The sequence below is a fragment of the Nannobrachium achirus genome, assembly GCF_963921795.1.
Source record: "Nannobrachium achirus genome assembly, chromosome: 10".
Classification (NCBI taxonomy): Eukaryota; Metazoa; Chordata; class Actinopteri; order Myctophiformes; family Myctophidae; genus Nannobrachium; species Nannobrachium achirus.
The window spans coordinates 12,693,203-12,837,381 of NC_137819.1; the positions used below are offsets into that span (position 1 = coordinate 12,693,203).

Here is a 144,179-nt window from a genome sequence, read left to right on the forward strand (position 1 = left end):
TTACATCATTAGATGGTATTTAGCGACGGTCCAACAACAATATTGTCATCGGTCGGTCGGCAGCGTTGTAAATCACGCGCATTTTCATTTTTCCAAAAGTCCAAACGTCTCCGCGTATTCAAACGTCTCCACGTATGAGATGTGAAAATACTTTTCGCTGTACTGTACTGTACTTGTACTGTACACTGACAATAAATTGAATCTCATCTCTCTCAAACATCCTTCTACGCGTGACAGCACTAGTGCGACGCGACAACAACAGTAACAGGACATGGCCAGGAAGTACAGCAGAGTACAGCCGGCCAATCGCGACGGTCGGGGGCGTGGTCTGGGAGCAAAGAACGGGGAGGCGGGGGTAGCGGGGGGCGATCGGCCTCACTTCCTACGGGAGACACATACACGCCAGACGGATAGAACACAGCTATAATAGCCTGATACATTTCCGCCATTTGAAAATAGCCAATCTACAAGGTCACAATGCATTTGTGAGCTTGTAGATGGGATCTGCTATTTTCAAATGATTTTTCTACATTGTATTCATTGGAAAACATGTGAAACGGGACATTGTGCACAATGAGTAGCCTACTTTCTACTACTACTTTAAGTAGCATACATTTTGATACCAATATGTTTGTACTTTTACTCAAGTACATTTTAATTCCGAACTTTCTACTTGTGGCAGAGTATTTCCACATTGCAGATACTTTTACATAAGTAAAGAATGTTTGTACTTTTTCCACAACTGTTCATTTAGAAAGGAACGGCTCCCTCCTGCGAACCGGATCCCATCGTTCAATTCAAAGAGCCGTTCAAAAGACTCGACTCGTTGGCGAACGTCCCACCCACACACAGACATGGCGGCGGTACCATCGGTGGTGTGCACTCCTTCATCCGCTGATCATTCAGATCCCATCGCAGAAGGTCTGCTAGATCTGTTAAAACCTGCCGTACAGCAACTAGATCTGCACGTGCACTCCGTCAGGTAACGTCATGTGTAATAGTTATGGACAAATAGCACTAAAATGGTCTTTTCTGCAGCGTTGTTATGGTGACTGTCCCATGATGGTCATGTGATAACTGTCTGTCGGGCCTTCTCTGTTTACGTCCGTTAAGAGCTGATGGGTTGTTGTTATCATCTTCTGTATCGATTATCTTCTTATTGATTAGTTTTTTCGACTAGCAACAAGTGATATTGTTTTGTTAAAATGAATGTGGAACAGCTTTGTTGTGGTACGTCATGGGAATGCCCCCCACCTCTATCCAGCTACTTGCAAACAGAAAATACATGTAGCCTATGTATTTATCCAATCAGGATGGAGTATACTGCAGTGATGCTCAAACTCAGGCCCGCGGGCCATTTCCGGCCCGCGGGACAATTTTACTGGCCCACCAATCAATCAATCAATCAATCAATCATAAAACATTGGTAGGCCTATCAAAAGACCTTAAATTTTTACTTTAGAAATGTGCAGATATGTGCGATATGCTGAAGCTTTGTTGGTTTGTTTACTGTTCACGTTAAGTTAATCATCTGAGCCCCCCCCCCCCCCCCTCAGGGTCCCGACCCACAGGTTGAGAACCACTGGTCTAGCAGATCAGCTCTGACAGCAGTGTGATTAAAACCCTGTTCCGGAAACTGTTCCAAATGTTATGGAACAGATTACAGTTCCTCAATGTTGGATCCCATTCCTCCAGGTTCCAGACCCCAGCCCTAGCTTGTGTACAACATCAGAGTTGTCTTATTGATGGTTTTACCATTCTTATAATTCTCTGTTTTCTGTGTGTGTTTCTGTGTTTGTTTGTTTCCCCAGAGAGAGTCAGGTGGAATTGAGAGAACACATTGACAACTTGGCCACAGGTGCATATACTGTATACTTTAGTCTATGACAGTGATTCTCAAAGTGGATTCCAGGGACTCTGTGGGTTCCTTTAGGGCGGGGGGGGGGGGGTCTAAATTGACCCATACAAGTCTGACAGTGTACACATTTTGTACACTGTTAAGGGAAGTTGAGGGAAGACCTTGAAATTTGAAAGTTTGAGAAACACTGCTCTATGTTGTATTAATATAGTCTCATTCGCTGCCTAAACTATTAAGGGAGACTAGAGGCTACAATATCAATACGGCAGGATATGCTGTGCACTATACCCAGCCCAAATAATCTATCATCATTCAATCATCTATTCTGCGCTGTGCATTCACGTCTGCCACTTTTAATTGCTCACGAGTTAACATTTTATCTCTTGGCGAAACACATCACTTTAACCCCCCATTAAATACTCTGTCTCGTTGTGATCCGGGAGCCTCTAATGTTCATCAGTGAACACTATTTTTAATAGTTTTGTCAACAATATTATATATCAACAAAATATTTTGATCCATAAAGCCTGTTTTATTTGGTGTTCTTGTTTTTGTTTAGTTTTTTTATAACTGTTTTCTCACGTCCATTGTTTCCAGAGCTGTGTCGAATCAATGAACACCAGAAGGTGGCGCTAGACCTGGATCCTTATGTGAAGAAGCTGCTGAACGCGCGGAGGAGAGTAGTGCTGGTCAACAACATCCTGCAGAACGCTCAGGTCAGTGGCGGGAAGTAACTAAAGTACATTTACTCAAGTACTGTACTCAGGACATTTTTTAGGTACATTTACTTTACCTGAGCATGTCCTTTTTCCAATACATCTCGGAGGCAAATCGTTTTTTCCCAGGAAATTATTCATTTTTTAAAGTAAAAAATGGGTTCGTCTCCTCAGAGTTACTACAGGGGGGGCGCCAAATCTTTGTGTGATAGGATCATTCTTTTAGATTAACAACTTGAACCCTCGCATCCCTATTCTGAGGAGAACTTTGGCCTAAAATAGCAGATCTACAAGCTCTAAACGCGCGAGGCATTGAGAGCTTGTAGATCGGCTATTTCCGGCAAGTAGGTTGGGTATGGGCGTCCGCTGGCCTGGTGGTCAAGGCGCATACCACATACTAGGCTATGATGCCTGCTGGCGTCGCCGGTTCGATTCCCGATCCGGACAATCTTTGCCACGTCAGTCTACTGTCCTATCAATAAAGGCATAAAAAGCCCAAAAACAAATCTTAAAAAAAAAAAAAATAGGTTGGGTGTGAAGTTAAAAAAAAGTTTACAAAGTATTGACAATTTAAATGATTAAATGTCTGAAAAAACACATTAACACAAATCCAACATGGACTGATGACAGTGCTGTCCAACAAGTCTATGAATCTATCTATGAAATCGATGAAAAACTGCAACACAGTTTTATACAACATGTAGAGGTGTCCCTGATTCATCTGTCTCTCAGCTAAGGGGTCCTTGGCCTGAAAACGTTGAAGACCCCTGATATAAAGCATGATGTCTTTCCTATTTAGGAGAAAGTTCTGGCAGGCTGCTGTGCATTGCGCAGGCTGACGCAGCTATATGTTGGTCCAGTTGTCCACCAGCACTCACAGCCAAAAAGAACTGACAGTTTTAAAGAAGTACAGTGTTGCATTGGTCCGTGTCACGCATGTATCTGCATCTTAGACCAGTGGTTGGTCACTTTTAGACGCCCACATCTCCCAAAGCGAATGACAATCATTCATTTCCCAGATTGACAGTTCAATGACGAACAAGAACACATTTATTCAGGGGCGTCAATTGGGTATGGCAGGGGTATGCAGCTGCCATACCCTGGGTCCAGGGGGAGAATAAAAGTTACCATGTTGTCTCTTTGTCTATAAGTGCTGGTTATTATGTTGTTAAATTACAGTAAATTAACGACAAATGTAATGGTCACTTTAACAAGGTATTATAATTAGATTCTCCACACTTATATTCTCCCCATCTTGACAGAATGGTATATTCCCAGGTTCTGCAGGTCAGCTGCACAGGTGCAATGCATTATTGTTAATTGTGGCACGTTTACTAACATGCCAAGTTTAGCTGCACTTGAACAACCGTTCCAGGCTGCCATATCCAGCCCAATAAACTGTAGAAACCCGGGTAAAAAACTGACAAAACCAGCACATGAGGACTCCCATCTTTGCCATACCCTAGCTTTTGCTGAACTGACGCCACTGCATTTATTCACATCTCGGCTTGCAGATGATCCGGATCCACGAGATTCTCCCGGATATGGACGGTGTTTGCGTGAGTGGTCGGGATTTCTGGGAGCTTTAGTGCCACTCGCCAGGTGTCCGGGAGGAGATGCTGATTTCCGGGAGACTTGGGATGTCTGTGTTTCATTGCAAAACCTTGAACTCTTTGTTTCCTGCAGGAGCGACTGAGGCGTCTCAACCACAACGTGGCCAAGGAGACGGCCAGACGGAAAACCATGCTGGAAGCCTCCGGAGCCTTCACCACACGCTCCCCTAGCAAACCATGACCCCTCCCCCCTGGAGCCCCGGCCCCTCCCACCTCTTAGAAACACCGTGGCGGTCACCACGGTGGGACATATCGGTACAGGACCTGGTAGCAGTGGGTGACAAAAGGCCTCACTTTGCTTTAGCACTGTTTGCTAGCTAAACTTCTGTGCTTCGCCTGCTGTTCTGCCCTACGTTCTCGGACCTTATGATGTGATGCACGGATGAATGCGTGAACGAACGTACGAGTGAATGGACAAACACTTAGGGATGGGACGATAATCACTATTATCGTTTATGAAATTTACATTTATCGTGAAATGATTCTCCGTCATGTACTGGGATCAATTCACCTTTTATTTGCAGAGCTGCATGTCCAGTACCACTTAAACCCTCTATAATTGGTAAAACGGAACTGGAAATAACGTACTTGACACAGTCTTACCTTTTCACTCTCTACCAAATGTCTTTGCCAAAGAATAGCTGATCTACAAGCTCACAACGTGTTGCTTCACAAGCTTGTAGATCATTGTAGTGAGCTTGTAGATTATTTTGGCAAATGTTGATAAAATGTGATTATCGTGATAATATTGTAAATTGCATTTATTTTTTTGTCACAATAATCGTGACATGACATTTTCATATCGTCCCATCCCGACAAACAATAAACAAAATGCTACAGAAGGCTATTCCACGCTCCCACTGCAGGGCGACAGCTCAAACGGACTCTCCTGGCTTTACTTTGTTTTTTTCCGCTGCAGTTAGGACCATGTTAGGGGAAGGTGAGCTGGGCTGGGGGGGTGGAGCCTGTCATCGTTATATGTTGGAAGTCCTCCCAGTGGGGGCTCCTCACTGGCAGGTGAGCTAGAGTAAAACAGATGTGTGGCAAGCGTTAACTTGTAATACAACTACATCATTCAGGAGGGTAACAAAATAATGAAATAATTGACAATTACTCTAAATTAAAACAAACGATTAACAGATTAGAGTTTCTCTAAGAGGCCTCTACTATGCAGTGCAATAACGCCATTTTTATTTGCCAATTTGTCTGTTGTTGATTTTGTTTTTTGTTTTTTATAACCCATGATTAGCCACACGTGAGCGATGTTTGTTTTGCTAATTACTGTATATATATTTAACTGGAGAATCTGGAGGCAGGCAGTTGTTGTTCCTTATGTAAGAAGAATGAACATGTGTTAATTGTATTGTTGGAGATGGAATAAACATCTTTGTGAACATGAGCAACTGATTTAGAGTGTTAAAGGTGTTATCAACAGACTATGTAGGAGTGTGTTTGGAAATCTGTAATCAAACCTGGGACCTGTCTCTGGCTTCCCAGGGCTCTGAACATTCAGCTATGGCCACCCTGTTAAAATTCACTCAAATGAACATGAAGTCACCCAGAGAGTGTATAAAACGCACCATAGATCTTCTCCATTGCGGTGGATTGGAAAAAGGGTATTGTTAGTACTTGTCAGTAGTACAATACTTATAAAACCCACAGATAACACTTTGTGTGACTGGCTTGAGCCCGAAGCAGGGCTTTAATAGTGATCAGGGGTTGACACTAAGGTCTCAGAGGCACTTGCCCATCGGGCAAGTACAGGTCATGTTCTACTTGCCCGAAGGTAATGCCCACTTGCCCGAAAAGTAAATCGTCCTTTATAAAATGATAGGTACGATTTTAATTACCGCTCAATTTAACACTTATTTCTTTACTTTCTGGGCCTGTGCGATAAAATGTCATACCTCAATACCTCCAAATCCAAATACCAAATACTTTAGCTATGATTGAATATGTCTATGGGTTCACACTTGTTATTTTTTATTTTTAAATGTAGCAACAGTAAAAACAGCACATTATAGGTAAATAGTGCTCTTATTTTACATTCCACAGACCAGAAGACACAGCGCACTGGCCACGTTCAGGTGTTTAGACAGATATCTCATTTTTATAGACATTTGTGTCCCCTCTCAAATGAGCACTTGCCCTGTCGGGCAACCTGAAAGCCAACTTCACCTGCCCTGACGTTTTATTTACCTGCCGGGGGCAGGTGGGCAAGCCTTAGTGTCAATGCCTGAGTGATGATAAATTATAATAATAAAATAAAAAACATTACGTTGAAATATGGAGATACAGATACAAGCAATCTGCCAATGATTTCTGTCTAATTTGAGAAGTTAAATTAGTGAGGTAAATGCAATTGCCAGGAGTAAATGCACGTCTTGTCTTTTAATCGTGTGATTTATGCTAGTACTGAAACCATAAGAGGAAACGGGAGAGTGTTTTCTGCTGGTGATTCAGTCAGAGTGTATCAAAGGGTGCGTTCGTAAATGCGCACCAGGTGTGGTTAGGGTTAGGGCTTATGGTTAGGTTTAGGCATAGTTTTACTGAGGTTAAGGTGAGGGTTATGGTTAGGGTTAGGCATAGTTTTACTGAGGTTAGGGTTAGGTTAGGACTGAAACACCAGCAGAAAACACCATCCCAAGAGGAAACACACATTTATACAAAACATGGCATGTGTTCTACTAGTGTTGTGTTCTACTAGTGTTGTCTTCAGCTTGCTGAAGTCCAAGCCAGTCACAGTCATTGATATGCAGTTGGTCTCTGTACTGGGAGAACATTTGACACATTCTCCACTGTTCTGGTCAGTGGTGGGATAAGTACTCACAGCACCGTTCTATACAAAGTAAAAGGCCTGCATTAAAAGCATGTCTTTCTTGAGTAAAACACATACAAATATACTTACTGGGGGTGTGTTGGGGGTGTTCTGAAACAAGAAAAGGTCTTCTGCAAACTGTTCTCACAGAATTGAAAACACACCATTGTCGCTGTTGTTGATCTTTGCATTATATTGAAAATAACAAAGACACCATAAAAGACATTCTGCTAAACGGATGTTATGCTGTTTTGCCAAGACCCCGGAAAAGATATGCCGTGATTGTCCAGTACAGTCACTTTGATTGGCTGAATGCTCACCCCAAAACACGATTTATGAGACTTGTGTGACAAACAAGGCATGGATGTGTTTGAGAAATAGTAACAAAACATTACCGCAACAAATAGTTTTAAAGTGATAGGCTTATGGGCTCCACTCTATGCTATGAGGGCTGCTGGGTTCTGCTGGGGAAACTGGACAACAGGGGCATTTCTGACTTATAGACCACATGGACAGTCATTTTGGATCAATATAAGTAGGAAAATGAGCCTAGATGTTATTTAGTGCAGAGTTGTCCTTTATTGTCATACAGTTATTACTTGTAGGTTCATTTGTCTACAGGTAAAAAGTCATCAAAAGATACTACACACATCACTGTCCATTTTCTCCAGGGCAGACCAGTGCTTTGCATGGCAGAATCTTGATAGTCCAACATCCCATGTGTCCGACAGTGGTTAGGGTTATAGGGTTAAGGTTATAGTTATACAGAGAAATAGTTTTACTGAGGTTAGAGTTAGGATTTATAATGAGCTGGTGGTGTTTAAAAAGGCAAATTAATGCTCTGGTGCTCTGGCCTGTATTAGTGGTTCCTTCAATAACTGTAATGCCTCTAATTGGCCACCAGATGACGGCCTAATAAAACAAAGGGTAGAATTATAAGTATAGATGAATATTAAAACTGAATGTGATGTATGGTATAAGTGGACTATGCATGGCAGGTGCGTCCAACCAACCGTGTGTGTGTGTGTGTGTGTGTGTGTGTGTGTGTGTGTGTATATATATATATATATATATATATATATATATATATATATATGTATATACATATATATATATATATATATATATATATATATATATATATATATATATATATATATATATACACATATATATATATATATATATATATATATATATGATGTAACATGTTGTAAACAACTAGTCTACATTTCATGTTTGACTCCACTGGCTTCCACAGATACTTGATGAATAGCTGATCTACATGCTCACAAGAGCATTACTCAAAATAATAAGTACAGTACTTGAGTGCACGTAGGCTACTTTACACCACTGCCTGTCACTGAAGATGAATAGAACAATGTTCTGAGTCGAAAATACATTGCTATCTGTGTCCTTTTAACCTTCCTTAATTCCCTGTGTCTTAACCCATTTAGGCCTGAATGCAAATCTGTGTCACTTTGGATTTGAACCACTTTAACCATTATGTTATGCTTTAACTATTAAAACTAGACCAGGTCAACCTGGTTGTGCCAGACCCCGGTTCTGCCAACCCTCTGGGCCTATAAATTTAATGGTACATTTATAGGCTGTCTGTCCCTTTATAGGCTGTCTGTCCCTCCCTCATGTCATCATCATTTGTGACATCATTGTGACCAAATATGGAGAAAAGAGGGAGGGACAGACCGACAGACAAAGCCTTTTATTTTGTCTGTCGGTCTGTCCCTCCCTCATGTCATTGTGATGACATGAAGGCTTTGTCTGTCGGTCTATCCCTCCCTCATGTCATCATCATGTCATCATCATGACCATCTATGGAGAAAAACCGGACAGACCGACATTTGCTTATGTAGGCCTACCCATTTCATGGGTCTGGCAAATAGCAGATCTACAAGCTCACAGCGCGGCACTGCAAGCTTGTAGATCTGCTATTTTTGCAAGTCTTTGAATATTTCTGACCCGATTCTATAAATGTCTTCTAAATCCTTCATGTCAAGGAACCCCAAAATGACATGCATTTATTTTGGTCACAGACCACCGATCCCAAAATATGTTGTTCAACCAGGGACCCCCCAGAAGCAAATATTTGAGTAGATGTTCGCTTTTAAAAAGATATATTCAAAACTTTTTTTTTTTAAAAGAAGAAAAAATCACAATTTCTCAAAAATAGCAGATCTACAAGCTCGCAGCGTGGCACTCGGTGCCGCGCTGCGAGCTTGTAGATCTGCTATTTTTGAATAGTTAAAGCATTAGATAATTCTAGGCCTTAATAAACACCATGAATCACTGCTCCTCCTCCTCTCCTTGTGCTGCTGACCCCCGTGTTCTCCTCTATGAAATCCCTGCCTTGCATTCCAGCCCGAGAGAAGGGTCACCTTCACCCCCCTCCCCCTCCCCCCTCTGTCCGTATCTCATTGCAAAACATTCATTATTGACACAGGAGAGACACACATACCATAATGTCCCTGTCGGGCAGAAACCTTGTATCTCCCAGTTTCAAATGTGTATTATGTTTTCTTGTTAAATTAAAGCCTTCATCATGCAAAAGTGTCATACAAAAGTAGTGAAAATTGCAGATCTACAACGCAGATCGCATAGAGCTTGTAGAGCACGTTGTGTACCCTCAAGTTACCATGAGGGTACCTGGACCACAAGTGGTGTAGCACTAGCAGAGTGTTTCCAGTGAGCCAACATCAGCACCCTGACTCTGTTATGACCAGAATGGAACAGAGCCTTCATTAGTTTCATTCATTGGTAACACCTGTGAAGGAAGTAAAGAAGAGGCCCCAATTCTTTTAAGCGGTGAAAGCCGCTTCCAAGGAGTGGCTTTGTGTGTCCCGTTCATGTCCATATATGGTCATTCCAGTCCAGAATGAACAGGTTTTATCTGTCCCGTACATGTGTGTCCCGTTCATGTCCATATTATACATGTATGGTCATTTCAGTCCAGAATGAACAGGTTTTATCTGTCCCGTACGTCCAGAATATGTGTGTAACGTCCGTCCCAGTCTGATGATTGGATGATTAAAAATGTCCAATGAGACCATACTTTGAGGATTGGTCAAGCTTCACATGACAATTCAGCCCTCCAGATAAAATCATTCATTTATTCAGAATTGGAAGAATGACATAGATCACAGAGTTCATAGTTCTAGAACACATAGAATAAAAGTTCACCGCTTCACTTCGAACCGAGGTTTGATTTTTTTCTATTCACAATTTATCCATGAACAAAATAGACCGTTGAGCCATGCGACAATATATTCGTTGTCCACCAAGAGTCAAAGGTGCTGTAAATTATATTTTGTTTGTTAAAATAAGTGTTAAATAGTTACCATCATTGCTATATAGAGTGTCAGTAACAGGGGTCTTCCCATGCATCTCTCCAGTTATTTAATACACATTGTGGGAATCCAGGTGAATGGTGCACTCACTACACTTGACCCATTCACATGACCAGGACGTATAAAAGTCTAGTTCCTTCCAGTAGTCATTTAGGAAAAGGTAGCATCAAGAGGCTAGGCTGTGGTCCCAGATGCTCCTACGTCTGGCTTTGTGTGTTTGTTGTGGGTCCCTATGTCTGCATGACTGTCCGTATGCAGTACGAGACTAACGTCACACAAGATACCAATCAATGAGAACCATAGTATATTGTGGGTTGTATATTGTGATGGCACATACCTAACTGCCCTTCTCATGGAACACAAACTACTGTCAGCGAACACTATGTTCCGGAAAAGAACAGCCAAGCGATGGACCCTCCAAGACTGGGCAACACATTTTCCCCCTTGTGATAATAAAGGTATCTATCTATCTATCTATTCTAAGACCGAGCCTCAGGTATGCTGTGTCAGTTGGACTACATACTAGTGCGGTAACTCCATCCTGAATGCTGAGCCATACAGCAAGTTCAGCAATGTGGTGTAGCTCCTAGTTATTTATGTGCTATGATAGAACCCTATGTGCCAACACGTATTCTCAGGTCATCTGGTCGGGGTTTACAAGAGCCATAGGGATTCATTGGTGACCAGAGGAGATGGAGCTTGTGCTGTAAAGGCCCCCAAATTGTGGAACAGTTTACCAGAAGAACTCATCACTGACTAGTTTTAAATCCCTTTTAAAAACCCACTTCTACAGAATGGCCTTTTTTTTAATCTCCCTGAGACATGTTGTTCTGCTGCCTGTAATTGTAACTGTTGCTTTATTTTTTACAGTAACTTATGTTTTATTCTGTTGTTTTGCTATTATTGCATTTCTGTGTTTGATTACTGTTTGGTTTTGATTGTTCAAGCACTTTGTAATATTGTTTAAAAAAGCACTATACAAATAAAGTTGTATTATTTATTATTATCACCGTGTGGTCTCCATGAGGGTTCGACTGAGCCTCAGGGTACCCAAACCAAGCCCCAGGATCCAGTATGACTGGAAGGCACTCTCGACAGACCCTGGCCTGCAAACCAGCTATACGGAGGAGGTTAGGAGTCGCTTTCAGCTGCTGGATGATAGATAATTTATTTTTAATTATTATTATTACAAAATATTTTCAACAAACATTATACCCCCAAAAGAATTGAATTAAAACATGAATTAAAAACAAACAAAAAAAAATCAATTTTGCTTCTTTTTCAGTAATTTCATGAGGAAATCAAAGAAAAATCAAAGAATTTACATCAATTAGAACACAAATGTCTAAGAAGTAGTGAAAATATACAGACAGACAAATATACGTGAACTGGATCTTCTATTTTCACTAGTTTGTGTCTCTGGCAAATGTCTAAAGTCTCTAAAAAAGTTTGGGAACCGTATAGAGTTCCACTACACTGGGGACAGTAATGTATTACTTAGTAATAGTAACTAGTACTGTACTGCCCATCACTGCTAGACAGTCATAGTAGCAGCAGCAGCAGTAGCAGTTGGCAGCGTTGCCAGATTCTGCGAGTGAAACAAGCTGATAGATTTGCTATTTTCAAAGAAATGTTCTGTCACACTAGTTGTCTGTCAAGCTAACAGCACCCTCTAGTGGCCAACAGTGTAATATATCAATCAAATCAAAGTGTAACAGGGCAATAAGTGTAATAGGGCAGTATAGGCCTAATAGTGTAATAGGGCAATAAGTGTAATAGTGTAATAGGGCAATACGTGTAATAGTGTAATACGAGTAATAGTGCAATAAGTGTAATAGTGTAATAGGGCAATAAGTGTAATAGTGTAATAAGTGTAATAGTGTAATATAGGGCAATAAGTGTAATAAGTGTAATAAGTGTAATAGTGTAATAAGTGTAATAGTGTAATAGGGCAATAAGTGTAATAGTGTAATAAGTGTAATAGTGTAATATGTGTGATGGTGTAATAGGGCAATAAGTGTAATAGTGTAATAAGGAATTAAATGAAATAGTGTAATAAGTGGAATAGGGCAATACGTCTAATAGCGTCTAATAGGTCTAATAGCCTATTACACTATTGCACTTATTATGCTATTACACTATTACACGTATTGCCCTATTATAGGGCAATAAGTCTAATAGTGTAATAAGACAATAAGTCTAATAGTGTAATAAGACAATAAGTTTAATAGTGTAATAAGTGTAATAGTATAATAAGTGTAATAGAGTAAACGCATAATAAGTGTAATAGTGTAATATTGTAATAGATAGGGCAATAAGTGTAATAGTGTAATAAGTCAATAAGTGTAATAGTGTAATAAGTGTAATAGTGTAATAAGTGTAATAGTGTAATAGGGCAATAAGTTACTCTGTTGTTTCCGCGCACCCTGGCGGTCGCTTCTCGCCCTTAGAGCGTCTTACTGCTAGTCAGTCGTAGTAGCAGCAGCAGCAGCAGCAGTTGGCTGCAGTGTTGCCAGATTTTTGAAGAAGAAAAAAAAGATTGCTTATAATAAGCCGACATGGCAACAACACACGGCCAGCCAGTCTCTAGTATTTGTTTTGGGTAGATGGATGGGGGAGGAGGTGTGTGTCTCGTGCAGGGGGGCGGGGCCATGGCCGCCAGGCGCCAGTAGTACTGACTGCATCACACACAGGCAGGGGCGTCACAAGGTGGGGGGGGAGTGGGACTGAGTTGCTAGGGCCCTTAATTATTGTATACTTTAGCTATGGAAAAATAGCAGATCTACAAGCCCACAGCGCGGCACCGAGTGCCGCGCTATCGGTATCTGCTATTTTTTAAAAGTCGTGAAAACGTGTGCAAATCTTTGAATATATGTATTTTTTAAGCGAACATGTGTAACTAAAATGTTGCTTCAGTTCTGGGGGGTCCCTGGAACTAAATAGTTTGGGGGTCCTTCACGTGAAAAGGTTTGAGCACCACTGACATACAAACATAGGTTTTTCAAAAAACCTTAGAAGGATTTGAAATATTCAAAGACTTGCACACATTTTAATTTTTTTTTTCAAAAATAGCAGATCTGCAAGCTGTGAGCTTGTATATCTGCTATTTTTCAGTAGGCAGAGCACAAAAGAATGTGTTTCCCAGTCTAAATGGGTTAAACCCCCTCCCCCTATGAAGAACATTCATGGCATGGGGGGCCCCGCAGTGAATCCTTGTACCCGGGGCCCAGGATTTGGTGCGACGCCCCTGCACAACAGGCAGACAGACAGAGAAAACCCAGACGAACCCTCCTAGCCTAGACTATGGTGGAGGGGGGGGAAATAGATGTCACCTCCTTCCCCATTGGCCCAGAGCCGCGGGCTACCGTTTGAGACGTGCGCTCCCATTGGCTGGGAGTGAAAAAAAAGAAGGAAAAAAAAGACCCTCCCTCCTTTCGGCGAGACGCCGCACGCACGCGCGCGCACCCATGACCCCCCCCCCCCCCTCTCCCCTCCCTCTCTTTTGTTATTGTAGTCAGCGAGGGGAGAGAGAGAGACATAGAGAGAGAGAGAGAGAGAGAGAGAGAGAGAGAGAGGCAGCAAGCAACAAGAGCATACAGGATGCGCGGCCATAGGCAGCTCTTCTCTCTGACAGCCTAGAGAAGCATACAGTCTGATCATATAGAACCCCCTCCTCCCCTAACACACACACACACACACACACACACACACACACACACACACACACACACACACACACACACACACACACACACGCACGCACCGAGGAGCCATCACACCACCAGGACACCCGGACTAAACACTCTTCTACCTCAGCAACAACCTCTGATGTGTGAGTATATCATATATATTGAGAGAGAGACAGAGAGAGAGAGCGAGAGAGAGAGAGAGAGAGGAATGCATACACATACTAAACTATTATAGAAATGTAGACCTATGTGTTTAGACTGCATATGGGTTTATATAAAAGAGACGCCGGGGCGATCAAGCCAGCCCAGACTAAACACACACACACACACACACACACACACACACACACACACACACACACACACACACACACACACACACACACACACACACACACACACACACCGAGAGAGAGAGAGAGAGAGAGAGAGAGAGAGAGAGGAAGTCACTAGACAGACAGACAGTCTACTAGGGCTGGGATCAGGGCAGACAGACAGACAGACAGATCATCGTATCATCCATGCTGCATGTCATGATGTCTGCTTGCTGTCTGCTTGCTGTCTGGCTGCTGCTTCGTCATGTTTTCAAAACGTTCCATTTTCCCACAACAGCAGCAGCAGCAGCAGCCATGGCATTCACTCCACTTCACTCCACACTCAACAGCCATCATCGTGCGATTCGTGCGTGCGGCAGCGTGCCCCGAAAAACAGACCACAACAAGTGTGGTGGTGGTGGTGGGCTTGTAGATCTAGATCTACTAGTATACACCCCCCCTCCCCCTGCATGAGACACCGGTGGCATGCAATGCAACATGATAGTATAGCCTGCGTCAGGATTTGTTTTTATTTAAAAAAAAAATCTAAAGATTCCATCATAAAAACCCATCCGAAATGTGGATCATAATATACTGTAGTTGGAATGTTGACGTGATCAACAGGATCTCAACACGCTGTTTGTTGTTGTTGTTTGTTTGTACATTCCCTGTCTGTCTTGTTGAGAATGTTTCAGAAACGAGGAGTTTAGTAGGCAGACTTGGTGACGCGTGATGACCTTATATGGAGGAGTGGTGGTAGGCAGAGCTGAATGGATGGATGGAAGCTTTGACTTTCACACACTGTTGTCGTCTATATCAGTGGTGGAAAAAGTAGGCCTACTCACGTGTTTTACTTAAGTAAAAGTAGCAATACTGCAATGTAGAAGTGCTCTGTTAAGTAAATTCAAAATGTACTTGAGTAAAAGTACCAAAGTATTGCTATCAAAAAAGTACAAAAAGTAAAAGTACTCATTGTGCAGAATGTGTCATTTCATGTTTTCAAATGTGTGCAAATATAGCAGATCTACAAGCTCACAACGCGTGCTCGATCTATGAGACGCATTGTGAGCTTGTAGATCTGCTATTTTCAAATGGCCGAAATATATACAGGTATGGGCTGAAGTTAGTTACACATTTACAAAGTTACTAGCAACTAAGGTTTTCAAATAAATAAAAGTACAATAGGCCTGTTTGTATCCAAGATGTAGTGGAGTAGGATTGGAAATTGGAAATACTCAAGTAAAGTTCAAATACCTCAAAATTGTACAGTAGCCTACTAGTAAGTAGTAAGTAAGTACATATACTTAGTTACTTTCCAGCACTGCATTTAAGGCTTCATCAAAGGTTATAGGAACTAGGAACACTTAATCAGTGGTGGGGAATAGTAGATAACTCACAAAAAAAAAGACTTAATTATAAGTATCAATACTGCAATGTAGACATGCTCTGCTACAAGTAAATGGCATGGGTTCAAAATGTTACTTGAGTAAAAGTAGGCCTACAAAAGTAGTGGCATCAAAATATACGTAAGAGAGAAAATGGCAGATCTACATCCCACTATTATGATGAAGTTTAAAACTTCTTGTTGCTTGGTTATCGTAAGTGGCTAATCGGACTAATCTATTTAGTTGATTATTATTATTAATTATTATTATTATTACCCTTATTATCCATTTGTATATTCTTAGTTAAATTCAAATTGAGTATTTTTACTGTGTTATAACAGAATAGCGCATGGCATCGAACCCTGGTCGGGTCATACCAAAGACTCTGACTGTGAGTCTCATTGAGCTTGCTGGCTCTCTGCATCAGGGATTGGACTAGAGTTTAGGCACTGCGAGTATGCGACATACTCTAGTCTAGCGTCATGTCCAGGGTGCAGGAAAGGTGTGCATTGGCACTACCCTCACGATTCAATTTGATTATGATTCACAAGGTAACAATTTGATTTGATTCGATATTGCGATGCATCACACTTTTCTATATCACTGCACAACATGGCAAATGTCAGTCAATACAAGCAGTCAGATATACGGAACATAATATCTTATTTCGAATTATATTTAAATGTTGTTGTCGGGTGGAAAGCTTGTATGTCTAAAACCGTTAATTTTGTATTTATCATTTTAAAAATGATTTAAAACTAGTGAAAATAGCAGATCTACTCGCATGTGCTTGTAGATCGGCTATTTTCACTAGTTTTTTGTGCGATGATGAAGGATGGCTTTACTATTTATATAATTATATTTAGGCATTGATTATTGATTATCGATTAGTTGCTGCATTGAATTGAATTGAATTGAACTGAATTGCGATGCGATGCGATGCGTTGCTGAATCGATTACTTTTGACACCACTAGTGTACAGTCATCATCATCAAGCTGCCTCATGCTACAGAATCAGGCGATATGCTCCTATGGGCCTCATGGCTTGGCAAGGCTTACTTAGGATGGAATATCTAGTGTGTGTATGTGTGTGTGTGTGTGTGTGTGTGTGTGTGTGTGTGTGTGTGTAATGCACTTTAAGTTGGCCTTAGCCAAGCCTGCTTGTCACGACTACAATTAGTGCAGTGGCTCAGGGGTAGAGAAACCGTCATTAGAACACAGAGGGTTCCCGAAGGGTTCCCAGTTCGATCCCGGGCTCCCCCAGAGTTAGTGTCGAAGAGTCCTTGAGCAAGACTCTGAACCCCTATTTGCTCCCGGTGAGCAGGTTGTTGCCTTGCATGGTTTCCTCTGCCATCGGTGTATGAATGTGTGTGTGAATGGGTGAATGTAATGCACAATCTCTGTAATGCACCATTTACCATTTACAAAACACGTCCGCTCGCCTCTTAACAGGGGCACGGAAGTATGATCACATCTCCCCGATTCTTGCCTCCCTTCACTGGCTCCCTGTTTGTTACCTGATTCAGTTTAACATTTTAATGCTTGTTTTTTTAGGTCTTTAAATGGGTTGGCACCATTGTAGATATTGGAGCATCTACCTCCCATTAGCTCTGCAAGGGTCTTGGGGTCTACCGACCAGTCACTTCTTAAGGTCGCACCAACAAAGCTGAAGACCTGGGAAGATAGATCGTTTTCCGCTGTAGTGTCCAAACTGTGGAACGATCCCACGTTAGAGTATCTCAAATCCCTCTATGAATATAGTGAATTGGTAAATGGTGCATTTGTATATAGCATAGATTTACATAGATTGTGCATTACATTCACCCATTCACACACACATTCATTCATACACCTAGTGGAGGAAACCATGCAACATGGATTGGATTGGATTGTGTGTGTGTGCGTGCGTGCATACATGTATGTGTCACCCTAATGACAAGCTATAGCACCCCTTTTATAATAGAATATTAAGTAGTGCTGGACTATAGGGATATTATATTCATACATACTGTGAACTGATTGTGCTGTTCAGTCCACACCACACCACTGGGGATACACCGCCCATCCATCCATCTATCTACCTTTCTCATGATATGAGACTAGATATGGCCTGGGGTTTTGGATCTAATACTATTGTGATACGGCAAAAGTGTTGAGAACTTTTGAAACATTTATATCCTTGTCACAATAGGATATTATCGGCACGGTATTGATATCAGATTTTGTCCCTAGTATCAAGTGTTTGTAACCCAGGCTGGGCGATATGATTTCAAATCTATATTCACTATAACTCTTCCCACGATTATCATCAATGGACAACTATAAAAAAACATATTGAAACATCAGATCTAAGCTCACAATGTGTCGAATCGCGTCATGTTGATCTGCTGTTTTCATTATGTTATTTTTCCAAGCCTATCTCTCTGACATGTAGTAGTAATAAATAACATGTGGGTGTAACAGCGTTGGAGTGCACATTTTGACAGCAGATGGTAGATTGGTAGTACTTTTTTTAGTCATATTCTTTTGAATAAAATTCCATTTAGTTTGGGGTGCCCCCTGGTCTAGCGGTCCAGGAGCATAGCATGCCACATAGGCTATGATGCTCTGAGGGCTCTGTCGCGTCTTCGAATCCCGAGGCCTTGATGGCGTCTTAATGCCAGATTTTACACTTGGTTGCATGCTAAAAATAGCCGATCTACAGGCTCACAATGCGCCGCAGCGCAACGTGTTGTGAGCTTGTAGATCTTGTGAGCTTGTAGATTTTCCCAGTGCAACACCCGAGCCCAACCGAACAAAATGACTTGTCAACTTCTACTCCATCTCTTCTCCACCAGTCACTCCCTAACATTTTATTTGTTGCCTTATTTGTTGATGAAATTGCCTATAACCTCTAGTCACAGTTTTAGTCATTTAGTCATTTTGTTTTTCAAAATGAACACTGCAGTGTCTGTAGGCCTGTCACTCACAAATCATCTAATCGCAATGTATTATTTGACATAATCGTCATAATTGTTTACATGTCATATTTTCAAACATTTAGCAAGCTCACAACATTGTGAGCTTGTAGATCTGCCATTTCCACTATCAATGTCCTTTTTTTAAGTATAACGTTGTCGAATATGTCAGTCATTTCTTTGTCTATTTAGGTTATGTGTCGTATCTGCCATGAGCAACTACAAAGCCTAAAAGCCAAGCGGAAATGTAATTGTCAACGAAAAAAAAAGAAAGAAAAACAATTAAATTATTAATCGCGATTATTTGAGTGACAATGAATGATGGTGAGTTGGTGACATCAAGGGTTGGATGTATTCTCCGTGCAGGGTCGGACTCAGAGCTTGGTGTATATATACTGTATATATGTATATAATAATCATGTTAAATGTTGGATGTGTCTCCATGCAGGGTCGGACTCAGAGCTTGGTCACCATGAAGCTAACGACGTGTCTGGACACCTGTTGACTGACCAGCTCAACACCAGGTAGGAAACAACACTAGGTAGGCCACAAGGAGCCTGCACTCTCTGGCTCACACTACAGTACTGTATGTGTGGAAAAGGTATACTGTATTGTCCAAGATATCCAGCCTTACAACTCGGATAACATCAGTCAAAGGTTTTACAAAAAGCAGGTTCACTTTGCTGGCAAAAGATTGTCGGAGCTAGAACATTAGTGTGTTGCCTATAGCAACCATTTATATTAGATATTGTGATGTCAAGTGAAGCATGACCAATCCTGTCTTATTGGACATACAACAGGTAGTCGGGCTCTCAACGGAAAACAGGCGCTCCAACCGTGCATATAACGAGCACAGATGCACTGTCTCTCATCAAGTAAAGAAAGCGCGCCTCTCTCCCCACACTATGCTAGGCTGCTAGGCTAGCGGTTTTCATGTGACATAGTAGCTAAATGTGGCATTAAAAATTACAAATTCCTATCGAATATCTTAATTACAATGAAATAAAGTTGACCTGTTTTTTTTTAAGGGCAACAGTTGTATAATCGCAATATTACACTCGAGGGTCTGCATGCACTCGAGGGTCTGCATGCCTCCAGCCCTACCTACGGAACTCGCCTGTCGGCTCGTTCCTGCGGTAAGGCTGTCGTGCAGGATAACCGTGTTATATGTACACCCTCTCGTGTAATATTGCTTAATAGTGGGAGAAATATGTAACAAAAATAGGCTAATGTGTTCACTTCCGGCAGAAAGCGTGAAAATTTGCACCTAGGGGTATTTTTGTGCGCTGAATTCAAAACTTTACGGATCCAAGCACTTTTCCCATGGGATCTGGTTGTAAAATGAGATTTAACCCATTCAGGCCGGGAACACATTTTGCTGTTTGGGAGGGGCTTACAGTACATGTACAGTATGTAGCAACATATTTGTTTTGTAGGCTAATTTCTGATTTAGCCCTATTCTATAGGTTAGGCCTAAATGGGTTAAAGATGGCTCTAATTAACTTACTATAGCGGGAAAAAAGACCCACCCAAAAAAATCTTCTTTAAGTAGCATGTGAGGGGTCTATCTAGGGGTTTTTCATGATTCTGAATCCATTGCAAGCATTTGTTTTGCATGAAAAACATTGCTTGGGCTAAAAATGGACCCTACAAAGCTGTGAAAAATGATGTCTCATCACTTAACCATACTAAACCATAGATTTATGGGGTCCATTTTTATCCCAAGGAATATTATTCGTGCAAAACAGATTTTTTTTTGGGGGGGGGGGGGTCTTTTTTCCCTCTATAGTAAGTGAATTAGAGCCATCTTTAAATCTCATTTTACGACCAGATCCCATGGGAAAAGTGCTTGGATCCGTAGATGTTTTAATTCAGCGCACAAAAATACCTCTAGGTGCAAGTTTTCACGCTTTCTGCCGGAAGTGAACACCTTTTTCACATATTTCTCCCACTATTATATTGTCCAAGATATCCGGCCTTACAACCCAGATAACATCAGTCAAAAAGTTTACAGAACCTATAGCCTATAGCAACAACACTAAAATAGTTTGGTCTCCCCTGCTTGGGGAGTTCTTTGGCCCTGTATATTTGCCCTCTAGATTTATCCACCTTATAATTTCTAGGAAATGTGAACGGCATTAGTATGTCACTCTGGGAGCAGTTAGGGCTTACGTGTTCGCTCTGAGACACTTTGGCACATTGCCGGGACTGGGAATTGAACCGGGGACCTTCTGCCTTCAGCCATGACAGCCACTGCTGCTGCAGCTCATCTGCCTCGAGGTCTGACCTGTTACGCGTTCAGAGATGCTCTCCTGCATACCGTGGTTGTAACCAGTGTTAGTTTTGTTGACTAAAACTATGACAAAAAACTTTTGTCGACTACCCTTTATGACTGACGAAAACAAAATAAAAAAGAGACAGTCATCACGTCACGCATGCACAGTTTAACTCGGACACGTGTTGCCACGCAAAGCTGCGGAAATCCCCCAATCCAGGAGAAATTCAGGAGAAATGACAATTCAGGAGCACCGCAGGAGATGGGGTTGAAATTCAGGAGACTCCTGTAGGATTCAGGAGTGTTGGCATCTACAAGCTCACACTGTGACGCGTTGTTCACTATTCCTGCTCAACACAAACCCATTTTGCATATAGAAATAGCTTTATTAGTTTATTTAAATGACTAACTACTCCACAATGTCAATGGCCTCAGAAGTCAAGGTCACCTACTGCAGTGGTTCTCAACCTTTTCAGGCCGCTACCCCCAAAATAATCATATTTTAACAGGGGACCTCCCCACCCTGACGAGCACTAAGAGTTGAGGCATTATATCTTCTATAACACGGTTCTATTGTGAAAATAGCAGATCTACATGCTCACAACGCCTCGCGTTGTGAGGCGTTGTGAGCATGTAGATCGACTATTTTCGAATTTCTGCCTCTAATATTTGACAGTTTGGCCAATGTTTAATTTGTCATTTTAGAGGTATTAAAAAGTCCTTAAATTGTCACGTTATGTTGGTTTGTTTACTGTTGAGTGAGAAAACAATGTTTCACATTGTTGGGTGACCCCCCCAAAAGTATTTGGGGATCCCCATGGGGGTCCCGACCCACAGGCTGAGAATCTCTAGCTGAGGGGTGGGCGCTGGTGTGGATTGATTGATTGATTGTATATTTTATCAGCAGTTCGCATAGGAAAATACATGGCAGTACAATTCAGATACAAGGTCTACTAATAGGATTTAAACCCAGGAAAGCACTATGTATGTCTTGTTTACATTGGGGTCCGTTGCACTCAATTCATTGAGAACTGGAGGTCAGTGAAGCGTGATAAGCCCTGTAATCAAAACCGCACCGCCCGACCACCTCGATTGGCTGGCTTGGTTTCCTGTTGCTGTCAAACACAGCTAGTGCGTTATGTAGGCTGTAATACTTGGCTTTATCCAAAGAGTTTATGAATACATGGGACATATTTTGAGCATGTACCTCTGCTATTCTTTTTAATACTTTTGTCTGACAATGTAGTATGATCCAGTATGATCAAGCGTATTACTATATGAATGAATACAAAGTTGAGTTGAACTAATAGAGATCAGTGGTTATTAAAGGGGAAGACCACCCATTTTCAATATTGAACTATGGCATTAATATACCTTAGAGGAGTTGTGTGGAAATAGAAAAAAGTTCCTCCCCTTCTGTGTTGCCTACAACTGGAGGATTGATTTTGGGGTTTGTATTGTAAAGTACAATGTGTGATGTCATCAAGTTGTACTTTACAATACAAAACCCAAAATCAATCCTCCAGTTCTAGGCAACACAGAAGAGAGGGAACTTTTGAGAGGGAAATATTGAACATAGTTCAATATTTAAAATGGGTGGTCTTCCCCTTTAATTGCCATTTAAAGGACAACTTTGTTTTTTTGCAACAAGGGTTCATATTTTAGATCATTAGACAAAAGAAAAGATGAGTGTTAAAATGTTTTCATTTACTTCTATCGTTTTAGTGATTTTTGATTTGCGATTTGCATGCATGCCTCCAGGTTGGGGGCATGCATGAAAGTGGCTAAATATGTATTTTTAGACACAATAAGCCCATTCCCAAGATGCACCGCAATCTTTCATGGGCACACGTGACTTATGGGGGCTGGTGTAAATAGTAACAAAGAAATTGCCGGCTTATTGTGTCAAAAAATACATATTTAGCCATTTGTACGAATGCCCCCACCCACTGAAATCAAAATACTAAAACCGCTAAAACGATAGAAAGCAATAAATGAAAACATTTTAACACTCATCTTTTCTTTTCTCTAATTACAATCTAAAACATGAACCCTTGTTGTAAAAAAAACAAAGTTGTCCTTTAACCCTATTTAATACTTTGGCAATCTACAAGCTCACACTAGTCACATGAGGCATTGTTAGTCTGTCTGTCTGTCTGTCTGTCTGTCTGTCTGTCTGTCTGTGTGTGTGTGTGTGTGTGTGTGTGTGTGTGCGTGCGTGCGTGCGTGCGTGCGTGCGTGCGTGTGTCTGTGCGTCCTCTCTCTGTCCTTTGGTTTCCTGTCTCTCTACACTGACCTTCCTGAAGTAAACCATTTAAGGTTTAAAACAAGATGTTTTAAGTGTCCTTGAGCAGGACGCTGAACACCTAACTGCTCCTGACAAGAAGGTTGTGTGTGCGTTGGTGCGGGCGGGCGAGTGAGAGTGAATGGGTGATTCTGTAAAGCAGTGGTTCTCATTTTCATGTCAAGGACCCCCAAATGCTGTGCACAGGAATGCTACACACACCAAGTCCTTATGGTGGTGCCGGCTCCAAAAGCATGCAAAAAATTCAGGGAACATCTCCGAACGCAGAGCCCTTTAACGCAGAGAGAGAGGTTGATAATAACGTTGATTTTCTCACAATTAACAATAAATATCCTAACCTCACATGCCCCTCTTATAGCGCCACCATCAGATTGCTTTTTGGAGACAACATTATTGTGTACATGGGACTTGACGGTCGCTTATCTCCCGATTAGGGAGTCTTACTGGTCTGTGTAATTTTATACAGTATGTATTGGGGGTGCCTGCATCCTCTCTCTCTCAGCTAGGAGGGGGTCCTTGGCAAGAAAAGGTTGAAGACCCCTGCTTAAGAGCGTGTGGTAAATGCCTACATTGTAAACTGTAAACTGTCCCCCCTCCCTCCCTCCGCAGCATAATGTCTGTGAACCCGCCCAGCAGCAGCGACGCGTGCCTCAGCATCGTGCACAGCCTGATGTGCCACCGGCAGGGCGGCGAGAACGAGGGCTTCGCCAAGCGCGCCATCGAGAGCCTGGTGAAGAAGCTGAAGGAGAAGAAGGACGAGCTGGACTCGCTCATCACCGCCATCACCACCAACGGCGTCCACCCCAGCAAGTGTGTCACCATCCAGAGGACCCTGGATGGAAGGCTACAGGTCAGTAGTAGAGTGTAGCGTCCACCCCAGTAGGTTAGTAGATTGTAGCGTCCACCCCAGCAAGTGTGTCACCATCCAGAGGACCCTGGATGGAAGGCTACAGGTCAGTAGTAGAGTGTAGCGTCCACCCCAGTAGGTTAGTAGATTGTAGCGTCCACCCCAGTAGGTTAGTAGATTGTAGCGTCCACCCCAGCAAGTGTGTCACCATCCAGAGGACGGATGGAAGGCTGCAGGTCAGTGGGTTGGGTTGGTGGTTCACTAGTCTCGCGAGGCCAGACTGTTGCCTCCGCGATTTGGGCAAATGCTCCCGGCATACAGTCTGGCAAACGGAAATAGAAACGATGAGTGCGAGATAAAGCAGATGTGATGCAACCGCTCCCTTGGTGCAGTAACAATAACATGTCCTACTGGAAGCGTCATGTCTCCTTTCAATATTTCTGGTGGCGTTATTTCGTCTTTCTCTGGTGTTATTGGTGTTACTTCCATGATGTTGTCAAACGTTTTCTTAAACTATACACCCATAAAAGAAATAGGCCGCTCGAATGACTTTGTCTGAGCTATTGTGTTTCTGTTATGTTTCCAATGGGACTACAGTTCAGTGCAGCAGCGGCTACTTCCGATACTCGCCGTTCGGGAGCTGCCGTTCCAGACTCTATATAGCATTCGGAGATTGTGGAATAGTTGTCTGGCTATGCGAGACTAGTGGTTCACCAAATGAAACATGAAACCCAATAGTCTACATCAGAGGTCAGCAACCTTTTTGACATGAAGTGCCATGTTTTTAGTTTCTAGATCGGGGTGGGCAACTTTGATGATGGAGAGGGCCACTATATTTTCACATTCACGACCAGAGGGCCACAATGCATATACATTCAACAATAGCAAAAATAGCCGATCTACAGGGCGATTTACAACGCGTCTCGTGGCTATTTTGGCAATTTATTTTTTATTGGAATCCGGAACTATTTTTAGCTATTTTCTTCATTGGAATCCTGAGTAATCCTGAAGGTAATTAAAGCGGGTCATGTTTGCCAGTTGCCCATGTATGTTCTAGTTAGTCATGTCAACATACATTTTAATGACATCCCATCAATTCGGATATACTTTGGTTGTCAGGACAACGATCATTAGACTCAAATCATTAACGCACCTATCTCCCCGACTCCCTACCTAGTCAAAGTTCAGAATTCTTATGAACGTAGAATTTATGTGCAGGGTGTAATTTTTGCAAATTAGGTGACTTAATTTAATTGACCACGTTTAAAACAATATTTGATTTTAAAATATAAATCCTCTCTCTCCCACACTTATGCCAGTGTGCCTGTGCCATTGTTGGCACCGTGCCTAAGGTTGCATATACCCCTAGCCTGCCGTTGCTGACTAACTCACACACTGCGTGGGGGTGTGGATGAGTAGGGCTGGCACCCAGACTAGCCTACCCCTGGTCTTCATACATGGTGATTCCTGTAAACTAGTATTTTGATGGAAGTGTTATGTTCAGGGTTCTGATGGTTTGGGGGAGGAAACTGTTGGACAGCATGCTGGTGCTTGCACTGATGCTCTTAAAGGACATCTTTGTTTTTTTACAACAAGGGTTATTTTAGATTGTAATTAGAGAAAAGAAAAAGTGAGTGTTAAAATGTTTTCATTTGCTTCGTCCTATTGTTTTATCACATTTACCGTGCTAAAATGTGGGGCATGCGTACGCATGGGGGCATGCGTACAAGTGGCTAAATATGTCTTTTTAGACACAATATGCCAGCAGTTTCTTTATTGCTATTTACAGTAACACTTCTATCCCCCATAAGTCAAATCCAACCATGAAAGATTGCGTTGTATCTTGGGAATGGGCTTATTCTGTGTAAAATGACATATTTAGCCACTTGTACGCATGCCCCCAACCACTGAAATAAGAATCTCTAAAACAATAGAAAGAAGTAAATTAAATAATTTTAACACTCATCTTTTATATTCTTTAATTACAACCTAAAATATGAACCCTTGTTGTAAAAAACTAAAGTTGTCCTTTAAACCTCCTCCTAGTTGTCAGGAGTTTAAAGGTGATACACCATGAAATTTCACTTTTCCTATTTTAAAACCTTTTTTTGGGGTCCCACTAGCACCTTCTATCCTCACAAAGTCCCATTTCTGACCGTTGTGTCTTTCTCTGGTTTTGAGAAGGCGGAGGTTAAAAGTATCCCACGGGTTCTCAAAACAGGCTATCCAGATTTGCTGCCGATTGTGACGTTATCTGCCGATTGTGCCGTCATCATAAAAAAAAAAAAAAAAATCTTTTAAAAAAAATAAATAAATAAATAAATTCAAAAATATATATATATTTTTTTTGGGGGGGGGCGCAGTTCAGGCCAAAGGTGGTACTGCAGCTGAAATGCTCTGAGAGACATTCAAAAATGAGAGAGGCTCTCTATTCAGGAGTGGTAATTTAGCCTCAAACCTTTTGAAAAACGTTTTTGGGACATAAACAATATGACATAAATACTTTTTAAATGCATGGTGTATCACCTTTAAGGAGATGCTGGGAGATCAGATATAATATGGTACATTTCTGTCAGAAACCTGCTTACCAGTGAGTGACACATCACCCTGTCAGAAACCTGCTTACCAGTGAGTGACACATCACCGATGGGGAATCCGAGCTAATAGAAAACGTCATCCTTTCTCTTCCTGGAAAGTTCCCTGCAAGCCAAATGACGTCATGATGACGTTATGATGACGTTCAGAACTCGGCCAGATCACAGCCCATATGGGGATGATCTTGATGTCATTACCAAAGCCCAGTAATACTCAGTACACCAGTTACTAATAGGTGTGGCTCTGTGGGCAGGTGCCAATTGCTTCTGGCTAAAAGGAAATCATCATCTCTATACCAGGGGTTCCCAAAATGTTTTGTCTCAGGGCACCCCATGAATATTTGTTTTAATCAGAGGCACCCCTACATTATGATTTTCTACTCCCAGCACCTTATATTTATAGCATATCGTCGTTGTCGGGTGGAAACCTTGTATGTCCAAAACCGTTCGTTTTGTATTTATCATCTATAAAATGTACTGAACTAGTGAAAACAGCCGATCTACAAGCATCGCGAGGCGTTGTGTGCTTGTAGATCGGCTGTTTTCACTAGTTTTGTGCGACAGTCTTGTATGATGAAGCAGGGCTTTGCTTTACCAAAAGACGTACACATTTGAAACCTGGAGATACGAGGTTTCTGCCCGACACTGACGATATTTTAGTGATTATGTTGCGAGGAAAACGTTGAGATAACAGCCATTTTGGTTAGAACTGACTGAAAATAACTTTGTACTTCAAGTTTAAAATGATACTAAATATTTTTTCAAGTGTAAATTCCAAATATTATCAAATGATACACCCCTGGACTGCCGTCACGGCATCCCAGGGTGCCCCGTCACCCACTTTGAAAACCCCTGCTCTATAATGCTTGTCAACCTATGGAAGCACAAAGTGCTCTAGTATCCCTGGGTAGATGGCTGTGTTGACTCTGAACCTGATAAAACACAGTGTGCAGCAAAACCATCATTGCATTGTATTGCTGGTGTCCTCGCAATGGTGATGGTAATAGTGCCGTATTGTAATGAGCAGTATTTAGGACCGATTATATGAGCGGTTGACAATGGGTGAAGTGGATCTAATCAATTATAATTGAATGAAAAGATATTTGATAATAGATACTTTGATAATTTCTTAAGATAATGAATCCCTATTTTGTGCGTGTCATTATAGCTGAAATGTCAAATAAATAAATAGCTCACTGCTGATCTACAGGCTCACAGCAGGTTGCAAATGCAACATGTTGTGAGCTTGTAGATCAGCAATTCTCACTAGTTATGCACGACACTCATGAGCGACAAAGGATAAAACAGCGCTTCGTTGATGTTTTACATAAAACCCCTTCTCTCTGATTAGTCAAAAAAGTTATCAATTGTATTAACACTAAGATTGCATTGCATATTATTTTATTTCTCCGCCTGTGGTCGGTCCGTCTGTCCGCCCACCCCTCCGTCCACCCATCAGCTCACAGCGTGCCTTGATGCAACACATTGTGAGCTTGTAGATCTGCTATTTCTTCTACTTTTGTGTGACACTGCAGTCTAGCGAAGTAGGACATTCATATTTACCAAACAACAACCCACAAAGTTGAGGTTTCTATCTCACACCAACGACATATATAGTCTAATCTACTCTGTAAGAAACTGAATAACTTCAATTGATAACTGTAATACCGTTTAGGTAGTTATAATAGGTTTCACCTCTAGTTACTGAGGAAATTATTCATTTTGATTTGTTAATAATTGCTTGCAACCATAGAAGGTCTTAAAGACAACACTAGACTTATGTCCGTTGTGGTCCCCCTTACACAGTTTACAGTTACAGTTTAGGCATAGAAGCTTTTAATCCAAAGCGACGTACAATTAGCAGGTAATACATCAATATAACAAGCAAGATAACATGTCAGTACATCAACAACAATACAACAAATGCATAGGAATATCAATCTAGAAAGAAATTATAACATAGGTAGAACACGCACATAATCAGTAAAACATACTTTTCTAAAACCTACACAAATCGACAGGCACCGACATGCATGAATAGCAGTTATTTGACAGTAATATATAACTTAGTGCAGTGGTTCTCAACCTGTGGGTCGGGACCCTCAGAGGGGTCACCAAATAATTCTGGGGGGTCCCCAGATGATTAACCTAATGTGCAACATTGTTTTCTCACTCAACAGTAAACAAAGCAACATAAGGTTTGAGTGTATAGAGGGTATCTGCACATTTCTAAAGTGACAATTTATGGACTTTTTATTACCTCTAAAATGACAAATTAAACATTGGCCAAATTGTCAAATATTAGAGGCAGAAATTGTGAAAATATCTACATGCTCACAACGTATGTAGAGCATGTAGATCTGCTATTTTCACAATAGAACCGTGTTATACAAAATGTATCGCCTCAACTCTTAGTGCTCGTAGGGTGGGGGGTCCCCAGTTAAAATATGATTCTTTTGGGGGTCGTGGCCTGAAAAGGTTGAGAACCACTGACTTAGTGAGTACCAAAGTGACCAAACTGAGTGTTGTGCAGTGCAGCCGTTGTGGAGGCAGGTTTTGCAGCAGCAGCAGCCAGGCGTGCCCTGAAAGCAGGTAAGAATGAATGGGGTGTGACTGTGTGAGGGCTGATGAAATCCATGGAAATATCCCTGCCAGAATCCTCATATCTCCATGTTACAACTTTTTTTTTAATATACATATATATTTATAAATCGATGCCCTACTTCATCAAACAGGCGTCGCTCAAATGTGGTGAAAATAGCAGATCTACAAGGTCACGACGCGTCGCATGTAGATCACCTATGTTCACCATTGTATATGATTTTTTTTTAATAAATGAAAAAAGGAACGGTTTTGGGGATACGAGGTTTCAACCCGACAGCGACGGCATGCAGATTTGCCTGCAGTGCACACACGTGTCGCGCACACACACAGACACACACACACACACACACACGCACACGTGAGCGTGCCCGCCTGTCTGCCTGTGCTTCTTAGCTTTGTCTACCAAATGAAATTCGCCCCAAAATGCACCAGGTGATGCCACCGTTTGGGGGAGGGCGGGTCGACTGTCTAGACCAGTGGTCCTTTCTTACGCTTCTTTTCGCAGTGTTTTTCACCCGGGTGGACGGGGTTTTGGGCAGTGTTGATTTTGACAGCAAATGTTGATTTAGTCGTAGTCTTTTGAATAAAATGTAATTTAGTTTTAGTGATATTTTAGTAATTTAGTCTGAAATGTTTTAGTTTTTAGTCTCGTTTTAGTCGACTAAATGTCATAAGAGTTTAGTCGACTAAAGCTGGTTGCACACTGCACTGCGTGTTTTCGTTGCGTTTTGGAAATCCGAAATCCAAAAGCCAGGGAGAGAGAGAGGAAAGAGAGAGAGAGCAAGGGACTGCGAAAATCAAAAGAAATCAAACGGACGGCAGTGTGCAAACGTGATTGACATAACGTGAGGTTGGTTTTTGTATTCACTCGCTCCGAAATTCACTCCGATATACGGCCCGAAAAACGCAGCAGTGTGCAAAGACCTTAAATCTACAGTGGATTTCATCGACAAAAAATGATTTTGGCGTAATGCCTGGTTTTACACTTGATTGCATGCTGAAAATAGCCGATATGCAAGCTCACGACGAGTCGCAGCGCAACACCTGAGCGCAACCAAACATACTTGATCTCTTCTCCACTAGATCCTTCCTAAGGTTTTAGTCTAGTTTTTATTTGTTGACTAAATAGTCAATATATTTAGTCTTAATTGTAGTCATCATAGCTTAGTTTCCATTAGTTGATTAGTTGACGAAATCAACACTGGTTTTGAGTAGGGATGGAGCTCAAAACCCTAGCCTGTTAGAAACTCGATAACACTTTTAATGACGCCCGGTATCAATAAGCGGTGTGCTTATCAAGCCTGTTATCGACCATATAGCGTCCCATGATGTCATGTTTAAACAATCAAGACAAGAGGTGATCAAGAAATTATGACTTTACTCTTCATAATATAAAGTCATGTAACACTTATGGCACATTAATGAATTTTCATTTTTGTCAATTGTCATCTTAGATTGTGGTCAGCCACAAAGTCACAGAAACAACAACTCTGGCCAATAATAATAATAATAAAAAAAACAATTCTGTTCAGAATTTGCCGTCTCATTGAGATGTTGCGAGCTTGTAGAGCAGCTATTTTAGCTATAGTTTTGAAAACAAAACATATATATTTTTTACAATATAATGACAAGCTGAAAATAGGGATAAAGCCGCAGGTTGAAAGTGGGTGAAAAGCAAGCAATTCTATGAAGTTTTCTCAGAAATCCATGTTTAATCTGCAACACAGTTTAATGCAATATATGTAGTGGTGGGTCCCTTATTCATCGCTCTCACAATTTGAATGAAAACATCAACACATCTGTATTAGAGCCTTTAGTCACGATTTTGGATCGTTGACGACCATTTGTGCCAATTTCGAATGATAATTGTGTACAGCAAAAAATATGTTACCAAACCGTGGCAGTCGTTATATGCTGCATACACATATTTATATTTGCACATATTATTATTTTTCACTTGTGTGGAGTGTGTGTGTGTGTGTGTGTGTGTGTGTGTGTGTGTGTGTGTGTGTGTGTGTGTGTGTGTGTGTGTGTGTGTGTGTGTGTGTGTGTGTGTGTGTGCCTGCGCACATGTGTGTATGCAATGCACATTGTCGTGAAGCAATATGCTTATGGGCTCCACTCTATGCTATGAGAGCTGCTGGGTTCTGCTGGGGAAACTGGACAACAGGGGCATTTCTGCCTAATAGACTCCATCGACAGTCATTTGGGATCAATATAAGTAGGAAAACGAGCCTAGATGTTATTTAGTGCGGCGTTGTCCTTTAAGACATTGTTAAGCGGTGTACTTTCCCCATTCAGTTTTTTGTATCATGCTTTGACACTTGCTTTGGCAATGTAAATGTATGTTTTCTCATGCCAATAACACTCATTTACAATGAAATGAATTTGAGAGAGAGAGAGAGAGAGAGAGAGAGAGAGAGAGAGAGAGAGAGAGAGAGAGAGAGAGAGAGAGAGAGAGAGAGAACATCGTCACTGTCGGGCAAAAATCTCCAAGCTTCAAATGTGAAGGCCTATGTTATTTTGTGACGTAAAGCCCTGCTCCTTCACACAAGACTGCCTCCACAGTACTAGTGAAAATAGCAGATCGACAAGCACACAACGCCTCGCTTTTAGATCTGCTGTTTTCACTATTAAAAATTGTCTTTAAAATGATAAACGGTTTTGGACATACAAGGTTTCCACCCGACAACTACGTGCAGGGCTTGACATTAAAGCTTGTCCTGTTGTCCGGGACAAGTAATAAATCCTTCTGGACAAGCTCCTTAAAAATGTACTTGTCCATTGGACAAGTGGCGCTTGGTTTCACTTTTTCTGTGACACTCCTAGAAGCTTTGTGCTGTATGCAGACTATGGACTGACCATACTATGGAGTGGAGGGTAGAGGGAGCAATGTGAAATGTCTCATTTTTATCCGGAAAGAGACTTTTGTTCCCGCACAAGTGAATGGGAAATGTACTTGAATGTACCTCAAAAAGTTAAAGTCAAGCCCTGGTACATGCGTGTGCTCATTGTTGTGTCTGTGCCACAGGAAGAGGGCGGGTGTGTTGTCATTGGCTAAGGACTGTTTGGAGGGTGTGTTGTCATTGGCTGAGGACTGTTTGGAGACATGTGTTCTGATTGACAGAGGACATCTGCGAGTTTATGTCCCCTTGCGGACACACAGGGCCAGGGGTCACTCTGCTAACCCTTATATCTACTGTAGGGCTGTCACCTTCATGACATTATACATGACCTGACCATTAATTGTCACTGAAATGATTGCGATTAACGATTTAATTGCGTGTTTGCCGTTGAGAATTATGTTTCTGTTTGGCTTGTAGGCTTTGAAGTGGCTCATTATAATAGTGTGATGAATAGCTGAAACACTTTTAAAACTGTGTGACTTTTTAGTTATTTATTTTTCTCACATTTGTGTCCCTGGCACAAAAGTGTGAACGTGTGGCCCGGAATACTTGCCTAGCGGTCCGGGCACCTGTATGCTCTAATGCAAACTGACAGCGCGTCCTATGTTCGATTCCCGATCCCGATGCCTTTTGCTGCGTATTACTCCCCATCTCTCGCTCTGCTTTCCCATCTGTCTCCACTAAAATTTCTCTCTATATATAATAACTATACATTTACGGAATGTCTGTCTAAACAGTAGTATCAGTATGGTAACAGCCGCATGCTGAAACAATGCCTGACATCACTGACTGACATCACGGAACACCATATATGGGCTAGCCGCTAAACAGGTGAACAGACTGCATACTGACATCACTACAGTGATGTCTGGTGGTGACTTGCCACCAGACATCACAACAGTGCCCAAATTTGTAGATGACATCACAGACTGGCCTGGACGCGGAACACCATTGGCATGAAAGGGACACAGACAGACAGACAGACAGACAGACAGACAGACAGACAGACAGACAGACAGACAGACAGACAGACAGACAGACAGACAGACAGACAGACAGACAGACAGGTATTGCACAACTGGACGTCAATGGTGACTGTCGGTCTGGGTTCCCCAACATCCTCTGAGACATTCAATCCCTCATATACTGTGCACACCCCCGGGCACAGGACTAGTATACTGTATATATAATAACAACAACACCTTGGTATGGGTACTGGCACAGAGTTTCCCAGCTGATATCATCACTAAATGTTGTGTGTTTTCTTTTTTTCTCTTCTGGTGGCAGGTGGCGGGGAGGAAAGGCTTCCCTCACGTCATTTACGCGCGGTTGTGGCGCTGGCCCGACCTGCACAAGAATGAGCTCAAGCACGTCAAGTTCTGCCAGTACGCCTTCGACCTCAAGTACGACAACGTGTGTGTGAACCCCTACCACTACGAGAGGGTGGTGTCGCCCGGCATCGGTGAGTGTGTGTGTGTGTGTGTGTGTGTGTGTGTGTGTGTGTGTGTGTGTGTGTGTGTGTGTGTGTTAGGGCATTCATGAATAGTGATTTTTAGTATTCGAATTATTCAACCTCAAAGTATTCGAATAGTCGAATATTCGACAGGACAGGCCAAACTGTCAAATATTAAGTAAGCAAGAGGCGAACATTGTGAAAATAGCTGATCTACATACTTTAAATGTAATACCTACAATTCCAAGTGCTTGTCAGGATGGGGGTCCCCAGTTCAAATATGTTTATTTTGGGGGTCACGGCCTAAAAAGGTTTGAGAACATTAACAAATTCATCCAACAGGGGCATTGACAACTCATTCTTATGACTTCCTATCTAGCCAAGCTTTATAAGCGACATATTTTTTAAAGAGAAAACAATAAAAACATTAAATAGAAAAAAACGAATATTCGACTTCGGTGAACAACGTCGAATAGTGACTTCGATATTCGAATATTCGAATATTTGGTGAATGCCCTAGTGTGTGTGTGTGTGTGTGTGTGTGTGTGTGTGTGTGTGTGAATCCCTACGAGAGGGTGGTGTCGCCCGCCATCGGTGAGCATGTTCTCCTTGTCGGAGGTGGAAAAAGTACTCGTCATTTAACGTCTAATCGGGCTTTTGAGAACACTCCGGACAGTTTAAAGGAGTAGTTCACACCCAAAATGACTTTTTTTTCTGTTGATTACTCATGCCATGGAGACTCGAGTTCAATAATATTTTTTGGTTTGTGTTGCATTCCTAAAACAAAAATGTGATTATTGTAAATTTACCTATATTGATTCCGGAAGGGGACCTAAATACATTTGGGTCCCCATCCGCAATCAATGGGGCTACATTTATTGTAATCAAATTATTGTCTTCGGAATGTGAGAAATAAATAATAATAATGAAAAAATATATATTGAAATCAAGTCTCCATGGCATGAGTAATCAATAGATAAAAAGTCATTTTGGGGGTGAACTACTCCTTTAAGTTGCTTGATTCAATATTTAGATATTTGATATTTATGTTATCAGACACCCCCCTTCCTATACACACCCATTGTAACTTCAAACTCCATTTTCAAAATAAAAAGAATATAAGAAAAACGGCCAGCTCACGTATTAGGAGGACAGTATGAGTCACCAGAACCAATAATGGTTGTTTTCAATGAATCTGTCATGGTTAAAATGGAGTTTGAAGTTACAATGGGTGTGCATAGGTAGGGGGAGTGTCTGATACAATGAATATCAAATATCTAAATACTGAATCAAGCAAGTTAAAAACTGTCCTGGGTGTTCCCAAAAGCCTGATTAGACCAAACGTTTTTCTTTTTTTTTTTTCTTTTTTAAGTGAAATCTCCCTTCAAGTAAAACTATCAATAGTGCTGTGTAGAAATAGTCTGTTCCAAGTAAAAGTCCGGAATTCAAAATGTACTTGAGTAAAAGTGCAGTAGTATTGGTATCAAAAGATGTGCACGGTTGTCCTCTCCTTGGAAAATATCCCTGTAGGCTTGAGTCAATCTGTTCCAAAGACCTGGCTCTCCCATTGAATGAAGGCTTAATGAAACCATTTGGTGGTCCAACAGCTCCACCCAGTGGCTCGCTCCAGTAGCACTTCCACTGGGCTCTCTTGGTTCATTCAATTCCACTATGAGGAAAATGTTGAATTTGGTCTGGTGATGACATCAAATTGTGTTGGTGACCCCATAATCTAGCTAACAGCGCCATCCAGAGTCAAACATAAGCATCTCAGGAATCTCAAGCTGGTTGGGACAGTAAATGAGTTAAAAAATGGGGATGCTGGTGGGAAGTGTTTGGATTATGGCGATAATATCGTTCATCACTGTGATTATTTCCACAATAATCGTGAGGTGTTATTCTCATATCGTCCGCATCACTGATCTGTTCTCATGCAACAGTCCTCATCCTCATCTGACGTTAAACATGCTTTTGTCTGTTTCTAACTCTGTGTCTGCATTCTTCTTCTGTCCTGTCTTACAGTGGGTCTCAGTCTGCAAAACACAGGTGAGTTCATTCATATACAATATATTACACTAATAATAACACTAATATGATTTTATTTATTTCTCTTTTAAGATTGTTGGGGGGATTTTATGCCTTTATTGACAGTAGACTGACAGGAAATGGGGAGAGACATGGGGAGTGACACGCAGCAAAGGTCGTCGGGCACAGGAATCAAACCCGCGACGTGCAGTCAGGCTGGCGACCGCATTTTACCCGGTGAACCTGAGCGCAACGGTGGGGGCTGATGGGCAAGGAGGGTCGCGAGCTTATGAGAAACATGAGCATTAGCGCAAGATTAGATGAGGATAAAGGAAATCATTAAATGGAAAACCTTAAATTAACTTCTGAAAAGGCTTCTAAGCCTACACTAGCCTACTAGTAAAACTAGTGGAACCGCGATCTTGCCACACGTGAATAATGGTGGTAAACAATAACACAAACAATATAAATCCTTAGTCTAGTAGTGGGAAAAAGGTTATCATCATGGCCCCAAACAACTTTTAAACATCCTGCAATTGGCGACGAGTCTCTTACGAAATCGGCAAGAGTGCCTCTCATTCTCAATACATAAAGGCTAAGCTATATAACCTCTCCATCATCGGCAATAGTCAGTGGTGCGTGTTCCCCACACTCCCGCGCCCCCACTGTTGTGCTCAGGTTCACCGGGAAAACTGCGGTCGCGTCAAGCTGACCGTTCCCACCGTCCATATGTTTTTACGTTTTCAGGCCAAGGACCCCTTAGCTTTAGAGAGAGATGAAGCAGGGACCCCCACAACCTTTTCATAGATTCCATATAGTTTCATTGTTTGACAGCACGATTGATCATCAGTGTATTTTGGACTCTTGTCAATTTGTGTTTTCTGATATTTAACCACTTGAACCGTCAATATAATAAACTTGACCTTTCACTCTGTACTTAGTCTGTTCTTTTCCCCCTCTACACCAAACCTCTTTGCCAAAAATTGCCGATCTACACAACGCGAGGTGTTGTGAGCTTGTAGATCTGCTATTTTTGGCTATAAAAAATGACTACGTGGATGTATGACCTGATAAATGTATGTGAGTGATCAAATAAACTAAAAAAAAAAGTTCTCAGAATAAAGACACTAGGGTTCAAGTGGTTAATATAAAAAGTAAAGTTTCTATCACTCAAAGATTTGGAGGACCCGCTGTAGTAACTCTGAGGACCCCCTAGGGGTCCCAGACCCCCTGTTGAAGACCCCTGGTCTATGCTATGTATGGTCTAACCCCCCCCCCCCCCCCCCCCTCTCTCCTCAGCCCCCCCAGGCAGACTCATCAAGGAGGAGTACATACACGACTGCATCCAGATGGACCTCCCGCCTGGCATGCACCCCTCCGACCACCAGGGGGCCCTGAAGTTAGCCCCCACGGACCACTACGGGCAGCCCCTCCCCTCCCTACAGATGCCCCCTGAGCCGGGCCGCGGACCCCCGCCATCTGTGACCCTCTACCCTAGTATGCCCGTCTCCCCCACTGGTAAGATCTGTGACCCTTTACCCCAGTGTTTCTCAACCACTGTGCCTGGGGACCTTTGGTGTGCCCCTGAGAAGGGTCAAGTGTGCCCCTTGAAACTGCTTGAAAGCCAGTATGGTATTTATCATTTTAAAAATGATTTAAACTAGTGAAAACAGCCGATCTACAAGCACACAACGCCTCGCGGTGCGAGGCGTTGTGTGCTTGTAGATCTGCTGTTTTCACTACTTGTTGTGCGACAGCCTTGTATGATGAAGCAGGACTTTACTTTGCGAAGAAACGTACACATTTGAAACTTGGATACAAGGTTTCTTCCCGACAGTGACGATATTTACACCCCCATATTACGTTGGTGTGCCCATGGATTCTTGGGACATGAAAAGTGTGCCCATGCAGGAAAAAGGTTGAGAAACACTGCTCTACCCTAGTATGCCCGTCTCTCCCACCGGTAAGAAACTGGACGGGCAGCAGTGGCTCAGTCGGGAGGTAGAGTGGACGCTTGTTCGATCTGGGGCAAATTTGGGCACGTCTAGTACTAGTAAGACGCCTCAGGGCGACAAGCGACCTTGCCCTAAAGGCCGCGTCATGTCTTGGCCATCTGGCCAGTGATGTATATCGGACCAATTACCCATACATGGAGACCCCTGTGGTACCCATATATGGAGATCCATGTACTGTATATGGAGATATGCTGTGAGAGCCCAAACATGCTTACTCAGTTATTAGTTATGTGAATATTAGAGGCAGAAATTGTGAAAATAGCAGATCTACATGCTCACAACGCCTCGCAACGCGAGAACACATAACACATAGAACTGTGTTATACAAATGTAATGCCTCAACTCTTAGTGCGTCAGGGTGGGGGGTCCCCAGTTAAAATATGATTGTTTTGGGAGTCGCGGCCTGAAAAGATAGAGAACCACTGGGTTACCTTACTCTCTCTCTCTCTCTCTCTCTCTCCCCTCCAGGGTCGGGGGGTCCGGGGGGCTCCATGCTGCCCATGCAGGGCGAGGGGGGGCTCCTGCAGATCGCCTCCCCCCAGTCCCAGGTCATGACCCCCATGACCCCCATGACCCCCACGCCCCCGCCCCCCTCCACCCCCACCCACGGCCCCCCCCAGCAGCAGCAGCAGGCCCCCCAGCAGACCCCGGGCTCCCAGTCGCAGCAGCAGCAGCAGTCCCAAGCCCCCCAGCCCCCTCCCCAATCCGCGCCCCCGCAGACGCCCGGCCACAACGGCTACACCCCCTCCAAACTCACACCCAGCCAACAGGCCGCCTTCCACAGTGAGTCACGCCACGCTGCTGCACACACACACGCACATATGCACGCACGTACACACATAGTCTACAGATGTGTTCATGCCAGTGGTGTGTTCTTAATTTGTTTTGGATGGCATCTGTAATTATTACCTCCCTCCCACATGCACACACATGCAAGCGTATACACGTGTACGCACGTGGTCACCAAATGAAGTGTGAATACTATGAAGTGTGCCAGGTCTATTGCTTAACAGACTCATTGTAAGTGTATGATGTGTTTGTGTTGACGCAGCCACGTGGACAGGCAGTAGCACGGCCTCCTACACTCCGGTAGGACCCGTGCAGAACGGACGCAGTCACCAACAACCTCCACTCCACCATCCTAACCACTTCTGTAAGATGATAGTTATTTGATGATACTTATTATTGAATGATTTATATATTTGCTCGTATAGTGCTCGTTCACTATTTACAATAGATTATAATAGTGGTTATAACACAATATAATCTGTTATCATCTATTACAACTACATCCTGGTGGTCTAAATGAAAAGTCAGTGAGTGATCAGTCATTATGAAGTGTTTGGGCCCGTTTGGTCCCAGCTCAGACCTACTCTGGATTGGTTACGTTTTAGTGCCACTTTCACACCACTCTACCCAGGTCCTTGTAGTGGAAAACCTGGCACAAGTGGGCGGTGTGGAGTGGTGTGGTGTTGGGCCAAGTCAATGGAAAAGGGGCTATATGCCCCCAGCAAATTCAACCCTTTGTTTGTACTTATGCTGTGTAAGAATGATGATGTTATTGCATTTTCGGTCCCACCCTAATTCACAGTACAGAATAAGACAGAACAAAGCCATAATAAGAAATAACGTGTTTGTAATTAGAAATAATATATTTTCATTAGACAGAAACAAACACAGTTATACCTTAATTATCCAAATAAGGGCTCAAACACACTGCCCGACTTTTTGTTTGTGCTGTCACCGACCATTTTTGGCGCTCGCCGACAAAAACTGCAATCGGGCTGCTCGCCGAGGTTTTGCTCGTTGTGTGTGAAAAGCACTGCGAGAAGATCTGGCCGCGATTATGGCGCTCTGCGATTTCTTCCTGAGCGTTTCTAGATATCTAGCAATTGATATTTGTCTCCGTCGCAAACTGGACATACAGTATGAAAGAGGTTGCGCACCCTGAGAAGAACCGTGTTAAATGATTAGAACATAATGTAGGGGTAATTAAGGTATAACTGTGTTTGTTTCTGTCTAATGAAAACACATTATTTCTAATTACAAACACATTATTTCTTATTATGGCTTTATTCTGTCTTATTCTGTACTGTAAATTAGGGTGGGACTGCATTTTTCATGCAGCCATCAGTGTTACTTTTGACAGCACATTCTTTTGAATAACAACCATCTGAAATGGGTTAGTCTCTTAGTCTAGTCTAAGTCGACTAAATATCTAAATATTTTGAGTCTTAGTCCTTCAGACTTAGTCAACCGATAACACATGGCAGCCATTTTCGGTGCCACGTCATTATTCCGGCATCCCTTTATTCCGACGTCCCGTTGGTCAGACTGGCTCCGTTATAACTAACCCCATCCCTAACCCTCCACCCAATTTACAGTCATGACTAACGAGAGCCTCACGTGGAGTTCAGCAGTAAAAGTCATGATTAAAGTTTATGAAAAAAAAGAATATATATATATATATATATCCTTTGAAGTGAAATGTGTTGTTGCTAAATTAATTTGTGTTCTTTTCTGGTTGCTTTTCAGGGTCACAACACCACGGGTCAAACTCGTTTCCTCCACCTGTATCCAACCACCCTGGTTAGAAACTATCTATAATTACATATCTATACTATAATTTTGCGAATGTCTGAGTGTCTGAGTGTCACAGCGTTTCTCCTCGGTGGCTGGAGCAATTGATCTGAAATCGCATCACCATCAGCATATGAACACACCTGACAAAACTGTGAAGCCCGTTTGTCACTTTCACAAATCGTATGCTGAAGATTAGCATTTTTATGGTGTATCTATATCTATATTTAGCCTACAGTACCTTTTGTGACCACACATGTTAAGGGAGGGGCGCTGTTGTTCAGGCCATTAGCACAATCACACACAAACCCCCCCACACACACACACACACACACACACACGGGGGGGGGGGGGGGGGGGGGTGTGTGCAGGCAGGCGGGCGGGCGGGCGGGCTGGGGGGGGGGGATGGGGGGGGGGGGCAGTATCTCTGTAGCCATTAAACGAAACGGCTTTCTTACATTGATGCTCCTACAGTACATCATGCAAGCACCAGTTAAAGTTACTTTCCATCCCTCATATACTGTGTGCACAGTGCACATCCCATAACCCACACACTGCACATCATTTTGGAGCTCATATCTTTGAACGGGTAAGGGCTAGTTGTTATAACTGTATCCAACGATCCTGGTTAGAAACAATCTATCTATAAATACATTCTGTGAACTGACAGGACAAATCCGACAGGACAAATGATACCAGGTAAACAATGAAGCTAGCATCTGTCAAAGCAACACGTTATCTAACTAACATTCTGTACATCAAATATAAAATGCCAGGTAAACAATGAAGCTAGGCTCTGTGTAAACAACATAGATTAGAACTTGTGGTTTGCTTTACAATGGGAACCACTGATTTAATGCATGTCAAACTGGGGGCACCGAGTGCCGCGCTGCGAGCTTGTAGATCTGCTATTTTTGAAAAATCGTGAAAATTCAAATTTTGTCTATAAGTGTCTTTTGAATCCTTCTAAGGTTTTTTGAAAACCCTATGTTTCCATGTCAGCAATCTGGCCAGCCATCGTCAAAGAAAAGGTGCTTTTCACTTAACTGGAGCTCAGTTAGTCTTCTCGAGAGACTACTATGTCAGTGGTTCTCAAATCTTTTCATGTGAAGGACCCCCCAAACTGATATTTATTTGGCCACGGACCCCCATCTCAAAATATCTAGTTCCAGGGACCACCCAGAAGCAAAATGTGTTTGCTTTATATTCAAAGATTTGCACACATTTTCACGACTTTTTCCAAAATAGCAGATCCACAAGCTTGCAGCGCGGCACTCGGTGCCGCGCTGTGATCTTGTAGATCTGCTATTTTTCAATAGCTAAAGCATTCAATAATTCTAGGCCTAAATGGGTTAAGATGAGGAGCTGAATGAGGTTGTGTTGTTGTGCTTGTCTCTCCCAGGTCCAGAGTTCTGGTGCTCCATCTCCTACTTTGAGATGGACGTGCAGGTTGGGGAGATGTTCAAGGTGCCGGCCAGCTGTCCTGTGGTGACGGTGGACGGATACGTGGACCCCTCGGGAGGGGACCGCTTCTGCCTGGGCCAGCTGAGCAACGTGCACCGCACCGACGCCAGCGAGAGAGCCAGGTCCGCCTCCTCTCCTCCCCTCTTTTTTTTTTCTTATATAATTTTTATCCCACGATTTTGTAACCCTTTTTCACCCAGTGCCAATTGCCTATGTAATCCTGGGCTCTGCTCTCCCTCTGCCGCGCCTGGGGAGACAACGGACACTGACCTCATGCTTCCTTCAATGCATGAGTAGTCAACGTTGCTTCTTTTCACCTGACAGTGGGGATTTCCCTGGGATGGACGTAACGCGTGGAAGGAACACGTTATTCCAACCAGTTCCTTTCCCCTCCATCAGGCGCCCCAGCTGGCCAGGGGGAGGCACTATAGAGACCAGGATTACTGCATGTTTTTGTGAGGGTATCAACCCTAAGAGACACGGGGAGAACATGCAAACTCCACACAGAAAGGCCCTATCGCCAACCCCACCTAGGGTGTGGGCGCTGATGATGCGGAGGGAGGAACATGCCCTCAGCGCCCACAGCATCCCCCGGCGGGAATCGAACCCAGGTCCTTCCAGCTGTGAGGCGAAGCCTCCTCTCCTCTTAGGGCCAATTCATATACTCCACTTTTAGAGCCGGTTCTGTTCGGGGAGTCACAAAACCTTGGCAGCACCAAACAGCCAAATTAATGACGGTCAGGCACGTACAACATCAAAGGGAGCTTGAGCCCCTGCCCTGGGTTAAGTGCCCTCTCTCTCCAGACCATGAATGCAGTTTTTGAGCGGTGGTCACACCGTCTCCATAGCGTGGCCGTGTGTGTATCCGTGTGTGTGTGTATGTATGTATGTATGTGGGTGGGTGCGTCCGTAGCCTGAGGTATTTAGCCTGCAATACCTTTTCTGACCACACATGTTAAGGGAGGGGCGCTGTTGTTCAGGCCAGGCACACTCACATTCACACACACATGCACGCATGCACGCATGCACGCACGCACGCGCGCACACACACACACACGCAGCCTCCACCGCTCAGTTCACACGAGTGTGATTTTTACTATGGTGAAAGAAAGGCAAATGCCCTCTTTCCATGCCATACCTGACGGCTGCATTCCAGAGCATTGCCTTGTCCAACTTTTCCTGAACTTGAATGCAGCATCTTATGTTGAAAGAATTGCCCTCTCTGTGTAGAAATCCATGCCGTTACGTCACATCTCCAGTATTGACTTAATCAGGCTTAGTTCAGTGACTGGTATAAAGGCACCGAAAATAGCCGACCACCAAGCTCACAACGCGTCACGCTGAGCATGGTGGTATTGGTGGAGCATTCCACCAAAAGGCCCTTTTAGAAAATGTAGCCCCTGCCTCTCTAAAAGTCTCTGCACGTCCCTGATGACGGTACCCACCCCGCCGAACCTCTGAATGAAGCCATATTGTAGTTTGGACAGAGACGAACCGAAATAAATTCGAGTATTCCCTTATTCACTTGTTGACCCATTTAGATCTGGGAAGCAAGTGTCGTGGGGCGGAACATTTGCCAAAGAATAGCCTCTACAAGCCTCTACAAGCTACAAGCTCACAACGGGTCGCGTTGCGACGCTTTGTGAGCTTGTAGATCGGCTATTCTTTGGCAAATAGATTTTCTAGAGAGTGAAAAAAAGACTGTATATCAAGTACGTATATTATTAAGTAAGTTTTACCAATAGAGGGTTTAAATGGTACCAGATATGCAGCTCAGCAAATAAAAGGTGAATTTATCCCAGTGCATGACCGAGGACGATTTCACGATAAATCAAATCTCCACAATACGATTATCGTGAGTGTTTTTTATCAGGATAAACGATAATATGGCTTATCGCCCCATCCCTACAGGTTACACATAGGTAAAGGTGTGCAGCTGGAGTGCAGAGGGGAGGGAGACGTGTGGATGCGTTGTATGAGCGACCACGCCGTCTTCGTACAGAGCTACTACCTGGACCGGGAGGCTGGCCGAGCGCCTGGCGACGCCGTGCACAAGATCTACCCCGGAGCTTATATCAAGGTGAGTCCCACAAGATCTACCCTGGAGCTTATATCAAGGTGAGTCCCACAAGATCTACCCTGGAGCTTATATCAAGGTGAGTCCCACAAGTTCTACCCCGGAGCTTATATCAAGGTGAGTCCCACAAGATCTACCCTGGACTGGAGCTTATATCAAGGTGAGTCCCACAAGATCTACCCTGGACTGGAGCTTATATCAAGGTGAGTCCCACAAGATCTACCCTGGACTGGAGCTTATATCAAGGTGAGTCCCACAAGATCTACCCTGGACTGGAGCTTATATCAAGGTGAGTCCCACAAGATCTACCCTGGACTGGAGCTTATATCAAGGTGAGTCCCACAAGATCTACCCTGGACTGGAGCTTATATCAAGGTGAGTCCCACAAGATCTACCCTGGACTGGAGCTTATATCAAGGTGAGTCCCACTTAAGGGCTTTTCACACAGGCCTGTTGCGTTTTTTCGTTTGCTGCATGATTAAAACGCTTTGAATTTGGTGTGTAATGCTGTGCGGAATCCTCACTGCGGATCCGAAAAGGAGTCAATGAGTTTTTACCGCTTGCGAAAAGACGCACAAATCACGCCTGTCTGCAAAGCCCTTAGCCCTATAACCCTCAGGCACATGCACACATAGACATCAAAGGGGGCTTATCGCTGTGCTTCCGCGAGAAAAGAAAAAGTGAGTCATCGCGACTGTCGGTTCTCTAGTTTTGAGCTGTTGAACACAGTGTCTCGCCCATAATTGCAATGGAAACACAATGCAGTATTGATACTTTTAAAGTAAAGAATGTGAGTACTTTTTTCCCACACTGTGTGTGTGGTTCATCCTCCAGGTGTTTGACTTGAGGCAGTGTCACAGACAGATGTGTGTGTGTGTGTGTGTGTGTGTGTGTGTGTGTGTGTGTGTGTGTGGTTCATCCTCCAGGTGTTTGACTTGAGGCAGTGTCACAAACAGATGTGTGTGTGTGTGTGTGTGTGTGTGTGTGTGTGTGTGGTTCATCCTCCAGGTATTTGACTTGAGGCAGTGTCACAGACAGATGTGTGTGTGTGTGTGGTTCATCCTCCAGGTATTTGACTTGAGGCAGTGTCACAGACAGATGTGTGTGTGTGTGTGTGGTTCATCCTCCAGGTGTTTGACTTGAGGCAGTGTCACAGACAGATGTGTGTGTGTGTGTGTGTGTGTGTGTGTGTGTGTGTGTGTGTGTGTGTGTGTGTGTGTGTGTGTGTGTGTGTGTGTGTGTGTGTGTGTGTGTGGTTCATCCTCCAGGTGTTTGACTTGAGGCAGTGTCACAGACAGATGTGTGTGTGTGTGGTTCATCCTCCAGGTGTTTGACTTGAGGCAGTGTCACAAACAGATGTGTGTGTGTGTGTGTGTGTGTGTGTGTGTGTGTGTGTGTGTGTGTGTGTGTGTGTGTGTGTGGTTCATCCTCCAGGTATTTGACTTGAGGCAGTGTCACAGACAGATGTGTGTGTGTGTGGTTCATCCTCCAGGTATTTGACTTGAGGCAGTGTCACAGACAGATGTGTGTGTGTGTGTGTGTGTGGTTCATCCTCCAGGTGTTTGACTTGAGGCAGTGTCACAGACAGATGTGTGTGTGTGTGTGTGGTTCATCCTCCAGGTGTTTGACTTGAGGCAGTGTCACAGACAGATGTGTGTGTGTGTGTGTGTGGTTCATCCTCCAGGTGTTTGACTTGAGGCAGTGTCACAGACAGATGTGTGTGTGTGTGGTTCATCCTCCAGGTGTTTGACTTGAGGCAGTGTCACAGACAGATGTGTGTGTGTGTGTGTGTGGTTCATCCTCCAGGTGTTTGACTTGAGGCAGTGTCACAGACAGATGTGTGTGTGTGTGGTTCATCCTCCAGGTATTTGACTTGAGGCAGTGTCACAGACAGATGTGTGTGTGTGTGGTTCATCCTCCAGGTATTTGACTTGAGGCAGTGTCACAGACAGATGCAGCAGCAGGCGGCCACAGCGCAGGCAGCGGCGGCGGCCCAGGCGGCCGCGGTGGCGGGCAACATTCCCGGGCCGGGCAGCGTGGGCGGAATCGCACCTGCAGTCAGTAAGTGTTTTCCATAGTATCATCTTTCTATAGCACTGTTTTCCAAACAGTGGTTCAGACACATTGTTATGGGTCACTACTAGCGTAAAGATAAAAAATATATATATATTTAAAAAAAAAATCTTTTTTTTAATATTTATTTTTATACATTTCTCATCTCTTGACAGAGGATAATTTTCCACAATACGATTATTGTGAGTCTTTTTTTATCACAATAAATGATAATAACGATCATCGTCCCATCCCTAATCGCCAATACCGTCACTAGTGTGTGTGTGTGTGTGTGTGTGTGTGTGTGTGCGTGCGTGCATGCGAGAGAGCGAGATCGAAAGAACCTCAAAACTTGTTCCGTTTTGTTGTTCCGGTGGGACTCCTATAATGCTAATGCTAACTCTAATGCTTACCGCTAACCGCTAATGCTAATGCTAAAAATGCTCATGCTAACCACTAATGCTAATGCTAAAAATGCTAATGCTAACAACGTGATGTGTGTGTGTGTGTGTGTTCTCAGGTCTGTCGGCGGCGGCAGGGATCGGCGTGGACGACCTGCGGAGGCTGTGCATCCTGCGGCTGAGCTTCGTGAAGGGCTGGGGGCCCGACTACCCCCGGCAGAGCATCAAGAGCACCCCCTGCTGGGTGGAGGTGCACCTGCACCGCGCGCTACAGCTCCTGGACGAGGTGCTGCACACCATGCCTCTGGCGGACCCCGGGCCCGCTAACTGACCCCGCGCCGCGCCTAGCCTCGCGTAGCCAGGCTTATACTTTATCTGCCAAGAGAAAAGCCTGGTCGACATATGAAGCAGAGAGAGTTCTATGGAGGTGGGGCTGAATTTTCCCGGAAGTTGTCTTTTTTTCACAGTGCAAACGTATTCCCCGCTGAAAGAAAATCTGTTCTACTTCTCCCACTCCGTCGTTTGCATTCGCAATAAACAATATACAAACACAAACATCGATTTCGGACACCTACTAAGAGCGAGGTAAGAGCTACAATCTTTGTGTTTGTTTCGCTGGGGAATGTAAACAGACCCCGCACCACACGGCGTAACTTCCGTTAAACGCAGCACTTCCGCACACTTCAGCTAGAACCAACCGGAAGTCATCTCCGCTAACTGAGGAGCAGTGGTTGTCAAAACAGTTCCTTTTCAGCTGTGTTTTTATTTCAATGAACCCCATTACTCTGAGAGTATACAGATGGAACCAAATGGACCCTATCTGTACGCTCTCAGAGTTACAGGCCTGTGAGGATCTGTTTGGAACTCCCTCGAGGACCCCTGCGGGTCCCCGCACCCCACTTTGAGAACCACTGCTGAGTGCGATTTCGTCACGTTCCAATTCCAATCCGGATTAAAAGGCCCACACATACCGTTGTTTCCTGTTGAGTTTGGCATATTTCACCCAGGTTTTTCATCTCACTCACGTCACTTTGTCTGCTGACCTCACTCAGCAACGAAATAAACAGAAAATAAACAAAAACAAAAATAAAACAATTCACAGGAGGCAAGCTGTGATCACCCCATGATGTGCACTGCAAGGTAGTTTCAAATGCACTACACTGCAGGCGTTATTTGAGAGTGAAAAAATAAGACACATGTGACGTGTGATCTGGGCAGCTTGCCCCAGGAAATGTGCCAATCTCAACAGGAAACAACGGTACTATAAACCCTAACAAATATGCACACAGCTACAACTTTAGGGTATTGTTTGTTTTTGCTACAAGCCAAACACTCTGCTCCCGGGAAATGTACGAAGAATATTTACACCGAAAGTCCTGAACTCAATACACACATGTAGTGCCCACCCCCACCCACCCACACACACACACACACACACACACACACACACACACACACACACACACACAGACACACACCAAGAAAATGCATTTTACAATCAGTGTGGACAGGCCTAATCACCCGTGTGCTGTCACACACACGCAACACACACACACACGCACTTGCAACCACTCTAACCAAAACACGTGTGTGCGTACCTACACGGACAACTACTGATGTCTTTGACATGACGCGTCATGCTTTGCAACGGAGAGAGAGACGCCAGCTTTCTCCTCAATCGGAACACGTTGACGGAGGGGCGGAGCTGGCTTTGAGTCAACGTGTCCTGAAACAAAATGTTATCTTTGTCCTCTTCTCGTTCTACCTTTCAACTAACATGTTTGTATGCACTGTAGAAACCCCAGTTCCCCCCATATTATATGCACTTTGGTACCTCTTCACAGCGACACACACACACACACACACACACACACACACACACACACACACACACACACACACACACACACACACACACACACACACACACACACCTGTTTAAAACAACATGAAAATGGTCGTAGCAGCAGAGACAACGGAAATCAAATAACCGAGGGTAGATTCAGATGAACAACAAAACCATGATGACATTTAGGGATGGAGCTCAAAACAAGGGCCCGCTACTCGAAAAACAAATGTATTGAGTAACCGGTATCAGTACGCGTTGGGCTTATCAAGCCCATGATGTCGATGTTTAAACAATCAAGACAAGAGGCGATCAAGAAATTATTACGGTACTATTCATAATATAAGGCCATTTAACACTAACGAATGATTATTTTAATGATATTTAATGATAATATTTGTTAATTTTGTCAATTGTCATCTTCATAGATGGTGGTCAGCCACAATCTCACAGTCGCAACAACTGGCCAATAAAAAAAAGATACCAGTTCTGCTCAGAATTTGTCTCACGTCTTTTCACAAAATATTAGAAACCGCTCAACAGTGGGTTCGATAAAATCCCGGCTCGATAAGCAGGATCGATAAGGTGCTCATTATTAATAAAGATTAACGAGCTCCATCCCTAATGACAATACGAGCTGGGGAAGACAACATGTCTCTCCAGACTCCTGAGCCAAATCCCAACACTCACATGTCTGCCTCTTCGCTGCCTCCGTCCTCCGGCGTGACCAGAAATCGCTCGCTTCCGTAATATACGTTTTTTTATTTTAATATACGTTTATTTTAATATACGTTTATTTTCTGTTGTAGCCGAGGGCCGATGAGAGAGGAGGCACGGCAAGCAAGGTTCAGCCAGGATACATCAAGTGTACCCTTAAAGGAGTAGTTCACCCCCATATTTACTTTTTTCAATGGATTACTCACCCCATGGAGACTTGAATTCATGGATACGTTTTTGTCACATTCCTAAGACAATTAAGCCCCCCATTGATACCGCTATCAATGGGGACACGTTTTTTATAATCAAACTATTGGCTTAGGAATGCGACAAAAACAAAAAAATATCCATGAATTCATGTCTTCATGGGTCGAGTAGTTGATTTTGTGTGTGAACTACTCCTTTAATGACTCCTGTAGCGGGAAGTGTTTTCATGCTTAACGCGCGCCGTATAAATTCTCCTCCTCCGGGCCACAGTGATCCGGCTTTGTTCCGCGTCACACGCGATCGCCGTCGCTTCGGGATGTCTGCCCCAAGCAGTGGGAGCGTTCCCACTCGTTGAAGCGAAACCCGAGCGATTCCGCCTTCCTCGCCTCCCCTCCTTGGCTCCCGGCTCGGAGGCGGGGTTAAGGCGAGTAGAGGAGGCGGGGTTAAGGCGAGTATAGAGGAGGAAAGGACGGACGTTTGTGTTTTGGGATTTTAGGCCATGGTCAGTTGATTTCAGTGACTGAATAAGCTGTGTCTCAGGTCCTACACGTCTTTCCTATTTCCTTGTATGTTAGTCCTGCCCACTGACAATAGAACGCCCCTGCAAGGGAGTTGTCATCAGAAATTGGACGTCTCCTCTTCTCTATTTCCTCAATGGGAGGGACTAACCCAAGAGGGCTTCTGCGTGACGTAGGTGGATACCTTTTTAGGAGGCGGAAGCATGTTTGGAGTCTATTCACTTACAATGAGAGAGCTATAACGAGAACACAGCTTCTCCATGGTCACTGAACCAAATATTGGAACCGATCATCACAAGACACATTAAGAGAGTTGTCATACTAAAGTGGCTTTTTTCAGCTACACAACAAAGGAGAAAATCAACTTTAATATTGCTCTTTAGCTGTCCCCAGCAACACGCTCTCGTGGGATCTATAGCACCAGTAAACAGGACGTGCGCGAGACTTGCCGTCAGAGCCAGCGCCCACTTAGGAGGTTTTGTGTACAATGTCGCACTCTAGTGGATCCAATGAGGTTGCGCTATCTTCATAAATTAAATATGTTTGGACTAACATACAAGCAAGGAAATAGGAAATAGGATTGATTTAAGGACCTGGGACGCAGCTATAGAGTAGTGAAGTGTGACGTAATTTACACATCCTACCTGGTTCGCGGTTTTCTTCCCCCATTCTGAATTCCCATAGACCTTTTTCATATTGTGTCATATAAGAACTGTGTTCCAATTATATACAAATGATCTCGGCGGTTTGACTCATATGGATATGAAGAATCAACTGATGGTGAAAAAACGCTAATGTTACTGTCGCCAAATTAGTTACATTTTCACCAGACACAGACTGTATCAAATATTAGTGACTGACTGATCATAAACCATACAGAGCCACCTCGCCGACAATATCGCAAAGACCATTTGTTTATTTTTGGACCACAATGCTTATATGAGACGATTTTAAGATGACCCAATGTTATTCTCCATAGAGAATTACTTCCGTGGAACCGGGGGATGAGCGAGTCACGTCATGACTTCACTGTTCCATAGTGAACATGTGTGTTCACCGCAGGTGAAGAAGGCACAACCCACACAGACCCGTACTGAATTATTCCACCTCTGTGCTTGTATTGTACTCTGCTGTGTGTGGAAAAAAAAGAAAAAACTCAAACTAGCCGTCATTGTTAGCCGCGTTTAGCCTAGCTGTTAGCCCTCTTATAAAACGCTAGAACCACTTTCAACCTAATTTATTTTCTTACCTAAAGATATTAAAAAAGAAAAATGTCAAAAAAAATAAAACACACACACACATTCAGCTTTAAAGTAGTGTTGTGGGTATTTGTGATGAAACAGTGCTGCCGTGTATGTAAACCAAACCTCTTTGCCATAACGGTGAGATGTCGCCAAAGCCAGAATACCTCATGATAATAACAGTGCAGAACTCACGTTTTGTTTATCTTCTGATGCTAAGCTTTAACGCAGGGTTTCTCAACCTTTTTTCTGCATGGGCACACTTTTCATGTCCCAAGAATCCATGGGCACACCAACATAATACTGGGGTGTAAATATCGCCACTGTCGGGAAGAAACCTTGTATCTCCAAGTTTCAAATTTGTACGTGCTTCGCAAAGTAAAGCCCTGCTTCATCATGCAAGGCTGTCGCACAACAGTTGTGAAAACAGCAGATCTACAAGCACACAACGCCTCGCACCGCGAGGCGTTGTGTGCTTGTAGATCGGCTGTTTTCACTATAGTTTAAATCATTTTTAAAATGATAAATACAATACTGGCTTTCAAGCAGTCTCAAGGGGCACGCTTGACCCTTCTCAGGGGCACACCAAAGGTCCCCAGGCACGGTGGTTGAGAAACACTGCTATAACGGGTTAGGCAATCTATACATGACTGACGTTAGCAGTGGTGGACTTAGTATAGAGGCTATTACTCAAGTATTCAAAAGTACAAATTAATACAAAAAAGAAGATTTAAAATCCCCCCCCCCCCCCCCCCCCCACACACACACACACTCAATTTGTATTTCTAGGAAGTCCAAAGAAAATCACGTTTCTATTTTTAATGTAAAAACAAGTACTCCAAAAAATGTACTTAAAGGAGTCGTTAACCCCCAAAATGGCTTGTTTCCCCTATTGATTACTCAAGGAAACTTGAGTTCAATAATATTCTTTTGTATTTGTCGCATTCCCAAGACAAAAAAAAAAAAATCTTAAAATTTACCATTTTATGAGGACCCAAATCCATGGGCCTGGATGAGGCCCCAAATACAAGGCCCTGGATGGGGACCCAAATACATCTGGGTCAAAATCAATGGGGGTGAATTTACTTGACCCTTGAGCCTAAATTTCAAGTCTCCATGGTGTGAGTAATACATAGAAAAGAAGTCATTTTGGGGGTGAACTACTCCTTTAAGTACCCAAGTGAATGCACTTAAGTTCCTGTCCACCACTGGGCGTTAGAATGGTCATGATTGCAGCGCTCTATACTGTAGTTCTTTAGCTTTAAATGTTCAGAAGCTTTCTGCTCAAAGGTTTTGTCAGTGGGAATCAGGCGGGTACCAAGACACTGGCAAAGTGCTCTGTAACACCTGTCGTGATGACCCTGAATAATATGTCATTTCACCAAATCACTTCCACATTTCACACCATAGAACAGTGGTTCTCAACCTTTTCAGGCCACGACCCCCCCCAAATAATCATATTTTAACTGGGGGACCCGCCTACCCTGTAGACTAGAGAACTAAGAGTTGAGGAATTACATGTTGTATAGTCTCGCGTAGCCACTAGCCAGACAACTATTCCACAATCTCCGAATGCTATATAGAGTCTGGAACGGCAGCTCCCGAACGGCGAGTATCGGAAGTAGCCAGTGCTGCACTGAACTGTAGTCCCATTGGAAACATAACAGAAACACAATAGCTCAGACAATGTCATTCGAGCGGCCTATTCTTGTTATGGGTGTATAGTTTAAGAAAACGTTTGAAAACATCATGGAGGTAACACCAATAACACCAGAGAAAGACGAAATAACGCCCCCAGAAATATTGAAAGGAGACTTAACGCTTCCAGTAGGACATGTTATTGCTACTGCACCAAGGGAGCGGTTGCGTCACATCCGCTTTATCTCGCACTCATCGTTTCTATTTGCGTATTCTGTTGACGGGAGCATTTCCCAAATCGCGGAGTCAACAGTCTGGCCACGCAAGACTACATTTTGTATAACACGGTTCTATTGTGAAAATAGCCCATCTGTGAGCATGGACTCCCTCCAAAATAATCATAGTTAACCATTTAGGCCTGAACACATTATGACGCAATATTTTATGCTTTAAATATAAAAAAATAGCAGATATACAAGCTCACAGCACGGCACCGAGTGCCGCGCTGCGAGCTTGTAGATCTGCTATTTTTGAAAAATCGTGAACATTTGAATTTTGACCCGATTCTATAAGTGTCTTTTGAATCCTTCTAAGATTTTTGGAAAAAACCCATGTTTCTATGTCAGCAATCTGGCCAGCCATTGTCAAAGAAAAGGTCCTTTTCACTTAACTGGAGCTCAGTTAGTCTGTTCTTGAGAGACTACTATGTCAGTGGTGCTCAAACCTTTTCATGTGAAGGACCCCCAAAAGGATATGTATTTGGCCACGGACCCCCATTTCAAAATATCTAGTTCCAGGGACCACCCAGAAGCAAAATCTGAGTTACAAACGTTCGCTTTGAAAATATATATATTCAAAGATTTGCACACATTTTCACAACTTTTTCAAAAATAGCAGATCTACAAGCTCGCAGCGCGGCACTCGGTGCCGCGCTGTGAGCTTGTATATCTGCTATTTTTCACTGGTTAAAGCATTCAATAATTCTAGGCCTAAATGGGTTAAACTGGGACCCCCTCACCCACCCCACCCCACCCCACCCTGATAACCACTTGGAATATAGGAGTTGAGGCATTACATATCGTTTGACTCGGCTCCACACATAAACATTGTGGAAATAGCTTGCGAGGCGTTGTGCGCTTGTAGATCTGCTGTTTGCACAATTACTGCCTCTTTCTTACATCATTTGACAATGTGGCCAATACTTTGTTGATTACTTTTGAAGCAGTAATGGTACTTTTCCCCACCATTTCATTTCTTTTCTTACATTAAAAAGGTCTTGGAAGTCCTTAAATTGCCCTCATGTGGGGACCCGACCCACAGGTTGAGAATCACTGGTACAGTACAGGCTAATAGGTCTCGGCTAATGCTCACTATGGGACAGTATTATTCTTATATCTGTCTGCATGCTGTGTGTCTCAGAGGTGGACTGTGGATCCTTCAAACATCTGCCCGCCGTTGATATCACCTGTGGTGATGTCAAGATTCTGTTTGCGGGGCAGAAACATCTCCATGTTTAGCATTTTTACGTTTTCTTATTGTTTTTATTTGTTTTCTGCATGGGCACACCTTTGCTCAAAAGTAGGGGAAACAACACATGCACAGCGGCGCGTTGTGAGCGACCGTGCACATCTGCCATTTCCACAATGTCTTTGTTTTGTTTGAACTAGATCCATTAATAATCTTTTGGCAAAATGTGCCAAATAACAACACTTGCAGTTTCTTCTTAAATCGACAGTATTTGAACAGTTTTAAAACAATGCAACAGTACTAGTGCTACTATATGTTGGATTCTATAGCCTTCTTATTTGAGAACTGTACTTATTTAAAAAAAAAAATCAAACCTCGGTTCGAAGTGAAGCGGTGAATTTGAGCATAATATTGTCTGGAGAGCCAAATTGTCATGTGAAGCTTGACCAATCCTCAATTCTTCATTCTGGACTGGACAGGCACGGGACAGACAAACCCAAACCTTGGAAGCGGCTTTCACTGCCTTGTCCAAACTCTCCTGAACTTGAATGCAGCATCTTATGTTGAAATAATTGCCCTCTCCTGTTTAGAAATCCCTGCCGTTACGCCACATCTTCAGTATTGACTTGATTATGCTTTGTTCAGTAAATAGCCGACCTCCGTCGCAGCGCGACGTGTTGATAACTTGGAGGTCTGCTATTTTCGATATTTTCACCAAAAGGCCCTTTTAGGAATTTCAGCCCCTGCCTCTCTAACATTCTCTGCACGTTCCCGACCGCCATGCCAAACACATGCAATAACACGCAACACTACCAACACGGTTGGCAACCCTACGGACAGGAGCGACCTTCAGCAGTCCAGCCAGTACAACCCTAGGCGCCGGCGCAAGCGCCGCGCCACTTCCATTCTGTGCCAGTACTCCAGCAGCTCACCGGGACGCCAGTTGTGGCCAGCCGTGACCATGTGGCTGTACGCGCAGCTGGAGTAGCGAAGCCCCAGGTTGTTGAACAGGGAGCGGCGGGGCGGCGGGGTGGGCTTGATCCCCAGCCACTCCAGGCAGAGCCCCACGTACACGTCCTCGAAGCGCACGCGGGGAACGCTCAGCGAGGCTCTGTAGATCTTCACCGCCATGTCTCCGAAGAACACGTACCCCGACCCCGAGCAGTAGTCGGGGTAGGTTCTGTGTGGGTACTCGTTGCGGGGCATGTAATACTTGTTCCATCTCTGACGGTACGGGCGGTGGTTGCTGATGATGTAGCCTGTAAAGTAGTCGGTCTTGGGCTTCAGCTCGGGTCTCAGCAACTTGTGGATGAGGTAATCGGTGTTGACGAGCACGTCGTTGTCTGTCTTCATGACGTAGCTGGCCCGCGGGCAATGCGTGGCCACCCAGTTCATGCCCATCATGGTCTTCATGGCCAGGTTGTGGTAGGTATCCGCAAAGTCCTGCTGCAGGATGTCCCGGTGCCTCCGGCTCTCGTACTCCAGGTACTTCTGCTGGCGAAGGCCCAGCTCTCCTTCCTTCACGCCCAGCAGGAACAGCCGGACCACTCCCACACCCGGGGCCAGGCTCTCGTCGCCCCACGTCTTCCGTATGGCGTCCCGCGCCTCCACCTGGTGAGCCTCGGTGAGGATCAGCAGCACCAGGAATGGCGGCGGCTTGCCCTCCGGGCATTTGTTTGGCTCGTTAATGATGTAGGGGTGCGGCCCGGGAGTCAGCACACCCCCGGGGTACCCCTCAGGGACCCCTGGGTCGCCACCTGGGGGCTTACCTGGGTTCTTACCTGGGTGACCGCTCTCTTCACTTGGGTGGGCATTGCCACCTGGGTTCTTCTTACCTGGGTGAAGGCCCTCTTCACTTGGTCGGGCATTGCCACCTGGGTTCTTACCTGGTTGACCGCTCTCTTCACTTGGGTGGGCATTATTCGCTCGTGCAGAGTTCCCTCTCCACCAGCCCTTGTGGACCCCCATGCCCAGAAGGACCCCCATGCCCAGGAGGACCCCCAGAAACAAGAAGCATCTCTGCCACCGCATGGCGTGCGGTGGCTGCCGCTTACACAGCAGTAACATCGGTGGGTGTTTTTCTGGATAGTGATCACAATCCTTGTTTTAATCGGTATAAAAGGACGGCCGGTCTTTATATATACGGACTGACGAGGGTGTCATGTTACCCCCGATGAAGTCATGATGAGCCGATCCATAACAAGAGGACAAGTGGTCTACTCTGCTACCGCAGGTTTGGGCCCAAAACATGAATGAACAAGACTGCACTCTGTCGAGGTGCCAACTTGCGCTTGTGCACAGATAGTGTGCCAACGGAGCGCGCCATGAGGTGTGGTGCCCACCGTGCCCTGCTGGCCTCACTGACTGTTAATGAGGACGTTACCAGGAATGCTCTTATACAGGGGTTTTCAAAGTGGGTGACGGGGCACCCTGGGGTGCCGCGACAGCAGTCCAGGGGTGCCGCGAGATCATTTGATAATGTTTGGAATTTATTTGGACACTAAAAATAATTTGCTGTCTGTGTCTGTGTGTATGTGGGTGGGCAAGGTGGCACTCTGCTGAGGTGCCCCAGATGATTAGCTTAATGTGAAACCTTGTTTTCTGACTCAACAGTAAACAAACCAGCACACAGTTTAAGTAGAGGGTATCTGGCACATATCTAAAGGGACATTTTAAGGACTTTTTAAAGAAAAACTCTAACATGCCAAATTAAACATTGGTCAAATTGTCAAATACTAGAGGCAGAATTTGTGAAAATAGAACCGTGTTGGAACAATATGTAATGCCTCAACTCTTCGTGCTCGTCAGGGTGGGCCGGGGGTCCCCAGTTAAAATATGATTATACTAACGTCATAGAAAGTAAACAGAGACCCACATCACCACAGCTGATGTCACGGACAGAACAGCCCATACGAGGAGATGTACTGTATGCACGTGTCGTGTTTCATTCTATTTTGTGTTTTCATTCTATTTCAGCATGCTAACTTTCCAGGAAGAGAAGGTGTGTAGATTCTATAACCTTTAATCCCCCATGGATGATGTCATTGGTAGGCAGGTTTCTGAACTGTCCACAGCCCACCAATGAGACACAGTGCTTATACTGGATTAGTGAAGACTGATTATGAAGATCAGGTTGAGGTATTTGATGAGTAACAATCTGTCTTTAAAGTGTGGAATAAAATGCAATCATCACCGCCGACATTCACACCTTTACAGGCATGATAACTTGTTTCGTCATGTTTTGGGGAATTCTTATGTTTCGAGGATTCAAATTATGGGATATCAGAGTGACTCCAGTTGCCCATCATTTTGGAAATGTCGTAGAAAAAGAGACACGCTAACTCTTGACCACATGACGTGAAAAAAAGTGAAAATAGCAGATCCACGCGTCCACAACTAGTCGCACACAAACAACGCAGCGCGAGCTCGTATGTCGGCTACTTTCACACAACACTGTCATATGACTAAGCATAAAATAGTTCTTAAGCGGTTAAAAATGTTCACATGTCTACTGTAGGGTTTGGATCCTTTGGATTTTAACGATTCCGGTTGCTTAATGATTCCATCTTAACAGTCCCCATTCGTCAACGGTTCCCTTTATCCATTCCAAGTGGACCCTTACAAGGCTGTAACACTGGGTACAAACGGGTCCATTTGGTTCCTATCGTACACTCTGTACAGTTATGAAAATAACAATAATTGTATAACACACTGGTTTCCAAACACTGGGTCGGGACCCATTTGTGGGCACCTTTATCTTTTGTTTCAAAAGAGGTTTTTGAATGAATTAAAATGTTTTTTTTTCCTTCTTTTTTTTTTTATTCCATGAAGAAATCAAAGAAAAATCGAAGAAATTCCCTAAATTAGAAAACAAATGTTTAAGAAGTGGTGAAAGTAGCCGATTTACAAGCTCAGCTATTTATATATCAGCTATTTTCACTAGTTTGGGTCCCAGGCAAACGTCTAATCTCTCTTTTGGGTCTCGGCCTGAAAGGTTTGGGAACTGCTGGTATAACAGATATATGGTATAACTGCTGGTATAACAGATATATGGTATAACTGCTGGTATAACAGATATATGGTATAACTGCTTGTATAACAGTCATATGCCAGCTCTGGCAGTGTGATTAAACCCACAGGAAACGGTTCCAAATGTGGTGGGACCGCTTCCTCTGGTTCCTGGTTCCAACCCTGCACACATCCTGTATCAAAAGGTTCTTGAGTTCTTGAGTGTTCAGTGGGCCAGACAGGGACACTCAATAGCCTTGTTTAAACTTGAAAATCACAGTGCTGAATTTTACAACAAGGGTTCATATTTTAGATAGTCATTAAAGAAAAGAAAAGATGAGTATTGAAATGTTTGAATTGACTGCTTTCTATCATTTTTGTGATTTTAACGATTTCGATTTGCATGCATGCCCCCGGCTAAATATGTATTTTTAGACACAATAAGCCCATTCCCAAGATGCACCGCAATCTTTCATGGGCAGATGTGACTTATGGGGGCTGGTGTAAATAATAGCAACAAAGACATTGGCGGCTTATTGTGTCTAAAAATATATATTTTTGGCCACTTGTATGCATGCCCCCAACCACTGAAATCAAAATACTAAAATCGCAAAAAAAACAACAATATAAAGCAGTAAATGAAAACATTTTAACACTCATCTTTTCTTTTCTCTAATTACGATCTAAAATATGAACCCTTGTTGTTAAAAAAAAATCAATTTACCACCATGCCTGGGCCTGTGCTTCACAACACAATCCATTTATTTTTGAATTTTGTTTTGTTTTTTCAGCTGTTATGCGTCACTCTGGTGTACTCTGAGGTTATGAAAATACTACTTACATAAAACAATCCACTTCAACTTTATTACTACAAATGCGTATTAGTCCCGAGTTTCGGGCAAAAATTGTGCACTTTACGATAGAAGCATGTCATTTGGCACACAGTTATGGATCATTTTTGGCTATAGGGCCATCGCAGATTTGTCTTGGGGAACTTGTGATCCCTCACATCATCATGCTACTTAAAGCATATTTATTTTCTGTATTATTTTACTGTATAGTAAAGTCTATGAGAGCCCAACTTTGATTGGCTCCCACACGTTTCCCAAGACATATCTGCGATGGCCCTATAGCCAAAAATGATCCATGTTCCAATCCAATCCAATGATTAGCATGTTCTAACTGTGTGCCAGATGTAATGCTTCTATCATAAAGTGCACAATTCCATTAAAATACTGCCCGAAATAACCTGGACTATATGTTGCCAGTTGTCCAACATCTCTGCTCCATACAGTAGGTCACTGACATTGCATTATTATGTTATACATATGAACTGTTATAAACCACTGTTATAACTGTTATCATTGTAAAGGTACCATTTGCATCAGTGGAATACATTTTAAGGGACATTAATTCAATCATTTTTGCCTTGAAACCCACAAACATAATGTTGCCTTTTATGAAATAGATTATGTTGTGGGGTAGTTTTGTTAAATTCCCTTTGAGGACATTAAGGGCCGGATTGCCATGATCACATTTTGTGCTTTAACTATTGACAAATAGCAGATATACAAGCTCGCAGCGTGGCATCGAGTGCCGCGTTGCAAGCTTGTAGAGCTGCTATTTTTTTAAAATCGTGAGAATTTGTGCAAGTCTTTGAATATTTCAAATCCTTCCAAGGGTTTTTTTTTTTTTTTTTTAAACCTGTGTTTCTATGTCAGTGGTGCTCAATCTTTTTCATGTGAAGGACCCCCAACTTGATATGTATTTGGCCACGGACCCCCATGTCAAAATACTTGGTTCCAGGGACTCCCCAGAATCAACATTTTAGTTACGAATGTTCGCTTAAAAAAATATGCATATTCAAAGATTTGCACACATTTTCACGGCTTGTCAAAAATAGCAGATCTACAAGCTCGCAGCGCTGTGAGCTTGTATCTGCTATTTTTCAATAGCTAAAGTATAAAACAATTAAGGCCCCTCCACCTTGGGCCCTAGTAACTCAGTCCCACTTCCCCCCTCCTTGTGACGCCCCTGACCATCACATGTAGGTCTGTGGCCTGATGTGTATCCATGTGTGGGTCCTTGAAATAATATAAAAAAAAATATATATATATATATATATATATATATTGAAAATCACTGCTCTATACTCTGACCCTAAACCTAAACCAAACCGATTCACTTACCACTGGAAACTGCTTTAGTGCTCTTCTGTTTTAGCAACGCTCTTTGGACAGCTCATCCTGTACTGATGAATCTACAGGATTTATTTTCTTTCTTTTTTCTGTTTGTTTCAAACATAAACTATATAGATACTATGTTACTGAGTGTGAAACCTAATCAATTTGGCTATTTTATGGGTATTGTTCTTTCTATTCATGTCGTTATCCTGGTTATTTGATTGTAAAGACGTGCTGCTCTCGTAATGTTGGCTGTACATCAACGTGAAATAAAAATACAGCATTGTCATTTTGATACAAACTTTGTGGAATGTGTCGCTGCTTTATTACAACGTCAAACATTTCTTATTTTCATTGTGCTTTTCAACAATGTCAGGGGAGATACATGTTAATGCAGTTTGATGGCAGACAAGACAGAGTAGATCTCATTTCAATAAATATAAACATACAATTTCAACTGCATGTGGAATTTGTAAATGTGTGGACATTTCAAAATACATAATGATGTTTGTCATAGGAAGGAAGGCAAAGTCAAATGAAATAGTCCAAATGGTGCATGATTTCAAATGTGTTAAGAACAGACGTTAGTACAGTATCTCTCTCGCTGATGCAAAACATGTCCAGCATACACTGTATAAAGATGGTAGCCGGTATAGAAAAGGTATCCAAAAGCTCAAAACTGTTTCTGTTTCAAATGTTCTTTCTACTTTGTTTAGGATAAACCACTCAGATCATATTTCCTCCCTCTTTCCTCCACTAGTAGGCAACAGTCATCAATGACAGAACAATATGAACTGAATCATTATTCAATGTCTGCTTGATGCTCAGGAGGAAATATCACATCTCATCATCGTGGTTAATAAACTAAAACATTATGCAGGCATAGCAGTGCCGGTTTGGGGGAATTCCATTTCTGACATGCAAGGCAGCATGATATGCATGATATGCATTCCACATTATATATGATAATCTGAGTCTGAGTTGGTCGTGCATGTTAATAAGTAGAGGTGTTGCACACAATGGCTTGTTAACACCATCTTGTTTTGTTATTATAAGTATGGCCGTTTAAAGGACAACTTTAGTTTTTTACCAAAAGGGTTCATATTTTAGATTGTAATTAAAGAATATAAAAGATGAGTGTTAAATTGATTTCATATACTTCTTTCTATTGTTTTGGAGATTCTTATTTCAGTGGTTGGAGCATGCCTACAAGTGGCTAAATATGTCATTTTACTTGTATTGTATTCAGTCATGCTGATATTGTTAGATTATGCATGTGATTTATCTGTTTCAGTATATATCACTTCTCATTGTTATCCTGGATTAGAATGCATGATCATACCTGATGGATTATTTGAAATACAAAAGAAAGCAAGATAAAGGAAATGTAAAATGGCACAATTCTAATCAAATGAGTAAATTCAATTCAAAGGAGCTTTTATTGGCATGAGAAAACATAAGTTTCAAAACATAATAAAAACAGTTGATGGGGACATATACAGTTGAAGGGGGTACAGCATTGTGTAAACAGAACTATGTCACGTTTTGTCATGTATATACAGGATATGTAGCTTTTTTGTCAATGCATAATAATAGCTCGCTGCTATCAAAAACATATAAGACTTTAACATGTATGTTTTGGGAATGGAAATACACAATCAAACAGATGACAACTTGCGGTTTTCGAGAGGTGTAGTTCCAGATTGTATTTATCATTCGAAGATTGTGGAACAGTTGTATAGCTAGAGACCACTGTTCAACTGACAGCCTCTCTTCTCTGTCTGAATTCTAATGCATCTTCAAGTGTTTCTTGAGATTTGCATTCTGACTGAAGCTTTTGCCACAAACTTTACATCCGAAAGCCCTTTCTCCTGTGTGTACCAACATGTGTTTTGACTGAAGCTTTTGTCACAAACTGTACACCTAAAGGGTTGTTCGCTGGTGTGAGTTCTCATGTGTCTTTTCAGATTACCCCTTTCGCGAAAGCCTTGGCCACAAACTGTACAATTAAACGGTATTTCCCCTGTAGGAATCCTCATGTGTGTCTTCAGATCACTATTCTGACTGCAGCTTTTGCCACAAACCGTACAGCTAAAAGGCTTTTCCCCTGTATGGGATCTCATGTGCATTGCTAGATTACTCCTTTGAGTAAAGCCTTTCCAACAAGCAGAACACCGGAAGGGTTTCTCGTGTGCATGAGTCTGAATGTGTAATTTCAAATTACTCATTTCACCAAAGCCTTTGTCACAGTCCGGGCAACTATTAATGGTCTTCTTCCCTGTGTAACTCGTGATGGATGCTTGTTTCAGGCCCTGTGAAGGCTTGCTGTTCAAAAGCCATAATGCTCCTTCTATCCTGTATGATTTAATTAGGTCTAAAGCTAAGCGATCTGAAGGAATGTGTGAGTGTGAAGGGAGGAGCTGGTCATCTCCAGTTGGTTGTGATGTTCCACAGTCCTCTACATCAGCTTGGGTTTGTTCAGTTGTGCTGCAGGCTTGCTCTGCGTTTTCACCGTCACCCTCATCGATCTTCGCTGCTAGTAATGTCAGCCTCTCCTCTGGTCTGGGAAGCTCCTCTTGAATCTGTGCAGGTTCTGGCTCCCCCGGGAAAATCTTCCTTATCCCTGGAGGCACCTTCTGCCAATCCATAAAGGGCCTCCTAGAATGAAAACATGAAGGAAACAATGTCATTAAAGTGTAAGAAAAATGTACATTTATTTGTAGCAGACTGTGGAGTGAACCTCTGCCGTTAATTCTAATCTGAGAACTTTGTTCTTCAACTTTGATCCCACAAACCAAATCTGTATTTAAACAATTACATATAAACCACATAATGTATTTAAACATTATATCTTTCAACATGTCTCTTTTTAATCAGTATTTCAATGAAATGTAATATTATTATTATACAATTTAAACCTACAGTGTTTTCAAAACAACTATGCGTATAGTCCTACCAACTGTGTTCAACCCAACACTAATGTGTTGTGTTATATGTTAAAGGTGTTAATCTATATTATTCTAATAGATAGTTTGTTCAGAGACAGGGTCTCCTGCTCCTCCTTATCTCCGGGTTCAGCTTGGGGATACCATTTTCATCCAATCAGGAGAGATAAGTAAGCATTAACTGAAACAAAAGAAAACAATTTTCTATTGGCTGTTTAATAAAGAGTTGGAGAGTCAGGGAGACCCCTGTTACTGAAAATAAAACACGCACATCAGTAATTTCCCCCACACAAAAATAAAGTAAAATATATATCTTAGTGATTTGACCAACCTGCTCTGTGCAATATGGGTACTGGTTTTAAAACCAAATACAGTAGTATGTGTCTGTTTTCTTCACTCTCCACTGCTAGTAAAGTCAACCTCTCTGCTGGTGTTAAAGGAAGCTCCTCTTGAATCTGTGGAGGTTTGGGCTCCTCCGGGACAAGACTGGGGTTCATCTTCTGCCGTTCGGGGAAAACCTCTTTACATACAGGGTCTGCTAGAATGAAGACATGAAGGAAACAAGAGTCATTAAATATGAAGTGTACATTTTGTGTAGCCTACCTAGTGAAGTGAATGTCTGCTGTTGTTTCCATGTGCCTTAATTCTAATCTGAGAACATTGTTCTTCAATTTACCACAAACCTGTATTTAAACAAGTAGGCCTATATATAAACTAACTATGCAGTTAAACATTATTCACTAAATCTTTAAACAATTCTCTATTATTTCAATGAACTGTATTAAAACCTATGATGTTATCAAAACCACTATGAGTATAGGCCTACCAACTGCGTTCAACCCAACACTAATTTGTTGTTTATATATGTTATTAATAAACGTGTTGAATGGCTCTTAATAGAGTGTTTGTGCAGAGTATAACCCCAGAGTAGTTAGGATACCATGTGCATCCATTCAGGATGGATAAGGCATACAGCAAAACAAATGGCATTGGAAGTATGAAATAAACATAAGTAAACATTAACTGAAACCATTTTTCTAGTGTCTGTTTAATAAAGACCCAGACCCCTGTTACTGAAAATAAAACACTCACAGCAACCCATAAACCACATATAGTGCAGTGATATTACCAACCTGCTCTGTGTAATTTGATGCTTGGTTTCAAAATCAAATCCAGTCGTCTGCGTTTGAGGTCAATTTCTTGCTTCAGACGGATGGCCTCGTCCTCGTACTCTGTCAGAATTCTGCCAACGGCCCCACAGATGTCTTCAGCAGCTGCAGAGAGTCGCTCCTTGATGAAGGACTCCAGTGTTTGTAGCACAGACATTTCTCTCAAAGAGACAATAAAAAGACTGGTCCAAAGTCCAAAATAATTCTCAGATCAAAGATACTTGAGTCCAGGAGATAGAAGTGCAGCTCTTAACAACTTGCAGAGAATGAAGTGTCACCACCAACACAACAGAACCCTGCTAAATACTCACAGATGGCCTTTGATGGACCAATCAGAGAAAGAGAGGGAGGGGACAGGCCCCTCTGGTGGACCAATCAGGCCTCTCTGGTGGACCAATCAGGGAAAGAGCCAGGGGCCAGGCCGACAATAGAGAACCACACCCCACTAAACCATTCAACTCCATACAAATCATCTTTCTAGTCAAATCAAAGTATAACACAATTATTAAACAACAATAAGCTACTACTAGGGTCCTTCTACCACTACTACTAGTCCTACTATTATTAATAATAAGAGTAATAATAATTGTGAGACTTCTTTCATACGAATTGGGGCAATTCTGGCCTCTGCTTCAATTAGTAGATAGGATAATAATAATTGACTACTTCAGCCTAGTTCAGAAGTGATGAATGTAACTTTTAAAGACAATACATTCATTTTCTGTGGTCCATAACAAGCCCTCAAACCCAATTTCCTACTTTATTCTATTGGGATGGATCCAAAGTAAACATTGTGTTACAGTGAGTAAAATGAATAAAAGTAAATATCATTACTCACAAGGTGTCACTGCAGCAGGAGATTGGTTAGACCTAGTTATGATGTAGAAGTATAAAAGTATAAAACAGGGCTTCATTGGTGGTGTTTTGTAATAATAATGTGAAATGAGCAGACACAATTGAACAAACAAACACTCAACAGCAATGATGATTAATATCATATTATGACTTTAACACACACTTACACACACACACACACACACACACACACACACACACACACACACACACACACACACACACACACACACACACACACACACACACACAATGCTACAGCACCTTTAAACCACAATGTGTATGTTGAGATAGGCCTATTTTACAGTGTCCCTTGTTTCTCATCTGTATTAATCAGTGATACTTGGTTGTGTGTTAAACTTAACAATGAATTAATTTCCCCTTTCACCTGAATGATGAAATGTTAAATCTGACCTGCAGACTCTGCAGATCACAATTCACTTGTTTACCACAAGTTAGCATGTTGTCCATTCATGTCACATAAGCAAACAAAGCAGAATCTCTGCCCATACAATGATAAACAAAAAAAAAGGTTATTCAGGCATAGCAGCGCCGGTTTGGGGGAATTCCATTTCTGATGCAAGGCAGCATGATATGCATTCCACACCATTTATATGATAATGTGAGTCTGAGTTGGTCGTGCATGTTAATAGGTAGAGGTGTTGCACACAATGGCTTGTTGTGTTATTAAGTATGACCTTTAAACACCCTTTGTTTTGCTAAGTAGTGAGAGATAGATGGCAACAGTCTCTGATCTGGAAATATTCTGTCCTATTCCTGTAGCATTCTGTTGTGATTGATAAACACATTACAGAATGACACACCAATGACACATCCACAATATAACATCTCCATCTCAACTATAGTGTAAGTGAATCAACAGTATCCCCATGTCAACTATAGTAAGTATATCAACATTAAGGCCCACATTCCATCAATGGTAATGCAGATTACAGCTGAACACACCACTTCACACATACACAGAGCAGGTTGGTACTAATTACTACACACTTTCATTCAGATTTTAAGAAAATGTGTTCATGAGACAATTATGTGGTTTAACTGTAAGCTGGGTCTTGGCTCAACAATCTTTGAATAGTTTTCTCTGTTTAGCCCACGTCACGAGACAAACAGCTTCTTAGAATGTACAGATGTATCTCATCAGGAGCTTCTCACAGTGCTGTGTTTTTCAAAATATGCCTATATCTTTACGACTATTTTGTGAATTTGGTTGAATTGGTACACTGAGACAAACAAAACAACTGTAGCTGATTAACTGTGCTAAATGTATAGGTGTGATGATGTACAATGCAATGATGTATATTACTGACATGTGAGCTCACACCAGAAACAAAATCTTGATCAAATCAGTCAGATGTTGTTCCAACAGCAGAAGATCTTAATAATACCACAGCTATACTCGGTAACATACATCACATGGACATGTGTACATTTCAAGCATTTAATGGGCCTTTCTCGTCTTATCTTTTGTCTAGACATCCTGAACCTCCCTTTGTGTAAAGAGGAGGAGGTTTACCCTGAACAGCAGAATATGAACTCCAGTCTGGTCCAGGAGGAACCACAGATTACAGAGGAACAAGATGAGCTACTTCTAAGACCAGACGAGGGGTTGACATTACTAACTGTGAAGAGGGAAGATGATGGAGAAAACAGAGAGACAGAGCCTGTTGCCACTACCTCAGCTGAACACATGAAAACACAAGCTGATGTAGAGGAATGTGCGCCACAACCAACTAGTGATTCACACCGTTCTGAATATGACACTGAGGACAGTGATGAGTGGGAGGAGAGCAAACAATACCAGCCAGCCAATATGGAAGGACAACGATTGTCTTTGAGTAAGAACCTGATCCAGGACCTGAAATCACCAAAACATATGAATCGTCACACAGAAAAGAAAGCCTTTAATTGTAGAGACTGTGGGAAGATGTTTAGTTCTAAGAATCACCTGAAGTCTCACACAATGATTCATACAGGGGAATACCACTTTAATTGTACTATGTGTGGCAAAGGCTGTAGTAAAATTTGTCATCTAAAAAGACACATGTTGACTCATACAGGGGAAAAACCCTTTACTTGTACAGTTTGTGGTAAAAGCTGTAGTCAAATGGTTGGTCTAAAAACACACATGAGGATTCATACAGGGGAAAAACCCTTTACTTGTACAGTTTGTGGTAAAAGCTGTAGTCAAAAGGTTAGTCTAAAAACACACATGAGGATTCATACAGGTGAAAAACCCTTTACTTGTACAGTTTGTGGCAAAGGATGTCGTCAAAATGGTGATCTAAAAACACACATGAGGATTCATACAGGGGAAAGACCCTTTACTTGTACAGTTTGTGGCAAAGTCCATATTAATACAAGTAATCTGAGAGTACACATGAGGAGTCATCAGTTTCTATTAACAATATGAGCATCAGTCAAACATGTCTCAGAACGAAGTTATTTACACGATTATATCCATTATATTGCATTATGCAATTGTGTGCTGACAAGCTCTTTATTTACTCAATGTATGTTACTAGATTGTCAAATGTTTATGATAATCATCTCTTTTTTATATACTTTATTGAGTCAGTCAACATGACAATTTCATTGTCCTTGTCCTTGTTTTTTGCCACGGCACCACAACGGGTGAGATGAACATCTGGGTAAGATGAACCACCCCCTATAACTTTAACAATATACACACGAGTTGTCATTTCGCCTTAAAATAAGAACACAACCATCATTTCCACCTGGCTGTGGAGTTGACAGACACATGGGCAAAGTGGCAAACATATTTCTACACAAAAATATGTTTATTATGTTAAAGTAAAACATTATAGAGCTTTAACTTTCACACACACACACACACACACACACACACACACACACACACACACACACACACACACACACACACACACACACACACACACAAAATAAAATACTTACAGCACCTTTAAACCACAGAAGTGTCCCTCATATATCATACGTAGTTGTGTGTAGGCTGTGTGCTGAATTTAACAATGAATTAATTTCCCCTCTCACCTAAATTATGCAATGTTAAATCTGACCTGCAGACTCTGCAGAACACAATTCACCTGTATACCACCAGTAAGACTCCCTAATCGGGAGATAAGCGACCGTCAGGTCGCAGCGTGATTTTAGGGCAAAATGTGTAGGAGCAGTGTCCAAAAAATGTGGTTAAAAAAATCGGCCTGATGGTGGCGCTATATGGGACAGATCCATGTTGATGACATGAGTGTAGACATAGTGTGTACCGATTTGTGTGATTTTAGGGCAAAATCTGTAGGAGCAGTGTCCAAAAATGTGTTTTGCAAGAATCGGCCTCATGGTGGCGCTACTGGCCCCGGCTCTCCCGGACGCTCCTAGACAGAGTTACGGCATTTTATGTGAGCTGCAGTGGAGGGGGTCCTCCACTGGGGGCGCCACCACTTTTGCATCCGTTCTGGAGCACCAGGAGTCGGTGGTCCCCGGGAATTCCCCGTGAGCAGCCCCGTTGGGGTGGTCATTTGGTCATTTTTGCACATTTGGTCATTTTTCACATCTGGGGGTCCCCCAGGGACCTGGGGGTCCCTGGAGCTCCGGGGGTCCTTTTTGGCATGGATCGGGCCAACGGTTGTGGAGATATGAGCAGGGCAATAGTGTGACGTGTGAGGTGTGACAGACAGACGGACTGACTGACTGACTGACTGACTGACTCACAGTTTGTGGAGGTTTTGATAGTAAGTGCGACCTGACGGTCGCAACAAGTTATCAAGTTGTCAGTGAAATATAAATAAATTAATAAAGTTAAATAAGTATATGGATTATGGATAAATCCATAACCAAAATAAGAGAGACGAGCCAAAGGACTGTATCTTAGATTGCTGTATTTGAAGAGAGTCAGACAAGGAAGACAGACAGTGAGCATAGTGGTAGCTTTCTAAATCTCTCTCTCTTCCAAGATGGAAGTTAACATGTATATAAAGAGTACAGTTATAACAGTATAGGTCGTGGGACTCATTGATTCCAATATTCTTCCTCATCATCATCATCATCACAACACACTCTAGTCTATCACAGGCTGCTGTGAATGTCCTGTTAGTGGGTCACTGTGACAAAAAACGTGTTCTATTTCATTACAACAATGTCACCTCCTTCAAAGACGGTGGCGCTAAGAACAGCAGCTGGTCGCGGTCGCGGTGGTGCGCGGAACCAGTCGCGAACGCAAGTCCATTCAGCTCTCAGAAGTCGCAGTCTAAAACAGCCGATCTACAAGCACACAACGCCAGCCGATCTACAAGCACACAACGCCTCGCATGGGGAGGCGTTGTGTAGTCCCCTGACTGACTCGGTGAGGAGTGGCAACCACAGCAAGATCGAGAAGGCACACATCACATTCCCAGAGACCCAGACCACAACTTTCCAGTGAGTTTGTATTTTATATATATAGCGCCTATAGCTGGAGGGATAGAGATAAATGTGTTTATTGTGTGTGTGTGTGTGTGTGTGTGTGTGTGTGTGTGTGTGTGTGTGTGTGTGTGTGTGTGTGTGTGTGTGTGTGAGTGAGAGAAAGAGAGAAAGAGAGAAAGAAAGGGAGGGAGGAGATAGAAAGAGAGGGAGGGAGGAGATGGAGGGATAGCAAGGAAATGTAGTGTGTGTGAGAGAGAGAGAGAGAGGGATAGAGAGTGTGTGTGTGTGTGTGTGTGTGCGTGCGTGCGTGCGTGCGTGCGTGTGTGTGTGTGTGTGTGTGTGCAGGGGCGGAGCGTCCGGGTAAGCTGGGTAAGCGGCCGCATATAGGCCCGCAAACCATGAGGCCCGGCCGTCAGATGATCAGATCATATGGATATTTCATTTATTATAGGATTTGGACCATAGAGTATATAAAAGACGCACTTTGCGTCCTCCGCCTCTAGGTGGGGCAGGCGGGCCCATTAAAAACGTACATTGCACACTTAGATCATCAATCACTTGTCAACACAAGACAGTTAGCCTTCAGCAATGCATTGTTTACACATGGCTTAATCATGAGCGGAAATGCATATAAACCGCCGAGCGGTGATTCTCAAAATTGAAAAGGGTTGAAAACTACTTGAGAAGCACATTGGGACAAAGGAGCTCTACTGGACTGAGTGGCCATGCTGTCAATAGAAAGTGAACGAGGCAGGAGAAACTGCAGGGCATACACAAATACAAGTGGCTGATTTTGCAGAGCAGAGCGTGGAGTGGAGTCCCCTTCAAATAGTGGTGAGTAGGCCTATATAAGCATACTTTGAAGGCTATAAAGCCCCGGGCTGCTGTCCCTGTGCCAATGTTTCCTAAGCAGTTCACCAATCTAACTATTGATATTTTATTTTAATACAACTGTGAGTGTATCAGCGGTGTCCGCACCGCGGTGAGATACAAACACACTTGCTCAATGAGTAAACGATGCACAATATTTCACAAATATGAACACAATCCATCTCTCACCGCCCGCGTACGCATTGCACAAACGCGCACGCTCGCGGCGGATTTCACGGGACCGCGCCCGCTCGCCTCGTGGCTCAATTTCCTAAGTAGGCCTATCCACAACTTTCCAACATCCCATCGTGCATTGCACAGAAGGTGTGCGGCAGCAGTGTGTGATCCACAAGCTCACAACGGTTGCATCTGCGACGCGACATGAGCTTGTATATGTCTGCTGTTAATCGGAAGTGTCCCACAGATAATGCTACAGTAAATTCTCGCGGAAACAGGTGGAGAGCTTAAGTCAGGCTCTCTCTCTCTCTCACACACACACACACGCGCGCGAGTAGCCTAAACACACAAAAAAGCCTAAAGCCCACAAAATGGACATTTGTCGATGGAGGTGTGGTTATAATATGGATAAAAAAGATCTTCATATATGGGCATAACTGAGATAAGGACTGATAGATACAGAAATATCCATATATGGAAGTATCAGCAAGCCCATGGGCATATGCTAAAGGCAAATATCGATATTTCTACGTGTCATTAGTTCAACTAAGGGTTAAGGTTATGTTTAGACATAGTTTTACTGAGGTTCGGGTTTGGGTTAGGTTTAGGCTTAGTAGTTTCACCAGGTTAGCATTCATCACCAGCGTCAAACTAATGGGACGTCGAACAAATGCTACGCCGTAACGCCGCAATATCGACACACTCTCTATGCCAAAGACATCAGGGATCTCCATACTCCATATATGGCCATAACAGGGACAAGGACAGAGATAAGCAAGACTGTGAACTCCCAATTTCTCCTGAATGCAGGTTGGTGCCTTGCATGGTTTCCTCTGTGTATGAATGAATGTGTGGGTGAATGTAATGCACAATCTATGTAAAGTGCCTTGGATAAAGAGGCTATACTGTATAAATGCATCGTTTTACCATTACATTCCATTTATGGGCATGAAAGGGTCCAGGACTGACAGATGCACATTATATCTCCATATATAGGCATAAAGAGGACAGTCACTGATGGATGCAGATACCTCCATATATGGGCATGAAAGGGACCAGGACATTACCGCAGGAAGTAGACTGATGGATGCAGATAGCTCCATATATGGGCATGAAAGGGACCAGGACATTACCGCGGGAAGTAGACTGATGGATGCAGATACCTTCATATATGGGCATGAAAGGGACCAGGACATTACCGCAGGAAGTAGACTGATGGATGCAGATACCTCCATATATGGGCATGAAAGGGACCAGGACATTACCACGGGAAGTAGACTGATGGATGCAGATACCTCCATATATGGGCATGAAAGGGACCAGGACATTACCGCGGGATGGTGCTGAAGTACAGGCCTCAACGGGGGAAAATCAAAATCAAAATAATTATAAAGAAATGGGACAGGGTTGGGGAATAAAAGAAAATAGGCCTATTTTAGAAATAAATATTCTTAATCTACACTTGTGACTTTTATTATCATCATTACGAATCACTTTCAGCGTTTGCTGGCAGCCGACCAGTCCGCCGTTTCCTGTTTACCTTTTACGCGCAGGACGCATGACGCTGTCAGCAGGTTGTTTTGTTTCTAGGGGTGTAACGGATATAGTAATTGCATCGAAATATTGTTTTGAATTAAAAAAATCGTAGTTTATCAAAATGAAAACCGCTAAAATCGAATCGTATTGTTTGATTTTGTATCGTATCGAATCGGTAGAGCAAATAATCGATTGTATCCATACTACCTACTTGTGCATTATATTTAGTATTTTTAAGAAGAAAAAGTAAACAGAGGGGTTTAATTACTTTTCCTTTCCATATAGCTACATGTCCATGTATTTGCCAGATAATCACTGTGTTTACTTATTAATATCCATAATAATACATGTTTCCCTTAAAAACCTGCACTATCCACACTTTTCACATAGATTCTATTTATTAGCAAAATAGTTAATTTATCGATTTTAAATCATTGTATCGAATTGTTTCGTATCGCCATGAATGAACCAATATCGTCCATCATATATCGCCATGAATGAACCAATATCGTCCATCATATCGTCAACCATGTATCTTGATATGTATCGAATCGCTATTAATGTATAGTTACATTCCTATTGGTTTCCATCGGCATCATGGCTCAGAAACGTATATCAGATTTCTTTGGTGGGCGTAAATCAAAAAGAGTTGTGCTAGTGTTGATGATGATGAGTCGGTCAATTTGTTATCATCGGAGGATGAGGAGGAAATTGAGCCTGCGTGTGGAGGACGCGGGGGTTCCACGGCCTCTGGGAGATTCTCACCCCAGCAGAAGCACTGTCCAGCCGGGGCCAAGTCCACTGCAGCGAGGGCGAGTACTATGGCCAGTTTAGCTGCAATTGAAAAACCCTTCCAGCCCAAGGACTTGAATTATTTCCCGGGGAGAAGGTTTGAAAAGGAAATGTATAACCGATCATGCATGCCTACTTGGTTTGAAAAATGGCCATGGTTACGTTACGTGAAGGACAGTGACTGTGTTATCTGCTTTTCTTGCATTTCTGCAGTGGAGAGAAAACTGATCAGTCACGATACTGTGAGGCTAGACAACACATTTGTTATAGGTAGTTTCACTAATTGTGTGTGTGTGTGTGTGTGTGTGTGTGTGTGTGTGTGTGTGTGTGTGTACACAGATATATATGAATACAGGGAAAAAAAGACTACTACTCAGCTCATAATAACTACATAGAAGTGTTATGTGTACATTTACAGTATATCTTCTTTTCTTTTGTCTGATCTGAAATATTTGAAGCTTCATGAGTCAAAATGCCATTGTTTTGCTCTTATTTTATTTTATCTTTTTTTTTCTCTATGCTTTGTTGATCATGTATTTTTAAATGAAATAAGGTGGGCATTACAAGCTTTGGCTTTAACCCGTAACCTTTCGGACTATTAGGCATCTTGGTGACAAAATGCACCGTATTGTTTTTAAAATTACTAACTAACTAACTAATTGGCGCAAAGCTACAGAATGCCATCCGACGTAGCTGCTCAACAGCAAACAACAGCAAGGAATGTATTGGAGCTGTTGTTCAGATCTATTCGCTTTCTCCGGTGCGAGGCTATTCCATTCAGAGGAGATAGTACTGATCTCTATTCTCCATGCTCGAGCACACAATAAGCCAAGTGCACTTATTTCAGGCAGTAGCATATGGGAAAACAGCGACGGACATACGGACATACACACGCACAAGTGCACGCACACACACACACACACACACACACACACACACACACACACACACACACACACACACACACACACACACACACACACACACACACACACACACACGAAGAAGAAGAAGAAGAAGAAGAAGAAGAAGAAGAGAATTTACCTACATCATCCCACAAGGGAAATTCAGTTTTCAGCTTAACCCAGTGCTGCCCACAAGGAGCGCGAGGGGGGAGGGGAGCAGTGATAGCTGGAGCGGGGAATCGTACCTGCAACCTCTGGGACCTCCGGAGTCCTAGGTATGGACACTAACCACTCAGCTATCACTGCTATCAAGAGGTGTGCGCGTTAATCTCTCTCTGGCTTTGAGAGAGAGACTCTCTAGCCTCAATTCATTAAGGTGCTAAACCTGGTTACATAGCTGTTTGTGGTGCTGTGGGGTTGTGGTGACACATTATGGAGCTAACTGACATATCTAAGTCTGACATCATCACAGACGCCATATTTGGGCATGGCTGACTGACTCATAGTGACATCACCGTGATGACACAAGCATGTGGGCAACCATATAAATAGCAGGGACAATACGAGTCAGTCAAAGCTGATCTCTCCACATAGTTCGGTCTACAAAGAGTCCAGAAGATCTTAGCTGTATAGCCAGGAAGACTCAGGGTATTCTATTTTGATCCAAGCTGGTGCTACAGTGTGAAGGAGGATGCTGCGCTTCGTGGACTGTTTGGAAGGAGCACCGAGGAGGTCCAGCCACGCAGCCGTGGTGGTCGGGGACAATGTGTTCTCCTTTGGAGGACTTATGCAAGAGGGTCCCATCGACATGCATGTCTTCAACACGGTGTCTTTGCAATGGAAAGAAATCAAAACGACTGGCCTTAATCCCTTCATGCGCCTCTATCACACAGCTGTGCTTATGGACAAATACATATACATATGGGGAGGATATACAGGTGGCCTTGACTTATATGATGACACACTTTATGCATTTCATGTTGATCGACACGAATGGACCATGCCTGTCTGTTCTGGGGACGCTCCGAAGGCAATGCGGGGCCATTCAGCTTGTGCCTTGAAGAATGTCATGTACATCTATGGAGTGCATCTAAAATTTATAGATGGCAACCTTACCTCTGCAATCTACAGGTTGGACACCCTGGGAATGACCTGGTCTGTAATTATTAACACCAGCGGCACTATGCCACCTTTGTCAGAAGACCACTCTGCCACCATCATCGGGAAAAAGATGTTTGTATTTGGTGGATGTCCGAGCGAAGGAATAAGCGACGAGTTGTACAATGACATCAGAGTGTTTGACACAGAAACAAACTGCTGGCTGAAAAAGAACCCTGCCCGACGACGGAAGAAAAAGACCCCTGCACAACCTCTTCCACAAGGTCGCTTTGATCATTCAGCCTTTGCCTACAATGGAGAACTGTACATATTTGGTGGCAGGGCCTGGATAGAGGGAGTTGCCTTCAGTGATTGGTGGAAATTCAATCCAGAGACGTCCTCGTGGAAGAAGCTGGAGCCCACGGGGAAAAGCATGACTGGGAGATCTGCGATGTGCTGTTGCATGCTGGGAGATAACCGTATTCTACTGTTTGGAGGAGAGGAAGATTTCAATGAAGGTGGACACACAGATGAGACAGTTAGGCCTATACTAGATGAGATGTGCATCTTAGTTCTAGGTCCTGAAGGCGTTATGTGAGCAAGCAGTTATACAGCATTGTTTGAAGCCGGTTTTGCAAAAGATTCATCCACGTTATGTATTGTATATGTCTGTGACCTAACTCCAAACAAACTCGCTCTGAGATAATTTGCATCCCTTGTGCCAGAGACAAGATATCTGGACAATTTGCCCTACACCAACACCACCAAAGACCAAAGACGAGATTCAATCCCAGATCCCAGAATACAACCGGAGATGACGTCATCTAAAATAATCCATCCCAGCCACTGCAACGTTATCAGATTTAGAAAAATCAGACTTTGGAGCGCTGCTAACGCTAATACCATCTGGCTTTCTCTGTATGTATGTGTAGCCCCTGCCAATAAACCGACCCGCAATCGAGCTCAGCTGTATTGGCACAGTGGTTTGCGTGGCGAGTGAGAGAGTGGTGTTCGATTCCCGCCCCTGCCCATACTACAACCTGGCATAGTCGGCAGGACGAGGAGCGTGATTTCCTTGTGTGAAGGACATGAGGGACGTTGTGTGCGGTGGTCCGTGGCGTGAAGCGTGAGGACGCGCTTCAAAAGACAGAGGGGGTGATTGTAGCCCCAGCCAATAAACGGACCCACAACCGCCCCGCCAATCGAGCTCAGCTCTCTCCTGCGCATCACTACAATCGTACGTCCCACACCTGTATGTCAGAGGACAAAGTCCTCTGAAGTACCTATAGTTTTTTTTTTTTTTTTTTGCCAGAGGTACTGTTTTTTACTCCACCCCTTTGTTTTTTCAAAGGGTGGAGTTTAGGCTAAAACACACCTCTGGAGGCCTCTCATTGTGTCATAAGATTGGTGGACACTAGGTGTCAGGGCTGATCAACTATTTACTGGCTGTCTGCTTCTAATCTAGAGATGACATTAAATTGCAGTGTGTTGAGATTGCTTGATAAGTTTAGATAAGTTTGATAGTGTGCTCACTTGAAATAATCAGCTATTTTATTTTTATTTTATTAAACATTTTAATAGATTAATGTCTATTCTTTTTACACTCACTGTAGGCAATTCTAATTTGCTTTCTAAAACCAAACCTAAGGTTTCAGAAAACCTTCAAATTCTCATTTAAAAAAAGGAAAATAAACTATGTTATTATATGTATAGCAAATACTAATGAGACACGGGTGGCTCCCGGCTTCAAAGGTATAAATAACAATCTGTGGATTTAGTGTGTGTATGTAACAGGTGATGTGAACCTCCCCACCCGGGTTTTAGCTCTTAACTATCAGTCCAATAGGGATATCTTTATGGCGTGTGGGAGATAACAGACTTTTAAGGATTCAAGGCTAGGGCTGCAACTCTCTCCGTCACACTCACCCCCTTTAGATCTCCTCCTATGTGGAAGCCCACACCCGGGTCACGGCACCATTGTAACAGAGGTGATGCGAACCTCCCCACCTCCCGTGTGAAAGTCCAATATCTTAACCATCACTCCAATAGGGATATCTTTATTACTGTGGGCATTATGGGCATTATGTTGATGGAATTGTGTACGTTATGATAGAGGCGTGAGATTTGGCACACAGTTAGAACATGCCATATAGACCATTTTTGGCTATAGGGCCATCGGCAGATTTGTCTTGGGAAACTTGTGGGAGCCAATCAAAGTTGGGCTCTCATAGACTTTACTATACAGTAAAATAATACAAAAAATAAATATGCTTTATGCATCTGAGGGGTCAAACTAGGGGTTTGTCATTATTCTGAATCCAATGCAAGCATTCTTTTTGCACGAACAACATTCCTTGGGCTAAAAACGGCCTCCATAAAACTATGGTTTAGTGATGAGTCATCAGTTTTCACAGTTTTGTGGGGACCGTCTTTCGGAAAGGAATGGTTTTCATAAAGTGCACGATACGCTCGGACGATGTGGAGCAAGGGATACTAGAGTTCAATCCCAGTAAACTGCAATGTAAACTGAGAGACTGATTCTGTCTTGCTACTTCAAAAGGGTAAATCTTGATGGAACCAAATGGACCCTTAAATAGTTTTTTTTTCTTAGATTACAAGTTCTATGTTTTGTATTACCTTGCTTAAAGAGAGAGAGAGATTCAATACTTTATTGCCATTTCAACCACCGGGATTGGGCGCCCAATACCGCACCGCTCCGTCGGGGTCCGTGGCGTGGAGCGTTACACCGGGAACAGAGAATCCATGGCATCTAGTCATCTAGTTCGATGCTGGAATTCAGCTCAGCTTTTGTTATTGTGTACCTCTGAGGTTGACCACTAGATGTCGACATTTCACTACTAATCAAGCCACTGTTTCATTGTTTTGATCAACCGTCCACTGTGAGATACCGGGATACCCAGAATTGAGTATCCGAGATACCAGACCATTCAAACACTTGAAAACACTTGATAATTTCTCATTCAATGCACTGAAATCATTCGAAACAGGTGATTTCAACAGGGTTGATAGGATTGATTCTAGTTGTTTTCTCCATTAGATTAAAGTGCTTTCTTTTCAGTTTTTTCAACTTTTATTACTTGTCAAAATACATTTTATTTGTCGGCCTCATCTTTTTACCACCCCAAGTAATAAAAGTTGAAAAAAAGTCTAAGAAATCTAATGGAGAAAATAACTAGAATCAATGCTCTGTGGAGGTACAGGAAGTAGTTGTAGGGTGTGACTCAAAGGGATCTGGCGCCCTCTATCTTGCATTGCATTACTTTATACAAAAGGAGAATTAGGATGGACAAAGAGGTTTTGTTTGAAAGTGTGGTAACGCCATGGAATTGCCAAACAAAGGACTCGAATGAGCAATCATTAAAAGTCAATTGCACCGCTTTAACGTTTTCAGGCCAAGGACCTCTTTTGCCAGAACCGTTGATAATAAACTTGACCTTTCACTCTGTACTTAGTCTGCTGTTTTTCCCTTCGACAAAGCGCTTTGCCAAAAAAATAGCCAATCTAGCTTGTAGATCTGCTATTTCTCAGAGTTCTCAGAATATGGACACTGATTCAAGTGGTTAATTAAAAAAAAATCTATCACTCAAAGATTTGGAGAACCCCCTGTAGTAACTCTGAGGACCCCTATTACTGTACTTTGCTTGAGTATTTACTCCACTACCAGTATATTTATTTGAAAACTTGTGTTACTACTTTGTAGATTGACTATACAACACATGGCCTATCACTTCAACATGATATGCTTTACAGTTACTCAGGTTTTGTAGGCCTACTGTACAGTAATAAAGGTGAAACAGATCAAATCATAATCAGCTTTATTGTCACATCAGTTTACAGAACTGTGTACAAATCCAGAAACAAAACATTTTTGAAGCGGTGAAAGCCACTTCCAAGGAGTGGCAATGTCTGTCCCGTACATGTCCCGTGCATGCAGAATTGAGGATTGGTCAAGCTTCACATGACAATTTGGCCCTCAAGACAAAATCATTCATTCATTCAGAATTCATAAAAACATAGAACTAAAGCACATAGAAAGTATAGATCAAGAACACAATGTATAGATCTGGAACACAGATTTCATAGAATAAAAATTCACCGCTTCACTTCGAACCAAGGTTTGATTTTTAAATTTTAGTTGGCTTGCCTCTGAGTGCAACCACTTCAGGCAAAACAGTGTAAATGTGGTTTATGTATCTATTACATAGAGCAGGTGGAAGTTGTGTTTGCCAGAAGAGTCTGATCGCCAATCTGAGTTCCTCTCGACAAGATGGCTTGGCTTCACTGCGTATAAAGTTCTTCATTTGATGCCAAACGCTCTCGATGGGGTTTATGTCCGGAGACCTAGATATAGTACAGGTAATAATGAAAAGTTAAAAAAGCATTCCAAGAAGGTAAAAACATATAGTATATTAATTATGAATACTCACTCTGCTGGAGTTTTGACCCAGTTCACGCCTTGCTGCTCAATGAAGGCTGTCGAGGCTGCATGTTTGAGGTCGTTGTCTGAATTTACAGAAATAAGACTGTTATGCATTGATTGACAACATTTTAAAGATGTAATGTCATATACACGCAAAAAAACAACCAAACATTATGATAATGTCGGTCACGCATGTTTAACACTAAAATGACAGCATTTGCCAGTACCTTGAAAAAATCGATGTGTCGGCTGAATCCAGTTCTCCTGGAAGTATGGGACGAGGGCCTCTTTAATAATGGATTCTTGAAAGTAAATCTTATCCATGATTCCTGCAAGTGCATAATTCATTACATTATTCATCAACATGAAGGATCCTGGTAAATAAATGTAAATGTAATGTACAATATTCCATTTAAAATCATGTTATCACATACCATCGAATATCACCAAAGGACCAGCTCCCTGTCTGCTAATTGCTCCCCAGACATGTAACTTTACTGGATACTTCACAACCGGCTTTACGGATTCTTGGCCTTTTTTACGGTAGCAATAACGAGCATTTCTCTCCAAAGCTATCGTGCTTTCGTCTGTAGGAAGGCAAGACAAGGCAAGTCATTGAGACATTTAGACATAGCAAACAAACAAAAAAGAAAATAATAATCACTGACCTGAAAATAATACATCATGAAACATTTCACCACTCTCAATCCAGGCCTCGGCCTGTATGACACGTAAGGCTTTGTTTTTGTCCCTGGTTAATGGGACCATTCTGTGGGAGAAAAATAATGTTGATTTGAATGATCACAATCCATTTCAGATACTGTAGATTGAATTTTTACATTTAGGCCTACAGTAGGCTCTAATTACCTTGCACGGCCAAAGTCCCAGGTCAGTTCGGCTATCGCTTTTTTGACTGTGTTTAATCCAAGCGTGATGTTGTGCTTTTCAATTAGAATGATTCTAATTTTGCGTGCAGAAAGCTCATCATTTCCCTTGAGAATGCCGTCTATGAGTTCAGTCACCTGACTGAAGAGTAAAATAGATGTATTGTCACAATTAATGAAGAAAGGTTACGAGAGAGATTAGGCACTGATAAAATCATGAAATGTGTACAGTAGCTCTACTGTACCTGGTAAGCTTCCGTGGCTCTCGCTTCTTTTTCTCAGGGCCTTTATGGTAATAGCGCCGGACGGTTCGGTCATGCAAGTGGATGCCAGCTGCTCTAAGGTTTTCCTGAATTCTCTGAAGGGAAAAGAGCACTGGATCCGATTCATGCCACTTTCTAATGTTCTGTCGTATTTCCATAGAGACAGGCATGCTGTGTAGTAGGCTAGTAGGCTAGTTTCTCCAAATGATACAGTATGCTTCTGTGAAGTGTCTGTGTTATATTTTGAGGGGGCGTTCCCAATTATGTGGCAACTACGCCCACATTACCTGCACAGGGCTATAAAGACGCCATGCAAAGGCTATTCTGTCAGTGAGTAGGCTATACTGGTTGAAGAATGATTTCTTCAAATTTCTACGCGGTCACCACACCACCTGCATCAACTTGCGGCAAAGCAGAGATGCCACCTCCAAATGAGACACCACCGACGACAAGCGGACCACCACCAACAACCACTAGGCCCAAGAGAGGCTGCAGACATCCAGGCCCAGATGGAATTCCAGCGATTCCTCCACGAGAGGCGACAAGCGGACCACCAAAAAGCACTAGGCCCAAGAGAGGCAGTGCAGTGATTCCTCCACGAGGGGCATAAAAAAAACACGTTTGGTGATCTCAAAGGGGGTGAGTTTTCACATGATTGTTGTGGCGTAAAAGTACATAATAGCTACATTATACTATTGAGATTTAGTGGAGCATGACGCTGTCAGCAGGTTGTTTTGTTTCTAGGGGTGTAACGGATATAGTAATTGCATCGAAATATTGTTTTGAATTAAAAAAAAAATCGTAGTTTATCAAAATGAAAACCGCTAAAATCGAATCGTATTGTTTGATTTTGTATCGTATCGAATCGGTAGAGCAAATAATCGATTGTATCCATACTACCTACTTGTGCATTATATTTAGCATTTTTAAGAAGAAAAAGTAAACAGAGGGGTTTAATTACTTTTCCTTTCCATATAGCTACATGTCCATGTATTTGCCAGATAATCACTGTGTTTACTTATTAATATCCATAATAATACATGTTTCCCTTAAAAACCTGCACTATCCACACTTTTCACATAGATTCTATTTATTAGCAAAATAGTTAATATATCGATTTTAAATCATTGAATCGAATCGTTTCGTATCGCCATGAATGAACCAATATCGTCCATCATATCGTCAACCATGTATCTTGATATGTATCGAATCGCTATTAATGTATAGTTACATTACTATTGGTTTCCATCGGCATCATGGCTCAGAAACGTATATCAGATTTCTTTGGTGGGCGTAAATCAAAAAGAGTTGTGCTAGTGTTGATGATGATGAGTCGGTCAATTTGTTATCATCGGAGGATGAGGAGGAAATTGAGCCTGCGTGTGGAGGACGCGGGGGTTCCACGGCCTCTGGGAGATTCTCACCCCAGCAGAAGCACTGTCCAGCCGGGGCCAAGTCCACTGCAGCGAGGGCGAGTACTATGGCCAGTTTAGCTGCAATTGAAAAACCCTTCCAGCCCAAGGACTTAAATTATTTCCCGGGGAGAAGGTTTGAAAAGGAAATGTATAACCGATCATGCATGCCTACTTGGTTTGAAAAATGGCCATGGTTACGTTACGTGAAGGACAGTGACTGTGTTATCTGCTTTTCTTGCATTTCTGCAGTGGAGAGAAAACTGATCAGTCACGATACTGTGAGGCTAGACAACACATTTGTTATAGGTAGTTTCACTAATTGTGTGTGTGTGTGTGTGTGTGTGTGTACACAGATATATATGAATACAGGGAAAAAAAGACTACTACTCAGCTCATAATAACTACATAGAAGTGTTATGTGTACATTTACAGTATATCTTCTTTTCTTTTGTCTGATCTGAAATATTTGAAGCTTCATGAGTCAAAATGCCATTGTTTTGCTCTTATTTTATTTTATCTTTTTTTTTTCTCTATGCTTTGTTGATCATGTATTTTTAAATGAAATAAGGTGGGCATTACAAGCTTTGGCTTCAGCCCGTAACCTTTCGGACTATTAGGCATCTTGGTGACAAAATGCACCGTATTGTTTTTAAAATTACTAACTAACTAACTAATTGGCGCAAAGCTACAGAATGCTATCCGACGTAGCTGCTCAACAGCAAACAACAGCAAGGAATGTATTGGAGCTGTTGTTCAGATCTATTCGCTTTCTCCGGTGCGAGGCTATTCCATTCAGAGGAGATAGTACTGATCTCTATTCTCCATGCTCGAGCCCACAATAAGCCAAGTGCACTTATTTCAGGCAGCAGCATATGTGAATACAGCAACGGACATACGGACGGTAGGAGGAACCACACACATGCATGCACACGCACACACACACAAAGAATTTACTTACATCATCCCACAAGGGAAATTCAGTTTTTAGCTTAACCCAGCTGAACCCAGTGCTGCCCACAAGGAGCGCGAGGGGGGAGGGGAGCAGTGATAGCTGGAGCCAGGAATCGTACCTGCAACCTCGGGGACCTCCAGAGTCCTAGGTATGGACACTAACCACTCAGCTATCACTGCTATCAAGGGGTGTGTGCGGATATTCGGTTAATCTTTCTCTCTGGCTTTGAGAGAGAGACTCTCTAGCCTCAATTCATTAAGGTGCTAAACCTGGTTACACAGCTGTTTGTGGTGCTGTGGGGTTGTGGTGACACATTATGGAGCTAACTGACATATCTAAGTCTGACATCATCACAGACGCCATATTTGGGCATGGCTGACTGACTCATAGTGACATCACCGTGGTGACACAAGCATGTGGGCAACCATATAAATAGCAGGGACAATACGAGTCAGTCAAAGCTGATCTCTCCACATAGTTCGGTCTACAAAGAGTCCAGAAGATCTTAGCTGTATAGCCAGGAAGACTCAGGGTATTCTATTTTGATCCAAGCTGGTGCTACAGTGTGAAGGAGGATGCTGCGCTTCGTGGACTGTTTGAAAGGAGCACCGAGGAGGTCCAGCCATGCAGCCGTGGTGGTCGGGGACAATGTGTTCTCCTTTGGAGGACTTATGCAAGAGGGTCCCATCGACGTGCATGTCTTCAACACGGTGTCTTCGCGATGGAAAGAAATCAAAGCGACTGGCCTTGATCCCTTCATGCGCCTCTATCACACAGCTGTGCTTATGGACAAATACATATACATATGGGGAGGATACACAGGTGGCGTTACCTTCAATGATGACACACTTTATGCATTTCATGTTGATCGACACGAATGGACCATGCCTGACTGTTCTGGGGACGCTCCGAAGGCAATGCGGGGCCATTCAGCTTGTGCCTTGAAGAGTGTCATGTACATCTATGGAGTGCAAGTAAAATTTATAGATGAATATGGCAACCTTACCTCTGCAATCTACAGGTTGGACACCCCGGGAATGACCTGGTCTGTAATTATTAACACCAGCGGCACTATGCCACCTTTGTCAGAACACCACTCTGCCACCATCATCGGGACAAAGATGTTTGTATTTGGTGGATGTTCGAGCGAAGGAATAAGCGACGAGTTGTACAATTACATCAGAGTGTTTGACACAGAAACAAACTGCTGGCTGAAAAAGACCCCTGCCCGACGGCGGAAGAAAAAGACCCCAGCACAACCTCTTCCACAAGGACGCTACGATCATTCAGCCTTTGCCTACAATGGAGAACTGTACATATTTGGTGGCAGGGCCTCGATAGAGGGAGAGGCCTTCAGTGATTGGTGGAAATTCAATCCAGAGACGTCCTCGTGGAAGAAGCTGGAGCCCACGGGGAAAAGCATGACTGGGAGATCTGCGATGTGCTGTTGCATGCTGGGAGATAACCGTATTCTACTGTTAGGAGGAGAGGAAGATTTCGATGAAGGTGGACACATAGATGAGACAGTTAGGCCTATACTAGATGAGATGTGCATCTTAGTTCTAGGTCCTGAAGGCGTTATGTGAGCTAGCAGTTATACAGCATTGTCTGAGGCCGGTTTTACAAAAGATTGATCCGCGTTATGTACTGTATATGTCTGTGACCTAACTCCAAACAAACTCGCTCTGAGATAATTTGCATCCCTTGTGCCAGAGACAAGATATCTGGACAATTTGCCCTACACCAACACCGCCAAAGACCAAAGACGAGATTCAATCCCAGATCCCAGAATACAACCGGAGATGACGTCATCTAAAAAAATCCATCCCAGCCACTGCAACGCGTTATCAGATTTTGAAAAATCCATCTCACTCAGACTTTGGAGCGCTGCTAACACTAATACCATCTGGCTTTCTCTGTATGTATGTGTAGCCCTTGCCAATAAACCGACCCGCAACCGCCCTGCCAATCGAGCTCAGCTGTATCGGCACAGTGCAAAAGACTGAGGGGGTGATTGTAAATGCAGTTTGATGACAGACAAGACAGAGTAGATCTGATTTCAATAAATATAAACATACAATTTCAACTGCATGTGGAATTTGTAAATGTGTGGACATTTCAAAATACATTTGATGTTTGTCATAGGAAGGAAGGCAAAGTCAAATTAAATAGTCCAATATAAATGGTGCATGATTAGCCATAAATCATAACTCTTGTAGAGTAAGTTTATATTGGGACATTTACCCTCTACAAGAGAGTGAACGTCCCAATATAAACTACCTCTACAAGAGTTATGATTTATGGCTAGTGCATGAATTCAAATGTGTTAAGAACAGACGTTAGTACAGTATCTCTCTCGCTGATGCGAAACATGTCCAGCATATACTACTGTATAAAGATGGTAGCCGGTATAGAAAAGGTATTCAAAAGCTCAAAACTGTTTCTGTTTTAAATGTTCTTTCTACTTTGTTTAGGATGAACCACTCAGATCATATTTCCTCCCTCTCTCCTCCACTAGTGGGCAACAGTCATCAATGACAGAGAACAATATGAACTGAATCATTATTCAATGTCTGCTTGATGTCTCATCATCGTGGTTAATAAACTAAACCATTATGCAGGCATAGCAGTGCAGGTTTGGGGGAATTCCATTTCTGACATGCAAAGCAGCATGATATGCATTCCACACCATGTATATGATAATGTGAGTCTAATGTGAGTAATGTGAGTTGGTCGTGCATGTTAATAGGTAGAGGTGTTGCACACAATGGCTTGTTAACGCCTCTTGTTTTGTTATAAAGTATGACCTTTTAAAGGACAACTTTAGTTTTTTACAAGAAGGGTTCATGTTTTAGATTAAAAAAATATAAAAGATGAGTGTTACATTTATTTAATTTACTTCTTTCTATTGTTTTAGAGATTCTTATTTCAGTGGTTGGGGGCATGCGTACAAGTGGCTAAATATGTAATTTTACACAGAATAAGCCCATTCCCAAGATACAACGCAACCTTTCATGGTTGGATGTGCTTCATTCAAGAACACATGTTTATTGTCATACCTCCAGACAAGGTCCCCCTATGGGATAACAGCGCCATCTGGCGGTGCAACAGAGTAAACTCATCTACTCCCGTACGAAAAATGTCATTTGTCGGAAGGGCTGTCAATCACAAAACGAGGGCACCGCCCCCGAGTGTATATAAACCCCCTGGGCTATCATGACTTCCTCTTCCGCACCTCTGCTAACCTGCAACTAGAGTGTCGCGAACTCAGCCATATAGTATTAATTCTGTAAAGTTTAGCCTAAAGCGACGGCTAGGAAGTCGGCCACTGGCCTTTATAGAATTTCTCCCGTACGTTTTCTCTTCTATATTCTTCCTACAGTTCGGTGTTTTCTTCGCTTTCGTCTTTGAGTCTTTTACTTCTTCTCTGTACGTTCTGCCAAGTGTTTCCCTGCCCTAGCTTAGCTTCGCTTAGCTTCGGTTAGCTCACGATGGCGGCTCGTCGGCCCACAGTTAGCAGCCTGCTAGCCAGGGTACCGAAGAAGTGCGGCCTTCCCAGCTGCAAAGGGCTCATCGCCAATGAAGATACTCACCCGTTCTGCATTGTCTGCATGGGGGTAGGACACGCCTTGGCCTCTCTGTCCCCTCCGGCCCCGGCCACGGGGGTGAACTGTACTGACTGCCTCCAGTATGATGTTCCAGCCCTCGAGGCCCGCTGTGAGATCGCTGGCGCTGGCTACGGCCTTCACACCACGGTCTCCGCCGGATCCCTCCCAGACACCTCTCCTCGTGTGCCGGACAGCGCTGCACGCCACAGCGCTGCTTCTCGCCACGTGGTTAGGCCTCCAGCGGCCTCGCCCTCAGCTAGCTTCGGTAGCCCCGAGGCTAGCGGGTCTGCTGCCGCTGCTACCCCTGCTGTTTCTCCGACGGGCTCGACTGGTGCCGTGCCCAAGAAGAGAACATGCAAGACCGCCCACGTTGCTCCACCGCCAGCTGCAACCTTGGCCGTCCCCTTCAAAGAATTCCACCCGCTAGTCGTCGGTGACATTCCTCTCTCCTTCTCCGTCCCCCAGCTCCGGGCTATGCGGCCGCCTAGCCCCGTCTCCTGGCATGCTAGCGACGGAGACGAACCGGAGCAAGAGGACTACGACATGGACGAGGTGGACACGGAGGGTGAGTACTCGGAGGAAGACGAGTCCACGCTCCCCTCCGGCCAGGGCGGAGGCGCGGCCAGGGTGGTTCCTCATGCCGAGGTCCTTACCTCCGCCGCGTCCTCCCCAGCCCCTTCTGCCTCTCTCCCCCCTTCCATGCCGGCTGGGGCGAGAGGGGCAGCGGCACAAGACCCAGACTCCATCCCCATGGACGAGCTCTCGGTGCTGGAACGTGCTACCATCCGTTGCGGCCTGGAGCTGCCGCTCGGAGACGCGCCACTCGGACCACGGGCTAGAGTTCCCCTCCTTGGCCAGGATGTGGAAGCCTCCCCCCCGCCACGAATGGAAAAGCTCCCACTGGTCCCAGGCTTTGCAGAGGCCCTGCATTCGACCTGGACTACACACAAGGACCCCCCCAAGCTCCCCTTCTTGGTCGACTGCCGCGACGCAGAGAAGGCGGGAATCCCCTTGTGCCCTCCCATGGACAAACTGATGGCTCAGTCCCTCGTCGGGAGCCTCAAGCCAGCTCATGAGCGGACCGGTCCTGGAGGCCGCAATCCCTTCAACTTGTCCGTGGGGAAGAAGCCTCCTGGTTTTGCCATCCCCTACGACGACAAGCAGTCGTCCAGGGTCAGGAACTCTTACAGAGCCTCCGCGCTGGCGGCCAGGACGATGAACGCCACCCAGCTGCTGCTCTCCTCCACCAGGCGCCTCCTTAGCGAGATGCGGGAGGTGCCTGACGAGACGGTGGAGGAGGTGGACAAGTCGCTGCGCATGCTGATGGACCTGAATGTCCACGCCATCGAGTGGCTTGGACACGGTATGGATTACTGCATCCAGGCGGAACGTGCCAGGTAGCTTGAAAAGGTAAAGTGTCCTGGCAGTTCCGGAGAGGAGACCGAGAAGGTCCTGCAAGACCTCCCCGGCCACCCTACCTCCCTCATGGGCGGTGGACTGGAGCTTCTCCGCCAGGAGGTGGCGGATAAGAAGATCACTCTGGAACTCCTGGAGGCCACGACGGACCCCCAGGCACCCAGAAAGGAGAAGAGGCAGGGACGAAGCAAGGCCCCTGGTCAGGCTGACAGAGGGCGCTCTTCCTCCAAGCAGGGGAAACAAAACAATCCCCCTAGGACCCCCTCTTCTTCCTCCGCGGGACCCCCTCGCACTGCAGCGGGGGCTCAGGCCCGCTCTCAATCCCGCCACCCTCCCAGGCACGGGATACCGGCTGGCACCCACAAGGCCCGTGGGAAGCCACCGCGAAAGTGACACTGGACTCAGGCGGGGTCCCCCTGATCATTCAGGGGACCCCCCCTCTCAAGCGCAAGCGAGTGAAATGTATGAACAATTTTTCTTATGCCAAGAAAATGTCATTGTCTCCTCCTCTGTGCTCTCCTCCAGTGCCTGTATTAAAAAGTGTGTTGATAAAACAATGCCTGTTTCTTTCAAACCCACCTGCTTTAGTACAGACGACCCCATTTTGCATGAATTTAGCCAGTGTAGAGAAGTCCAGGCTGGAATTTCTTTCCACTCAGAAAATATTGCTTCCTCCAGTCACGCAGACAGGTTACAAGCAGAATATTTCTCTTTGCAAAATGTTCCCAGACAAGCTAATTCCTATTCACAATGGTATGGTTTCACTAGTGTGCAATACCCCTCTGTCTCCACCGAGCGGCACTGTTATGCCGACTCTAGTTCAGGACAGGAGTTTGGTCTTAGCGTCAGGGAAGAAGCCAACACATATCAACACCCAGGGTCGGCCTCGTCTTCCCGTAAGGAAGCATATAAAGGCCTTAGCACAGGTTGTAAACGTAAATACAATTCCCCGAGCCGGGGATTATGTTACTTATGCGATAAACCCTGTCCCCCGGGCTCCACGCTATGTGCCGCCTGTATTTTTAACAAGCGAGGCTTCTCGGAGGTCACGTGTCCGTCTCCCACCGGATACGGAAATAAGCGTACCGGAAACGGAAACGCTCTTTCCGCCGGTAAAGGCCTTAGCACAGGTTGTAAACGTAAATACAATTCCCCGAGCCGGGGATTATGTTACTTATGCGATAAACCCTGTCCCCCGGGCTCCACGCTATGTGCCGCCTGTATTTTTAACAAGCGAGGCTTCTCGGAGGTCACGTGTCCGTCTCCCACCGGATACGGAAATAAGCGTACCGGAAACGGAAACGCTCTTTCCGCCGGTGTCTCCGCGCCTTCCGGCCCGGCGTCTAGCGGATACGGAAACGTGCCCGGATACGGAACCTCTCGGTCCCGTCCTTCCTCTCCCTTCCGGCCCAGTAGTCCCGCTCAGGCGGTACAACCCCAAGGCTTCTCCGTTGCTCAGCAACACGTTAGCACAGTGTGCAGAGCAATGGAAGCGTTGCAATCCGAATCACTGGGTGTTTCGGACGGTGACACGGGGCTACAGACTACAGTTCGCGGAAATACCCTCCCTATCCAGCAAGGTTATTTACACTCGAGCCCGCGGCTTGAAAGCGGATGCCTTGAGGGAGGAGATAAGCTCACTATTGCGCAAGGGCGCTATAGTGGAGTTATCACGCGACCAGAGCCGTTTAGGCTTCTGGAGCCGTTATTTTCTGGTTCAGAAAAAAGGGGGGGGGGCTGCGTCTGATTATGGACTTACGTGCTCTGAACAAGCACTTGGAAAAGTTCAAATTCAGGATGCTGACGTCAGAGTCACTGATGAAATCAGTGAGACAGGGGGATTTCCACTGTTCAGTGGATCTGAAGGACGCTTATCAGCACATCCTCATTTATCCCCCACACAGGAAGTTCCTGCGGTTCGCCTTCGAGGGGCGCCTGTACGAGTACACGGTCCTCCCTTTCGGTCTTTCCCTGAGCCCTCGGGTTTTCGTGAAAGTGACCGAGGCAGCCATTGCTCCACTGAGGCATCAGGGAGTCAGGCTGGCGAACTACATAGACGATTGGATGATTTCCGCCGCCTCCTGCTCAGAAGCGGCGCGCCATACCAATCTGGTGTTGTCACACCTGAAGGCCTTGGGTTTCAACGTCAATTTTGGCAAAAGCATGTTGTCACCCTCCCAGCAGATTTCCTTTATAGGAATATCTCTGGACTCGGCCACAATGTCCGCCCGCCTCTCCCCGGAGAGGGTGGACAGGTTTCTGACTTGTCTCAGCTCCTTCCGACTGAACCAGTTGGTCAGGTACAAGGAGTGCATGAAGTTGGCTGGGCTGATGGCATCAGCGGTGCAACTTCTGCGTCTGGGCAGGTTTCATATGAGACCTTTCCAGCGGTGGTCACTGGCGCTCAGGATTCCTTCCCTGCAAGGGTACAGGAAGGTGACAGTCAGCCAGGTCTGCATGGACGCTCTGGTCCCATGGAGGGACCAGGCGTTGTTGACGAGTGGGGTCTCCATGGGCGAGGTGGTGTCACGCAAGGTGATCACCACAGATGCCAGCCGCTCGGGGTGGGGCGCCACCCACGAGGGGCGTTCGGCCAGGGGTCTTTGGACCCCGGCCATGTTGGAGCGCCACATCAATTATCTGGAGTTAATGGCGATCTACTTGGCGCTCAAGCATTTCGAGACATTTCTTCAGGGTTGTCATGTTCTGGTCAGGACGGACAACACGGCGGCCCTGTATTATCTCAACAAACAGGGTGGCCTCGCCTCGCGCGTGCTGGATCAGCTGGCGCGCGAGATGACCCTCTGGTGCTTGCCTCGTCTGAGGTCCATCAGAGCCTCCCATGTCCCGGGCCTTCAGAACGGCGGCGCCGATCTGTTGTCCAGGGGGGAGCCTCGTTACGAGGATTGGTCTCTCCACCCTGCGGTGGTGAGGCAGATTTTCTCCAGGTTCGGTCAACCTCGAGTCGATCTCTTTGCCTCCCAGGAGAACGCGAAGTGTCCCCTTTACTTTTCAGTGAGGGGACCTTCTCCTCTGGGGACGGACGCGTTTGCTTACGAATGGCCACAAGGTCTTCTCTACGCGTTTCCACCCCTGGAACTGATCCTTCCCACTCTGGAGAGGATCAGATGTTCCAACCAGGAGGTTCTTCTGGTGACACCATCCAGGGGAGTGTGGAGGTCTCTGATCACCCCACTGCTCTCTCGACCCCCTTGGCGGCTCCCCTTGCACAGGGATCTGCTGCGCCAGGCAGGGGACGAGATCTTCCATCCAGACCCACGGGCCTAGACCTGTGGGTTTGGCCCGTGAGAGGGAGAACCTGCTCGCAGCAGGCTTCTCGCCGACGGTTGTAGCCACTATTCAGAGTGCTAGAGCCCCCTCTACTAGGGCTGTGTATGATGGAAGGTGGAATGCCTTTTTGGACTGGTGTGAGCTACAGGAGCCACCTGTGGTGGCTCATTTAGCTTCGGCCCAGAGGGTGTTAGATTTCCTGCAGGACCGCCTGGACCTTGGTCTGGCGTTCTCTACACTGAGGGGTTATTTAGTGTGATAGAAAAATATTAATATCCAGTCAGGGTGAAGTCAACCATTTATTGAAGAAGATTCATCAGCATCAGAGAAACAGCATACAGCATACACAGCATAGAGAGCTCTGGCCTGCTGGCCAGAGCTTTGCCCTGTTGGGCAGAACTCCTTCTGAAGTGTCATATGGGACACCTTTTATACACCAAAGTGCTCTCCCTAGACGGAGATAGAATCTAAGCATCTATACTAGTACCATACAGTTTATAATAAGGCTGACTGGTTAAGTTGCAATGACCATGTATAGTATCACTTAATACAGGTTTTATGCTGACACAGAGGAGAAGTGGAGGTCACAGTCCATGGTTGTCAGCTGTTAGATTGACAGCAGCAGGTACATCTAAATGTAGTAGCCTAGTGAGATTTTCTTGTAGACTACATACAGTACACTTATTTGTTACACTATAAATATTACTACCACATTCCATCCTTTTTTTTTGTGAATGAATACTCTATTCATTTACATACAACAGGATATTTATAGAGTGCCAAATCAATAGACCTTTCAGACAATTACATGTTGATATAGCAATTTAAATAATTAATTCATGATTTCCACATGATAGCTATATGTTAAATAGCTATACGTCCGCGTTCCACGGCTAACACCTTTGACTTAAGGTATTACACGTCCGAGTTCTATACGGCAAACACCTTCTATCATGCAAGGTATTTCTAGTCTACCACGGTTCCCCCGTGAAGCTATAATTAAATAGCACCCTGAGTTACACAGGTACTGTTTTTTTCTTTTCTTAAACAGAACTTTTCCGCTGAGATATGAGAAAGTTAGAATTTAGTAAATGTGAATCTATATTTGTTTGTACTTTGAAACTCTGTTTTACAAAATCAAGAGCCCGCATGTACTCCCGTCTGACTCAAGCGTTTTCCTTGACAGTCACCACGTTCCCGGAGCTGCCTGACAACTCTTCAATGTTGAAACAACAGAGTTTAGACTATAAAACCAAATATTCTTACATTAGTGGCAAATGCCTTGTTGACTCATATTTTAGATCTCAACTTTTAGCTAATATTATTCCTATATAAATTACTCAGCTTCATATCAAACATATAATTGTTGTAGTCTTCATGGCGTTGTCCTCCATCTGCCCATCTTCATTTGGCTTATGGCCTGTGGTGGTTAATGTCTCTGCTTCTGTTGGATCTCCACTGGGCTGGGGGGCTCCAGTTCAGTGGCTCTCACACCGCATGTGTGTCTCCTTGGCTTCGTCCCCTCCTACTGTGGCAAAAGTCATGTTGGTGTTCGACATGGTGTCGATTTCGTCACCTCCGCTGTCAGTCTGTGTTGTTTCTTGGTGCCCGACTTGCTCTCCATGTTGGTGAATAGCAATCTGCCCTCCTTGTCACCACAGGCTGCAGTCATCACAAGATTATTGTTAATCTGTGAGGTCTCGACCTTGTAGATCTGCTTGAAAGTCAGTTCTTGCTGGTTTTGCATAGCTTGCAAGTTGCTTCTGTAGCGGTCTCCTCTTTGTTCTTCATGGTGGTGGACCTGCTTTAGGTCTGCTTTCAAAAATCTCCTTTCCAAAAATGTTCCTTCAACCCAGAGTTCTTTTGACCAAGTATCCATCTATGGTAAAGATGAAATATTGGTCCCTTCGTGGTCGCCAACTGTGATAGAAAAATATTAATATCCAGTCAGGGTGAAGTCAACCATTTATTGAAGAAGATTCATCAGCATCAGAGAAACAGCATACAGCATACACAGCATAGAGAGCTCTGGCCTGCTGGCCAGAGCTTTGCCCTGTTGGGCAGAACTCCTTCTGAAGTGTCATATGGGACACCTTTTATACACCAAAGTGCTCTCCCTAGACGGAGATAGAATCTAAGCATCTATACTAGTACCATACAGTTTATAATAAGGCTGACTGGTTAAGTTGCAATGACCATGTATAGTATCACTTAATACAGGTTTTATGCTGACACAGAGGAGAAGTGGAGGTCACAGTCCATGGTTGTCAGCTGTTAGATTGACAGCAGCAGGTACATCTAAATGTAGTAGCCTAGTGAGATTTTCTTGTAGACTACATACAGTACACTTATTTGTTACACTATAAATATTACTACCACATTTAGCGGCTATTGATGCCTGCCACCTGGGGGTGGCAGGTAAAGGCCTTTCTAAAATCCCTGAGGTGGTCCAGTTCATGCATGGTGTTGACCATTTGAGACCTGTGACCAGAGCCTTGTTTCCTGTTTGGGATCTACAAGTGGTTCTTGAGGGCCTTTGCGAGGCACCTTTTGAACCGATTGGGAGGACCTCTTTGAAACATTTAAGTTTCAAGACAGCTCTTTTGCTTGCCTTGTCTACGGCTAAGCGTGTGAGCGACCTTCATGCGCTCTCGGTGAGCCCTGATTGTATGAGGTTTCTCAATAATGACTCCAGGGTTCTTCTTAAACCTCATTTGAGTTTTATTCCTAAGAACCGGGTGGTCCCGAAGGAACCTGTTGTTTTGACGGCTTTCCATCCTCCTCCGTTTGCTTCAGAGGAGGATAGGCGTCTTCATTGTCTTTGTCCTGTAAGGGCCCTGAAGGCCTACTGTGACAAGACGGTGGACAGCAGGTCTACTTCTCAGCTTTTCGTGGTCATGAATGCCCGTCAGCGAAAAGCGGTGTCCAAACCCACTCTGTCGAGATGGCTTGTGGATGCGATTAGGTTGGCTTACACCCGGTCTGGGTCTGAAGTGCCGGAAGCACTTAAGGCCCACAGTACTAGGGGTGTGTCTACCTCTTGGGCTTTGTCCAAAGGTGTCTCCATTGAGGAGATTTGTGCAGCGGCGAATTGGTCTTCGCCGTCCACCTTTGCGACCTACTATCACCTGGACGTTGCGCCTTCTGCTATGGCGCATACGGTTCTGGGTGCTGCTGTCCCTCCTACTATGTAGTGGGCGGCTCTCTCCCCTTCCTGAGACAGCATGCTACTGTTTCTAGGATACATGGGGGGGGGACCCTGAGTTTTCCCTTATATTACTGCAGTTTTATAAGGCGGACCTGTGTCTGCCCTTAGTGCATAAGGCAGGCCTCGGTCTGTCAGGGTCTCTTTTCTGTCTGAACACGCCCAGGCCCTGTGGGCCTGGGTCGGATCAGTCCTGGGAGGGGTCACGTCGGTTGACGAGACCTCCTTCCGGGTGTGGTCGGTGTGCACGACAGTCTTGTCGGTTCATGGCTTCTCGGGGAGTGTATGAGTCCCATAGGGGGACCTTGTCTGGAGGTATGACAATAAACGTATAGGTTCCGGACGGAACCATGTTTATTTAATACCGGAGGACAAGGTCCCCCGAATAAAGCCCCTCGGTTCGCTAGTTGCGGGCGCAGAGGTGCGGCTTTAGAGGAAGTCATGATAGCCCAGGGGGTTTATATACACTCGGGGGCGGTGCCCTCGTTTTGTGATTGACAGCCCTTCCGACAAATTACATTTTTCGTACGGGAGTAGATGAGTTTACTCTGTTGCACCGCCAGATGGCGCTGTTATCCCATAGGGGGACCTTGTCCTCCGGTATTAAATAAACATGGTTCCGTCCGGAACCTATACGTTTTGGATATCCAGCAGTGTTTATTGTATTCAGTCATGCTGATATTGTTAGATTATGCATGTGATTTATCTGTTTCAGTATATATCACTTCTCATTGTTATCCTGGATTAGAATGCATGATCATACCTGATGGATTATTTGAAATACAAAAGAAAGCAAGATAAAGGAAATGTAAAATGGCACAATTCTAATCAAACAAGTCAATTCAATTCAAATGAGCTTTATTGGCATGAGAAAACATATGTTTGCATTGCCAAAGCAAGTTTCAAAACATAATAAAAACAGTTGAAAATGGGGACATATATACAGTTGAAGGGAGTACACCATTGTGTAAACAGAACTATGTCACATTTTGTCATGTATATACAGGATATGAAGCCTTTTTGTCAATGCATAATAATAGCTCGCTGCTATCAAAAACATATGAGACTTTAAAATGTATTTTCTGGGAATGGAAATACACAATCAAACTTGCGGTTTTCGAGAGGTGTAGTTCGAGATTTATATATCATTCAAAGATTGTGGAACAGTTGTATAGCTAGAGACCACTGTTCAGCTAACAGCCTTTCTCTTCTCTGTCTGAATTCTAATGCATCTTCAAGTGTTTCTTGAGATTTGCATTCTGACTGAAATTTTTCCCACAAACTTTACATCTGAAAGCCCTTTCTCCTGTGTGTACCAACATGTGTTTCTTAAGATTAGCATTTTGACTGAAGCTTTTGTCACAAACTGTACACCTAAAGGGTTGTTCGCTGGTGTGAGTTCTCATGTGTTTTTTCAGATTACCCCTTTCGCGAAAGCCTTGGCCACAAACTGTACAATTAAAAGGTATCTCCCCTGTATGAATCCTCATGTGTGTCTTCAGATCACTATTCTGACTGCAGCTTTTGCCACAAACCGTACAGCTAAAAGGCTTTTCCCCTGTATGGGATCTCATGTGCATTGCTAGATTACTCCTTTGAGTAAAGCCTTTCCAACAAGCTGAACACCGGAAGGGTTTCTCGTGTGCATGAGTCTGAATGTGTAATTTCAAATGACTCATTTCACCAAAACCTTTGCCACAGTCCGGGCAACTAATGGTCTTCTTCTCTGTGTAACCCGTGATGGATGCTTGTTTCAGGCCCTGGGAAGGCTTGCTGTTCAAAAGCCATAATGCTCCTTCTATCCTGTATGATTTAATTAGGTCTAAAGCTAAGCGATCTGAAGGGACGTGTGAGTGTGAAGGGAGGAGCTGGTCATCTCCAGTTGGTTGTGATGTTCCACAGTCCTCTACATCAGCTTGGGTTTGTTCAGTGGTGCTGCAGGCTACAGACTCTGTCGCTGGGTTTCCACCGTCACCCTCATCACTCTTCACTGCTAGTAATGTCAGCCTCTCCTCTGGTCTTATGGGAAGCTCCTCTTGAATCTGTGGAGGTTCTGGCTCCCCCGGGAACATCTTCCTTATCCCTGGAGGCACATTCTGCCAATCCCGCCATAACGGGCCTCCTAGAATGAAAACATGAAGGAAACAAAGTCATTAAAGAGTAAGAAAATGTAAATGTATTTGTAGCTGTGGAGTGAACGTCTGCTGTTAATTCTAACAATGTTGAAGAACATTGTTCTTCAACTTTGATACCACAAACCAAATCTGTATTTAAACAATTACATATAAACCAAATATGTATTTAACCAATATTAATCAGTATTTCAATGAACTGTAGTAAAACCAATTTAAACCTAATGTGTTTTCAAACCAATGTGTATAGGCCTGCCAACTGTGTTCAACCCAACACCAATTTGCTGTGTAATATTGTGTTAATAGATGAGTTAAATGGATCTATATTATTATAATAGAGAGTTTGCTCTGTCTCCCCTGTGTCTCCAGCTCAAACAGGGTCAGGTTGGGAAACCCTTTTCATCCAATCAGGAGAGGCATATAGCTTATAAACACATTGGAAGTTATATAAACATACATAAAAATTAACTGAAACAACAGAAACCAATTGGCTGCTTACTAAAGAGCTAGAGAGTCAGGGAGACCCATGTTACTGAAAATAAAACACTCTCAGCAATGATTTGCCCCCCACAAACAAAAAAGTAAAATACAGTGTAATGTTTTGACCAACCTGCTCTGTGTAATATGGGCACTGGTTTTAAAACCAAATCCAGTAGTATGCATCTGTTTTCTTCACTCTCCACTGCTAGTAAAGTCAACCTCTCCGCTGGTGTTAAAGGAAGCTCCTCTTGAATCTGCGGATGTTTGGGCTCCTCCGGGACAAGACTGGGGTTCATCTTCTGCCGTTCGGGGAAAACCTCTTTACATACAGGGCCTGCTAGAATGAAGAAATGAAGGAAACAAGAGTCATTAAATATGAAATGTACATTTTTGTGTAGCCTACCTAGTGAAGTGATTGTCTGCTGTTGTTTCCATGTGCCTTAATTCTAATCTGAGAACATCGTTCTTCAACTTTGATACCACAAACCTGTATTTAAACAAGTAGGCCTATATATTAACTAGAAGAGAAAATTTCTAAGAAATTTTAAGTGTGCCTGCAGCTCGCTAAGTCTGTGCAACCTTGTGTAGCGGTTGGTGTTAGCATTAGCGTTATTTCATTTGATGCAACCCGCGTGTCTGTATGACAAACGGTTCACGAGATCAAGGGTCACTTCCTGTTTGGTGAGGGGCACTTCCTGTTTGGCGAAATAGGCCCCAATTAAGGTCATGGACGATTAATGAATTAAAGCTGCAAGCAGCGATGACCGGGCCCTCGCAGCTCTACCCACGTCACAAGGCCAGCAGCCAATCAGAAACCAAACAGGAAGTCAGCCATTTCGACTAATTAGTGGCGTTTTGGAGCATTTTTGGCCGTTATGACGGGTCGCACTTTAACGACAGTTTTTTGAGAAAAAATTGTTTTGTGAGAAAAAAAAAATTTGAGAAAAAAACTTTTTTGAGAAAAAGAAATTTTGAAAAAAAAAATGTGAGAAAAAAAAATTTTGAGAAAAAAAAATGTGAGAAAAAAAAAATTGAGAAAAAAAAATTTTTGAGAAAAAAAAATGTGAGGAAAAAATTTTTTTGAGAAAAAAAATTTTTGAGAAAAAAAAATTTGGAGAAAAAAAAAATTGAGAAAAAAAATTTGAGAAAAAACATTTTTGAGAAAAAAAAATTTGAGAAAAAAAATTGAGAAAAAAAAAATTTGAGAAAAAAAAATTTTGAGAAAAAAAAAAATTTGAGAAAAAAAAATTGAGAAAAAAAGAAAAGGTATGACACCAGCCGCGAGTCTGTACGACAAACGGTTCATGAGTTATAGAGGCACTTCCTGTTTGGTGAAGGGCACTTCCTGTTAAAGAGGGCTTAATCAATTACAGCTTATCCCTATTGGTCGGAAAAAGACCAAAGTTGTGTGAGCATTTTACATTTTAAATGACGTTGCTAGGCAAAACTATGGCAGAGTTATGTGGCGCCAAAGTTTCTGGGAAAAAAAAAATTTGAGAAAAAAAAAATTGAGAAAAAAAAAATTTGAGAAAAAAAAAAATTGAGAAAAAAAATGTTGAGAAAAAAAAATTTTTGAGAAAAAAAATTTGAGAAAAAAAATGTTTTGAGAAAAAAAAATGTGAGAAAAAAAATTTTTTGAGAAAAAAAATTTTTGAGAAAAAAAAATTTGGAGAAAAAAAATTGAGAAAAAAAAATTTTTGAGAAAAAAAATTTTGAGAAAAAAAATTTTGAGAAAAAAAAAATTTGAGAAAAAAAAAATTTGAGAAAAAAAGAAAAGGTATGACACCAGCCGCGAGTCTGTACGACAAACGGTTCATGAGTTATAGAGGCACTTCCTGTTTGGTGAAGGGCACTTCCTGTTAAAGAGGGGGCGGGGCTTAATCAATTACAGCTCATCCCTATTGGTCGGAAAAAGACCAAAGTTGTGTGAGCATTTTACATTTTAAATGACGTTGCTAGGCAAAAGTATGGCAGAGTTATGTGGCGCCAAAGTTTCTGGGTTTTTTTCGGAGTCCCCCATTCAAAGTCAATGGAGTTTTTGGGCGTTGTTTTTTGCGGATTACATCGCAATCGTAAAGCGGATCGGAAAGAAAAGTAATAGCACACCATTCCCGGCCGAGCCGCACATTTTGATGTATATATTGCGGGGGTGGCGTAAATCGTGCGGCAGTTATTACGTGCCGAAGTTTCCCCCATTCTAAGTCAATGGGGTTTTTTGGCGTCGTTTTTTGCGAATTACGTCGCAATGGTAACGCGGATCGGAAAGAAAAGTAATAGCAACCTATTCCCGGCCGAGCCGCACGTTTTGATGTATATATTGCGGCGGTGGCGTAAATTGTGCGGCAGTTATTACGTGCAGAAATTCGTGGCGAAAGACTTAATTAATTAATTAATGACTTAAGTATGGCGGATTACAATAAGTGTTTTGCCATTGCGTTGCATGGCAGGCACACTTAACTAACTATGCAGTTAAACATTATTCACTTTATCTTTAAACAATTCTCTATTATTTCAATGAACTGTATTAAAACCTGTGCTGTTATCAACACAACTATGAATATAGGCCTACCAACTGTGTTCAACCCAACACTAATTTGTTGTGTATATATTTTGTTAATAAACGTGTTGAATGGCTCTTAATAGAGTGTTTGTGCAGAGTATCTTCAGGTTCAGATTGGGATACATCCAATCAGGACGGATAATTCATACAGCATAAACAAATGGCATTGGAAGTATGAAATGAACATAAGTAAACATTAACTGAAACCATTTACCCTGTTACTGAAAATAAAACACTCACAGCAACCCATAAACCAGATATAGTGTAGTGATATTACCAACCTGCTCTGTGTAATTTGATGCTTGGTTTCAAAATCAAATCCAGTCGTCTGCGTTTGAGGTCAATTTCTTGCTTCAGACGGATGGCCTCGTCCTCGTACTCTGTCAGAATTCTGCCAACGGCTCCACAGATGTCTTCAGCAGCTGCAGAGAGTCGCTCCTTGATGAAGGACTCCAGTGTTTGTAGCACAGACATTATTTTCAGAGAGACCAACAATAAACTGACTGGTCCAAAATAATTCTCAGATCAAAGATACTTGAGTCCAGGAGATAGAAGTGCAGCTCTTAACAACTTGCTGTAGAATGAAGTGTCACCACCAACACAACAGAACCATGCTAAATACTCACAGATGGCCTTTGGTGGACCAATCAGAGAAAGAGAGGGAGGGGACAGGCCTCTCTGGTGGACCAATCATAGAAAGAGAGGGAGGGGACAGGCCCCTCTCCCTCTGGTGGCCCAATCAGGGAAAGACAGGGAGGGGCCAGGCCGACAATAGAGAACTGGAAAATAGTTGGTCAACCACTCCCCACTAAACCATTCAACTCCCTTACATATTTCTAGTCAAATCAAAGTATAAGACAATTATTAAACAACAACAGGCGACTACTAGGGGCCTCCTCCTCCTACTTTTATTAATAATAAGAGTAATAATAATTATGAGACCTCTTCCATACGATTTGGGCAGATTCTGGCCTCTGCTTCAATTAGTAGATAGGATAATAATACTTGACTACTTTAGCCTAGTTCAGAAGTGATGAATGTAACTTTTAAAGACAATACATTAATTTCCTGTGGTCCATAACAAGCCCTCAAACCCAATTTCCTACTTTATTCTATTGGGATGGATCCAAAGTAAACATTGTGTTACAGTGAGTAAAATGAATAAAAGTAAATATCATTACTCACAAGGTGTCACTGCAGCAGGAGATTGGTTAGACCTAGTTATGATGTAGAAGTATAAAAGTATAAAACAGGGCTTCATTGGTGGTGTTTTGTAATAATAATGTGAAATGAGCAGACACAATTGGAATGGGGAAACATGTTGACTCAATGCTGTATGGGTTTTGTCTCTTGATGGTGAGGACATTGGTGACATGGACACCTCTGTTATGTAACAAACGCTCAACAGCAATGATTAATATAACATTATAGAGCTTTAACTTTAACACACACACACACACACACACACACACACACACACACACACACACACACACACACACACACACACACACACACACACACACACACACACACACAATGCTTGGGCCTACAGCACCTTTAAACCACAATGTGTATGTTGAGATAGGCCTATTTTACAGTGTCCCTTCTTTCTCATCTGTATTAATCAGTGATACTTGGTTGGGTGTAGGCTGTGTGCTAAACTTAACAATTAATTAATTTCCCCTTTCACCTGAATGATGAAATGTTAAATCTGACCTGCAGACTCTGCCGATCACAATTCACTTGTTTACCACAAGTTAGCATGTTGTCACCAAGATGCCAAGTGTCACATAAGCAAACAGAGCAGAATCTCTGCCCATACAATGATAAACAAAAAAATCAAACCTTGGTTCGAAGTGAAGCGGTGAACTTTTATTCTATGTGTTCTATGTGTTATAGAACTTTTATTCTATGTGTTCTATGTGCTCTATACATTCTTTATATTCTGAATGAATTAATGATTTTATCTGGAGGGCCGAATTGTCATGTGAAGCTTGACCAGGTTCAGGTTCAGGTTCGGTTTATTAGTCAAATGCGTATCCATACAAGTACAGACAAACAATGAAATGCTTGTGCCAAGAGCACTCTCAGCCTTATTGCACACAAAACAATACGACAACAACAGGTCACCCAGGACAACCCAAAAAACAACAAAACAACCATACAGTGTGACAGTGTACAGTTTAAAAACTGCGTATATTGCACATGACTACCTACGTCTCGCTTCCATCTCTTCGTTAAGCAACCTGATTGCTTGAGCATAAAAACTATTACTGAAACGGGTGGTGTGAGATTTGATGCTCTGGTAACGTTTTTTTGATGGGAGGAGATAGAACAGGGAATGGGCGGGATGACAGCTGTCCTTTAAGATGTTCTCTGTCTTTTTCTTACAGCGTGTGTTATAGATTGTGTGTAGCTGTGGTAATTCTGTGCCAATGATTTTGGCAGCTCTCTTCACAATTCTCTGTAACTGTTTACTGTCTTGAGCAGTCACGTTACCAAACCACACTGTTATGCATCCTGTCAATACACTTTCTATGGTACAGCGATAGAAATTAACAAGAGCCTTGGTGCTTAGGCCAAATCTCCTGAGGCGCCGCAGAAAGTACAATCGCTGCTGCGCTTTCTTAAGGATACCTTCGCTGTTTTGAGACCATGTGAGTGAGTTTGTTATGTGAACACCCAGGAATTTGAAACTGTCCACTATGTCTACAGGTGAACCATTTATGGTTACGGGACTGTGATTGACTTCAGATTTCCTAAAGTCAACGATGATCTCTTTTGTTTTACTAACATTTAGAGAGAGATTGTTATTCTGGCACCATAGGGTTAGCTCTTCAATTTCCCTCCTATAGGCCCTCTCATCATCGTTGGATATTAGTCCTATAACCGTGGTGTCATCTGCAAATTTGAGAATAGAATTATTGCCACACCTGGCAACACAGTCATAGGTGAACAGACTATACAACAAGGGACTGAGGCAACAGCCCTGGGGCGCTCCAGTCCTGGTCAATATCTTAGATGAATGCTTGTTCCCTATTCGTACAGATTGTGGCCTGCCTGTCAAAAAGTCAAACAGCCAGTTGCAGATACTACTGCCCAGACCAAGACCCCTGAGTTTCAACACAAGCTTAGATGGTACAATCGTGTTAAAGGCAGAGCTATAATCTATGAAGAGTAGTCTGACATAAGAGTTCTTATTCTCCAGATGTTTCAAGGCAATGTGTAGTGCGAGAGAAATAGCATCATCGACTGATCTATTAGCACAGTATGCAAACTGTAATGGATCAGTATTGGCAGGGATAATGTGCGTTATATGTGATATAACCATTTTTTCCAGACACTTCATAAGAACAGAGGTCAAAGCCACAGGGCGATAATCATTAAGACAGGTGACAGGTTTTTTCTTTGCTATGGGTACAATTATGGTTTCCTTGAAACACAACGGTACCACACACAATGACAGGGACATATTGAAAATGTCAGTAAAGACTCCCGAAAGCTGGTCAAAACACAACTTAAGGACACGTGAGGCAATCCCATCAGGACCGGCCGCCTTATGAGTCCCAACGCTTTTAAAAGTTTTACTCACATCTCGTTGTGTCACCTGCAGCTCCACCACACCGGGTGTACCCCGCACCGGTGTAACTGGGTCCGTGTTGTGAGATTCAAAGCGGGCGAAAAAGTTATTCAATTCGTCCGGTAGAGAGTCCGAGGTGTTAATAACAGCCGGCTTCGGTTTGTAATCCGTAATCGCCTGCAGCCCTCTCCACATACGCCGTGCGTCACAGCCACTATAGTTGTTCTCCAGTTTGTCCCTATATTGTCTCTTAGCGTCTCTGATCGCCCTCCTCAGGTCGTATCTGGATTTTTTGTACCGTTCCTCATCCCCAGATTGAAAGGCGGCTCGGCGCTCCCTCAACTTCAGACGAGTATCCTGGTTCATCCACGGCTTCTCGTTGGGATAGGAGCGAACGGTTCGCGCTGGGATGCAATTATCCACACAGAATTTAACATAGCTGGTGACAGTGTCAGCATAGTTATCCAAACTTGTGGCTGAGTCTTTGAAGATGGACCATTCTGTCGATTCAAAGCAGCCCTGGAGTTTAGATACATTATCTGTGGACCAGCACTGTACAGACCTCACCCTGGGTTGCTCGCTCTTCATTCTCTGCTTGTAGGCAGGTAGTAGTAGCACCGCATGGTGGTCAGATCTCCCAAAGTGGGGCCGTTGGACCGCTTTGTAGGCATCCTTGATGGTGGAATAACAGTGATCCAGCGTCCTTACCTTCCTTGTTGGGCACTTAACGTGCTGGTAGAAGTGCGGCAACACCGATTTCAAGTTGCAGTGGTTAAAGTCCCCCGCCACGATTGAAATGGCTTCCGGGTGCTTATTTTCCTGCTTACAAATGACATCGCTTAGCTCGTCCATAGCTTCGGATGCATTCACTTCTGGTGGGATGTATACAGCCGTCAGCAACACACAAGGAAATTCTCTGGGTAGGTAAAACGGTCTGCACCGTAGTGTTAAGTGCTCCAGCACCGACGAGCAGTGGTGTGAGACTATATCCACATTAGTGCACCAAGAGTCGTTGATGTAAAACAGAACACCGCCCGCTTTCGTCTTCCCCGTGTTTGCCATCGAACGGTCCGTGCGGAACACAGAGAAGCCATCTAGCTGTACCGCCCTGTCAGGAACGTCAGCCTTCAGCCACGTCTCCGTGAAACAGAGCACACAGCAGTTCTTTATGTCCCTTTCAACGCGTAGCCGGGTTCGGAGGTCGTCCATCTTGTTGTCGATCGCTTGGACGTTTGCCAACAGTATGCTGGGGATGGGTGGTCGCGAAGGGCGTCCACGTAGCTTCACTAGTGAACCCCCTCGCTTCCCTCTCTTCCTCCTATGGCCACGCCATGGTGGAACCGTGCTGCTGTTGTTGTTATACAGTTCTCCCGGCAAATCCGGTCTGAAAACGTCCGAGGCAACAAATCTCAAGTCCAGTAACGTCTGGCGATCGTAGGTCATCGTACAGGACGCATTACGTGCAAAAACAGTGACATACAACATAAAAACCAGCAACAAGGCAAGAGCAGCTCTCAGCGTGTCGCCATGCCACGGCGCCATCTTGCGCCACCAATCCTCAAAGTATCCAATCATCAGACCGGGACGGACACTACACACATACGGACGGACGGACGGGACAGGACAGGACAGGACAGGACAGGACAGGACAGGACAGGACAGGACAGGACAGGACAGATAAAACCTGTTCATTCTGGACTGGAATGACCATATATGGACATGAGGTGACAGACATTTTGTTTTTGATAAAACCTGTTCATTCTGGACTGGGATGACCATATATGGACATGAAACACACATTTTGTTTTTGAAAATACCTGTTCATTCTGGACTGAAATGACCATATATGGGCGTGGGACACACAAAGCCACTCATTGGAAGCAGCTTTCACCGCTTCAAAAAGGTTATTCAGGCATAGCAGTGCCGGTTTGGGGGAATTCCATTTCTGATAATAAGGCAGCATGATATGCATTCCACACCATTTATATGATAATGTGAGTCTGAGTTGGTTGTGCATGTTAATAGGTAGAGGTGTTGAACACAATGGCTTGTTAACACCTCTGGTTTTGTTATTGTGACCTTTAAACACCCTTTGTTTTGCTAAGTAGTGAGAGATAGATAGCAGCACTCTCTGATCTGGAAATATTCTGTCCTATTCCTGTAACATTCTGTTGTGATTGAGAAATACATTACAGAATGACACACCTATGACACATCCACAATATAACATCTCCATCTCAACTATAGTGTAAGTAAATCAACAGTATCCCCATGTCAACTATAGTAAGTATATCAACATTAAGGCCCACATTCCATCAATGGTCAATGCAGGCAGTATGTATATAGAGAAACCTGTAAATACTTTGGTGAAATTACATTTTTTTTTACCTTTGTAATAATAAAAAACAGGGGTAAAAAAATTACTTTCCATTCCATATAGATCTTGGTCTATAGATAAATGTGTGTAATCTCTGATTCTCTGTGGTCAAGGTGCAGGTGTGTTATATAATGTCCATGTATTTGCTAGAGAATCACAGTGTTTACTTATTTATATCCACAATAATAGTCAGATTTCTCAGATTTCATTTATTTGCCATATTTACTATATGGTTACACCCCTAATAATGACAGTGTACAAAATATTAAGTTAGTTAAACATAACATTCTCCCTAACCCTACACTCTAAGTGGGTGATATCTTACTTAGACTCTGATGACTGAAGCTAACTGTCCAATATCAGCAACCTTACAGAACGTTAGAAGTCCAAATCGGCTTATGATGAGAGGACATGGCAACACTGCGTCTGAGGCTCTGAGCAGGGCCAGAAAAAACTGTCAGTATGTTAATGAAGCAAAATACTTTGGAACTCACATTCATGTAAATGTGTCTCTGGTCTTTTATTACGAGTTTACATTGAAATGGACCCTGACTGCAGTGAACTGGATTACATTAATGGCATTTCTATCTCAGAGATCAATCACATTGACAATCAATGTTAATGTGTACACTCTTTGAGTGTTAACATATGTACATTCTGAGTTAAATACCCATAACCATAAGGATCCATTTGATCTGCAAATATTCTATCCTATTCCTGTAACATTCTGTTGTGATTGAGAAATGCATTACAGATTGACACACCATTGACAAATCCACAATATAAAATCTCCATCTGTAAGTGAATCAACAGTATCCCCATGTCAACTATAGTAAGTATATCAACATTAAGGCCCACATGCATTCCATCAATGGTAATGCAGATCACAGCTGAAAACACCACTTCACACATACACACCTGTATTGGCCAGTTTCTGTCTATTGTTGCCCCACCCCCTCCTCGGATTGACCTCACAGTGAGTATTTAGCAGCGCTCTGTTTAAGTTTGGTCACACTTTAGTCTCTGCAAGTTGGTTGCACGTGGTTGGTGTAATTGTAACAGAAACTCTGAGCTAGCTTTGAGAAATGGCTTTACTACAAACACTGAAGTCCTTGGTCAATGAGAGACTATCTGCAGCTGCTGAAGAGATACTTGGGACCGTTGGACGAATTGTAACCGAGTATGAGGACGAAGCTTTCAGTTTGAAGCAAGAAATTGCCCACAAAAGCAGACTACTGGATATGGTTTTGAACCCGTACATCAAATTACACAGAGCAGGTTGGTACTACTTACTTAAAACACACATTCAGATTTTAAGAAAATTTGTTCATGAGACAATAATATGTGGTTTGAGCCAAGCTGGGTCTTGGCTCAAAACATTTGAATAGTTTTCTCTGTTTACCTCACCACACAAACAGCCTCTTAGAATGTACAGATGTATCCCATAAGGAGCTCACAGTGCTGTTTTTCAAAACTGAGATAGTATATGCCTATATAGAGGATAACGGTGTAAAAATACACCTCTATGACTATTTTGTGAATTTAGTACACTGAGACACAAACAAAACAACTGTAGCTGATTAACTGTGCTAAATGTAGGTGTGATGATGTACAATGCAATGATGTATATCACTGACATGTGAGATCAAACTAGAAACAAAACCTTGCTCAAAACAGTCAGATGTTGTGCCAACAGCAGAAGTTCTTAACACTACCACAGCTATAATAGGTAACATACATCATGTGTACAGTTCAAGCATTTAATGGGCCTTTCTTGTCTTATCTTTTGTCTAGACATCCTGAACCTCCCTTTGTGTAAAGAGGAGGTGGTTTACCCTGAACAGCAGAATATGAACTCCAGTCTGGTCCAGGAGGAACCACAGATTAAAGAGGAACAAGAGGAGCTACTTCTAAGACCAGACGAGGGGTTGACATTACTAGATGTGAAGAGGGAAGATGATGGAGAAAACAAAGAGACAGAGCCTGTTGCCACTACCTCAGCTGAACACATGAAAACACAAACTGATGTAGAGGAATGTGCACCACAACCAACTAGTGATTCACACCGTTCTGAATCTGACACTGAAGACAGTGATGAGTGGGAGGAGACCAAAGAATACCAGACAGTCAATATGGAAGGACAAAGATTGTCTTTGAGTAAGAAACTGAGCCAGGACCTGAAATCACCAAAACAAATGAAGCGTCACACAGAGAAGAAAGCCTTTAATTGTATAATCTGTGGCAAGATGTTTAGTTCTAAGAAATATCTGAAGTCTCACACAATGATTCATACAGGGGAATACCCCTTTAACTGTACCACGTGTGGTAAAGGATGCAGACACCTGGGTAATCTAAAAACACACATGAGGATTCATACAGGGGAAAAACCATTTATTTGTACAGTTTGTGGCAAAGGATGTAGTCAAAATGTTGATCTAAAAACACACATGAGGATTCATACAGGTGAAAAACCATTTTCATGTACAGATTGTGGCAAAAGATTTAGTCAAATGAATCATCTAAACGCACACATGAGGACCCATACAGGGGAAAAACCCTTTACTTGCACAGTTTGCGGCAAAGGCCTTACTAGTACAATTAATCTGAGAGTACACATGAGGAGTCATACGGGGGGCAACGACAATAAACCTCTAGAGCAGGGGTTCTCTAACTTGTACCACAACCCCAAATGAGGGGAATTATTTGGCAACCCCTGACAATTTAACAAGCTTCAGTGTCTATGAACAATATGAGTATCAGTCAAACATGTCTCAGAATTAAGTTATTTACACTATTATATCCATTAAAATGCATTATGCAATTATGTGCAGATCAGCTCTTTTTTTACTCAATGTATGTTGTCAGGATTGTCAAATGTTTCTGATAATCATCTCTTTGTCACAACCCCAAATGAGGGGAATTATTTGGGGAACCTGACAATTTAACAAGCATCAGTTTCTATTAACAATATGTGCATCAGTCAAACATCTGAGAATGAAGACATTTACACGTTATATCCATTAAAATGCAATATGCAATTGTGTGCTGACAAGCTTTTTTTTTACTCTATGTATGTTACAGGATTATCAAATGTTTATGACAATCATCTCTTAGTTTGATTACTTGTTTAGATTAAAATATTTATTCTGTTACACATGAAAAAAATGTTTTGTCTTTCTTAATAAAGGTTTCACAGCCTGGTCAACAACCTGCACTACTGACACGTTTCAGTTACTATATGGTTACACCCCTAATAATGACAGTGTACAGAAGATTAAGTTAGTTGAACATAACATTCTCCCTAACCCTACACTTTAACACTCCAAGGAATTCTGTTTCTGGGATTTGCACTTTTTTATTTTTTATTTTATCCTTTATTAATTATGTATCCATTTGATTTTCATGCCCATACATGGAGATCCCTATCTGAACCAGCCACACATATATGGTCCATGCCTTTGCCATCTGACCAGTGATATATATCAATGACATCAGGGATCTTCATATATGGGCATAAAGGGATACCTATATATGGACTTTTAAATTGGTGATGTCATAGTATGGATATCCACATTATCCAGGGTTTGTTCTTTGGTGAGGTGATGTCACGTGACATCACTTCCTGTTCTGACGGAAGGAAGGACAGACAAGCTACGACATTTCTCATGGTATAGGCCTAGGTCCATTCGGTTCCTAACTATGATTTCGCTGGGTATAAGAAAACCAATTATGTAAGTCACTAATATTATAGTTTCCCCCTGATTCACTCTGGAACATACAGGGGTGACTGGTAAGTATATGAAAAAGAATATAAAATCTCCATCTCAACTATTGTAAGTAAATCAACAGTATCCCCATGTCAACTATAGTAAGTATATCAACATTAAGGCCCACATTCCATCAATGGTAATGCAGATCATAGCTGAACACACCACTTCACTCATACACACCATGTCCAGGTAGAGAATTACAATGCAAATAGCTGTTGTGTCCATGCTAAATAGGCCTATTCTAAACATGATGTGAGGGTCAATGCAGGCAGTATGTATATAGAGAAAGCTGTAAATACGTTGGTGAAATTACATTGATGATTTTAAAATCCTTTGTAATAATAATACAGGGGTAAATTACTTTTCCCTTCCACATAGATCTTGGTCTATAGATAAATGTGTGTAATCTCTGATTCTCTGTGGTCAAGGTGCAGGTGTGTTGAAATGGTCCATGTATTTGCTAGAGAATCACAGTGTTTACAGATTTACAGAGACGCCTTTAGTTTAGGTACAATGACTCCTCTGTTATGTAACCAACGCTCAACAGCAATGATTAATATCACATAATAGAGCTTTAACTTTTAACTCACACACACACAACAATACTTATAGCACATCCAAACGACAATGTATGTGTAACCATGGCAGATTTACAACATAGTAATAACCTCGACAACGCCACTTTGGGAATTTCGCCCAAAGAATAAAGTGCTAATACAATCACATTGAATAGCAACACAGGTTCGTTTGTAAAGTAAAGGGAACATAGACGTGCTTCTCAAGTATAAGAATATAGATTTATTCCAATCTGTTATCCAAACAATAGTTTAAAGTTAGATCAATCCAATGCAGAGGTAACAATAAAATATCAGCTTTATTTATCACAAGTAAGATGGTTAAAAGTTACTAGTTGCTAATTAGAGTTAAGACTAGGGGGGAGTAGAGAGAAATAGAGAGGATTAGTACGGTGAGGGTTCAAACTATTTCACTACAAATACACACTATAAAACACACTTACACACTGGGTGGGTTAGGTGCACACTAAACACACAGCAAAAGCATGCAGTGGACAGAAGGGTGGGCAACGAGCCCTCCGCACAGTTCTCCCCCCACAGTCACCTCCAACTCAATCTGAGTAAATAAGGAAACAACGATTAATATAGGCTATAGCAGTTGGGTTATCAATGAAAATATAATACAATGCAAAAGAAAACAACTATATGGAAAAGGGGCAAAGGCAGCATAAACGGAGCTTATTCCTATAGTGTTTCTTAAGATTAGCATTTTGACTGAAGCTTTTGTCACAAACTGTACACCTAAAGGGTTGTTCGCTGGTGTGAGTTCTCATGTGTTTTTTCAGATTACCCCTTTCGCGAAAGCCTTGGCCACAAACTGTACAATTAAAAGGTATCTCCCCTGTATGAATCCTCATGTGTGTCTTCAGATCACTATTCTGACTGCAGCTTTTGCCACAAACCGTACAGCTAAAAGGCTTTTCCCCTGTATGGGATCTCATGTGCATTGCTAGATTACTCCTTTGAGTAAAGCCTTTCCAACAAGCTGAACACCGGAAGGGTTTCTCGTGTGCATGAGTCTGAATGTGTAATTTCAAATGACTCATTTCACCAAAACCTTTGCCACAGTCCGGGCAACTAATGGTCTTCTTCTCTGTGTAACCCGTGATGGATGCTTGTTTCAGGCCCTGGGAAGGCTTGCTGTTCAAAAGCCATAATGCTCCTTCTATCCTGTATGATTTAATTAGGTCTAAAGCTAAGCGATCTGAAGGGACGTGTGAGTGTGAAGGGAGGAGCTGGTCATCTCCAGTTGGTTGTGATGTTCCACAGTCCTCTACATCAGCTTGGGTTTGTTCAGTGGTGCTGCAGGCTACAGACTCTGTCGCTGGGTTTCCACCGTCACCCTCATCACTCTTCACTGCTAGTAATGTCAGCCTCTCCTCTGGTCTTATGGGAAGCTCCTCTTGAATCTGTGGAGGTTCTGGCTCCCCCGGGAACATCTTCCTTATCCCTGGAGGCACATTCTGCCAATCCCGCCATAACGGGCCTCCTAGAATGAAAACATGAAGGAAACAAAGTCATTAAAGAGTAAGAAAATGTAAATGTATTTGTAGCTGTGGAGTGAACGTCTGCTGTTAATTCTAACAATGTTGAAGAACATTGTTCTTCAACTTTGATACCACAAACCAAATCTGTATTTAAACAATTACATATAAACCAAATATGTATTTAACCAATATTAATCAGTATTTCAATGAACTGTAGTAAAACCAATTTAAACCTAATGTGTTTTCAAACCAATGTGTATAGGCCTGCCAACTGTGTTCAACCCAACACCAATTTGCTGTGTAATATTGTGTTAATAGATGAGTTAAATGGATCTATATTATTATAATAGAGAGTTTGCTCTGTCTCCCCTGTGTCTCCAGCTCAAACAGGGTCAGGTTGGGAAACCCTTTTCATCCAATCAGGAGAGGCATATAGCTTATAAACACATTGGAAGTTATATAAACATACATAAAAATTAACTGAAACAACAGAAACCAATTGGCTGCTTACTAAAGAGCTAGAGAGTCAGGGAGACCCATGTTACTGAAAATAAAACACTCTCAGCAATGATTTGCCCCCCACAAACAAAAAAGTAAAATACAGTGTAATGTTTTGACCAACCTGCTCTGTGTAATATGGGCACTGGTTTTAAAACCAAATCCAGTAGTATGCATCTGTTTTCTTCACTCTCCACTGCTAGTAAAGTCAACCTCTCCGCTGGTGTTAAAGGAAGCTCCTCTTGAATCTGCGGATGTTTGGGCTCCTCCGGGACAAGACTGGGGTTCATCTTCTGCCGTTCGGGGAAAACCTCTTTACATACAGGGCCTGCTAGAATGAAGAAATGAAGGAAACAAGAGTCATTAAATATGAAATGTACATTTTTGTGTAGCCTACCTAGTGAAGTGATTGTCTGCTGTTGTTTCCATGTGCCTTAATTCTAATCTGAGAACATCGTTCTTCAACTTTGATACCACAAACCTGTATTTAAACAAGTAGGCCTATATATTAACTAACTATGCAGTTAAACATTATTCACTTTATCTTTAAACAATTCTCTATTATTTCAATGAACTGTATTAAAACCTGTGCTGTTATCAACACAACTATGAATATAGGCCTACCAACTGTGTTCAACCCAACACTAATTTGTTGTGTATATATTTTGTTAATAAACGTGTTGAATGGCTCTTAATAGAGTGTTTGTGCAGAGTATCTTCAGGTTCAGATTGGGATACATCCAATCAGGACGGATAATTCATACAGCATAAACAAATGGCATTGGAAGTATGAAATGAACATAAGTAAACATTAACTGAAACCATTTACCCTGTTACTGAAAATAAAACACTCACAGCAACCCATAAACCAGATATAGTGTAGTGATATTACCAACCTGCTCTGTGTAATTTGATGCTTGGTTTCAAAATCAAATCCAGTCGTCTGCGTTTGAGGTCAATTTCTTGCTTCAGACGGATGGCCTCGTCCTCGTACTCTGTCAGAATTCTGCCAACGGCTCCACAGATGTCTTCAGCAGCTGCAGAGAGTCGCTCCTTGATGAAGGACTCCAGTGTTTGTAGCACAGACATTATTTTCAGAGAGACCAACAATAAACTGACTGGTCCAAAATAATTCTCAGATCAAAGATACTTGAGTCCAGGAGATAGAAGTGCAGCTCTTAACAACTTGCTGTAGAATGAAGTGTCACCACCAACACAACAGAACCATGCTAAATACTCACAGATGGCCTTTGGTGGACCAATCAGAGAAAGAGAGGGAGGGGACAGGCCTCTCTGGTGGACCAATCATAGAAAGAGAGGGAGGGGACAGGCCCCTCTCCCTCTGGTGGCCCAATCAGGGAAAGACAGGGAGGGGCCAGGCCGACAATAGAGAACTGGAAAATAGTTGGTCAACCACTCCCCACTAAACCATTCAACTCCCTTACATATTTCTAGTCAAATCAAAGTATAAGACAATTATTAAACAACAACAGGCGACTACTAGGGGCCTCCTCCTCCTACTTTTATTAATAATAAGAGTAATAATAATTATGAGACCTCTTCCATACGATTTGGGCAGATTCTGGCCTCTGCTTCAATTAGTAGATAGGATAATAATACTTGACTACTTTAGCCTAGTTCAGAAGTGATGAATGTAACTTTTAAAGACAATACATTAATTTCCTGTGGTCCATAACAAGCCCTCAAACCCAATTTCCTACTTTATTCTATTGGGATGGATCCAAAGTAAACATTGTGTTACAGTGAGTAAAATGAATAAAAGTAAATATCATTACTCACAAGGTGTCACTGCAGCAGGAGATTGGTTAGACCTAGTTATGATGTAGAAGTATAAAAGTATAAAACAGGGCTTCATTGGTGGTGTTTTGTAATAATAATGTGAAATGAGCAGACACAATTGGAATGGGGAAACATGTTGACTCAATGCTGTATGGGTTTTGTCTCTTGATGGTGAGGACATTGGTGACATGGACACCTCTGTTATGTAACAAACGCTCAACAGCAATGATTAATATAACATTATAGAGCTTTAACTTTAACACACACACACACACACACACACACACACACACACACACACACACACACACACACACACACACACACACACACACACACACACACACACACACACACACAATGCTTGGGCCTACAGCACCTTTAAACCACAATGTGTATGTTGAGATAGGCCTATTTTACAGTGTCCCTTCTTTCTCATCTGTATTAATCAGTGATACTTGGTTGGGTGTAGGCTGTGTGCTAAACTTAACAATTAATTAATTTCCCCTTTCACCTGAATGATGAAATGTTAAATCTGACCTGCAGACTCTGCCGATCACAATTCACTTGTTTACCACAAGTTAGCATGTTGTCACCAAGATGCCAAGTGTCACATAAGCAAACAGAGCAGAATCTCTGCCCATACAATGATAAACAAAAAAATCAAACCTTGGTTCGAAGTGAAGCGGTGAACTTTTATTCTATGTGTTCTATGTGTTATAGAACTTTTATTCTATGTGTTCTATGTGCTCTATACATTCTTTATATTCTGAATGAATTAATGATTTTATCTGGAGGGCCGAATTGTCATGTGAAGCTTGACCAGGTTCAGGTTCAGGTTCGGTTTATTAGTCAAATGCGTATCCATACAAGTACAGACAAACAATGAAATGCTTGTGCCAAGAGCACTCTCAGCCTTATTGCACACAAAACAATACGACAACAACAGGTCACCCAGGACAACCCAAAAAACAACAAAACAACCATACAGTGTGACAGTGTACAGTTTAAAAACTGCGTATATTGCACATGACTACCTACGTCTCGCTTCCATCTCTTCGTTAAGCAACCTGATTGCTTGAGCATAAAAACTATTACTGAAACGGGTGGTGTGAGATTTGATGCTCTGGTAACGTTTTTTTGATGGGAGGAGATAGAACAGGGAATGGGCGGGATGACAGCTGTCCTTTAAGATGTTCTCTGTCTTTTTCTTACAGCGTGTGTTATAGATTGTGTGTAGCTGTGGTAATTCTGTGCCAATGATTTTGGCAGCTCTCTTCACAATTCTCTGTAACTGTTTACTGTCTTGAGCAGTCACGTTACCAAACCACACTGTTATGCATCCTGTCAATACACTTTCTATGGTACAGCGATAGAAATTAACAAGAGCCTTGGTGCTTAGGCCAAATCTCCTGAGGCGCCGCAGAAAGTACAATCGCTGCTGCGCTTTCTTAAGGATACCTTCGCTGTTTTGAGACCATGTGAGTGAGTTTGTTATGTGAACACCCAGGAATTTGAAACTGTCCACTATGTCTACAGGTGAACCATTTATGGTTACGGGACTGTGATTGACTTCAGATTTCCTAAAGTCAACGATGATCTCTTTTGTTTTACTAACATTTAGAGAGAGATTGTTATTCTGGCACCATAGGGTTAGCTCTTCAATTTCCCTCCTATAGGCCCTCTCATCATCGTTGGATATTAGTCCTATAACCGTGGTGTCATCTGCAAATTTGAGAATAGAATTATTGCCACACCTGGCAACACAGTCATAGGTGAACAGACTATACAACAAGGGACTGAGGCAACAGCCCTGGGGCGCTCCAGTCCTGGTCAATATCTTAGATGAATGCTTGTTCCCTATTCGTACAGATTGTGGCCTGCCTGTCAAAAAGTCAAACAGCCAGTTGCAGATACTACTGCCCAGACCAAGACCCCTGAGTTTCAACACAAGCTTAGATGGTACAATCGTGTTAAAGGCAGAGCTATAATCTATGAAGAGTAGTCTGACATAAGAGTTCTTATTCTCCAGATGTTTCAAGGCAATGTGTAGTGCGAGAGAAATAGCATCATCGACTGATCTATTAGCACAGTATGCAAACTGTAATGGATCAGTATTGGCAGGGATAATGTGCGTTATATGTGATATAACCATTTTTTCCAGACACTTCATAAGAACAGAGGTCAAAGCCACAGGGCGATAATCATTAAGACAGGTGACAGGTTTTTTCTTTGCTATGGGTACAATTATGGTTTCCTTGAAACACAACGGTACCACACACAATGACAGGGACATATTGAAAATGTCAGTAAAGACTCCCGAAAGCTGGTCAAAACACAACTTAAGGACACGTGAGGCAATCCCATCAGGACCGGCCGCCTTATGAGTCCCAACGCTTTTAAAAGTTTTACTCACATCTCGTTGTGTCACCTGCAGCTCCACCACACCGGGTGTACCCCGCACCGGTGTAACTGGGTCCGTGTTGTGAGATTCAAAGCGGGCGAAAAAGTTATTCAATTCGTCCGGTAGAGAGTCCGAGGTGTTAATAACAGCCGGCTTCGGTTTGTAATCCGTAATCGCCTGCAGCCCTCTCCACATACGCCGTGCGTCACAGCCACTATAGTTGTTCTCCAGTTTGTCCCTATATTGTCTCTTAGCGTCTCTGATCGCCCTCCTCAGGTCGTATCTGGATTTTTTGTACCGTTCCTCATCCCCAGATTGAAAGGCGGCTCGGCGCTCCCTCAACTTCAGACGAGTATCCTGGTTCATCCACGGCTTCTCGTTGGGATAGGAGCGAACGGTTCGCGCTGGGATGCAATTATCCACACAGAATTTAACATAGCTGGTGACAGTGTCAGCATAGTTATCCAAACTTGTGGCTGAGTCTTTGAAGATGGACCATTCTGTCGATTCAAAGCAGCCCTGGAGTTTAGATACATTATCTGTGGACCAGCACTGTACAGACCTCACCCTGGGTTGCTCGCTCTTCATTCTCTGCTTGTAGGCAGGTAGTAGTAGCACCGCATGGTGGTCAGATCTCCCAAAGTGGGGCCGTTGGACCGCTTTGTAGGCATCCTTGATGGTGGAATAACAGTGATCCAGCGTCCTTACCTTCCTTGTTGGGCACTTAACGTGCTGGTAGAAGTGCGGCAACACCGATTTCAAGTTGCAGTGGTTAAAGTCCCCCGCCACGATTGAAATGGCTTCCGGGTGCTTATTTTCCTGCTTACAAATGACATCGCTTAGCTCGTCCATAGCTTCGGATGCATTCACTTCTGGTGGGATGTATACAGCCGTCAGCAACACACAAGGAAATTCTCTGGGTAGGTAAAACGGTCTGCACCGTAGTGTTAAGTGCTCCAGCACCGACGAGCAGTGGTGTGAGACTATATCCACATTAGTGCACCAAGAGTCGTTGATGTAAAACAGAACACCGCCCGCTTTCGTCTTCCCCGTGTTTGCCATCGAACGGTCCGTGCGGAACACAGAGAAGCCATCTAGCTGTACCGCCCTGTCAGGAACGTCAGCCTTCAGCCACGTCTCCGTGAAACAGAGCACACAGCAGTTCTTTATGTCCCTTTCAACGCGTAGCCGGGTTCGGAGGTCGTCCATCTTGTTGTCGATCGCTTGGACGTTTGCCAACAGTATGCTGGGGATGGGTGGTCGCGAAGGGCGTCCACGTAGCTTCACTAGTGAACCCCCTCGCTTCCCTCTCTTCCTCCTATGGCCACGCCATGGTGGAACCGTGCTGCTGTTGTTGTTATACAGTTCTCCCGGCAAATCCGGTCTGAAAACGTCCGAGGCAACAAATCTCAAGTCCAGTAACGTCTGGCGATCGTAGGTCATCGTACAGGACGCATTACGTGCAAAAACAGTGACATACAACATAAAAACCAGCAACAAGGCAAGAGCAGCTCTCAGCGTGTCGCCATGCCACGGCGCCATCTTGCGCCACCAATCCTCAAAGTATCCAATCATCAGACCGGGACGGACACTACACACATACGGACGGACGGACGGGACAGGACAGGACAGGACAGGACAGGACAGGACAGGACAGGACAGATAAAACCTGTTCATTCTGGACTGGAATGACCATATATGGACATGAGGTGACAGACATTTTGTTTTTGATAAAACCTGTTCATTCTGGACTGGGATGACCATATATGGACATGAAACACACATTTTGTTTTTGAAAATACCTGTTCATTCTGGACTGAAATGACCATATATGGGCGTGGGACACACAAAGCCACTCATTGGAAGCAGTTTTCACCGCTTCAAAAAGGTTATTCAGGCATAGCAGTGCCGGTTTGGGGGAATTCCATTTCTGATAATAAGGCAGCATGATATGCATTCCACACCATTTATATGATAATGTGAGTCTGAGTTGGTTGTGCATGTTAATAGGTAGAGGTGTTGAACACAATGGCTTGTTAACACCTCTGGTTTTGTTATTGTGACCTTTAAACACCCTTTGTTTTGCTAAGTAGTGAGAGATAGATAGCAGCACTCTCTGATCTGGAAATATTCTGTCCTATTCCTGTAACATTCTGTTGTGATTGAGAAATACATTACAGAATGACACACCTATGACACATCCACAATATAACATCTCCATCTCAACTATAGTGTAAGTAAATCAACAGTATCCCCATGTCAACTATAGTAAGTATATCAACATTAAGGCCCACATTCCATCAATGGTCAATGCAGGCAGTATGTATATAGAGAAACCTGTAAATACTTTGGTGAAATTACATTTTTTTTTACCTTTGTAATAATAAAAAACAGGGGTAAAAAAATTACTTTCCATTCCATATAGATCTTGGTCTATAGATAAATGTGTGTAATCTCTGATTCTCTGTGGTCAAGGTGCAGGTGTGTTATATAATGTCCATGTATTTGCTAGAGAATCACAGTGTTTACTTATTTATATCCACAATAATAGTCAGATTTCTCAGATTTCATTTATTTGCCATATTTACTATATGGTTACACCCCTAATAATGACAGTGTACAAAATATTAAGTTAGTTAAACATAACATTCTCCCTAACCCTACACTCTAAGTGGGTGATATCTTACTTAGACTCTGATGACTGAAGCTAACTGTCCAATATCAGCAACCTTACAGAACGTTAGAAGTCCAAATCGGCTTATGATGAGAGGACATGGCAACACTGCGTCTGAGGCTCTGAGCAGGGCCAGAAAAAACTGTCAGTATGTTAATGAAGCAAAATACTTTGGAACTCACATTCATGTAAATGTGTCTCTGGTCTTTTATTACGAGTTTACATTGAAATGGACCCTGACTGCAGTGAACTGGATTACATTAATGGCATTTCTATCTCAGAGATCAATCACATTGACAATCAATGTTAATGTGTACACTCTTTGAGTGTTAACATATGTACATTCTGAGTTAAATACCCATAACCATAAGGATCCATTTGATCTGCAAATATTCTATCCTATTCCTGTAACATTCTGTTGTGATTGAGAAATGCATTACAGATTGACACACCATTGACAAATCCACAATATAAAATCTCCATCTGTAAGTGAATCAACAGTATCCCCATGTCAACTATAGTAAGTATATCAACATTAAGGCCCACATGCATTCCATCAATGGTAATGCAGATCACAGCTGAAAACACCACTTCACACATACACACCTGTATTGGCCAGTTTCTGTCTATTGTTGCCCCACCCCCTCCTCGGATTGACCTCACAGTGAGTATTTAGCAGCGCTCTGTTTAAGTTTGGTCACACTTTAGTCTCTGCAAGTTGGTTGCACGTGGTTGGTGTAATTGTAACAGAAACTCTGAGCTAGCTTTGAGAAATGGCTTTACTACAAACACTGAAGTCCTTGGTCAATGAGAGACTATCTGCAGCTGCTGAAGAGATACTTGGGACCGTTGGACGAATTGTAACCGAGTATGAGGACGAAGCTTTCAGTTTGAAGCAAGAAATTGCCCACAAAAGCAGACTACTGGATATGGTTTTGAACCCGTACATCAAATTACACAGAGCAGGTTGGTACTACTTACTTAAAACACACATTCAGATTTTAAGAAAATTTGTTCATGAGACAATAATATGTGGTTTGAGCCAAGCTGGGTCTTGGCTCAAAACATTTGAATAGTTTTCTCTGTTTACCTCACCACACAAACAGCCTCTTAGAATGTACAGATGTATCCCATAAGGAGCTCACAGTGCTGTTTTTCAAAACTGAGATAGTATATGCCTATATAGAGGATAACGGTGTAAAAATACACCTCTATGACTATTTTGTGAATTTAGTACACTGAGACACAAACAAAACAACTGTAGCTGATTAACTGTGCTAAATGTAGGTGTGATGATGTACAATGCAATGATGTATATCACTGACATGTGAGATCAAACTAGAAACAAAACCTTGCTCAAAACAGTCAGATGTTGTGCCAACAGCAGAAGTTCTTAACACTACCACAGCTATAATAGGTAACATACATCATGTGTACATTTCAAGCATTTAATGGGCCTTTCTTGTCTTATCTTTTGTCTAGACATCCTGAACCTCCCTTTGTGTAAAGAGGAGGTGGTTTACCCTGAACAGCAGAATATGAACTCCAGTCTGGTCCAGGAGGAACCACAGATTAAAGAGGAACAAGAGGAGCTACTTCTAAGACCAGACGAGGGGTTGACATTACTAGATGTGAAGAGGGAAGATGATGGAGAAAACAAAGAGACAGAGCCTGTTGCCACTACCTCAGCTGAACACATGAAAACACAAACTGATGTAGAGGAATGTGCACCACAACCAACTAGTGATTCACACCGTTCTGAATCTGACACTGAAGACAGTGATGAGTGGGAGGAGACCAAAGAATACCAGACAGTCAATATGGAAGGACAAAGATTGTCTTTGAGTAAGAAACTGAGCCAGGACCTGAAATCACCAAAACAAATGAAGCGTCACACAGAGAAGAAAGCCTTTAATTGTATAATCTGTGGCAAGATGTTTAGTTCTAAGAAATATCTGAAGTCTCACACAATGATTCATACAGGGGAATACCCCTTTAACTGTACCACGTGTGGTAAAGGATGCAGACACCTGGGTAATCTAAAAACACACATGAGGATTCATACAGGGGAAAAACCATTTATTTGTACAGTTTGTGGCAAAGGATGTAGTCAAAATGTTGATCTAAAAACACACATGAGGATTCATACAGGTGAAAAACCATTTTCATGTACAGATTGTGGCAAAAGATTTAGTCAAATGAATCATCTAAACGCACACATGAGGACCCATACAGGGGAAAAACCCTTTACTTGCACAGTTTGCGGCAAAGGCCTTACTAGTACAATTAATCTGAGAGTACACATGAGGAGTCATACGGGGGGCAACGACAATAAACCTCTAGAGCAGGGGTTCTCTAACTTGTACCACAACCCCAAATGAGGGGAATTATTTGGCAACCCCTGACAATTTAACAAGCTTCAGTGTCTATGAACAATATGAGTATCAGTCAAACATGTCTCAGAATTAAGTTATTTACACTATTATATCCATTAAAATGCATTATGCAATTATGTGCAGATCAGCTCTTTTTTTACTCAATGTATGTTGTCAGGATTGTCAAATGTTTCTGATAATCATCTCTTTGTCACAACCCCAAATGAGGGGAATTATTTGGGGAACCTGACAATTTAACAAGCATCAGTTTCTATTAACAATATGTGCATCAGTCAAACATCTGAGAATGAAGACATTTACACGTTATATCCATTAAAATGCAATATGCAATTGTGTGCTGACAAGCTTTTTTTTTACTCTATGTATGTTACAGGATTATCAAATGTTTATGACAATCATCTCTTAGTTTGATTACTTGTTTAGATTAAAATATTTATTCTGTTACACATGAAAAAAATGTTTTGTCTTTCTTAATAAAGGTTTCACAGCCTGGTCAACAACCTGCACTACTGACACGTTTCAGTTACTATATGGTTACACCCCTAATAATGACAGTGTACAGAAGATTAAGTTAGTTGAACATAACATTCTCCCTAACCCTACACTTTAACACTCCAAGGAATTCTGTTTCTGGGATTTGCACTTTTTTATTTTTTATTTTATCCTTTATTAATTATGTATCCATTTGATTTTCATGCCCATACATGGAGATCCCTATCTGAACCAGCCACACATATATGGTCCATGCCTTTGCCATCTGACCAGTGATATATATCAATGACATCAGGGATCTTCATATATGGGCATAAAGGGATACCTATATATGGACTTTTAAATTGGTGATGTCATAGTATGGATATCCACATTATCCAGGGTTTGTTCTTTGGTGAGGTGATGTCACGTGACATCACTTCCTGTTCTGACGGAAGGAAGGACAGACAAGCTACGACATTTCTCATGGTATAGGCCTAGGTCCATTCGGTTCCTAACTATGATTTCGCTGGGTATAAGAAAACCAATTATGTAAGTCACTAATATTATAGTTTCCCCCTGATTCACTCTGGAACATACAGGGGTGACTGGTAAGTATATGAAAAAGAATATAAAATCTCCATCTCAACTATTGTAAGTAAATCAACAGTATCCCCATGTCAACTATAGTAAGTATATCAACATTAAGGCCCACATTCCATCAATGGTAATGCAGATCATAGCTGAACACACCACTTCACTCATACACACCATGTCCAGGTAGAGAATTACAATGCAAATAGCTGTTGTGTCCATGCTAAATAGGCCTATTCTAAACATGATGTGAGGGTCAATGCAGGCAGTATGTATATAGAGAAAGCTGTAAATACGTTGGTGAAATTACATTGATGATTTTAAAATCCTTTGTAATAATAATACAGGGGTAAATTACTTTTCCCTTCCACATAGATCTTGGTCTATAGATAAATGTGTGTAATCTCTGATTCTCTGTGGTCAAGGTGCAGGTGTGTTGAAATATAAGGTCCATGTATTTGCTAGAGAATCACAGTGTTTACAGATTTACAGAGACGCCTTTAGTTTAGGTACAATGACTCCTCTGTTATGTAACCAACGCTCAACAGCAATGATTAATATCACATAATAGAGCTTTAACTTTTAACTCACACACACACAACAATACTTATAGCACATCCAAACGACAATGTATATGTAACCATGGCAGATTTACAACATAGTAATAACCTCGACAACGCCACTTTGGGAATTTCGCCCAAAGAATAAAGTGCTAATACAATCACATTGAATAGCAACACAGGTTCGTTTGTAAAGTAAAGGGAACATAGACGTGCTTCTCAAGTATAAGAATATAGATTTATTCCAATCTGTTATCCAAACAATAGTTTAAAGTTAGATCAATCCAATGCAGAGGTAACAATAAAATATCAGCTTTATTTATCACAAGTAAGATGGTTAAAAGTTACTAGTTGCTAATTAGAGTTAAGACTAGGGGGGAGTAGAGAGAAATAGAGAGGATTAGTACGGTGAGGGTTCAAACTATTTCACTACAAATACACACTATAAAACACACTTACACACTGGGTGGGTTAGGTGCACACTAAACACACAGCAAAAGCATGCAGTGGACAGAAGGGTGGGCAACGAGCCCTCCGCACAGTTCTCCCCCCACAGTCACCTCCAACTCAATCTGAGTAAATAAGGAAACAACGATTAATATAGGCTATAGCAGTTGGGTTATCAATGAAAATATAATACAATGCAAAAGAAAACAACTATATGGAAAAGGGGCAAAGGCAGCATAAACGGAGCTTATTCCTATAGGATCAAACAAAGATGCAATTAGCTCCCATGTATTATAATTATATACATTAAACACATCAACATATGGACTCCCATTTTACCTCAGCAGTTAAGGTCATGTGTACAGGTATCGAGGACGTCTGACTCATGGCAGTTCATAGTATACAGGGACAGTATATAGGGGAGGGGTAAATGAGTGATTACTCACACCTGTGCGAGTTTGGCGTGGACACAGAGCCCTGACTGGAGGCAGGTCTCCCTGTTACAACCTACCCCATCACTTTGTATCGTCGACCCGACGATAGAAATAAAATAATGGAAACTACTAGGGCCTGTAACTGGCAGCTGTCATGTTACTTGTCCCAGGAATCCGAGAGGTTGCAGCCCCATCTACTCTATCCCTCACGGACAGTGGGAGGTGATGGATGTTGGTGTGCCTCCCGGCTGTCTCACGAGTGGTCCGGCGAACTGACCTCTCCTGGGGGCTGGCATCTGTATTGCTGGTTGGTGCAATGGGAGCTTCCTCTCTGGGTGGTGAAGCCGGTCCGGGCTCTCCTGGGACTGACGACATGGGAACAAGGGATGGGGCAGGTATGGGTGGATGTGCTACTTCACCTGTGGGCTGAGGCTGAGTCGTGGTCCACCATTCTCCGCCAGCATCTTCCTCTGCACTACTGTCCATCGGAGCAGCGGGTCTGGTCGGACTTACCCTAAGTGGGACACAGGAGGTTACAGGTACTGGTTTAAGCTGTGTACGGTGGACATGCTTGGTCGGACCTGGGGCGGCGCGGGGGGTGATGGAATACACTGAACCACCCTCTGGAGGTGCCTTTATAATTCTGTAGACAGTGGGACCCCACAGATCTTGAATCTTCGTTCTACCTCGAACACTGTTGTCCCGAAGGTAAACCAGTTCGCCTTCCGACAGTGCATTAAGCACCACACGTTCATCATGACGTTCCTTTCTGCGATGGGCTGCTGCCTGCAGCCGGTCTTTGGCCCCATCGAAAGCAGTCTGGAGGCGGCGTTGGTGTTCTCTCAGCCAATCCCCGATGGATCCTTCAGTTGGAGTGGTAATCCTACCAAGAAGGAAATCCACAGGCAGTTGAGGTTCCTGACCAAACATCAAGAGGTGCGGCGTCTCACCTGTGGATTGATGAGGGGTCGTATTATATGAAAAGACAACCTGGGGTAAGTACTGTGGCCAGTCCCGTTTCTTGGCCGGTGGGAGGACTCGCAGGAGACCGTGTAGAGTGCGATTAAAGCGCTCACACTGTCCATTACCTTGAGGCCGATAAGGAGTAGTACGCGTCTTTTGGATGCCATAGAGATTGCAAAGCTGTTGTATCAACGAGCTCTCAAAGTTTCTTCCCTGGTCAGAGTGGAGACGAGACGGTATCCCAAACCTATAAAACCACTCTTGTACCAGGACATGTGCTACTGTTGAAGCGCGCTGGTCCTGGGTTGGGACAGCCTGAGTAAACTTTGAAAAGACATCTGTCATTATTAAAACATGCTCCCTCCCATCTTGGGAGCGCTCTAAAAGAGTGAAATCAATGGCAAGGATTTGGTTTGGCCTACCTGCCAGTAAATGACCCATAGATGTCTTAATCGGGGGCAGGGTGGGCTTGGACAAGGCACAACGCTCACAGTTCTGACACCACTTCTTGACATCTTCGTACATCCCTGGCCAGTAGCACCTTTCCCTTACGAGCTCTGTCGTCCTCTCAACTCCTTGATGGCCATGGCCCTGATGCAGTTGGTGCAAAATGTCATTTCTCAAGGACTGCGGCAGGAGCAATTGATTCACTCCTTCCTCTCCATCAGGCCGGTGAATGCGACGGTACAAGAGCCCCCCCACTTCGGTCATTCGGTCCCACTGGCGCAGGAGCTCCAACACTGGTTTTGACAGTACTTGCCGCTCTGCACGATCAGGGCCTCGCTTACGTCGCCAATACTGATGGAAGATGGCAATCGATGGATCTTCTCTCTGCAGCTTAAGCAAGTGGTTGATGGAATAGGACGGGAAAGCAGAGATGCTCCTTTGGGCTACTTGCAATGGCCGCTCTGCTGCCTTCTGCCTCAGGAGTTCAGGGATGGACGTTCCCGGTAGGACTGCTTCCAAAGCAGGAGACCCGCTGGAGGGGCGATACTGCCTGGAGAGAGAGTCAGCATTGACATTAGTGCGACGAGAGCGATACTTTATGGTAAAATCAAAAGCTGACAACTCAGCAGCCCATCGTTGCTCGACAGCCCCCAATTTGGCACTATTGAGGTGGCTGAGGGGATTGTTGTCAGTCCACACTATGCATTTGTGTCCCAGCAGGTATTCTCTAAACTTTTCCGTCATTGCCCATTTCAGTGTCAAGAATTCAAGTTTCATAGAGCTATAATTAGACATATTCCGCTCTGAATGGTTCAATGCTCTGCTAGCATAGGCTACTGGCCTCACCTTACCCCCTTGCTCCTGTGAAAGTACTGCTCCAAGACCACTATGACTAGCGTCTATCTCCAGAATAAAGGGGAGGGAGAAATCAGCATATGGGTGGGTGACGTGACGTAACGTTTTCGCTGTCCTCGGTGTCAAACATGTATAAATAAAAAATATATTTGTCAAAAACCTTCTGAATATTGTGCAGGACATTAAGCTTTATATGAACTTACTCAAGATTAAAACATTTCATTCCTCATATCTTCAGAATCTTCAACCAAACATGGCAAAACTCATATGGTGTGACTGTCCTGACCTTGTTTCTCAAAGTGGGAACTTGAATAAAACTAAGAAAAAGAATTGCTAAAAATCATTTGAAAATGAATTTAGGCTAAAAAAAATGTCTATTTTGAGCCTATATCTTTTCAAAGTCAAAGCATAATGTTTTCAGTCATTTCTGATCAAAAACATTTTGTCCCCCAACCCAAAATCATTTGGTGTGACACTAGTTTGGAAAAATTAAACAGGCAATTATTTGGACACCTATTGGCTAGAGAGGTCCTTCTTCTGTAAGGCTATTCAGCACTCCCAGCACAACTGCAAGACAGGTGTCTGAGGTGAGTTATGATTTTAACATTTTCATGAAATGCCATCTTGTTGAAACGTTGACAAACTCACCATTCTGGATGTCTTTTGGTGTGACACCTTTTCTTTAAAAAAAGCTTAAGTTATTTGAAGTTTTGGTCATATTTCCATGTAGATCTAGGCTGCTTTGTTATAGCTAGCATGCTGTTAGCATGCTAATGTGTACATAGTAGCCTCAAGGTAAACCTAAATGGAGAAAACAGTAATATGGTGTGACACTTAATCATATGGTGTGACATGTTTGCTTGTCACGCCATATGACTTGATTGTCACACCATATGATTTATACTGTATTTAACTACAGATATAACAATAAATAACAAAGTTCCATGTTTCTTTTGTACATTTAAACATTTGTTTTAAACATTTTTACATAAAATGTAATTTAGCTTCATTCAGTGATACTTCAAATTCATCAGACAGAGCAGAAACCCCTTCACAGAAACCTTAACATATTGTTTCAATCTAAAGAATATTTTCTCTTTGTCTTAAACTATACATTCCATTTTCTTTTGTCAGCTGGAAAATGACAAGTGCTGAGAGAACGAGAAAGTACAGGGAGAAACTAAACAATGACCCAGCAAGGAGAGAGGAGCCAAAGGGGCGAGACTGCATTTTCTAAGAAGAGCAGGAGGTTGTCTGTGGCATAGCAGAACCACAACAAGGCAGCCGGTTTGCTACCCTCACCAAATACGACTGGCTGATGTACAATACAGTCTAAATGTATAATCTAATCTGATCTTATACTTTTGTACTTTCACTCACTGGACTGGACAGTGGACAGTGTTAAGGTAGGACCCGAGACAAAACTAGCGAAAATAGCTGATCTACAAGCTCTCAACACGTTGTGCTGCGAGAGCTTGTAGATCAGCTATTTTTGGAGTTGTGGAGATGTGGTGTAATGTCATGATTCCTAATTACATTTGTTCAACACAAAATGCTGTGTTCAAGTTCAGGAGACTTCGGAAAAAAGCAATTTACCTGAATGCTGAGTTCTGTTTCCACTAATTGGTGTTAATAAAATGTTGCCTTGGCTCCAAGTGTGGCTATGCGCCTTATTGTCTCTTTAGGATCCTTCTGCCGTGGGCCGGCAGAAGACTTAGGTGTGTGTAGCATTCCTGTGCACATCCTCATCATCCATCTACTACTACAATTCTTTCTTATCCCATGTTAAAGCCCTACAATAATATCCTGTTCAGAAATATTAAGGCCATGTTATCCTGGGTAATTGTTTAATCAATCAGTAAAGTTCAGTACTCACTAATAGGTAGGTTAAACACAGTTTGCTTTGACACATGAAGATATGATCATACGGTGTGACACTAAATCATTTGGTGTGACATTCCAAATAGTGAAAAATCATACCTTTATTAATGATTAAACTAAAAAAATGTTTATGCATTACATAGAGAATATTATCAGGAAGAGTCACAAATATTTGTGTAATTTTAGAGAAAGTTTTGACAGAATACATTTAAAATATGTTGTAAGATCATGAACATGGGCCTCACACAGAGTGTCGATTATGAAAAAAACATACAGATATAATTAATTTTCAAAAAACTATAGTGGATCACTGGTTAGTTATGATAAAGGACTTTGATAAAGTGAATAACTTAAGAAAGATGTACTCCATTTTCATTTTATGAACAATTATTTTCATGTCACACCATATGACGATTTTAGGCACAAGTACAACAAACTGCTGAATAAAGTCTGATTCCAATAAAATATCTAAAAACCAAATGTATTTCCATAAGGTTGAGAGTGAGTAGAACAAAAGTAAATAACTTTTATGCCTGCAATTTAAAGTTTTTTTAAAAACACATTTTTTGGGGCGTCACGTCACTGACCCATATGCCAATACAGGTGCACTGACCAACCGTGCCTTGATGTTGTAGAAACTTTCTTCACAGTCAGTGGTCCAGTTGTCCCCAATTGGCCTCTTGGGTCCCCTCTTAGTCTGTGTGCCAGAGAGCTCAGTGACCAAGCGATGCAGGGGGGCAGCGAGCTTAGAAACCCCCTTCACATAACGCCTGTAGTAACTAGCGAAGCCTAAGAAAGACCTTAACTCGGACACATCCTTGGGGTAGGCCCATCGAGAGACTGCTGAGAGCTTTTCAGGATCAGTAGCGACTCCCTCCCTAGAAATGATGTGACCTAGATACTTCACCTCCGTACGGAAAAAGCAGCATTTCTCCAGCTTAGCTTTCAGGCCTTCCTCTCGCAGATGGGACAGCACGGAATCAAGGCGTTGCAGGTGTTCGTCTATAGAGGATGAAAACACTACAACGTCATCCAAATACAGTAACAAGGTCTGGAAATGTTGAGCACCGAATATCCGCTCCATCAACCTCTGAAAGGTGCTTGGTGCATTACACAGACCGAATGGCATTCGCATAAACTCAAAGAGACCAAAAGGAGTACAGAAAGCAGTTTTCTGTATGTCCTTCTCGGACATTGGTACCTGGTTGTAGCCACTTGCCAAGTCCATGGTGGAGAACCATTTGGCCCCCGATAGGGCGTCCAAGGACTCCTCAATCCGAGGAAGAGGGAAGGCGTCTCGCCGCGTCTTGGTGTTGAGCTGCCGATAGTCTACGCACATGCGAATGCTGCCATCCTTCTTCTTTACGATGACTATCGGAGAAGCATAGGGGCTGCAACTCTCTCGGATTACCTGGGCCTGCAACAGCTGATTGACATGTGCTTTAACAGCATCGTAGTCAGCGGGAGGTATACGTCTATATCTCTGTCGCACAGGTACGTCATCTAAGAGTGGGATGTCATGGGAGATTAGATTAGTGCAGCCTAAATCACCCTCATGGGTTGAAAACACAGATTCATACTGGTGTAAGTGGGTTCTGATTTTAGGCTGTTCTGACTCTGGAACAGCACTCAAATCTAATGAGTCAATAAGGCTTCGTACATGGCTTACCTGGCTTGTCTGAGAGTTCATAGTGGCTACCACCCTTTCCCCATCTGGCCCCTGACGGACCTCTGTGACCCCTGCAGGTAAACTTACAATCTGGGCCTGGCTTAACTTGCCTATAAGGCAACGACGTGGGAGTTTGATGCTAGTGGTTCCTACATTGACCACAGGGATGTAAGCTGTACCTCTAACTACTTTGACCATTGCCGGTGAAACTAGGAGGCCGACTGGGAGAGAATCAATATCCATTAGAGGTTCAAAAAGTGCAGTAGTAGGTCTAGTGAACAATTGCTGCGCACAAGTGGTAGCCACCAACTTAACGGTACCCCCCAAAATGTGAACTGGACGTCTGCCCCTAACCTTGACTGTCACACTGCTGCGCTCTGCTGGCTGCTCCTGGACTTCATGGCAGTATTGAAGAGCTTGCTGCAAAACCTCTGGGGCCTGTGTCACCTGGGAAAGGGTAAAAAGGGCAGGGCCATACTCTACAAATAATTCATGGTAGCATTCACGGAGGATGTTCATACCCAATATACCAGGCACCTCTGTGGTAGGCGGAGCGTTGGGCTGGTCTTTCACAATCAGAATCCCTCGTTTGGATATTACTCTCCCTAACACCTGCACATCAAGCTCTACATACCCAAGGTATGGGATAGCAAGACCATTAGCTGCTGTAAGTTGTAACCACTGACAAGCATTAGGAGACCCTCTGAGGTTCTGGCAAAAGAATGTTTCGGTAACAGTTGACACCATTTGTTGGACATCGTGAAAATGTTAAAGAACGTAATTTATGTTGAACAACTAACAGGCTCATTATTATCACTTGGCCTGGTTAAAGAAGGAACGATATTGACTGGTTGAAATGACTGCAGGTGCACTGGAAACTTTGCAAGCCTTTGAAGCCTCTTTGTGGTTATGCATTTCCTGTGGTTGAACTACATACACTGTGTACGGAACATACAGCCTGTATTTTCGAGACATGCATGTCTATTTTCATCACTGATCAGCGCATTCTGCATACCTCAGCATATGTCCATGTCTGAAAAAGATGCAAGATAAGCTCCTTTTGTGAGTGTGCACACCTACGTGCACACACGCACACATACATATGTCTGGGGAATTTCCCTGAGATCGAACCATCGTATATAACGGCTCACACCAGAGCATCTTTTAGGCTTTTTGGGGGATTTTTGGAGGACACGGAGGGCTCAGGCCCTGCCGTTGGTCCTCTGCCCCTTTGCGCTCTTTTTTGGGGGATTTCTTATCTTGCACCTTGCTCAGATGTCAAGCAGTTGGTTCCACATGGATGAAGGTAAAATTGACTTACATTAAAAGAGGTACATTTCTCTATTTTGAGATTAAACCTATTTGGTGTTAAATATTATACTTTTTTGGAATTATCTAAATCTAATGGAACCTCCTGCTTTTAAATCTAAATTTGGAATTATTTTAGAACAAGCCTAATTTAAGGCATTGGTAAATCCTGATTGATTTCTTTTCAATTATTTTTGTATTTGCATTTGTATTTTTAAATGCACATGTGTAATACCACTGAGTGAATAAAAGGAAGCTTTAAACTTCCAAAAAGCCTCATTTTCGGTAAGGATAAATAAAGTGCTGTAAGGATAAATTGACTTTGTCTTCTTTAGAAGCAATACCCATCTGTGAGTATCTGAATTCCACACGGCTGTTACATTACTGATAAAAGCTCACACTTCATATTTTTAGTCTTTAGTGGTGAGCATCAGTACGTTTCTCTGGACAGAGTAGGACAGGTAGTCTCGTAAGAATCTTTTGAGGACCTTAACTGTCTTGTCTGTGACATAAAAAGTGTACATCGTGAGGGTTAAGGCTGTTTTTTTCTGTGGTCGGGGACCTCCTGTCCGAAATGTATTACACACTGCTTTCAGGGGAGCCCCCGGGCTCTCCCTGTCACAGTTTACATGGCGCCCTAACGCGGGGCGGGCGAGAGCTTTAGCGCATCAAACTACCATACCTAAAACTGCCGGGCACTTAGCAGGTTGAACTCTGCTAGAACTAAAATGATAATCTGGAGTTTGATGGTCTAATCTTTCCCCGCTTAAAATACAAGAACCTACGAAAGAGATTAAGAACATCTCAAAAATCTCAAATAAGAGATCTCACACAGCCGTGTGGATTTATTTTTATTTTCCGGATTATTTTCCGAAGATTATTAGACTGGCTCTTTAACTGACTTTGTATGCTGGCTTCAGTATGAGCCAGAGAGGGAGAGAAAAATAAATATGTTTTAAGAAATCGTCACTCATGTTGTCTTAACTATCTTTATGATTGGTTAATATAACAAGAGTATCCGTACATGAGGAAAATTATAATAATCTATATTATAGCTTGATTTTGATTTCTATTTTACATTCAGTTCTAACAATGCATTCCATAATGTGTATGTATGTACGTATGTATGGCTTGTTTGATCTATGTGTGAGTTTCATTACGGCATGTCTGAGTCATAGCAGGAGCACCGCTGCTACTAGAAGCAGTTGATACATGTCGTAAGCGACACGCTAGAGACACACCGACCTGTCTGCCCTACTGGCTGAGTATTCTGAACACTGAAATATGTTTTTGTTGTTTTAACTTTAACATCACTTTGCTTTATGAACTTGACCACCCCATTGTAAAGGAAAACATAAGAATAATACATTCAAGTAGATTGACACTGAATTTGTATTTTAAATTATATTAAAAAGGGATAGAGTGACAATCTTCATTCTAAAAGAATTATGTATTTTCCTTTTTCCTGTTTTATTTGAACTAGAAATATTTCTACTTCATTTAAAGTCACATATGTTTTTATTTGGAACATTAACACAACTTTACAGGCTGAGCCTGACCTGCCAGACCAAGGGAGCAGTCCACTAACTATGAACACTCCAGACCTTCGTCTCAATGTTTGTGAGGGGTTCTGCCCAACAACGACGATGAACTCTTCCTATCCGACCCATGATCGTACCGCAAATGCCCGTGAAGATTCGCTACTGTCGCTGTCTGAGAAACTGTCTGAGAAACTGTCTGAGAAACTGTCTGAGAAACTGTCTGAGAAACTGTCTGAGAAACTGTCTGAGAAACTGTCTGAGAAACTGTGTCCTGGTTAGGACACCACTGCACCCGCAGGACTGTGGAGAGGTAGTCAGCGTCAGCATGGGCCTGTTAGTCTGGTCCTCGTCCCTACCTGTGGTACGTCAAGGCTCCAAGGCTCCCATTGAAGGGGGTGACTTGGGGTCCCTATCCCGCAAGGTCACGAAATGGCCAGGGGTAGCACTGTGAGACTTAGGCCGCGTGGGCCAAAGTCTTTTTTTTTTTTTTTTTTTTTTTTTTTGTGTGACTTTGATGAAGAATGGAGGAGAAAAAGAGGAATAGACTTTTGCCGGGGCTTGAAATGCGGTCGGATGGGACTGACATGGGCTGGTTTGGATCAAGAAGGACAATCATTATACTGCTCTGGTTTTGCGTGATTCATTCTATTTTGTTGTGTGTTCCATAAAAAGCAAAAAAGAAAGAAGAAAAAAAGAAAAAGAAAGAAAGAAAAGAAAAGGAAAAAGGGGGAAAAATGTAAAAGTGTTGTTTTATAATCTGCTGTTTGACTTTTGTTTGCTACTTTGCTGTAATCGTGGTGATTTTTTGTCAAACTATTTTGTTCTTTTTGGGGTGTTGTCTTGTTCATGTTCTTTTAGGTTTGATCAACATAAATGTACGAGAGAGGGTGTTGGACATCGTGAAAATGTTAAAGAACGTAATTTATGTTGAACAACTAACAGGCTCATTATTATCACTTGGCCTGGTTAAAGAAGGAACGATATTGACTGGTTGAAATGACTGCAGGTGCACTGGAAACTTTGCAAGCCTTTGAAGCCTCTTTGTGGTTATGCATTTCCTGTGGTTGAACTACATACACTGTGTACGGAACATACAGCCTGTATTTTCGAGACATGCATGTCTATTTTCATCACTGATCAGCGCATTCTGCATACCTCAGCATATGTCCATGTCTGAAAAAGATGCAAGATAAGCTCCTTTTGTGAGTGTGCACACCTACGTGCACACACGCACACATACATATGTCTGGGGAATTTCCCTGAGATCGAACCATCGTATATAACGGCTCACACCAGAGCATCTTTTAGGCTTTTTGGGGGATTTTTGGAGGACACGGAGGGCTCAGGCCCTGCCGTTGGTCCTCTGCCCCTTTGCGCTCTTTTTTGGGGGATTTCTTATCTTGCACCTTGCTCAGATGTCAAGCAGTTGGTTCCACATGGATGAAGGTAAAATTGACTTACATTAAAAGAGGTACATTTCTCTATTTTGAGATTAAACCTATTTGGTGTTAAATATTATACTTTTTTGGAATTATCTAAATCTAATGGAACCTCCTGCTTTTAAATCTAAATTTGGAATTATTTTAGAACAAGCCTAATTTAAGGCATTGGTAAATCCTGATTGATTTCTTTTCAATTATTTTTGTATTTGCATTTGTATTTTTAAATGCACATGTGTAATACCACTGAGTGAATAAAAGGAAGCTTTAAACTTCCAAAAAGCCTCATTTTCGGTAAGGATAAATAAAGTGCTGTAAGGATAAATTGACTTTGTCTTCTTTAGAAGCAATACCCATCTGTGAGTATCTGAATTCCACACGGCTGTTACATTACTGATAAAAGCTCACACTTCATATTTTTAGTCTTTAGTGGTGAGCATCAGTACGTTTCTCTGGACAGAGTAGGACAGGTAGTCTCGTAAGAATCTTTTGAGGACCTTAACTGTCTTGTCTGTGACATAAAAAGTGTACATCGTGAGGGTTAAGGCTGTTTTTTTCTGTGGTCGGGGACCTCCTGTCCGAAATGTATTACACACTGCTTTCAGGGGAGCCCCCGGGCTCTCCCTGTCACAGTCTTCAACACCATTGACCCAGTATCTACGAGGCATTTCACGTCTACACCCCCAATCTGTACCACAACATGTGGGCATTCCCCTACTAATTGTGAGACAGTCTCAGTACTCACTTGACCGTGATGGCTTGAGCCGTTGATTGCCCCCTCTGAACTGTAGCTCGGCAGCACAGAGGGCGTCAGTTTTCCGCCTGCTGGCTGTTGGAGGCTGCCCGACGCATTGTATGGTTTGGAACCTGGGAAACCACTCTCTCATTATCACACACAGTGGCAAAATGACCAGGCTGTTGACAGCGCCTACAAATTACTGGGCCACTGTGAGCAGGCTGAGGCCGCCTAGGGGGGTTTTGCAATACCAAAAGTGCTGCAGTAATCTCATTAAGTTGTTGTTGTTGCTTCTTAAACAACTCTTTCAATTCTGCCAATTCAGATGGGTGACTAGAGGTGTTCACTATAGCTTGGGGCACCCTAGAGGTTTGAATGGTACAAATGGAGGGAACGGAGTAGCTCCGAGCTCTACCTTCAGTTGGTCTCCCCTCCTGCTCCCACCTGAGGGCCTCACTCCTAACACTCAGCAGTGTGGCATTGGAATTCGCACGGACCAGCTGCTTCAATGTCCGACGTAAAGTTGGATCATGAACCTGCTCCACAAACTGATCTCTTAACAAAATGGCCGAATTAGGCACACCATTAGGGGCACTTCTGACAACCTTTTCCATGAGGCTAAATAAGGCATGAGAATATTCCTGCAAAGTCTCTCCTTCCAGCTGCTTCCTAGAGAAAAATAGCTCCTGCAATGAAACATATGATTGAGAACAGGCATACAATTCCTGCAGGATAGTTAAAACCCTTTCAGGATCTTCCCTGTCCTCTTTAGGCCTGTATTTGATCTCATCTTTAGCCTCCCCTTCTAGGTGGTCATAAATAAAATATGCTTGGTCAATTGGGGCTAGGTGTCTGGCCCGCATACTAGCTCGGACCTCTTCAACCCAATCCATTATCCCAATACCAATATTACCACGAAACACTGGGCATTTTCTTTCTCTAGGCGCATAGAGGAGACGCTCTGGACCCACACTGGAGTTAGAAGACCTAGAAGCAGCATTACTGGAACCTGAAGTTACAGGAGTTGAGGCCGGTGCCTCAGCACGCTCTCGTGTGAGACGTTCGTTGTCAGCCCTAAGCTGTACCACCATATCCCGTAAGTCCTGCATTTCTGCATCCATCTCTACAAAAAAACAGTCCCAGATGAGAAGGTGAGAAGGCAATTAAAGTCTTGTTTGTGGGGTTCCGTCGTCCGATGGACCCTTCAGCTCCACTGCCAATCCAACTGCTGCTTTGCCCCTTTTCACAATACCAATAAGATCAGTGATTAATTATATGGCAAACAATAAAACAAATTGAAAACCAAAGATAAACCAACTGCTCAAAACTTAAGAAACACGTCTTTGCTTTACAATCCTGCCGACAACGCCAAATGTAACCATGGCAGATTTACAACATAGTAATAACCTCGACAACGCCACTTTGGGAATTTCGCCCAAAGAATAAAGTGCTAATACAATCACATTGAATAGCAACACAGGTTCGTTTGTAAAGTAAAGGGAACATAGACGTGCTTCTCAAGTATAAGAATATAGATTTATTCCAATCTGTTATCCAAACAATAGTTTAAAGTTAGATCAATCCAATGCAGAGGTAACAATAAAATATCAGCTTTATTTATCACAAGTAAGATGGTTAAAAGTTACTAGTTGCTAATTAGAGTTAAGACTAGGGGGGAGTAGAGAGAAATAGAGAGGATTAGTACGGTGAGGGTTCAAACTATTTCACTACAAATACACACTATAAAACACACTTACACACTGGGTGGGTTAGGTGCACACTAAACACACAGCAAAAGCATGCAGTGGACAGAAGGGTGGGCAACGAGCCCTCCGCACAGTTCTCCCCCCACAGTCACCTCCAACTCAATCTGAGTAAATAAGGAAACAACGATTAATATAGGCTATAGCAGTTGGGTTATCAATGAAAATATAATACAATGCAAAAGAAAACAACTATATGGAAAAGGGGCAAAGGCAGCATAAACGGAGCTTATTCCTATAGGATCAAACAAAGATGCAATTAGCTCCCATGTATTATAATTATATACATTAAACACATCAACATATGGACTCCCATTTTACCTCAGCAGTTAAGGTCATGTGTACAGGTATCGAGGACGTCTGACTCATGGCAGTTCATAGTATACAGGGACAGGAACACCAAGGGCACAATGGCTGAGGCAGTTCACACAGTATACAGGGACAGTCAGGAACACCAAGGGCACAATGGCTGAAGCCTACAAATATAAAAAGAGAAGAAGAACCGGGTGGTCCCGAAGGAACCTGTTGTTTTGACGGCTTTCCATCCTCCTCCGTTTGCTTCAGAGGAGGATAGGCGTCTTCATTGTCTTTGTCCTGTAAGGGCCCTGAAGGCCTACTGTGACAAGACGGTGGACAGCAGGTCTACTTCTCAGCTTTTCGTGGTCATGAATGCCCGTCAGCGAAAAGCGGTGTCCAAACCCACTCTGTCGAGATGGCTTGTGGATGCGATTAGGTTGGCTTACACCCGGTCTGGGTCTGAAGTGCCGGAAGCACTTAAGGCCCACAGTACTAGGGGTGTGTCTACCTCTTGGGCTTTGTCCAAAGGTGTCTCCATTGAGGAGATTTGTGCAGCGGCGAATTGGTCTTCGCCGTCCACCTTTGCGACCTACTATCACCTGGACGTTGCGCCTTCTGCTATGGCGCATACGGTTCTGGGTGCTGCTGTCCCTCCTACTATGTAGTGGGCGGCTCTCTCCCCTTCCTGAGACAGCATGCTACTGTTTCTAGGATACATGGGGGGGGGACCCTGAGTTTTCCCTTATATTACTGCAGTTTTATAAGGCGGACCTGTGTCTGCCCTTAGTGCATAAGGCAGGCCTCGGTCTGTCAGGGTCTCTTTTCTGTCTGAACACGCCCAGGCCCTGTGGGCCTGGGTCGGATCAGTCCTGGGAGGGGTCACGTCGGTTGACGAGACCTCCTTCCGGGTGTGGTCGGTGTGCACGACAGTCTTGTCGGTTCATGGCTTCTCGGGGAGTGTATGAGTCCCATAGGGGGACCTTGTCTGGAGGTATGACAATAAACGTATAGGTTCCGGACGGAACCATGTTTATTTAATACCGGAGGACAAGGTCCCCCGAATAAAGCCCCTCGGTTCGCTAGTTGCGGGCGCAGAGGTGCGGCTTTAGAGGAAGTCATGATAGCCCAGGGGGTTTATATACACTCGGGGGCGGTGCCCTCGTTTTGTGATTGACAGCCCTTCCGACAAATTACATTTTTCGTACGGGAGTAGATGAGTTTACTCTGTTGCACCGCCAGATGGCGCTGTTATCCCATAGGGGGACCTTGTCCTCCGGTATTAAATAAACATGGTTCCGTCCGGAACCTATACGTTTTGGATATCCAGCAGTGTTTATTGTATTCAGTCATGCTGATATTGTTAGATTATGCATGTGATTTATCTGTTTCAGTATATATCACTTCTCATTGTTATCCTGGATTAGAATGCATGATCATACCTGATGGATTATTTGAAATACAAAAGAAAGCAAGATAAAGGAAATGTAAAATGGCACAATTCTAATCAAACAAGTCAATTCAATTCAAATGAGCTTTATTGGCATGAGAAAACATATGTTTGCATTGCCAAAGCAAGTTTCAAAACATAATAAAAACAGTTGAAAATGGGGACATATATACAGTTGAAGGGAGTACAGCATTGTGTAAACAGAACTATGTCACATTTTGTCATGTATATACAGGATATGAAGCCTTTTTGTCAATGCATAATAATAGCTCGCTGCTATCAAAAACATATGAGACTTTAAAATGTATTTTCTGGGAATGGAAATACACAATCAAACTTGCGGTTTTCGAGAGGTGTAGTTCGAGATTTATATATCATTCAAAGATTGTGGAACAGTTGTATAGCTAGAGACCACTGTTCAGCTAACAGCCTTTCTCTTCTCTGTCTGAATTCTAATGCATCTTCAAGTGTTTCTTGAGATTTGCATTCTGACTGAAATTTTTCCCACAAACTTTACATCTGAAAGCCCTTTCTCCTGTGTGTACCAACATGTGTTTCTTAAGATTAGCATTTTGACTGAAGCTTTTGTCACAAACTGTACACCTAAAGGGTTGTTCGCTGGTGTGAGTTCTCATGTGTTTTTTCAGATTACCCCTTTCGCGAAAGCCTTGGCCACAAACTGTACAATTAAAAGGTATCTCCCCTGTATGAATCCTCATGTGTGTCTTCAGATCACTATTCTGACTGCAGCTTTTGCCACAAACCGTACAGCTAAAAGGCTTTTCCCCTGTATGGGATCTCATGTGCATTGCTAGATTACTCCTTTGAGTAAAGCCTTTCCAACAAGCTGAACACCGGAAGGGTTTCTCGTGTGCATGAGTCTGAATGTGTAATTTCAAATGACTCATTTCACCAAAACCTTTGCCACAGTCCGGGCAACTAATGGTCTTCTTCTCTGTGTAACCCGTGATGGATGCTTGTTTCAGGCCCTGGGAAGGCTTGCTGTTCAAAAGCCATAATGCTCCTTCTATCCTGTATGATTTAATTAGGTCTAAAGCTAAGCGATCTGAAGGGACGTGTGAGTGTGAAGGGAGGAGCTGGTCATCTCCAGTTGGTTGTGATGTTCCACAGTCCTCTACATCAGCTTGGGTTTGTTCAGTGGTGCTGCAGGCTACAGACTCTGTCGCTGGGTTTCCACCGTCACCCTCATCACTCTTCACTGCTAGTAATGTCAGCCTCTCCTCTGGTCTTATGGGAAGCTCCTCTTGAATCTGTGGAGGTTCTGGCTCCCCCGGGAACATCTTCCTTATCCCTGGAGGCACATTCTGCCAATCCCGCCATAACGGGCCTCCTAGAATGAAAACATGAAGGAAACAAAGTCATTAAAGAGTAAGAAAATGTAAATGTATTTGTAGCTGTGGAGTGAACGTCTGCTGTTAATTCTAACAATGTTGAAGAACATTGTTCTTCAACTTTGATACCACAAACCAAATCTGTATTTAAACAATTACATATAAACCAAATATGTATTTAACCAATATTAATCAGTATTTCAATGAACTGTAGTAAAACCAATTTAAACCTAATGTGTTTTCAAACCAATGTGTATAGGCCTGCCAACTGTGTTCAACCCAACACCAATTTGCTGTGTAATATTGTGTTAATAGATGAGTTAAATGGATCTATATTATTATAATAGAGAGTTTGCTCTGTCTCCCCTGTGACTCCAGCTCAAACAGGGTCAGGTTGGGAAACCCTTTTCATCCAATCAGGAGAGGCATATAGCTTATAAACACATTGGAAGTTATATAAACATACATAAAAATTAACTGAAACAACAGAAACCAATTGGCTGCTTACTAAAGAGCTAGAGAGTCAGGGAGACCCATGTTACTGAAAATAAAACACTCTCAGCAATGATTTGCCCCCCACAAACAAAAAAGTAAAATACAGTGTAATGTTTTGACCAACCTGCTCTGTGTAATATGGGCACTGGTTTTAAAACCAAATCCAGTAGTATGCATCTGTTTTCTTCACTCTCCACTGCTAGTAAAGTCAACCTCTCCGCTGGTGTTAAAGGAAGCTCCTCTTGAATCTGCGGATGTTTGGGCTCCTCCGGGACAAGACTGGGGTTCATCTTCTGCCGTTCGGGGAAAACCTCTTTACATACAGGGCCTGCTAGAATGAAGAAATGAAGGAAACAAGAGTCATTAAATATGAAATGTACATTTTTGTGTAGCCTACCTAGTGAAGTGATTGTCTGCTGTTGTTTCCATGTGCCTTAATTCTAATCTGAGAACATCGTTCTTCAACTTTGATACCACAAACCTGTATTTAAACAAGTAGGCCTATATATTAACTAACTATGCAGTTAAACATTATTCACTTTATCTTTAAACAATTCTCTATCATTTCAATGAACTGTATTAAAACCTGTGCTGTTATCAACACAACTATGAATATAGGCCTACCAACTGTGTTCAACCCAACACTAATTTGTTGTGTATATATTTTGTTAATAAACGTGTTGAATGGCTCTCAATAGAGTGTTTGTGCAGAGTATCTTCAGGTTCAGATTGGGATACATCCAATCAGGACGGATAATTCATACAGCATAAACAAATGGCATTGGAAGTATGAAATGAACATAAGTAAACATTAACTGAAACCATTTACCCTGTTACTGAAAATAAAACACTCACAGCAACCCATAAACCAGATATAGTGTAGTGATATTACCAACCTGCTCTGTGTAATTTGATGCTTGGTTTCAAAATCAAATCCAGTCGTCTGCGTTTGAGGTCAATTTCTTGCTTCAGACGGATGGCCTCGTCCTCGTACTCTGTCAGAATTCTGCCAACGGCCCCACAGATGTCTTCAGCAGCTGCAGAGAGTCACTCCTTGATGAAGGACTCCAGTGTTTGTAGCACAGACATTATTTTCAGAGAGACCAACAATAAACTGACTGGTCCAAAATAATTCTCAGATCAAAGATACTTGAGTCCAGGAGATAGAAGTGCAGCTCTTAACAACTTGCTGTAGAATGAAGTGTCACCACCAACACAACAGAACCATGCTAAATACTCACAGATGGCCTTTGGTGGACCAATCAGAGAAAGAGAGGGAGGGGACAGGCCTCTCTGGTGGACCAATCATAGAAAGAGAGGGAGGGGACAGGCCCCTCTCCCTCTGGTGGCCCAATCAGGGAAAGACAGGGAGGGGCCAGGCCGACAATAGAGAACTGGAAAATAGTTGGTCAACCACTCCTTACTAAACCATTCAACTCCCTTACATATTTCTAGTCAAATCAAAGTATAAGACAATTATTAAACAACAACAGGCGACTACTAGGGGCCTCCTCCTCCTACTTTTATTAATAATAAGAGTAATAATAATTATGAGACCTCTTCCATACGATTTGGGCAAATTCTGGCCTCTGCTTCAATTAGTAGATAGGATAATAATACTTGACTACTTTAGCCTAGTTCAGAAGTGATGAATGTAACTTTTAAAGACAATACATTAATTTCCTGTGGTCCATAACAAGCCCTCAAACCCAATTTCCTACTTTATTCTATTGGGATGGATCCAAAGTAAACATTGTGTTACAGTGAGTAAAATGAATACAAGTAAATATCATTACTCACAAGGTGTCACTGCAGCAGGAGATTGGTTAGACCTAGTTATGATGTAGAAGTATAAAAGTATAAAACAGGGCTTCATTGGTGGTGTTTTGTAATAATAATGTGAAATGAGCAGACACAATTGGAATGGGGAAACATGTTGACTCAATGCTGTATGGGTTTTGTCTCTTGATGGTGAGGACATTGGTGACATGGACACCTCTGTTATGTAACAAACGCTCAACAGCAATGATTAATATCACATTATAGAGCTTTAACTTTAACACACACACACACACACACACACACACACACACACACACACACACACACACACACACACACACACACACACACAATGCTTGGGCCTACAGCACCTTTAAACCACAATGTGTATGTTGAGATAGGCCTATTTTACAGTGTCCCTTCTTTCTCATCTGTATTAATCAGTGATACTTGGTTGGGTGTAGGCTGTGTGCTAAACTTAACAATGAATTCATTTCCCCTTTCACCTGAATGATGAAATGTTAAATCTGACCTGCAGACTCTGCAGATCACAATTCACTTGTTTACCACAAGTTAGCATGTTGTCACCAAGATGCCAAGTAGCCTAAGTGTCACATAAGCAAACAGAGCAGAATCTCTGCCCATACAATGATAAACAAAAAAAATCAAACCTTGGTTCGAAGTGAAGCGGTGAACTTTTATTCTATGTGTTCTATGTGATCTATACATTCTTTATATTCTGAATGAATTAATGATTTTATCTGGAGGGCCGAATTGTCATGTGAAGCTTGACCAATCCTCAAAGCATCCAATCATCAGACCGGGACGGACACTACACACATTCAGGTGAAAGGGGACAGATACAACCTGTTAATTCTGGACTGGAATGACCATATATGGACATGAGGTGACAGACATTTTGTTTTTGATAAAACCTGTTCATTCTGGACTGGGATGACCATATATGGACATGAAACACACATTTTGTTTTTGAAAAAACCTGTTCATTCTGGACTGAAATGACCATATATGGGCGTGGGACACACAAAGCCACTCATTGGAAGCGGCTTTCACCGCTTCAAAAAGGTTATTCAGGCATAGCAGTGCCGGTTTGGGGGAATTCCATTTCTGACATGCAAGGCAGCATGATATGCATTCCACACCATTTATATGATAATGTGAGTCTGAGTTGGTTGTGCATGTTAATAGGTAGAGGTGTTGAACACAATGGCTTGTTAACGCCTCTGGTTTTGTTATTAAGTATGACCTTTAAACACCCTTTGTTTTGCTAAGTAGTGAGAAATAGATAGCAGCACTCTCTGATCTGGAAATATTCTGTCCTATTCATGTAACATTCTGTTGTGATTGATAAACACATTACAGAATGACACACCTATGACACATCCACAATATAAAATCTCCATCTCAACTATTGTAAGTAAATCAACAGTATCCCCATGTCAACTATAGTAAGTATATCAACATTAAGGCCCACATTCCATCAATGGTAATGCAGATCACAGCTGAACACACCACTTCACACATACACACCATGTCCAGGTAGAGAATTGCAATGCAAAAAGCTGTTGTGTCCATGCTAAACAGGCCTATTCTAAACATGATGTGAGGGTCAATTAAAATCCTTTGTAATAATAATAATAACAAAAAACAGGGGTACAATTACTTTTCCATTCCATATAGATCTTGGTCTATAGATAAATGTATGTAATCTCTGATTCTCTGTGGTCAAGGTGCAGGTGTGTTGAAATATAATGTCCATATATTTGCTAGAGAATCACAGTGTTTACTTATTTAAATCCACAATAATAGTCAGATTTCTCAGATTTCATTTATTTGCCATAGTTACTATATGGTTACACCCCTAATAATGACAGTGTACAGAAGATTAAGTTAGTTAAACACAACATTCTCCCTAATCCTACACTCTAACTGGGTGATATCTTACTCAGATTCTGATGACTGAAGCTAACTGTCCAATATCAGTCCAGAGATTCATGAAACGTGCAATCCTGTAAAGTAATTCAGTCTACTGCTCTGACTGGGATAAAAGCTTTTTAAAAACGTAGTATTACGTCAGTAACAGGAACCAACATACAAATAATTGTAAACCAAGATGTAGTTTACAATCATACAGTATGTGGGTATCCCATATTAGTTTAAGATAGATGTGATAATATACACTGCTCAAAGAAATGAAGGGAACACAATGTTCCCTTAATTCTATTCTTTGAGCTTTCTTTGAGCAGTACTACAGTATACTATACTCAAATAAATTAATGGAACTTCATTTATTTGAGCAGTATAGTTTTCATCAATCTCCAAGTTTTCCCCAAATTCAATTGCCATGCAATGGTTTTATGGTTAAATAATGTATTTGGTTAAATAAGTAAACAGCCAACATGATAATACTGGGATGATTGTAGCTTCGGTATACTGTAAGTGTGCAACATAAACTGTCAAACATTACAACAATCAAATGTCAAATTGTGAAGTCAAGTCAAAATATGGAATTTGTATGGGAGGGATTAATGTTGTTCAAATGTGCATGGGTGGGTTCAA

General features: G+C 42.8%; 3 protein-coding genes across 3 annotated transcripts; 2 read left to right on the top strand and 1 right to left on the bottom strand.

Annotated features, from left to right (window-relative positions):
* Positions 1-854: 854 nt before the first annotated feature.
* snapin (SNAP associated protein) lies at positions 855-5,586 on the top strand (the record flags this gene model as incomplete). Its single annotated transcript, XM_080734560.1, has 4 exons — positions 855-982; positions 1,812-1,858; positions 2,456-2,574; positions 4,261-5,586. The coding sequence occupies 4 exons, from the start codon at positions 855-857 to the stop codon at positions 4,366-4,368; spliced, it is 402 nt and encodes a 133-aa protein (XP_080590686.1). The 3' UTR covers positions 4,369-5,586.
* Positions 5,587-13,981: 8,395 nt separating this feature from the next.
* Positions 13,982-47,346, top strand: smad10a (SMAD family member 10a). Its single transcript, XM_080735240.1, has 14 exons — positions 13,982-14,202; positions 19,164-19,239; positions 23,905-24,145; positions 33,534-33,708; positions 35,722-35,745; positions 37,024-37,242; positions 38,208-38,329; positions 38,360-38,522; positions 38,791-38,892; positions 40,275-40,328; positions 41,722-41,905; positions 43,695-43,863; positions 45,783-45,921; positions 46,433-47,346. Exons 1-14 carry the CDS (start codon positions 14,199-14,201, stop codon positions 46,642-46,644), a joined length of 1,884 nt encoding a protein of 627 aa, XP_080591366.1. The 5' UTR covers positions 13,982-14,198; the 3' UTR covers positions 46,645-47,346.
* Positions 47,347-54,346: 7,000 nt separating this feature from the next.
* Positions 54,347-59,675, bottom strand: LOC308292612 (beta-1,3-galactosyltransferase 1-like). The gene has a single exon (XM_080735000.1). It carries the CDS (start codon positions 56,012-56,014, stop codon positions 54,797-54,799), a length of 1,218 nt encoding a protein of 405 aa, XP_080591126.1. The 5' UTR covers positions 56,015-59,675; the 3' UTR covers positions 54,347-54,796.
* Positions 59,676-144,179: the final 84,504 nt, after the last annotated feature.

Excerpts from the sequence above, each read along its gene's own strand:
- smad10a (XM_080735240.1), top strand. Across the intron at positions 38,330-38,359 it reads TGACCCCCACGCCCCCGCCC|CAGCAGCAGCAGGCCCCCCA; the intron begins CCCTCCACCCCC and ends GGCCCCCCCCAG. Across the intron at positions 38,893-40,274 it reads CCACCATCCTAACCACTTCT|GGTCACAACACCACGGGTCA; the intron begins GTAAGATGATAG and ends GTTGCTTTTCAG.
- LOC308292612 (XM_080735000.1), bottom strand. The coding sequence starts at position 56,014 with ATGTTACTGCTGTGTAAGCGGCAGCCACCGCACGCCATGCGGTGGCAG.